General features: G+C 36.0%; 15 protein-coding genes, 1 long non-coding RNA gene and 1 pseudogene across 19 annotated transcripts in view; 10 read left to right on the top strand and 7 right to left on the bottom strand.

Annotated features, from left to right (window-relative positions):
- Window positions 1-13,095: 13,095 nt before the first annotated feature.
- LOC125208868 (ETHYLENE INSENSITIVE 3-like 3 protein) lies at window positions 13,096-15,162 on the top strand. Its single transcript, XM_048108362.1, has 2 exons — window positions 13,096-13,370; window positions 13,569-15,162. The coding sequence occupies exons 1-2, from the start codon at window positions 13,246-13,248 to the stop codon at window positions 14,773-14,775; spliced, it is 1,332 nt and encodes a 443-aa protein (XP_047964319.1). The 5' UTR covers window positions 13,096-13,245; the 3' UTR covers window positions 14,776-15,162.
- A 3,261-nt stretch (window positions 15,163-18,423) lies between these two features.
- On the top strand, window positions 18,424-19,433 carry LOC125217041 (ETHYLENE INSENSITIVE 3-like 3 protein). 2 transcript variants are annotated; one of them, XM_048118863.1, is made up of 2 exons: window positions 18,424-18,491; window positions 18,568-19,433. In XM_048118863.1, the coding sequence occupies exons 1-2, from the start codon at window positions 18,466-18,468 to the stop codon at window positions 19,349-19,351; spliced, it is 810 nt and encodes a 269-aa protein (XP_047974820.1). In that variant the 5' UTR covers window positions 18,424-18,465; the 3' UTR covers window positions 19,352-19,433. The 2 variants fall into 2 exon arrangements, with proteins under 2 accessions (XP_047974820.1, XP_047974821.1); XM_048118864.1 differs by having other exon boundaries at window positions 18,434-18,491; window positions 18,571-19,433.
- A 3,409-nt stretch (window positions 19,434-22,842) lies between these two features.
- On the top strand, window positions 22,843-25,896 carry LOC125214690 (ETHYLENE INSENSITIVE 3-like 3 protein). Of its 3 annotated transcripts, none has more exons than XM_048115816.1 (3): window positions 22,843-23,074; window positions 23,330-25,267; window positions 25,666-25,896. In XM_048115816.1, exons 1-2 carry the CDS (start codon window positions 23,040-23,042, stop codon window positions 25,251-25,253), a joined length of 1,959 nt encoding a protein of 652 aa, XP_047971773.1. In that variant the 5' UTR covers window positions 22,843-23,039; the 3' UTR covers window positions 25,254-25,267; window positions 25,666-25,896. The 3 variants fall into 3 exon arrangements, with proteins under 3 accessions (XP_047971773.1, XP_047971774.1, XP_047971772.1); XM_048115817.1 differs by lacking the exon at window positions 25,666-25,896 and adding an exon at window positions 25,616-25,634; XM_048115815.1 differs by lacking the exon at window positions 25,666-25,896 and having other exon boundaries at window positions 22,844-23,074; window positions 23,330-25,554.
- Window positions 25,897-27,226: 1,330 nt separating this feature from the next.
- Window positions 27,227-28,444, bottom strand: LOC125211115. Its single transcript, XM_048110812.1, has 4 exons — window positions 28,325-28,444; window positions 28,150-28,240; window positions 28,003-28,067; window positions 27,227-27,510 (listed from the first exon to the last, which is right to left on the bottom strand). Exons 1-4 carry the CDS (start codon window positions 28,433-28,435, stop codon window positions 27,397-27,399), a joined length of 381 nt encoding a protein of 126 aa, XP_047966769.1. The 5' UTR covers window positions 28,436-28,444; the 3' UTR covers window positions 27,227-27,396.
- Window positions 28,445-30,426: 1,982 nt separating this feature from the next.
- On the bottom strand, window positions 30,427-34,854 carry LOC125208963 (E3 ubiquitin protein ligase RIN2-like). The gene is made up of 11 exons (XM_048108509.1): window positions 34,771-34,854; window positions 34,401-34,487; window positions 34,201-34,322; window positions 33,827-33,923; window positions 33,636-33,741; window positions 32,536-32,693; window positions 32,282-32,419; window positions 32,133-32,200; window positions 31,818-32,045; window positions 31,102-31,444; window positions 30,427-30,842 (listed from the first exon to the last, which is right to left on the bottom strand). Exons 1-11 carry the CDS (start codon window positions 34,852-34,854, stop codon window positions 30,786-30,788), a joined length of 1,488 nt encoding a protein of 495 aa, XP_047964466.1. The 3' UTR covers window positions 30,427-30,785.
- Window positions 34,855-55,400: 20,546 nt separating this feature from the next.
- Window positions 55,401-58,781, bottom strand: LOC125209895 (probable isoaspartyl peptidase/L-asparaginase 3; the record flags this gene model as incomplete). The annotated part of the gene is given in 6 exon segments (XM_048109470.1): window positions 55,401-55,635; window positions 55,893-55,996; window positions 56,412-56,470; window positions 56,539-56,931; window positions 57,039-57,103; window positions 58,613-58,781. Coding segments are annotated over 6 exon segments (813 nt in total), but the record flags the coding sequence as incomplete, so codon positions are not given.
- An 83-nt stretch (window positions 58,782-58,864) lies between these two features.
- Window positions 58,865-62,910, top strand: LOC125209893 (splicing factor-like protein 1; the record flags this gene model as incomplete). The annotated part of the gene is made up of 2 exons (XM_048109467.1): window positions 58,865-60,888; window positions 62,007-62,910. A coding segment is annotated over one exon (1,989 nt), but the record flags the coding sequence as incomplete, so codon positions are not given.
- Window positions 62,911-63,408: 498 nt separating this feature from the next.
- Window positions 63,409-64,875, bottom strand: LOC125211492. Its single transcript, XM_048111318.1, has 3 exons — window positions 64,531-64,875; window positions 63,910-64,160; window positions 63,409-63,815 (listed from the first exon to the last, which is right to left on the bottom strand). Exons 1-3 carry the CDS (start codon window positions 64,842-64,844, stop codon window positions 63,565-63,567), a joined length of 816 nt encoding a protein of 271 aa, XP_047967275.1. The 5' UTR covers window positions 64,845-64,875; the 3' UTR covers window positions 63,409-63,564.
- Window positions 64,876-72,420: 7,545 nt separating this feature from the next.
- On the bottom strand, window positions 72,421-86,580 carry LOC125211964 (uncharacterized protein At3g06530). The gene is made up of 39 exons (XM_048111939.1): window positions 86,273-86,580; window positions 85,980-86,193; window positions 85,769-85,864; window positions 85,543-85,660; window positions 85,293-85,460; window positions 85,027-85,197; window positions 84,771-84,826; window positions 84,595-84,684; window positions 84,410-84,528; window positions 84,233-84,315; window positions 84,027-84,155; window positions 83,780-83,854; window positions 83,532-83,700; window positions 82,511-82,650; window positions 82,297-82,389; window positions 81,454-81,634; window positions 80,656-80,750; window positions 80,435-80,584; window positions 80,181-80,346; window positions 79,850-79,983; window positions 79,616-79,685; window positions 79,372-79,534; window positions 79,054-79,129; window positions 78,737-78,910; window positions 78,581-78,649; window positions 78,399-78,497; window positions 77,898-77,987; window positions 77,364-77,572; window positions 77,058-77,262; window positions 76,806-76,985; window positions 76,536-76,631; window positions 76,387-76,454; window positions 75,967-76,318; window positions 75,545-75,760; window positions 74,623-75,294; window positions 74,128-74,537; window positions 73,761-74,010; window positions 73,412-73,582; window positions 72,421-72,913 (listed from the first exon to the last, which is right to left on the bottom strand). The coding sequence occupies exons 1-39, from the start codon at window positions 86,442-86,444 to the stop codon at window positions 72,683-72,685; spliced, it is 6,420 nt and encodes a 2,139-aa protein (XP_047967896.1). The 5' UTR covers window positions 86,445-86,580; the 3' UTR covers window positions 72,421-72,682.
- Window positions 86,581-92,757: 6,177 nt separating this feature from the next.
- On the top strand, window positions 92,758-97,034 carry LOC125212818 (cytochrome P450 714A1-like). The gene is made up of 4 exons (XM_048113081.1): window positions 92,758-93,140; window positions 95,303-95,529; window positions 95,663-95,913; window positions 96,074-97,034. Exons 1-4 carry the CDS (start codon window positions 92,822-92,824, stop codon window positions 96,858-96,860), a joined length of 1,584 nt encoding a protein of 527 aa, XP_047969038.1. The 5' UTR covers window positions 92,758-92,821; the 3' UTR covers window positions 96,861-97,034.
- A 214-nt stretch (window positions 97,035-97,248) lies between these two features.
- LOC125208925 lies at window positions 97,249-101,670 on the bottom strand (annotated as a pseudogene).
- Window positions 101,671-104,074: 2,404 nt separating this feature from the next.
- LOC125216409 (2-oxoglutarate-dependent dioxygenase 21, chloroplastic-like) lies at window positions 104,075-106,283 on the top strand. The gene is made up of 4 exons (XM_048118110.1): window positions 104,075-104,333; window positions 104,668-104,915; window positions 105,333-105,498; window positions 105,650-106,283. Exons 1-4 carry the CDS (start codon window positions 104,100-104,102, stop codon window positions 106,064-106,066), a joined length of 1,065 nt encoding a protein of 354 aa, XP_047974067.1. The 5' UTR covers window positions 104,075-104,099; the 3' UTR covers window positions 106,067-106,283.
- Window positions 106,284-109,189: 2,906 nt separating this feature from the next.
- LOC125210772 lies at window positions 109,190-110,605 on the top strand. Its single transcript, XR_007174402.1, has 3 exons — window positions 109,190-109,290; window positions 110,322-110,386; window positions 110,571-110,605. It is a non-coding gene; the product is annotated as an uncharacterized LOC125210772 (long non-coding RNA).
- Window positions 110,606-116,618: 6,013 nt separating this feature from the next.
- LOC125209892 (2-oxoglutarate-dependent dioxygenase 21, chloroplastic-like) lies at window positions 116,619-119,506 on the top strand. The gene is made up of 4 exons (XM_048109466.1): window positions 116,619-116,852; window positions 117,380-117,627; window positions 118,022-118,187; window positions 118,849-119,506. Exons 1-4 carry the CDS (start codon window positions 116,619-116,621, stop codon window positions 119,263-119,265), a joined length of 1,065 nt encoding a protein of 354 aa, XP_047965423.1. The 3' UTR covers window positions 119,266-119,506.
- A 6,050-nt stretch (window positions 119,507-125,556) lies between these two features.
- LOC125208990 (ethylene-responsive transcription factor ESR1-like) lies at window positions 125,557-126,261 on the top strand. The gene has a single exon (XM_048108547.1). It carries the CDS (start codon window positions 125,571-125,573, stop codon window positions 126,150-126,152), a length of 582 nt encoding a protein of 193 aa, XP_047964504.1. The 5' UTR covers window positions 125,557-125,570; the 3' UTR covers window positions 126,153-126,261.
- Window positions 126,262-134,182: 7,921 nt separating this feature from the next.
- LOC125217078 lies at window positions 134,183-136,108 on the top strand. The gene is made up of 2 exons (XM_048118901.1): window positions 134,183-134,486; window positions 134,746-136,108. Exons 1-2 carry the CDS (start codon window positions 134,391-134,393, stop codon window positions 135,841-135,843), a joined length of 1,194 nt encoding a protein of 397 aa, XP_047974858.1. The 5' UTR covers window positions 134,183-134,390; the 3' UTR covers window positions 135,844-136,108.
- A 4,777-nt stretch (window positions 136,109-140,885) lies between these two features.
- Window positions 140,886-142,704, bottom strand: part of LOC125215040 — a 3,171-nt gene continuing 1,352 nt past the window's right edge. Inside the window, exons 5-14 of the mRNA XM_048116332.1 lie at window positions 142,609-142,692; window positions 142,416-142,531; window positions 142,225-142,326; window positions 142,011-142,124; window positions 141,846-141,902; window positions 141,691-141,757; window positions 141,541-141,594; window positions 141,365-141,439; window positions 141,236-141,271; window positions 140,886-141,123 (exon numbers count right to left, since the gene is read on the bottom strand). Coding sequence (XP_047972289.1) covers window positions 141,022-141,123; window positions 141,236-141,271; window positions 141,365-141,439; window positions 141,541-141,594; window positions 141,691-141,757; window positions 141,846-141,902; window positions 142,011-142,124; window positions 142,225-142,326; window positions 142,416-142,531; window positions 142,609-142,692 — 807 coding nt within the window. The 3' untranslated portion in view covers window positions 140,886-141,021. The remainder of the gene's footprint in view (window positions 141,124-141,235; window positions 141,272-141,364; window positions 141,440-141,540; window positions 141,595-141,690; window positions 141,758-141,845; window positions 141,903-142,010; window positions 142,125-142,224; window positions 142,327-142,415; window positions 142,532-142,608; window positions 142,693-142,704) is intronic.

The following is a 142,704-nucleotide window of genomic DNA, read 5'->3' as shown; positions in this document are numbered from 1 at the left end:
ATAATGTTAGTAAATAATATGACCCACATAATTATTAGCGTTTAATGGTAGACCTTAGTGATATAGTAAATAAATTGATGTATATGGGTAATGAGTTGAAGAAAATTTTTCGTAAATGGAATTGAGCTATTTTTATGGGATAAATAGAAAAGAAAAGTATCTCTATTTTTATGGGATTAAAGGAGTATTTCTTAAAATCCGCATCAAATTAAAGTGAGACTTAAAATCGTGAATTGAAGGCTAATTCAACACAATCAATTTACCTCAAAAGCATCAAATGTTATACTATGACTATTATGTCCTTAGTCCTTATACACTTGTGTGGTGGTATTCTTTAATTTTTTTTTTATTTTTAGTATATTTTTATTTATTACTACGTGTTCATTTTATGTTTTACTTTTCTTTTTAAATTGTTATATATATTGAGATATGCGTGATAAAAATATGATATAATACTCATTCTCAATCGAATCAAATTGTGCAGAAATATAAATTTAATCAAGTAACGAACGTTTAGTTTAGTTCACATTGAATGTATATATACTAGTAGATTGTTATAAATCGAATTTTCCATTTTTTTCAAATCGGCAAAGATTATTCTCAATCGAAACAATATTTTCAGACAACTAAATTAAATAATGAAAATTCAGTTCACAATACTCATCTCATCTTCGTAATTTTCATCTGTCCCCTCGAATTCAGTGTTTGACCTTGCCCACAAAGTGGAATATTTCGCCCTCTCTGTCTCCGTCCACACCATACACACACTCACGTAATCCACCACAAATAGAGACAACAAATCGTGTGTGTTGGATCGTTATCGAGTCAATCTGTTAACGACACGACCCAATAAGGACAAACATGAACACACGATCGGTTAAGAAAACCTCAAACCCAAACACGAACCCGACCTGCTATCCTCAAACCCGAACACGAAACGAACCCGACACGAATCCATTAACGACACGAATTCATTAGGTCAACACGACACGATTACAACACGTAACAATACGACCTGATAACACGGTTAGAATCTGACAACACGGTAAAAATCTAATAACAACTGCTCATGATTAACAAAAATTACAAAACTTTGAATTTGATAATTAAGAATCTGATTAAAAATCTAAAATCTTATACACAATTTGATCTGATGAATAATACATCAATATATTCATAGAAATAATTAATCCAACGAAATTCAACAAAAAAAAGATCATTTTTAAAATAATAAAATTAATAATATTATAATATTATTCTTAATGGGTAACCTGAACCGAACACAAAATTTCCGTGTTCTTAACGAGTCGATCCAATAAGCTTTGACCCAAATCCATTAATTTCGTGCGGATTCGTGTTGGATTATCGTGTCGTGATTTGTCCCTTTCTCTAAACTTAATAACCAGAATCGAACATTAACCTTATTTTTGCCGATTCTCGTTTAACCGAAAACCCAAAAAATAAGGTTCGATTCTTGGTTAACCGAGAACCGAGAACCGTTTCCCCAGTCCTACCCGAATCTCTTTTTTTGTTATAAATTTTATAGAAATGATATTATATTTGAATAAAAATATCTAAAAATTTTAAAAAAAATGAATTAGTACCTCTCTTGTGACATCCCAAACCCGAACATGCATTATTTTGCATATTATCATATTATATTGTCATTTTTACTACAGAGATATTAAGTGTGTCATAAAGAATATATTTATTGTTATGAAGATTCAATATAATTGAATTTATTTTTGGTAAGTGCATAAATGATAAGGCTAATTTCATGCATCGGTTATGTGATGAAAACTCACCATTTACTGGGTTTTTATTGTTTTTTTTTTAATTCAGTCTGCTTCGTTTTAATTTACGTTCTCTCTCTGTTTTTACTGATTGTTTCATGCCAAAGGTTGGAAAAGATGATGTCGCTGTTAGTTAGCCCTTTAGTTAGTTATTTTGCAGCCTTTTAACCGTACTCTACCTTTTTCAGAAAATGGTCCCCACTTGCAGTTGTTTTCCCAGGTCTAGGTAATTTAGGGAACAGTTTTCTTAGATCTAGAAATTGTCTCGCTTGTTCCAGTTTATATGCATGTTTCCTGTTTCTGGTGTGGACTGTGGAGGGAGACAGAGAGGGCGAAATATTCCACTGAGTGTTCTGATGTGGAATTAAACTAGCATCTTTAGTTCTATAATGATAAACTGTAGGGTTGAGGCGTTGAGCACTGTAGAGATGATTAATGTTTTTGCGCTAGGTCAAACACTGATTCGAGGGGACAGATGAAAACTACGAAGATGAGATGAGTATTGTGAACTGAATTTTCATTATTTAATTTAGTTTTCTGAAAATATTGATTCAATTGAGAATAATCTTTGCCGATTGAAAAAATTGGAAAAATCGATTTATAACAATATACTAAAAATAGCCTCATCTAGCTCAAAATTATTAGTATAAAATTAATAAAGTATGACAAAAATATAAATAAAGTGAGTAAAGTGAGAAAATCACGAAAAAACCCACCCAAGAGGCTGGGGAGGACTCCCGTTGAGAAACCCCTTTCCCCTTAAGGGGAGGTAAACCGGGGCCCCCAGGCTCCCCCCCACTACCAATGGAAGGATTTCAAGCTGAATTTTTGATTTTTTCTTTCCAACAAGAAGAATGTTAAGAAGGAGATTTTGGAGTGCAAAAAGTATGATGAGTCCCCAAATTTCCCCCCCCTTTGGGTTCAAGGGATTTGGATGCTTGCCCGAACCCAGGATGATTGGGGCGGACTTACTTTTCCGTTTTACGAAGATGAAAACCCCAATCAAAGGATTTGATGAACCTCGGCGGGAAATTTTACCAAAATAAAGCAAGTGAAGCCGAGAGATTTGGGGTTGTCAGGGAAAAGGCCCTTGAAATTTTTGGGCGGAGAAATTTGGGGAGGGGATCGCCCGCAAGAAGAAAGACGATACGAAGGTGGGGGCCCAGTGATAAGTTGGAGAAAGTTGGAATGCAATTGAGAAGTACAACCCTCATGCCCTTAAAGGAGAATGGAAACCCCCGGCTAGGGGAAAGGGAAACCGCAACCTTTTGGGGCCCCAACCCCGAAGGAGATTACCAACCCCCGCCAATTCGAGGGGAAAGCGGAACCCATGGAATTTGGGAATCAAGGAAGGCAAAAGGGGGCCCCCATGGAGGACTCACCCCAATTTTAGATGGAAAATGATAAAAATAAACCCCCATCAAAAATTATGCACACCCCCCCGAGAGGCAACCCAAGTCGGAAGAAGGGGGGAAAACCGAATTGGGACACATGAATCAAGATCATCAATTGGGGGGGGAAACGAACAACGGGGAGCCCCCATGTGCCACCACCGAAATAAAAAAGGGAAAATTTACTAGAGTTAACCTAACAATAAAGGGGAATCGGGACCCCGAAACAACCACCAAGAAAATCAAGGAATTATCCAAACCCGGGGAAAAAAACCAAGGTCAAGGCAATCAATCAATTCAACCGACCCCGAGGAGTTTAGATGATAAGGTCCACGACCAAAATAATTGACGTCAGAAACTCCTTCCAACGACGTGGTGAAAACCAAGCGCCAAGGGGAAAAAAGCGCCATGGACATAATGGCGGGTTGTCTCGATCGCGGTTTCTTTGAATGAGATGCGGGGAATGGGAAAACTTTGTTGGGTTTAAGCCACCCGATCGAGCAAACATTACAAAACACCCGAGATAAGAGCGGGGGTTTTGAAGGACCCCTCCCGAGACCGAAAACGACCCCAGGCGAGGGGAAGGAGACCCCGTGTTTCACAAGGCCCCCCGACCCGAAAGTTCATGTTTAAGATGACCTCCAAGGGAGATTTAGAGGGGTCTTTACCACGGGAAAAAACCTTTTTTTCCCAGATCCGACCCCACAAGGGAACAAAGGGAAAGGAGCAGGAAATGGGGAAATCCCAGGGGGGTTCCAAAATGCGGGGAAGCGGGAAACGTTTCCATACCGGGGGAAGCCAAGAAAAAGAAAAAAGGGGGAAGGACCCCTGGGAAATTTTTTAGCAAAACGGAAATCAAGCCCTTCTTGAAAACCCAAAAGGGATGCCTTTTGTAAGTTCATCAAAGGGAATTCTTCTTGGAAGACAAAGCCGACGGGGAAAATTTGGGTCGGGGAAAAAGTATCTGATACAAAAAAGAAGGATCTTCAAATGCCAAGACCGGGATGTTCACATTACCCATTTTCTGGGAAAGGTTTTTACATGCCATTTTGATCTAGGCGTCTATAAATGTTTTACCCTTTCAATCTACAAGAAAGAGGGGTTAAGATGGTCCTCCGGTGGTAAAACCGTTGCGATAGAACTTGCTTTTGAAGGTGTGTTAGAAAAAGTCATAGTTAAGGTGCATGATTTTCTATATCCCTTGGATTTCTATGTTATCAAAATGAATGATAATGAGCTCCAATCTAGTGGCTGCTTTAGGGAAACCCTTCTTACGCCGCCAAAACCATTATTGATGTTTTTTATAGAACGATTTGGAATAATGGGGGAAAAAAATACATTTAGCATAGAGAGGGGGTGAAAAAAACAATATCTTTGGCAATTTATACATGAACAAGCCTCGGTTGAGTCATTTAATCGATTGAGAATTTTTAGGTTGGTGTGCGAAAAACACAATAGAATGAGAGAGGGAAATAACGGCCCTCATGGAGTTTTGCAAAAATCCCGAGTAAGCTAGATCAAGGGGATCAACCCATGTAACTGAAAATTTCCGGTCCCCGAAGGAGACATTACCCGAGATTCAAAAAAATCCTTGCCCCGGGGGCAACGACACCAAAAAAGGGCCGAAACACTCCCCCGGTCTCGATGCTTTTGAAGAGAATGGGGCATTCCGGGTAGTCAATAACTTGACTAAGGAGCGGGGGAATAATTTTGGGGAAAAATCAAAACAAGAAACAATGGATGGACCCTTTTCCGATTTAGTAAATCCCTGCCGCATCTCACATCCTTAGAGGAGGGTGTAAAGGGTCACCGAGACGCAAAAAGCCGAATCCGAACAGGGGAGGGAAAAATTTAAGGGGTGTTTAAACTGCCTTTTTGGATCATCTACTCCATCCCGATAGGAGTGGCCCTCCCTAGGTGCCCAAAAAAAAGGAAACGGTTTTAAAATGAAAAGAACGAGTTCCCCCGCGGGGGCCGGGGGGAGGTGGGATCGACAAGGTTAAGAGGCCACAAAGAAGGATCACTTTCCCCTTCCTTTTATTGACCGATGTTAGAAAAGGGTTAGCCGCAAACGATTTTGTTTCCTTGATGGATACGGGATTTCCCATCTACGTAAACCCGAAGATCGGGGGACGGGGGCTACCCCCAAAACACGGAAAAATATAGGGCCTTAAATCTATTTAGGTGATTATGCTTCGACTCCAATTTCATGCAATAAACACAGATCTATAGATATAACATCAAATAAACACATAATCATGCATATTCGATGTAGATTCGATTGTTACCTCATAATCCATCATTGGTTTCGACGTTGCGGCTCGCACCACCCGAGATCCTTGGTTTATCGACCACGAATCTTCCGTACTATTCCCTTGTCCTCGATTCTCCATCCGTTGGGCGGATCTTAGATTATCAATTAAATAACTTTGAATGGATCTAGGAAACCCAATACAAACACCAAATTGTCTAGATCTAATCCATGAATTAGATAGATCAAGAACAATAATCAAAACCCCTAATTCTCCCACGTGCAGCACTAAAATCGAGACCAAGTGAGAGAGAAGAGAGGCGCCGATTTGCCTCCTAGTGGTTAGGGTTTTATGTTGTCTTGGATTGTGTGCTGGGTTTCCATTTCATTCATTATTTATATGGACCTTATTGGCTAGTGGATCCATGGAACGACTTAAGTGTCTGGGCTCACCCATTAGATAATTAACTAATTAAATCAAATGACCCATGATTTAATATATTATCAATGGAATATTATTTTGTTCCACTAAAGAATAATATTGCACTCCCACTTAAATCACCAAATTACAAATAACTTAGGTTCATTTTATTTTATAATATTTCTCGCTTTAAGATTATCTTGATCCATCAATTTAATCTTTGTCTCGCTATGTGACTAGAATTAAATTAATTCTCCAAAGAGTTTTTCTAGTTTGAAACTTTATTTATTATTCGTGGAATAAATTCCATTGCGAGCTTCTCAATAATAAATTCCTTTTCAAACACCTCTTGGGATCACCCCTAGGGATTTAATCATACCACACTGGCACGCAAATTCTATGAAATAATATTCCAATACCTTCATGTTATTCAATTACTACCACCCAAGATATCATGAACTTGAGTTACGTACAAACTCTCACATTGATAAGTCAAAGTGTTTGATTGAATAAACAATATTGATATTAATATCATAGACTAGAAAATACTAAACTTTCTGAAATATATTCTTTCAGTAGATAGCAATAAACAACATTTCGGATTAGATTCTTTCAGTGCTTTACCACACCGGTGTTATTAATCTCTTCTTAGGTAAAAGAGAATTATCACAAACACCGCAACCGTACCAATAGGTAGCCAAAGCCTATCTAGGTTGTGAATACGTTTTTCTTCTTACTAGATCTCGCCAAGTCCCCACTGGAAAACTCATGAGGAGATTCATCGAATTTCCTACTACCTTCTTAGTAAAAGCCTTAGACTTGTTTATCATATTTCAATAATAAACCATTATATTATATTATTTATTCTCATAATTAGGTAAACAAGTGGACGTGGCGTTTCTCGTATACATGCACAAGCTGACTGTACAAAGGCATGTACGCTTGAAGCATCTTTTAGTATACAAACCCCAACAAAGACCAAAGACCACATTCACATGCCCTTTCGGTACCTATGCATACCGAAGAATGCCGTTTGGGTTGTGTAACACACCAGGAACGTTCCAGCGGTGTATGATGAGTATTTTTTCGACTTCGTTGAGGTGTGATCGAGATATTCATGGATGATTTTACCGTATACGGAATTCATTCGACGCTTGCTTGCCACCCTTGACCTAGTATTGAAAAGAAGCCAAGAGAAGCACCTGGTTTGAATTTCAAAAATGCCACTTCATGGTGACCATCGTATTGTCCTAGGTCACGTGGTTTCTGAAAGAGGGATACAGGTGGACAAGGCGAAGGTGGATGTGATATCAAAATTACCTTACCCCACGAACCAAAAGGAAGTTAGAGGCTTCCTGGGTCATGCAGGATTTTATAGGAGGTTTATCAGAGATTTCACAAAATTCGCGCAACCGCTCACCCATCTGTTGCACAATGATGTGGAATTCGTCTTTGATGAGGGATGCAAGCAGACTTTTCAAATGCTTAAGGACAAACTCGTATCAGCACCAATAATCGTGGCGCGACTGGAATTACCCTTTTGAAATAATGTGCGACGCTAGTGATTTTGTTGTGGGAGCCGTCCTAGGTCAAAGGATAGATGGGAAAAATTATGTGATCTTCTATGCATCCAAGACTCTAAATCAAGGTCAAGAACTATGATACCACCTGAGAAGGAAATGTTGGCCGTCGTGTACTCATTCGAGAAATTCGACCTATCCGATTGGCGGGTTATAGTTTTCAACATCATGCAGATAAAGTACTTACCGGCGAAGAAGGAGTCTAAGCCAAGGTTAATTCGCTGGGTGTTGCTTGCAAGAGCCGTTTGGGGAAGGAGAGACAAAAGAGGAACGAAAAGGGGGAAAGTAGCCGATCATTTTGAGTAGAATTTTTAAAGGGGAAACAAAGGGGCCATTCCCGATGTTTTCCCCCGGGGAAGAGCATTTGTATCATCTAGGGTTTTCCCCTGCCCCAATAAAACGGAGACTTTTGGCTTAACCTGGCCTAAGAGAACCACAAAAGGGAAGCGAACACTAAACGCAACCCAGGTTTCCCGGGGGATTGGGCAAACTACTTGGTCAGGGGAGAGGTGCCAAGTTCAAATTTTCCCCGGGCCCGGAGGATAAAAATTTAAAAAGGAAGCCAAATATTATTTTTGGGATGATCCGCCCTTATAAGATGCTCGATCGTGTGATCGACGGATTCTCGAATGGGAACAAAGAGATGTGCGAATCATTGACACTTTGGCGTGTGGAGGTCATTTTGGGCCCAAGGAAAATAGCGAGGAAAGTAATGGGATGGTTTTCCCCGGGCCACATTTTCCAAAAAGAGCCCGAGTTTTGGCGTTGCGAGAGGTGCCAAAAACATTGTGGGGAATTTCAAGGAGTGACGAGATGCCCCAAGCCCCTAATTTTTCCGGGAAATTTTTGACGAGGGGGATGGATTTTTCGGGACGTTTTTTCCCATCACCCAGGGAACACCTAAATTGGTGATTAGTGTTAAATGGAAGAAGCCAAGGCCACCGCGACGTGTGAATCAAAGGAGGTAGACATTTTTTTTTGGGGGCCAAATTATCTTCACCGTAAGAGTTTCCGACCCAAAAGTCCCCACGGGGGGAAAAAACATTTTTGTAATCGCACCATCGGGCTCGATGGGGGAAATATGGTGTGCACCATGGAAACCCCTTACCACCCTCCCAAGGGGCTCAAAATTTCTAATCGAGAAATCAATGCACATCGGGGGAAGACGCTTTAAACAATCAAGGAAGGACTGGAGGGACTCGGTGATGCAAATGGGCCCACAGGGGTCCCTTTTAAAAAACCCCTTTTAAGCCCCCCTTTTGGCCGGGGGTTTGGGAAAAAGTGCCAATTTGCCCGGGGAAGAGCACAAGGCGACCCCGGGGAAAAAAAGAGATGAATATGAAACCTTCCCCGGGAAAAGGGAGAAAGTTACAGCTACAAGAGTTGGGGGAACCGGGGGGCCGGAGGATGAGTCTACTATGTGGTATAAGGAAAGGGCAAAGTTAGGAGACAAGAATTGGGGTCAAGGAACTCCATTTGGGGGCAAGGGGTTCCTTTTTCCCCCCCTCCAAGATGATGCCGGGGAAATTGGGAAATCTAAGGGATCGGGGCCGTATACCATTGTCGGCCTCCGCGCGAAAGGAGCCAGAGATCCGTGGGGGGGCCCCTAACTCGTCTTTCCTTGTTAATGGTCATGAGTGAAAGTCTATAGAGATAATTCCCGGTTATGTGTAGTGGAGGGGAAATGCCACTTTCACGCACTCCCTACTATCACCTAGTCGACGAGGAAGTATTCTCGATGAATCCCCTGGGGTTTGGGAAATGGGTTTCATTTTTTTTTTAAAATATACACTCCCAAACCCTAAATTTTTGGAACACTCAAAAGGAATTTTTAAATAAACCCTTTTTAAAAATAGTTTAATTCAAGGAAAAAATCCAAAAGCATGAAAATATTATTTATTATTCATAGAGTAATTAAACTCCAACTAGCTAGGTTCCGAATAATAAAACCTTATTTCAAGCTTCTCTTGAGGATGTTATCAAACGAGACTCACCTCATCGCACGATTCAACATAATAGCAATCCTAGCACCGCTAGATATTAATCACCACTACCCAATATACCAGGCTTATTGGGTTGCGAAAAACACGCACCATTTGGTAAGTCAAAGTAGTGCATAATCAATACCGTATGCTCAATGCTAACGTACATTGATTGAGAAATAATTTACGAGACCTCGTCTTTCAGTAGATAGCATAAAGACTGTCCCGATGTTAGATCCATTCAGGTGCTATACCACACCAACGTCATCTTATTTCAGTAAGACTTAGAAATAATCGGACTGACATTGCAACCTTTCACGATAGGTAGTCTAAGCCTATCTAGGTTGTGAAATTATTCTTTTTCTTTGTTTAGAACTGACTGTGTTACCTTAAAGCGAACGACGCCCACAATCAGTCTACTAAAACAAAGACTTAGACTTTGTTAAGTTACTTATACATATAAATATGCAATAAACATCCATTAAATGTAAAACATAACAACATTATGATAAAAATAATATGTTTATTCATTTGGAAAATAAAATAAGAGTTTTAACAGTATTCAATCACTCGAAAGGTGATTTCTAGTATACAAACTCTAACATCCAACTCAGGCCACAAGAAGTTCACAGCCGGAGGTCTACGACGCGGTTATTCTGGCGGAATTGACACAGAAATTGGGAAGCGTCAAGAAGGCGAAAGAAGTGTACGCCTTATTCTCAGCCAGCCTGGTGACAACCGCGGCTGCCACACCACCGCCGACGATCCCTGTGGATTCGACGGCTCAAACCGCAGATCCCCATGATGAGAGGCCTTAAGCTTCAACCAGCGTACCTGACTCTGGTTTTCATCTTAGAAAAAAAATTCTGTTGCAACACCGTCCTCACGGAGGGCGAAGATACAATCGTTTACTTTTCAGTTTTTGCGTTTTGGTTTCCGTCGAACTTCACCGTTTTAGAAGTCGACTGCTCGTGCTACTTATCGTTATTCTATGAAGTTTATTTTATGTCATGATGGTGTTGATTTACGTTGATTTTATGTTCTGAGGAATTTTATTTCGAAGGTTGACGTTATTCTCTGTTTTGGATGTTTCTGTGATTGATCTGAGAAATTTTGTTGTTGATCTGTGGTGATTGGGCAAATCTGTAGTTATGGAGATGGTTTTTATCGTACTTTGGTTCGGATGCTTGGATCCGAAGTTGATTTAGCATCCGAAGTGTGGATCTGAACAGGGGAAACTGAGTTGTGCATGGATTTTGGTTTTCTGTTTTCGTTTTCATGTTGCTTCGTCTAGTAGCGTAGATCTGCCTAGTTTTAACTGTTCTTCGTTTTTACTGTTTTTTTAATTCAGTCTGCTTCGTTTTAATTTACGTTCTCTCTCTGTTTTTACTGATTGTTTCATGCCAAAGGTTGGAAAAGATGATGTTGTTGTTAGTTAGTCCTTTATTTAGTTATTTTGCAGCCTTTTAACCGTACTCTACCTTTTTCAGAAAATGGTCCCCACTTGCAGTTGTTTTCCCAGGTCTAGGTAATTTAGGGAACAGTTTTCTTAGATCTAGAAATTGTCTCGCTTGTTCCAGTTTATATGCATGTTTCCTGTTTCTGCCTAGATCTAGTTGTTAGCGTAGCAAATTTCAATTACCAAGTCTAGTATAAATTCCTCAACCCCAAGTTGCGTGGCAGCAGCCATACCACCCAAAATCCCTTAAATGCGTACTTTCACATCTGTCCTCGTGGGATCGATCCCTACTTCCCTATACTAATTTTAGTATACATGGTTGAGGGTTTTGAAGAGATATTCTGTGTGTTCGACGACCAAGATCTTTCAGAGTTCCGTGAGTTCCTAGACCCTGTGATCTAGTGGATTCTCTGGACCTAGGAAGCTTGACATTCCTTATTGTGCACGCAGTTTAAAAATATCAAGAGTATCAAAAAGTCATATGAGTTGGGGTGTGACAGCTTAGGTGGTATCAGAGTGGGGATAGAATCCCGCTGGGACATAGCATTCGTGTAAATCATATGATACATTTTAGTTATAAGTTTCATTTGCATTTGAATTATAATGAACATATGTCACCGAGGAGAGAAGGGTCAGCCGCCCTGTGGTATTGTTGGGACACGTGGTGTCAGGTCATGGAATAGAAGTGGATCTACGAAAGATTGAACTGGTTTTCAACTGGAAATGTTTCTCGGTTATTATTCAATTGATAATGAAGTTAGTACGACAAAATTCTTCTTTTATATGGAGTGAAGCATATCAAAAGAGTTTTAATGAGTGGAAGCATCGGTTGAATATGTCACCTATTTTGGTTTTCTTCGCAGCTACAAGATATTATGTTATTTATAGTGATGCACTGAAACATGGATTTGGTTATCTTTTGACTTAGTGGAAAGTTTATTGCTTATTCGTCGTAACAATCACAAGTACATGTAGTTTCTTATTCTGTTCAAAATCTGTTATTAACGACATTATTTTGCTTTGAAGATTTGACATTATTATCTACAGGAATGTTTATATGGTATTCTAGTATCTTATATATTGATAGAGATCCGCAATTTACTATCTCAGTTTTTATAAAGTTTTTTTGTGAGTTTCACCTCAGAAAGGAGTCATGCGATTCGAGCAAAAAGGTAAGTTGAGCCCTCATTATACTAAACCGTGAGATATTGTTGAAAGATCTTGATCTACGTATTTCTGAAAATTTGAGTTATATAGAAGAATCAGTCAATATAGAGGACCGCCAGATAAAACAATTGCAAAGAAAAGATATTACAACGGTGAAAGTTATTTGGCAAAATCACGGAGTCGAAGAAGCGACTTGGGAAGCAGAGGAAAAGATGAGAAAGAACTATCCACATTTGTTTACGGGTTAACAATTTAATTGAGTAGGTCAAATTATAAAGAAATGAATTTTGCAGACAAAATTCTTAAAGAGGGGAAGAATTGTGACATCCCTAACCCGAACATGCATTATTTTGCATATTATCATATTATATTGTCATTTTTACTACAGAGATATTAAGTGTGTTATAAAGAATATATTTATTGTTCTGACGATTCAATATAATTGAATTTATTTTTGGTAAGTGCATAAGTCACTCATATGAGTTGGGGTGTGACATCTCTAAACTCAAATAATTTGAAAATTCATAAATTTGAAAACCTAATAAAAAAACCCAACCCAAAATTTACAATTATGGCATAAGGAGCATGTTATATTGCTAACTTACCCTTAAATTGTTAACTACTACAACTAAATAATACACATTATATTATTAAATCAAGGGCCAAGATCATATAAGTCCGAGTATCAATACAGTGAAAAAAAAAATCAATTAAGGTATTATGTCAATTAACAATAATTTAGTTGTAAAAATGTAGATTATCCTCTATCTTACTAGACTATTTCTCCACTTTAACTATTTATTATCATTTTTATAAAACGGGTACACAAAAGTAACCGGAACTGGTAAAGCGGGACAAGGGAGTATTATATTCATAAAAATATTATAATTCGATTTTTTCCAATTTTTTCAAATTAAGAAAAATTATATCGAATTTTTCAAATTGGAAAACATCATTCTCAATGGAATCAAAATTTAGCCGAAAACAGAATATGGTCAAATAAGAAAACTCGTAATTTTTCTTAGGTGTCTTCGTGATTTTCATCTGTCCCTCGAATTCAGTGTTTGACCTTGCTCACAAACATCCATCTTATCTACTGTGCTCAACCCTACAGTTTATCATTTTAGAATTGAAGATGCTAGTGTAATTCTGCTACGAGAAAGGAGTGGAAGCTGGATTAGGAGCATTAATAATCGTGTGTATGATGGGTACATTCTCGGTCCCCGTTGAACTTGAGCCCTTTCCCTTCTGGCAAGATCCGCCAAATTCTCAAGAGGGTTTTCGATTCGACATGGCTGTGACAGAGAATATTGGAGTTGATATGAGGTCTGGTTTTCTGAATTTACTTATTGAAATTGAAATTTCTACCATTTTAGGTGTCTTGAATGTTCTATGCTTGTGAGAAGGATTTGGCTTTTCCCTAAATATTGAGTGGAGTTAGTTTTACTTGATCAGGAAATAAGCATAGAATCTTGTAATTGTTGATTGAGTTTGATTAGTTGATTGTGATGCTTTGTGCAACAGTTGGGAAATTGAAATTGATGGGATAAGAGGTGAGGGATTAATAGAGGAGAAAGATGTGAGTGATGAAGAGATTGATGCAGAGGAATTGGAGAAGAGAATGTGGAAGGATCGTGTGAGGCTGAAGAGGATCAAGGAAAGACAGAAGCTTGCTGAGAAGCATAGGGCTGTATCCTCGACTACAGACCAGGCGTGTCGGAAGAAGATGGCGCGTGCACAAGATGGCATCTTGAAGTACATGCTAAAGCTCATGGATGTCTGCAAGGCTCGCGGCTTTGTGTATGGCATCATCCCTGAGAAGGGTAAGCCCGTTAGTGGCGCATCGGATAATATACGAGAATGGTGGAAGGAGAAAGTGAAGTTCGACAGAAATGGCCCTGCGGCTATTGCCAAATATGAGGTTGATTGCCTCTCTAGAGAGGATAAGGGGGATTCGCAGAGTGTCCTTCTTCAAGACTTGCAAGATGCTACGTTGGGGTTACTTCTGTCGTCGTTGATGCAACACTGTGATCCGCCTCAGCGGAAGTATTCGTTGGAGAAGGGCGTTCCGCCACCATGGTGGCCGACAGGGGATGAGGAATGGTGGGCGAGACTGAGTTTACCAAAGGGCGTGACTCCTCCGTATAAAAAGCCACATGATCTGAAGAAGATGTGGAAAGTTGGGGTGCTAACTGCTGTGATAAAGCATATGTCACCGGATATTGCAAAGGTTAGGAGACTAATTAGGCAGTCGAAGTGTTTACACGATAAGATCACTGCTAAAGAGAGCTCGATATTGTTGGGAGTTCTGAGCATGGAGGAAGCTCTTATTTCGCAGCCAAGCAGCGAGAATGGTTCATCTGGTATTGGATCTGTTTCATCTAAAGATGATGGGAATCAGTGTATGGATTTAGTACCTGTTGAGACTCAAGTTCGTGCGGATGGAAAATTAGTCAAAAATAAAAAGCATGTCTTTGGCTGCCCAAGGAAAATAAAATTCCCAAAATCAAGCACTGAGAACCTTCAGGATGCTCCTCTAGACAAAAATCAACACGATGTTCATGAGGTACTTGTGATTCGTGTACATAATGACAACGCCCAGTTTAATGGATTTGCGGCCGTTGAGAGCCAGCCAGCGTTGGAAACACAAGCTTACTTAAACTACCTTTCCATTTGTTGCTTAGTGCTTTGTTCTGCAGGCTTGCTTGCGTGTTTTGTATGCTTCTTTTGAGGGAATGTGAAGGTATGGTTTGAATAAAACAGGAGAGAAAATAGAGGTAGCTGAGTCAGTTGTTCAGCCTATAACAAAATGAAGTCATGTAATAAAGATGTTCAAACAGAATCAGCCACAAGCTTTAACTTGAACAAGCAAAGACTTCCTCGTCTCTGTATGCTCGTGATTTGATGCATCAAGAGTGTTGTGACCTTGACTAGTTCTTTGCGATCCTCACCGTTACAAGCTCGCTCTTTTGTGATTAACGCATTCATCTTATCTATCTTTGTACCACACCTCTCTGAGATGTCCTGCATTGTTCCTGGATATGTATTGTGGATCACCAAAACATGATTTATATAGGCAAAAAAAGCGTTCAAATAAACGATCAGACGTTTCACTTCATGATAAGGCTGATCAACTCCCTCTCACTTCTTTCTTTTTTGTTGTGTGCATTCATTTCATTAGTTACAATTATGGAGTACTAGTGTTACTAATACACCTTTCTTCGATTTATATGAGTACTTGTTGAACATGTAAGTCCAAATTTATATTGATTTAAATCCAATGAGTTTATTTAGCATGTTGACTAAATTTGTAAAAGTATATTGATATTAAGTACAAACAATATTTGTTGGAAATAAATAATTTGAGAGTCTCAAGATTGTGGGAAAGAGCCTTAGCGTCTCAATTCTCAAGGGAATATATTATTATTATTATGGTAGAGACCAATCTTCATAAGTCCCTAGACACATTTATTTCTCTAGTCCTATAAATAGGAATGTACAATGTATCTCAAACAATTCAAATCAATCACAATGTAGTTTTCAAGAGTTCTTAAATTTTATTTTTCGTATTTTACTTTTCAACAGTATTATGTTTTGTAAGAATAGTCATGATACGTAATTAAGCTTTAAGTAACACCTATTAATACTATTAGTACATAATTGTGATTGATTAATGGAGTATATGAATGCAAACAAAAAAAGAGAGAAAGAAGTGAGAGGGGTTTAATCAGTGCAAGACGTTTCCTTGCCCAAAAATCAATCATTCCATTTGCAGTAGAATAGGCAGATTATAATCATCCATCGTATCCATACTTGAATATCTGAGGCCCATCCAGATCCCGCGGGTACCATGGGAGTATGAGAGCCGCTCGTCGCCGAACTGAACTCGTTGTTGTTGTCCATCGCTCAATGTTGCTCTTGTACAGAAATTTAGAGAGAGAGAAAACTCGTTAAAACAAGTGGTGCAAACGAAAATGATACTAAAATCGCGTATATATAGGTTTTCAAAAAAAAATTAAAAAAAAAATGAAAATGGGCGCTGGCCGATCGGTACGCCACAATGGCGGCTAGCGCACGCGAATCGGCTAGCCGCTATTGTGGATGCTCTTAGAATTGGAAACCCATGTAGTCTAATCAAGACGGTGAGATTAATTTATTAATATTAATGATTGTTATTTATGGTAAACTTACCGAGCACTTGATAAATACGTAGCCTTCAAAGACCCCAACCTGACCACTTATCCTTTTGTTAATATTTTAACTTGTGACTCGTCAAATGCTTATTTTTCATTGGACAGTGCAACTTTTCAAACACTCATTTCTCGTTGGACTGCAATTCTTAGAGCAATATGAGCAACCTATGAGCACCTGGGGAGTATCCAAAGGCTCATTGTATTTATCTTATCTAATAAAGTGATGCTAAATTACTATAATATGATTAGCCCACACAAATAAAAAATAAGTAAAGTTTAACACTTTCTTTGTTCACATTTGGCATTTCGGTTCGTCCATATTTACTTTTTTCCATTTTTATTAAATTGACCTCACTTTTCACAAACTAATTACATTCACACTTTATTATAAAACTAATTGATATAAAAGTAGGATCTATATTACGCCAACTTTTTCAATCCACTCTCTTTTATACTATTCCTCCGTCCCATAAAAATAGAGACATTTGGGACGACATAGGAAATAATGCATATATAGTTGGTAAAGTAAGAGAGAGATGGTGAGAAGAGTAGCTAAAATAATATTAGTAGATAATATGACCCACATAATTATTAGCGTTTAATGGTGGATCTTATTGATATAAGTGGTAAATGAATTAAGGTTTATGAGTAATGAGTTGAGGAAAATATTTCATAAATAGAATTGAGCTATTTTTATAGGACGGATAGAAAAAGGAAATTATCTCTATTTATATGGGATTAAAGGGGTGTTTCTTAAAATCCGCCCCGAATCAAGATGAGACTCTAAATCGTGAATTAAATGCTAATTCAACATAATCATTTCGCCTCAAAAGCATCAAATGCTATACTATGACTATTATGTCTTTAGTCCTTATACACTTGTGTGGTGGTATTCTATAATTTTTTTTTTCTTTTTATAGTTTTAGTGTATTTATTATTATGTGTTCATTTTTTTTGTTTTTCCTTTTCTTTTTAAATTATTATATATATTGAGACAACACAAATTTTAATGTGTGATAAAAATATGATATAATACTCATTCTCAATCTAATCAAATTGTGCAGAAATATAAATTTAATCAAGTAATGAACATTTAGTTCACATTGAATATATATACTCATCTTCGTGATTTTCTCACTTTACTCACTTTATTTATATTTTTGTCATACTTTATTAATTTTATACTAATAATTTTGAGCTGGATAAGGCTATTTTTAGTATATTGTTATAAATCGATTTTTCCAATTTTTTCAATCGGCAAAGATTATTCTCAATTGAATCAATATTTTCAGAAAACTAAATTAAATAATGAAAATTCAGTTCACAATACTCATCTCATCTTCGTAGTTTTCATCTGTCCCCTCGAATCAGTGTTTGACCTAGCGCAAAAACATTAATCATCTCTACAGTGCTCAACGCCTCAACCCTACAGTTTATCATTATAGAACTAAAGATGCTAGTTTAATTCCACATCAGAACACTCAGTGGAATATTTCGCCCTCTCTGTCTCCCTCCACAGTCCACACCATAAACACACTCAACTTAGTCCACCACAAATTTAGGAGCGGTAAACCGTGCGTGTTGGGTTGTTATCGAGTTAACCCGTTAACGACACGACCCAACAAGGATAAACACAAACACGAGCTGTTAAGTAAACCTCAAAAAACCTCAAACCCAAAACGAACCCGATCTGCTATCCTCGAACACGAAACGAACCACCTTAGGTCAACACGACACGATAACAACACGACCTGATAACACGGTAAGAATCTGATAACAGCTGCTCATGATTAACAAAAATTATAAAACTTTGAATTTGATCAATAAGAATCCGATTAAAAATCTAAAATCTTATACACAATCTTATCTTATGAACAATACATCAACATATTCATAGAAATAATTAAACCAACGAAATCCTAACTAAAAAAGTAGGAGTATCATTTCAAAATAATAAAATTAATAATATTATAATATTATTTCTTAACGGGTAACCTGAGTCCAACACGAAATTTTCTTGTTCTTAACAAGTCGACCCAATTACGATACAAACCCAATAAACTTTGGTCCAAATTCATTAATTTCGTTTATCACATCGTGATTTGTCCCTTTCTCAAATTTTTAATTAATTTTGGTTGCGTTTTTATACTTCACCCCATCATTCAGCCATTTCCCCTATCACAAAGATCCGCCAAATTCTCAAGAGGTTTCCGATTCGACTGGCTGTGATGGAGGATACTGGAGTTGATATGAGGTCTGGTTTTCTGAATTTACTTATATTTGAGAAATAAATCATGCGTTGAATTAGTTGATTGTGATGCTTTCTGCAGCAGTTCGGATATTGAAATTGATGAGATAAGAGGTGAGGGATTAATAGAGGAGAAAGATGTGAGTGATGAAGATATTGATGAAGAGGAATTGAAGAAGAGAATGTGGAAGGATCGTGTGAGGCTGAAGAGGATCTTGGAAAGACAGAAGCATAAGGCTGTATCCTCGACTAATCGGAAGAAGATGGCGCGAGCACAAGGTGGCATCTCAAAGTACATGCTCAAGCTCATGGTTGTCTGCAAGGCTCGCGGCTTTGTGTATGGCATCATCCCGGAGAAGGGTAAGCCCGTTAGTGGCGCATCGGATAACATACGAGAATGGTGGAAAGAGAAAGTCAAGTTCGACGAAAATGGCCCTGCGGCTATTGCCAAGTATGAGGCCGAATGCCTCTCTTCGCAGTGTGCCCTTCAAGACTTGCAAGATGCTACGTTGGGGTCACTTCTGTCGTCGCTGATGCAACACTGTGATCCGCCTCAGCGGAAGTATCCGTTGGAGAAGGGCGTTCCGCCACCATGGTGGCCGACAGGGGATGAGGAATGGTGGACGAGACTGAGTTTACCAAAGGGCGTGTCTCCTCCGTATAAAAAGCCACAAGATCTGAAGAAGATGTGGAAAGTTGGGGTGCTAACTGCTGTGATAAAGCATATGTCACCGGATATTGCAAAGGTTAGGAGACTAATTAGGCAGTCAAAGTGTTTACACGATAAGATCACTACTAAAGAGAGCTCGATATTGTTGGGAGTTGCGAGCATGGAGGAAGCTCTTATTTCGCAGCCAAGCAGCTGAGAATGGTTCATCTGGTATTGGATCTGTTTCATCTAAAGATGATGGGAATCGGTGTATGGGGTTGGTAGTCGCAAGTAGGGGTAGCGAAACGGGTTATCCGTGAGTATCCGCACCCGAAAAGTCGGGTACCCGTACCTGATTTCACCAAATTTGTTGTCACAATATCCGCCCCACAATAAATTGGGATTATCCGATACCCGTGTCGGGTATCTCGTACCCGACATTGCGGGTACCCGCACCCGACCCAAAAATTTGAAAACCCACGATAATGTTCCCAAATTTAATGTATTAGTAGTACTTTTCATGGTAAGCTTTGAATAAGTTGATAATAAAAGTGAGCGGCCACTCTATAGTTAGATCCAATGAGTTTACAACTATATGGTCGTTGGAATATAAAAATGTTTCAAAAGAACTCTATAAAGTACTCCCTCCGTTCTAGATTTGTAGTAACATTTTGCCATAAAAGTCCGTCCCATATTTGGAGTAACATTTAGAATTTACCATATTTGCACATAAAATTTTACCCCATTATTTACTAAAATTACACTCAAATGCCATTATCTATATTATAATAAATCAAAACAAAAATAAAAAATCAAAAAGTCAAAGAGGGACCCACCTTCAACCAACTCATTTCATTTATTACACACTCCATCATCTCACTCCATTTATTACACACTCCATCATCTCACTCTACCATCTCATTTCATTTATTACACACTCCACCAATTACTTAAAATCCGTACCATAACTAAATGCTACTACAAATGTGGGACGGAGGGATTATTAAAAGATGGTATAGCTAATATTAACAATATCGAGTATTATCGCGACTAACGGATATACCCGCGCTCGCTACCCATAAAATTTTAAAACACACTACCCAATCCCACCCAGTTTCCCATTATCATCAGGTAGCGAGTATCCGATACCCGCCGGGTATTGGTTCAAGATGAGAATTATCCATTACCGCTACCAATTTTGCCACCCATAGTGGCAAGGGAAATTTGCAATTAGTAAAATAAGATCTCCTCCATTATTTACTCATTAATAATTTGGTTGTATAGATTTATTGCAAATATGCAACCACAACTTCAATTCAACATATCATCTCTCAGGGGAGTGATATATTGTTAACTCAATGCTTAATTATTAACTATAACTCAATAATAGACATTAGATATTCAAATTAAAGGCCTAGATCATCAACCACGAAATGTCAATACGATAAAAAAAAACGTCAATAAGGCCATAGGATTAATTCAAAAAAATATCAATATGGGTATTAATGTCAAGTTAGTTATAACTAACTTTTAAAAGAAATCCCAAGAATTTTAAATTCATATAACATATATCAAATTAAAGATAATTTTATAAGGATTTCAACGATATACTACATGCATATGTTCCGACGTCAAAATTTGAAAAAAAAAAATCTAGAATTTTCGTATTTTTCGTACACAGGTTAATGTCAATGTAGCTAAGATAATATGTCAATATAAAACATATACAATGTCAATCCTAAATTGTGTTGACATTCTCAAAGCATTGTGTTGATATTTTCGAAACACTATATTGACATTTTCATCCAAAACCCTAATTTGGAGTTTTTTTTTATCTTTTTCGATTTAATTAATAAAAACGAAAATCACACGTGGCAAATTGTAGACCACACATTTTCTAAAATCATATGATTTTAAATTAATTGTAGTTAACAATTAAATGATGAGTTAGCAATTGATCACTCCCCTCATCTCTCATTTATCCATAATTTGTTTTGAAATCGTGCTATGATTATATAGTCATACTCAGTAAAATATTCTCATATTTAATTTACGAATTAAACATACGACCACCACTTTGGTTAAGAGCTCTACAATCCAACTACAGAGCTGGCCAACAAAATTGTGTTGTTTTTTGGACTCACCTCACATTTGTATTTAAACAATTGGCGAACATCTTCCAAGCTATTTTGAGCTACGATATTAATTTTGCGCACCAAATCGAATCAAGCCAACCCGAATCATGGGAACTGTAGCCCCGCACTTTAGCTTTTACAAGCCAATGGTCTCGCGTCCTAACTCATCCAGAGTCGCAACGAGTCTTGAAAGACCCCATCTGACCTGATTATCTTTTATCTTAATATTTTAACTTGTGACTCTTCGAACGTCAGTTTCTCAATGGATTACATTAGAGGTGTCCATGGTGCCGAAACCGGCGGTTACGATTCGGAACCGCCGGTTCTGATTTTTGAAATTGCCGAAGCGAAACCGAACCGCGAGGGTGTCTCGCGGTTACGGTTACGGTTTCAAAACCGTCGGTTTCGATTTTGGTTCCGAACCGGCGGTTTTTACGGTTTTTTGTGTTCTGACTTGGTTTCACGATTTTTCGGTGGTTTTTCATGGTTCTGGTTTGGAACCGGCGGTTCCGATACGGTTTCGATTCGAAAACTTTTTGAACCTGAACCGAACCACAATTCAAAAATCAACGGTTTCGATTCAGGTAAATTTTCATGGTTTCGGTTCGAAACCGTAACCGACGATTACGGTTTCGATTTTAACCACCGGTTCGATAAACTTGGGACAGGTCTAGATTACATGACTTTTGAAGAACTTGTTTCTAGCTATACTGAAGCAATGTGAACAACCTAAGGAATATCAAAAGGCTCACCATACATTATCATATCTAATAGAGTGATTCTAAATAACCATAATGTAACCCGCCGTAGATATTAAAAAAAACGAACTTTAATATAATTAATGCTAATTCAACAAAATCAATTTACCTCAAAAGCATCAAATGCTATAGGACTTTTATATCCGTACAATTGTGTAGTGGTACTCTTTAAATTTTATTTCTTTTTATACTTTTTCCCTCTCACAATAGGAGTCACGTTTATTATCGGCATGAATTTTAAGAAATGTAACGAGTAGCGAGTTGAAAAAATTAATGAAATATAAGATTTAATTTTTTATATTGATTTTATAATAAAATATGCATTAAATAAGTTAGTAGAATGTGAGACCTACTAACTATTTATGATAAAAAATGAAGTGTCATTCTTATTATTATTATGAGACGAACCAAAATATCAACGTGTGACTCTTATTGTATGAGGAAGTATTTATTAGTTGTGTATTTTTTAATTATAATATCGTAATGTATGTTTTGTTTTTTCAATTTTGTAATTATTATACTTTACTCACTTTATTTATATTTTATTAATTTTATATTTAAATTCCAGCTAGATGAGGCTATTTTTAGTAGATTGTTATAATTCGATTTTTCCAAAATTTTCAAATCGGCAAAGATTATTCTCAATCGATACTGATCTTCGTGATTTTCATCCGTCCCCTCGAATTCAGTGTTTGACCTTGTGCACTAACATCTATCTTCTCTACGGTACTCAACCCTACAGTTTATCATTTTAGAACTGAAGATGCTAGTGTAATTCCACATCAGAACACACAGTGGAATATTTGGCTCTCTCTGTCTCTCTCCACACCATACACACACTCTCGTAGTCCACCACAAATCTTTGGCCTTTGCAATCAGCCAAAGACATTGTCCTTTTCTCTAATTTTTAATTAATTTTTGTCGATTTGCGTTTTTCTACTTCACCCCATTCATTCAGCCCTTTCCCCTATCACAAGATCCGCCAAAATCTCAAGAGGGTTTTCGATTCGACATGGCTGTGATGGAGGATATTGGAGTTGATATGAGGTCTGCTTTTCTGAATTTACTTATTTTTATTGAAATTGAAATCGAAATTGAAATTGAAATTGAAATTTCTACCATTTTTGTGTTTGTGAGAAGGAATTGGCTTTTCCCTAAATATTGAGTGGAGTTGTTTTTACTTGATTAGGAAATAAGCATAGAATCTTGTGATTGCTGATTGTGATGCTTTCTTATATTGAGCAATCATGTAGGGTTTAAATCATGTGTTTAATTAGTTGATGTTGATGCTTTCTGCAACAGTTCGGATATTGAAATTGATGAGATAAGAGGTCAGGGATTGATAGAGGAGAAAGATGTGAGTGATGAAGAGATTGAAGCAGAGGAGTTGGAGAAGAGAATGTGGAAGGATCGTGTGAGGCTGAAGAGGATCAAGGAAAGACAGAAGCTTGCAGAGAAGCATAAGGCTGTATCCTCGACTACAGACCAGGCGCGTCGGAAGAAGATGGCCCGAGCACAGGATGGCATCTTGAAGTACATGCTAAAGCTCATGGATGTCTGCAAGGCTCGCGGCTTTGTGTATGGCATCATCCCTGAGAAGGGTAAGCCTGTTAGTGGCGCATCGGATAATATACGAGAATGGTGGAAGGAGAAAGTGAAGTTCGATAAAAATGGCCCTGCGGCTATTGCTAAGTATGAGGCCGAATGCCTCTCTAGAGAGGATGGGGTAGGTAGTCGCAAGGGGAATTCGCAGTGTGTACTTCAAGACTTACAAGATGCTACGTTGGGGTCACTTCTGTCGTCGCTGATGCAACACTGTGATCCGCCTCAGCGGAAGTATCCGTTGGAGAAGGGCGTCTCGCCACCATGGTGGCCGACAGGGGATGAGGAATGGTGGGCGAGACTGAGTTTACCAAAGGGCGTGACTCCTCCGTATAAAAAGCCACATGATCTGAAGAAGATGTGGAAAGTTGGGGTGCTAACTGCTGTGATAAAGCATATGTCACCGGATATTGCAAAGGTTAGGAGACTAATTAGCCTGTCGAAGTGTTTACAGGATAAGATGACTGCTAAAGAAAGCTCGATATGGTTGGCAGTATTGAGCATGGAGGAAGCTCTTATTCGGCAGCCAAGCAGTGAGAATGGTTCATCTGGTATTACTGAGGCGCGTTTGAAAGGTCGTGGAGGTAAGAAGAGACTTTCAGTAGAGAGCGATAGTGATTATGATGTTGATGGTGTCGGTAATGGCCTTGGATCTGTTTCATCTAAAGATGATGGAAACCAGTGTATGGATATAGTACCTGCCGAGACTCAGGTTCACGCTGAAGGAAAAATAGTCAAAAATCAAAGGCGTGCCGTTGGTCGCCCAAGGAAAAGAAAATTCCCAAAATCAAGCACTGATAACCTTCAAGATGCTCCTTCTCTCGACAAAAATCAAGACGGTGTTCATGAGGACCTTGTGATTCGTGTAAATAATGACAATGCACGCTTCAATGGATTCACGACCATTGAGAGCCAGCCAGAGTTAGATGGATTAACTACTCTTGTACCTCAAGAGAATGATGTGGAACGACAAACTTGCATAGTCGAGCCTAACTTAAACTACCTTCGCTTGTTGCCTTCTTCAAATTCTGTCCCAATTAGGTCTCTGATCCAGGAGAAAGAACAGTTGCCATATAACATTGATCAAAGTGGTGACCTAATGGGGCAGGGTATCCATGTGATTCATGCTCCTCAAGATACTCAGTTGCATAATAAGCGACAGTTTCCTCAATTACATGACAGAAGACAAAGTACCATGTTAAGCCAAGATTCATCTCTGCCCGAGGGATCTCAAACTCTTAGCCTCCATCATGGGTTAACTTATCATCAGCATTTCTATAACCCAACACCTGCAGCTGGTTCAAGCCATCAGGAGGCATCATTCATTGACACGGTGGCAGAGGATCCTGAGCTCCATTTACCTAGAAATGGAAATGATATTGCTGGAGGAGGTTTCCCTGAATTTGTGAAAGACGCATTCCCACATGAGCCAGAAAGGAACGTGGGTGCACAGTTTCCATCTCCTCTAGTCAGTTTGACACCCGAGTTACCAGCATACAGTCCCTTCAGTCTCCAGTTTGATGGCACGAGTTCCTTAGAGACGGGCGACTTTGAGTTTGGTATTGATATGGATACAGTCGATGACAATAACCTCGCTGAACTGATGAAGTACTTCGCCTCATAAGCTGTCGCGAACAGGTATCCGTTAATGTGTTTCACTGCTGAGAGTACATATGTTCAGATCATGTACATATACCAACTCTGGAGATTCAAGAGATTTCAGCTGAAAGCTTTATTTAGAAAATATAAGCTTTCTGATTAAATTAAATTCTTGAAATTTTCATCATTGTTCCTTTGGCAATAGTTATTGTAGAGACACTCATAGCTGTTAGGTGTAAACAAGTTTGGTATTTATTTTTGTTCAAATCAGCCAGGTCACTTAAATCTGTCACAATTTTGTTAATCTTGAGATGTTTTTTGATTAATTGTTGTTTGGCCATATGAATGTTTCAATGCCTTGATTAAGAATGTTCTTGTTTTTGAGAGAAACTGGATTTAGTATGGTTACAAGTTGGCATATCCTGCATATACATTAGGCAAATCTTCTGCTCGGTGCTGGAGACCTCATCCGTGCTAGTCTGCTCGCCACCTTTGATCTCGACACTCCATTGGTACTTCTTGCTGGTCCCTATCTCGGCGTCCAGTAGTGTACATCTTCGCCTTCAACTTCTTCTTCATGGCCTTCTCCCGAGGGTTTAATTATCTGAGGGGATAGCATGTATTGAATTGATATATAACACTCTCTCCGTCCCATTCAATTTGCTATATTCCCTAAAATGGAAACATACATACAATCTCGTCCCAAAAAATAATAACTTGCATTATTATGAATCCATATTATAATCACTGATCCATTTTAGGCTAAACTTGTTATGAAACAAACAACATTCTTCGTCAACCATACATATCTTCATCGCCTTAATTTATCACAAATTATAAGAAATTCAAAGCATATGCAAATTACATTAATACCTAATCATAAAATCAAAGTAATTATATCTACAATTAAGTAGGATGAATAACATAAATATCTCGATATTCCCAGATAAATGAAGAAGAAAAGTAGATGACGCTAACCGCCCCTAAAATCACTCCGCCACCAAACGCACCACACAACTTGCAAAATCTGCCCCAAATCCGCCGATACCGTTTCTCCTCGCCGCGGACGGAATCCTCCACCGACGAATCCGACTCATCGGAGTCGGAACTGGCGTCGTTGTCTTCTTCGTAGGCGAGGCAATTGGTTAGGGCGTAAGTGGCAGGGTCTTCCTTCTTCCACCAGCGGAAGACGGCCTCAAGTTCGGCGAATTTCTCGGTCATCTGAGTGAGTTGGTCAGTTTTGTCCGGCGCGGAGGCGGCCTCCGCCGAGAGGAGGTTGCTGACGTAATCGAAGCGCTTGTTGAGGCGGCGGGAGATCTTCTGATCGGAGTCGGAATGCGGCTGGAGGCGGAACTGGTAGGCGTGGTTGAGTTCCAATTCGAGTTCGCGCAGTTTCTTCCGCAGAGTGGCCCATGATGTACGTGACATTTTTTTGGTTTTTCGGTTCTGCAGATTTCTGAGTTGTGCGTTTTTATTTGAAGCACTTTTGCCGCCAGTTTACGGTTATTTGTGCGGTCATGGAGTCATGGGAATTACTATCATTTGCACGTCCGTCTATTAACCAATAATAAATTTACACGTGTGTATATGTACAACAAATTTAAGTTATTAGTGTAACATTTTCCTATTGCGATGACAATCAAAACTATTGTAAGTGTATATGAGTTGCTAATACAAATATTAATGTACGAGGCTAAAGATCTCAAATTTGAATTCCTCGTAGCGTGATCTTAAATTTTAAATCCATTTATTCATAAAAAAAGATTGAACAATGGTTACCATTATTTTAAAAGTAAGATCGATGATTTAGCTGCAAATTGATGTGTTGTCTACTCAAATTCAAACATAAAAACTACTCCTAGTAATAAATAGTGGCCTTAAAACCTGTCCAAAATATTCTGTCACACCCAATTATTTTTTCCTTTCACGTCAGTATTTTATTAACAAAATTGATAAATGGGGTCATGGGTATAAACGTAACTAATCAGAGCCTTAACGTAAACCTCAACGAAAATGCATCAAATTAAACCAATATTCCTTACACAGTTACACGTGCCTCGTCATAAGCAAAAAATAAACTACTGCCTGTGTATATTATTTCTAAATAGTAATATTATCGTAAAAGTAGACAATGATTAAAATATTAATCATATATGTATTTGCATACACTATTTGTTGTGAATAGGTGATTTTCGATGGGGTGGATCATAGTCCGTCTCTGATAAATGTTGTGAATGTTGTAAATCCATTTCTATTACCTTCCGATGTCTCCATCTTGTGACCTACGTCCAATATCGAATCACTTACAATTACATAAATGTAAAAACAAATATAACTTTTTGATAATATATGTAAATACATAATTCAACTTTTAGATATTTTACGTTGAAAATTAATTTATTAATATGAATTCATATAAATTAAATTACATACTATAGATTTAAGACCCAAAAAAAACAATTTTTTCACTGAATATAGTATAATTAATTTGAATCAAACTCAAAATCATGTGAAAATTTGTCATAAATTTTTTAAATCATTTCTTTTTTATTGCTATAGAATAATATAACTAATAACAAAACTAATTTACTACTAGTATTTAATTTAAAATTTAAGGGGATTATGTACATTTAACTTTATCTTAATTAATTTCACATTAAAGAAACTATTGTGGTAACAAACCCTTGTCCTCTTTTTATATTTCTAAAAACCCTAATTAAAATTTGTTTCTATATAATAAAATCTTCTATATTGAGTTTATATTGTGTTGTTACCTCTGATTTTGTGAATTGCAGCAAGGCCTGGTGAAGAGAAGATTTACAATCTGCTCTGCTACTTCCTGCATTATTCATAATAAATAAATTAATCTTCGTCCAAACATTTCATTGCTTTCTTTAAAGTATTTTAAATGTATACCATACCTCTTTTAATGGCATTATTTTTCTTGCAAATTTCCTCTCTAATCAACTTGTGCTCAAATGTCTCCCTTCCATTTTTCAACTTCTCCTCAATCTGCACTCAAACATACACACACACAAAAGTAAATCAGCCTAAAATAACTGGAAAATTGAATGAATGTAGGAAAAGAGATGAGACCTTTTTTTGAGGGAGAAATTTATTGTGAGTGGGAATTGGAAGAGCAGAATATGAAGCATGCATAAAGAAGCAAAGAAATAAGACCATCAAAGAAGCTTCTTTCACACACATGATTATTGGTGTCTGTGAGAAGAGAATGTAAGAAGTTTATTAATTTGACGAGCATTTAAATACATTGTGTGTGTGTTTGTGTGTGTGTGTGGAGAAAACAACCAAATAGTACAAATTACATAAAGAAATATATAAACCATATGTATGTCTAGTTTTACTATATGGATGTGAATAAAAAATGGAGTACTATTTGTAGTTGGGAATGATCACAACTAACTTTCGGTACAAGTACTCTAATTTGGAAGGACATATATATGTGAAAATATTAGTACTGTAGCAATAAGTATTGGACAAAGACTTGTGATTGAGGGAAACTCAAGATACCCAGGTAACCTTGTCTGTCTATTTTAGCTTATTACTTTGTCGTCCATAAGATAATTAATGTGTTATTTTGCCATTTTTAGATATTCATAATTTAAAGCCTTGTAACTCTTGTAAGATTTGGTATCAACTAAAACATTACGCTCGCATTCCAATATTTTACAACTAATACTATATCAGTCACATAAAAATAGAGAATTTGGTGACGACACAAATTTTTAATGCGAAATTAATAAAGTAAAAGAGAGAAAGAGAAAATGTAGTTGAAGTAGGATTGTGGAGCACACTGTCAGGAGAGTAAAAGTTGTGAATTTTTTTCAAAAACTAGATGTGGTCTATTTCTTTCGGCGGGATGAAAATGTCAAAAAGAAACTATTTTTTGAGGACGAAGTGAGTATTTAAAAGAGAGAATCATATTTCTTAAAACTTGTACTGAGTCACAGTGAAACTTTAAACAGGTAGTAGTATGTAGTTTTAGCATAGCAACCTTAATCCCAGTCTACAGTGTTATTAGTTCAACACATGTTCCACACTTAATTCTTCTATGAAGTGGTTCATTATAGCCTAGTTTGGGGGCAACAAAAACATTGATGTTACAAAAGATAATTAGGTAAATCTTCCAAAGGTCCTAATCACAAAAGGTAGAGTGCAACTTCGACAATGTATTGTGTATATTGTGTGCGTGGAGTCATTTGTATAGTTGACATTGAAGTGTAGCTAAGATATTTATTCACTTCTAAGTTCTAACCAATAGGTCGAGATTCTAGGCTCAACCCTAGGCAAAGGCGAAAAATGCAATTGCCTAGGACAAGACAATATTAAAAAAGACTGATAGTCCATTTTGTACTTTCTCCATTGGCTTGTTTTTCTATTTTACATCTCGCATAAAAATAAATCACTTTCTACTTATCAATATAGGGATTGGTTCAAAATTAAGCAATAAAGAACAAGCATGAATTAAATAACTCGTTCAAATCCCAACACGTGACATAATAGTATAACCAATGCAAAATGTTGTGAGGTTAATAGACAGGCTCCAAACTTTTAGCACAAAACTGTGGGTGATGAAAACTTAGTAAATAAGCAAATGTCAATACAAAAGAAAAAACAATACTATTAACCATGGGATGTAAGATTAATGTCAAGATTTTGAGGGAGTTTCTCTCCCATGTTTGCTGCTAATTTTCACCTTAATTTGATGTAAAAAGGTCTAATTTTCACCTTAATTTGATGTAAAAGGTGTAGTCACGATATAGTGGGGTAGTTGATATGAGGGAGGTATGCAAAACTACCCATGTTTTATGAAGTTATATAAATTTTAACCTTTTTTTTGTAATTTTGCTAGTTCATTTTATATCCATTTTTTTAATAATTATTTTTATTCTAAAAAGATGAGTTCATCACGGTTTGTTATAAACAACACTCGGGTATAAAAACAATTTGTTGCCAATTATTATCTCCCTCATAAAGTAATTAAAAATTAGAAATGGAACAAGACTGCCATTAGAGGATATAGTGGAGTAGTTGATCTTATGGAGGTTTGCAAAATTACCCAATGTTTTACAAAGTTGGTAACAAAATAACCATTTATTTATTTATTTATTTTCATTCACTCCATATCCATTTTTAATACTCTAAAAGGTGAAAATAAGAGAGAAAAAAGGCAAGGGTAAAAGAAGATAGAGATGGAGGTGTTACATATTTCATGAAATAGGTATAATAGAGTAGAAAGACTACAACATTCCTCAGAATTATGTAATATAACGAAAAAAGGCAACTACAAAGAGATACAACAGAGCCCTTTCATATAGACTGAATTTGCTTTATTTTCCTAACAAAATTAATTATTTGCACATTTCCTCAAAGATGTTTTAGTGTGCAGCTGCTGTACACAGGGGGAGGGAGGAGGGAAGAAGCTTCTATTGCACAAACCTCATAATCGTTTGCATTCCGAGCTTCAACCTGCTTCGGCCTGGAGAAGGAAGAGTATCGCTCACTGGAGAAGGAAGAGTATCACTCGCGGCTTCCATCACATTTGCAAAAGATTATTCACTGTCGCCATCGCAGAATTTGTCAGCTGCAAATCCTGCATATTATTCCAGTTTCCAAATCAGAGATTTTCCCATAACGGAAAAAGCATACAGCCTGGTTTTAAAAATCATTCATCGATCTAATCAGAGGCCAACGTATTGATTTAGGCTGGTTTGACATTCCTAGGGCCGGACTATCATGCTATCAAGCTCTGACCAAGGAAGCTAATTAAACCATCAGTTTCGGGCTAGATTGACATCCTTGCTCACGGGAAATGAGTTTCTATGATTGTAACTGAAACTGTAGTACTGTACCTGAAAGATTACATCGTCTGGAACGTGGGGCAGCACTTCTCTGACTGTTTCGGCCATTGCAATTATGTTTTCAAAGTTGGTGTTGGCAGCGTTAGATGTTGACCTTAAATGCAAACCACTAGTGCCTCCCGGATATCTTGTTGAGGCAGCGGGAGGGATAGGTGTTCTCGAGGTACCAATCTGAGATGGGTTCGGAGGAAACAGACTCCATGCAGCATCTTCAAGCGTACTATGTGCATAAGTTTCTCCAACGTCAAGTTGCCTCATTAACATCTGAACACGATTTAATCCAGATGGGCCAGCTCCATCTAAACCCAACCAGCTTAAATTTACACCCGTCCTCCTACAAGGGAAAAAACGAAGAAAAGAAATGCATCATTAGCTCTGAATTTCGAGAAATAAAGAAAGCTAGAAGAATAGCTGAACACTGGAAGAGAGTAGTAGTTCATATATTACCTATTTCAACAAGCAGAAAAATTAAGAAAGAGAGCAATCAAGACCTAATACACACCAAGGACTAGCGATTGCCACTCAACCTTTCACAATCTTGAAGTGAGATGTGGCTTAGAAAATTCAGTTCTCACATAAGAGAATTCATCTTATTTATAATCATGATGCCACTATATAGGCAACAATTTTTTTTCACATATACAGTATGAAAGAAAGCCAGCCCTATTCATTTGTGTGATATGTGAGAAATCGAGAAGGATTAAGACCTCCAATCACTCATTTCTAGGTTCTGGGGCTGGTTGGTAAAGACTCCCGGGTGCAGGTTATGACCGGGAAGATCTGGCCCATTGAGTGCAGTACTAATCTGATGAGCGAGTTGCTCATCTCTAGACAAATCTGCAGCATTTGGATTCACAGTACTTTCAGGTCTGTTTGTAAAGAGCGGCTTGCGACAAGTGGGGCATGAGTAACTCTCACTTAAACATTGATCCAACCTGCATCGACACATCAATCAAATGTTACCTCTCACAGCTTCAAGTAACTGTAAGGAGGTGTTTTGAGGAAACACATATCAGACTTACCAAGATCTCAAACATGCGAGATGGAATAAATGATTACATGACAGCCTCTTAGCTTTTGCCATCGGTTCCTGTGATTATTGGAACACTCACAGGTTTTTACACTATGAAACAACTGAAATTCATAGCCAGCGAGTAAAAGTGAGCATTACCCTACAAATTGCGCACTCATCATCATATGCTTTGAGCTGTTCAGATGTGGCATCAGGAAGTGCCCCATGAAGGGTTCCCAAAGCCATACGCAATTTGACGAAACCTTTGACACGCTTCACAATAGCACTTAGAAGGGCCTATAAATTATGATCAATATTCAAAATAAGTACGAAACAACATGGAGAAATCAAAGGCAGTATAACAATGTCATAAATGCATTTTAAGAACATAAAAGGGCGACTAGAGCACTTACACGAATATTTAGGAAAAGGACCGCATCTACAAGATGAAATGCCATGCCATGAAGCCACCAAATATATAGGTAGTGAGCAAGAGCCATTAGCAACGTCATCATGTCAAGGAAAAATCCAAAATTCCGAATAATCATGACTTTCCATTCCCCCAGTGAACCTAAGAAAACAAATCAGTAAAACCCAAAGAACATTACTTTGTCAAACCTCAAATCATATTCAACTCACTATTCAAAATAATGCTAGTAAAAATAAAATCATGGAAATCATCCTTGAAGAAAATGTCACACACTTGATTCATGGCGGACAGACTGTTTTTTCTGTTTTTCTTCGTTAAGTTAGTTATTTCAGTTCTGGGCTGTGAGTGCCTGACAAATGCATCTGTCAGCCATGAAACTTGTGCTCTTTTCCTTTGACAATAATCTGATAAATGGCAGGGATCGAGTGGCAGGAGCATGTGCACCAGTTCGGGACAGTTATGTCCCTTTTGCAGGCACGTTCTTGTGTGCTTAGTGTTAATCTACAGAAACATTCATGGATCCGTCATATGGTGTGCATATGGATCCGTCCAAGGTGTCAACCATTCTACATTGACCGATTCCTACTTCGGTCAAAGGGGTGAGGGGTTTCTTGGGCTCAACATAAGTATATAAAGTCAGTAGACTCGTATAGAATTTCTATTACTTTAGAGAATGATGCATGTGGCGCTTGGGCAGGAGAGTACATCTCATCTATCATTCCTGTTAGCTATCTTTCCTCTGGATTGGTAATATTCAGTTCAGTTATCCTTTACTAAACAAAATAAAAGAATAAACTGGAATAATAAACAATAAACTCTATATACAGGCGCACATACATAAATGAGGATCCAAATCAAGTTTCGACTTAAAAGAATTACGAAGAATGGACTGAAGCAGAATCACACATTTTCCATCTAAAACCACCTAATGAATCTCAATCGTGATGGATTATATTTATTTTTCTATAAACACTTCAGCATATCTATTTGAACCTGACAAATATATTGCATCAACCTAGTTTCTACTGAATGGAGATAATTCAAATATCCTGTTTCACAAAAAAAAATTATTAGCAGAATCACCTGCGGAAGACATATTGAAGATTTTAGATAATTGTGAATTTGCAGCATCTCCTGCGGAGTGATGCATCCATATATCCAGCAACTGAAACCCATGGACCGCAATGGCCTGCATAAGGAATTGGCAAACTGTGAGCCTAAATTGGTTCACCACATTATAATTTCTTAAAATCCAATGGAAAAGGTAACATTACCTGCAGTGTCTCAAAAGCTATGCTAGATGGCTCAAAAAATAACAACAAAAATATTGATGAAGGCATTGCACTGTAGATTGTCACACATAGCAATATCCTGTAAAAATAGACAGTCATATATAGTGTAAACATGAAATTGAAGGGTTTTTAGACACATAAGCAACAAGAAATAGAGATACTAAATGTTTTGGTAAGTCTAGTGTATCATGTTACCCTATAAGAATGTTTTTAGTAATTGGCAATCATCCATATCAAGGAGAAAAACATATCAGTATGTTTTTTCGACTCAATATAAACTTCAAAATAATCAAGTAGCGCTACTGGAGAGAGCGAAACCACAGCCATATATGAAACAGAAGGTGCGTAAGAAGTACCAGAGCAAGTCAACAGAGAAAACAAGCAACAAAGCAGAATATACACGGAAGTATGTCCATGGGGTGACAGAAGGTGAAGCATTCAAGCGTTCAAGCCGATCCCTAGCTAAAGCTTGAAACATCTGCATAATTAGTGTTTAGATCAGTTGTGCATATGCCATTATGTTAGGCCAATGATATCATGTTCTTGTAATGAGTACCTTTAAGAAGCAAAGCATGGCTAACCAAGTTGACCATAGACCTGCTTGAAATATTGTTGGTGGGACTACCAATGGAAGAAAAGTTCCCTGTCAAAAGCTGAATAATCACAACTCTTTTAACAAAACAAACAAAGCAATTCTCAGAGCATGTATCACTGGATCCTCATTGGATAAGCATTTTTCTACCAGTTCAACAACTTTAACTATAATCTCATACACATGCTGGTAAAAATAAAACAAAAAATTCCACCACTTCCCGAGCAAAAAGATTGATGGTAAACCTCAGGCGTTTTGTAATCAGAAATTTCCAATTGCATTCTATGCATCTATTGCAGCAAGGATAAATGTCATATTTGAACAAAGATCAAACCTTGTAGATGATGTAATTCACGAGCCTTTCAAGCATTTTTCGGATTTCAGATGTATACAACTCCGAAAAGAATACTGTCTGCATTCAAGAAGAGAAACAGATATAGCTTTGTTAAACTGGTTTCGGAAACACTCCTTCAAATTATCAGGCTTTATAACTCGGGCACACGTTCTTGCAAATTCTTATTATTTATTAACTTTTTTTTGTTGGGAAACCAGATGACCATAAAACAACATACAATTGTGTGGATTTTCCAGTACAAGACACGCCCAACGTCTAACAACTATAAATCAGGAAAAAGGGGCACATCAAGAAACAATTGCTAAAACAAGAGCAGGAAGAATAACACAAATGGGGCACAGCCTTTACTTTTTAACAAATAACAGAAATATGAAGAACAAAATCCACATTCATACAAGCACACAATCGAGGAATTTCGTATGTATGCACTCGCGATTTAACCCTCCTTTTTCTGTCTTTTTTTGTTTATTACAATTGCTCAAATTTGACGCAATTCGTTCCAAAAAAAACATTCGATTCCCATAATTAGAAACCTTTCCAAAAGAAGAAAGCGACCTAGCCCTAGAAATTGAACGGAAAGCTGCGAAATTTACCTCAAAAATCAAACTTGGGACCAGAAATCGTTGACTAAATTGTAATCATAGACAATAAAAAGGCAAAGGAGGAATCAGAACGAAATTGCGATCAATCGGGATGCATAAAATAAATAAAAATATGCATAGTTAAACTAAACCCAATTTGAAACATGAATTGAATAGAATTTTCTTACGAATTATGAGGATGATTTGAAGGCGTCCGGAAACAAGCAGAATCTGTGATATCTAATTTCCTCTTTCTATGTGTGTTTTTGCGGGAAGGGAAATTGTCAGTGAATTTCGGATTTTATATAAAGAATAAATTTCCACAGTATTAAAAAAATCACACACATATACGAACAATATTAAAAAATTAATATAATATTGATATTATATTGGAAAAATATCGGCATATTTTAATTCTAAAATCTGGTTGTTGCAAATTTGGACGATATATTGCTATAATAAGGTGTTCTTTGCTTTGGAACGGATTTAGTATGGGCAAAATTTTAATTAGATCGAAAATATAGTACTATAGGTTTCTAATATAGGAATGTATCTTTTTACAAAAAATGGTGAAAATGCATTCTACGGATCCGTATGCAAATAAACATAAAACATGCATTTACAAATATATGAATAATTTTATTCAAATTTCCAACTAACATAAACTACATCAATATTTAGCTGGTGACGATTTTGGGATCTCTTTTTATTTGTGCAATATATATACCCCAATTGTTTAATGCTACCGGCTTGAAATTTTTTACTATATGGTATAAACATATTTTAAAATGAGGATTTTGAAAATTTTGATTTTAATTTTGAAATTTGAACTAACCTTTTTCAAACTTATTGCACGAATAAATTGGGTGTGTGATGATAACTTTGGAGTGGTAAAATAGTTCAAAGGCCTTGCGAGTATTGTGTGTGAACCAGTTTTTTAACATTGGACGTAAATTTTTTCATATGATGAACTAGTTGATTTAATTTGTAAAAGAATTGAATAAACATGAAGGAGAACGAAACTTTGATAATATGGAGATTGATAAACTCATATACTAGTAGTACTACTATTTTGTAGATTTTGTTAGTTGTTTAAACTTTACTTTACAACTACTATATATAAGTTTATAACACATGAAAATTAATAATTGAGAATGGCAAGAATAAGTTGCAAGTCATTATTTATATTAGGCCTAAATTTCCCGGATTTGCTCTTTCTTTGCTTGGGTCAAATATTATTTGGGCTTTAATTAAAAGGATTCCTAGAACCATAATATTAGTGGTAACATTTCATTGATGAAATTCAAACCAGAGAATTTCTTCTTCTAAAACCACCCCCACAATTCTACTCAAAATGCAAAATAATCTTGCAAAAATCACAAAACTTTACAAACAACAAATATAAAAATATAATGATTCTAGTACTTGGTCTCCGAAAAATCCAGAACCACATCACCAACACCATTCTCGGCAGTTTCCGCTGGGCGGCCTCTTGCAACATGGAGCGACATCCCTCATCGAGGCCGGTTGTTGGGCTAGTGCCAACAATGCAACCCTAAGCACTAGCGTCATTTCCTCCCCCACGAAGCACAAGATGCCAGCATTTTTGTCAAACACATCTTTTACATCACTTTTTATCCCAATCTTTGATTTTATCCAGTCAACTATACAATTCCCATCGCCAAATTCTGATTCAACCGACCTCTTTCCGGTTAATATTTCCATCACACCACTCCATAGTTAAATATCACTTTTCTCATCCATTGTAATGTGTGCATATTCTGCACACAAAATAAAGATAAATATATAAACAAAACAAATATTGGTGGGTCAAAAGTATAATGAAAAAAGTGAAAAATAAAGGAACAGCACTTACTCCATGCTAAAAGTGGGGTATGCACCGAAACAGTAGCAAATCACGGCGACAAAGAGGTGAATATTAAAGAAATGCTTGCTTCTTACTCTGCTATCACCCTATCTAATTGGTGGTGGGGCGCCTTACCTTATGAGTATTACATTACACCTCTAGGTGTAAGTTTGAATATTAAAGTAATAGAATCATGCCCGTGCCTAATGTGAAAATATATTAATTTATCTCTCTAAAGTTTGATATTGTTCTTTTTTAAAAACAAAAGTTGATGTTGTTGCTTTCCCGAATATAATTATTGAATGAAGTAATGATGAAGAGCATATATTTGTGAAAGCCCACTTTCATCTATGTTAAAAGTCGCAGAAATGACACGAAATTCTTTCGCCCCCTTACAAACGAATTTAAACCCATCATGCCTTAATTTTATAGTATAGATAAAACAAACCAATAACAAACGAAAAAACCCCCCCCCCACCATATCACAAAAAAGAGAGAAATAGATATTTCTGCATTTCACCCTCATTCTGCTCTAGTTGCATATGCACATATATTCTAAACCCCATTGTACAGAAAACCCAAAGCTCAACAGGAGTACTTTTAAATAAACATATTAGAAGCCTTAGTTGAACAATGATAAATAAAGCCCTTTTTCCCAGAAGTTAAACTTGATGCTTTCTAGTAAAAAACCAGTTTCAAATTATTCATTGAAACAAATCAATTTTTTATTTTTTTAAAAAAAAACACAAAAGTTGAGTGAGAGAGAGAGGCATCGGGAAATTAAAAAAGACCCAGCAATAACGGACATAGACTCATCGCTCTGAATCAACTTGGCGACCCGGAAATCGGCCCACGCCCCTCCACCCGGCGCCCAGCAGTATTTTAAAAGGCCAAGTCCGGGTCCCCATGCGGATCGCAGTCGGGTGAAGGGGAGCATATCCCCCGGGCCCCCCCGGGAACTTTTTTCGGGGAAATCCGCCCAACGTCTCCTTCCCATGCGCAGATCGTCGACCCCATTAGGCATGTTTCATACAGCATCGGGACTGGTTGTTGGTGCGCAGCCCAGCCGGTTTCATCCCCCACATTCCCCAGCACCCCCACCTCCGACACCCGCCCTCCTGCCTCTTCCCCACCGCCCCCCCTGTTCTTCACCCCCAGCTTCTTCCCGCGATGATCTCCCCCCGGCATCTTCGCCTTTTAACCCCCCCCCGGCCCCCCCCCCTTTTCTGGTCGCTCGCCTTTAGGCTCTCCGAACATTCTCCGCCCGGTTTAGCCTCGAACGCCGTCATTCCCGCGCCCCGCCTCCGGTTGCAACCCTCGCCGTATTTGCCTGGAAGCTCGCGTGCCGCGTGAATGGGGCCCTTTCCGAAGGGCCCCCATGATCCACGTGGCCCGGGAGTCTTCTTGGCTGGTGGCGGGGTGTCCCGTCGCCGGAGGGGAAGCATCCGGCAAGGTTTGTTTAAAACCTTCGCTTCTTTGTTTCCGGCGAAAAAAAGAGGGCTTAAGGAACCCTGCGGACGGGATGGGCCGGGGAGGAGGTTTGGAAAACGTTGAAGGTTTCGAGTGTAGTGCAGTTGTTGAAATTGGGAAGGAAAGGTGCCGGTGAGGAGATTGTTTGAGAGATCAACATTTTTGATGGAAGGGAGGATTAAATCCCCCAGGGATGTTTCCCCTTTTAAAGGGAATTTCCCCGCAGATTAGACTGATGAGCTTCATACAGTGGCTGAATCCCCGGATGCTGCCGGTGGTTGTTGTCCAGCTCTATCCTGAAAAATCCTCCCCCAACAAAATCGGGATTTTACCAATCATTTGGGGGAACCCCCAGTAGAATATTCAATCTCGGCGATTTCCCATATGTTTGGGGGACTCGGAATCAAACAGTTCCCCTGATATATCCAAAGAACCCAAATTTTCGCTGCATCGCCGAGATCCCCGGTATGGGGCCGGATAATTGATTTTTTGCCCCGATGAAACGAGTTCGGAAAGGACCCAAAACCCCACCGGAATCAGCCGTTGAGGTTGTTGTGGGAATCCTTACAGGAAAGCGCGGTGCAGTTTGGTAAAGTGAAGGAATGGCACCAGTAAAGTGGTTAGAGAAGAGCACGAGCCTGGGAGCTTATTACCGAGGCAGAGTTTGGGAGGGGATTCCCCAGGGGAATTGGAGGACACGTCGGGCGCATCTTGGCTTGGAGCCTAGCTTTTAGGTAGATTTCCCGTTAGAGAATTTTCCAGGAAATTTAAAATTCGAATTCGGCTACCTCCCCCTGGGAAATCGGCCTGTCGATTTTTTTCATTAAAGACAATTTTCAGCGCCAGCAGGCGAGATTTGCCGGGGTCTCCCCCGTCAGTTTATTTTCCATAAATCGAAGCGCAGACTCTCCATTTCACCTAAGCTCTCCGGGGTTTATCCCCATAGGTGGTTTCCGAAGAGAATCAGAGTGTCGAGCTTCGACAAGCGGCCTATCTCAGGCGGGATGCTGCGGAGAGATTTGCTGATGCATACTCAGATAGAGTAAGCTGGAGAGACCGAAATTTCCGGCGGCAATCCGCCGTCGTACTGGTTGTACCCGATTTCCATGTGCTGGAGTTGAGTGAGTGAGCCTAATTCGATTGGAATTGTGCCTGTGAGTAGATTCCCATGCAAGTGTAAATACTTGAGATTGGGAAACCTGCCATAACTGGCGGGGATTGCGCCGTCGAAATAGCAGCCGCCGAGGTTGAGAGTGTCGAGATTGGGGAGGTGGATGAAGTCTTGGGGAGAGGGCCGATGAAGTTGTTGCTGTAAGCGCTGAAGTAAGTGAGAGATTTGAGGTTGGAGACACCGGGTGGGAAGGTTGAGTTGAAGAGGTTGTGATTCAAATCGAGCGTCCGAAGATTAGGCAGTTCAAAAATGGGGGTTGGGAGCGGACCATCTAGGGAATTCCTGCTCAAATTCAAGTGATGCAAATGCGACAGATGTCTGATGTCGGGTGACACGGCGCCGGAGAGGTTCCGTCCAGACAAGTCGAGGGCGGTGACTTGGGATGTTTTGTGGTTGCATTGGACGCCGGACCAGGAGCACCAGCTGCCGGTGGAGCCATCCCAGTCGCGGAATGTGTTGTGGGGGTCTTTGAAGGAGGATTTGATGGAGAGGAGAGAGAGGAGTTGGGGAGGAGGAGTGGTGGCGGTGGCGGAGAGGATGATGAAGAAGAAGATGATAATGGTGGTGGTGGTGGGGAGGAGGAGGTCCATGCTGCTAGCTAGAAAATGGTGGATGAATTAGTGATGAGACATGAGCAATGGAGGAGTGAGTGTTGAGAGGAAGTCAAATTTAAGGTGGGGAAGTTTTTGATGGATGGTTTTGCTTTTTCGGAGTGCAAAGGCGCAGGAGGCGTTTCATCATGATTCACTTCACGCCGAGAATGTGTGTGTTTCATGTATTTAACAACAATCCAACCTTAATTCCTCCTTCCAAATACTTCAATACCGTACAAACTGCAATTTTGTCAGTTACTCCATAGTAACTTAAAACTATGAGAAACTTGTGTATATACACACATGATTCATACTAAAACCAACACCAAAGCCTATTCTTGGTTAATTACTTCGCTTTTTTTAAGCCACTCTTTGCTTTTTCTTTAATTCATTCAGTAAATCAACGTAATCAGTCATAGCATAACACGTATACCTCATTTGGTAACTCTCTTTATAAGAATAAAACAATCGATCATTTTAATTAACTAGATACCAAAAAATCACATGATATATATACGTAATTTAATTAGTAGACGGCTGGACCCGCGTATGGTTTTCATTTTTCATTGTTCTCAAATTTGAGTTTCGTACTTAAAGTTTTCTTGAATTTCTCTTGTCTTCTTTTTTTTTCTCTCCACAACTACTTTTCATTATTCTTTATGCTCCTTTAATTTTGGGCCACAACAGTCATTTTGATTATTAATATGGGTACAAATAAGATCAAACCTTTGTCGCGGGACCCGAAAAGTGATAGTATATCAAAATTTTCCCCAATGTTATTTTCTCTTTGTATTGTGAGTGCGATGCATATTTGTGTATAATTGTGATAGATAATGTTGCTCGATTGAGAAACCCTGTAATAGTTAATTTAGCAATTAATTAGGTTGAGACTCGGACATCATCCATACCAATTTTTTACTTTGATTAACTAATTATTATATTTAGAGTTGATTCTTTTTATTTGATTTAACTTTTTAAAATTATATGAAAGGTTTTTTATTAATATACATGCATGTGTATGCGCGTGTTTAATATGATAAAAATAAAACTATTTTCAATTCTTTAATCATGAAAATCTACTTTTATTGATTCATTGCTTTATTATATACATTGATGCAGGTACAATTGACGAAGCTTCAAAAATTATGATATCGAATTGACTTGTAATTTGTACAAGACTGGCAAAATGAGTTTATGAATAAAACTCAACACTATCTTCGATGGATTATTAATAAAACTCAAAATGAATTATGATCTTCGATGGATTTTTTCCATCGAAGATCGTTTGAAGGTAAAAATGCAACTTCATTATTTTTCCAAATTTTCTTTTAGTTTCCGTAATTTTCTTTCGTTTCATTTTCAATCAAGTCAAGTGGAAGGGCTTTCATTATAAAACAACTTGTCTGACTAATTAAATACTATCCCCTGATCCCCTTATTAGGGGTCTCTTTGTTGATGCATGGGTTTTTAAAACATGTTAAGAAACATGGGTATCCGCTATTAGGAGTCTCATTTGTTGATGCATGGGTTTTAAGACATGTTAAGAAACTGGGTAAAGAAAAATTAGTGGAATATGAGTTTCACTTGTATATAAGCATTAGTTTTAAATGAAATGTGAATGTAATAAGTTAGTGGAATGTGAAACTCTATCATCGTTTATATTAAAAATGTCGGGCTTCGAATATAAAATGGAAAACGAGACTCTTTTTTGGACAAAGGGTATATCTTTAGACATTGTAAAGTTTAAGAATTTTTCTTTTGAATTGGTAAATTTAAGATAATTACATCTTGGTTATATTATCTCATATAAAGGAACAATATAAAATTAGCTATCTAGTTATTTATAGCTGGAGCACATTTATTCATACCGGCCAGCTTTATAATCATTGATGTTGTTAGGAGCAATGTTAACTTGGAAGACAGACATAAACATTTAATCATTGTTCATCCATTTCCCATGCTCACAAACTTTAGCCTTATGGTACTTGTTTTCACTAACCAGTGTAGTAAGTTTGATAATAGAATGGATGGATACAAGTATCTTTTATTTTTGATTAATTAATTTTAAATTTATTGATTATCATATTCTTAATAATACTATGAAATTTGTGTGCAGTCAAAATGAGACACATACTATTCCTCCCAAGCTATATACTTCATTTTAATTTAGCATATATAAATTTGAAACAACTATAGGAGTAAGAAATTAGTGAAATGTGAATTTTATCTGAATTTTGTAATAAATTAGTAGGATGTGATTTATCGTAAATGAGATATAATGAATCAATTTTGTTGAACAAATAAAAATTAAAAAAAATTGAACGCATATTATTAGATGGGGGGAACCCTTGCTTTTTGTAAGAAGATATGGGAAGTATACGTGTAACGGTGTAAGAAAAAAGGTTTAAGCTTGGCGTGACATTAATATGAATTCACCCTTTAAAAAATTTTTTTCAAACGCAACCCCTTAAGCCCTTTTTGTTTGTTTTTGATTCTTATCGAAATAGTAGGTCGAAATCAAATCTCGTTATTGATGTCAGATTTAAAAAAAATTTTCCTCCAAAAGACCATCCCCAAATTTTAAAACTTTGTTAAAGTTTTTGGGCCAGCAAATGAGGTTATCATATTTTTTTGGGATTACAAATCTAAAATTAAATGTTTTCTAATTTCAATTTTTTAAAGTTTTTTTTGGAATAATCTAAAAAAAGTTTTTGATCGGGTTTAATCTAAATCGGACAATATAAAAACTAAAAATACCTTTTGCACCCTAACAAGTAGTGCCGCCGGGGTGGCTTGGGCCGGCCTGAATTATTTTCTTTTTCGAGTTGGGCCTAGGATGACTCAAGTTAAGTGGAACCTTGTCTTGATTGTCAATTAGTTTTTACATGGTCGGGGGAAAAAGGTTGGCTTGGGTCAAACCCAATGTTTTGATGGCCACCCCCCTAGATGACCAAGGGATCGGCCCTTTTGAATGATCAATGCTGAGTTGGGCCCATGATAACTCATGTTCGAGTTGGGCCCATGATGTCTCGATGTATCATTGGGCTTTGATGTGGTCTCGGTTCGAAGGGGGGTTTGTTGGGTTTACAAATCCATCCCGAGTGAGACAAATGGAAAATTTATATTAAATATTGTCCCCTCCCAAATTTGTTTTTAACCTTTTTCGAGGGTAACCCCCAAAAAAATTTGTGGGGGAAAAATTTCAAATAATTGAATTTTATGGGCCCTAAGACTTGAGGCGGGGAGATGGCTCACAAAGGGGGATAAGGTTGGCATGTTTTTAAGGGGCGATTCGAAAGTAGTAGGGGAAACGGGTCAAAACTGCATTTTTTGTGTGTTTGCCTTGTCAATAGTGGCGTATTTAGGGGGGGAATAAGGGGAAACCCATCCTGGATAGTTGGAAAAACTTAATTGTCCTTTGAAGGGTAGGCGGAAAAAACCTTTTATTTCAGTAAGTGTAAAAGTACATTTCTCCGGTCAAATTTATACTTATCTCATTTTGATATTTTTATTTTTTTTCCCTTTTTATCCCTTTCACTTTTATTAAATATAGTAAATATATCCCACATTCCATTAAGTTGTTTCATTCACAATCGTTATAAAATATATAAACATATATGTGGAATCACATTTATTAATTTTTCAACTACACATTTTATACTTACATAGATTTTTATTTTTATTTCTTATTTAAGTAATTTTATCTTCATTCTTCCATAACAAATACTATTCATAGTATGTTTCGATTTTAGTTTATTTATAAAATGAGTATATTTTATTTATAGTATTTTCTCATTAATGAGATAAGCTTGGATTCCTCCTTGTTAGGTTTTCTTGTATTAATAATGACCATGGTAGAAATTTACTAAGAATGCAGTCTAGATTCATAATCATATTGCAAGTTGAGCATGTAAAATACAACGGAACTAAATCTTGCTGTTGTGTTGTTTTCTTAACAGATGAATCCACTACAGTTGAATCCACCACTATCGAGGTCACGTGCGATCGATCCGTGCGAGACTATCCCGGTACAATTCTTTCCCATTAGAAGAATCTTAAGAATTCTCTCTACAAAGCTTTACGTATTTTCTCTCTCTAATGTTACCCCTGATATTTACATTCTCCTGATAGAATAAATAACCATTATATAGATGAAGAGTCACTAGGGTTTCATGATTGTTGGGCTTATGGACTAATATAATTATAATGACTATAATTAATTAATCCGTATTAATCTAATTCTAGCCCGTATCTTTCAATCTCCCACTTGGACTAGCATTAAAGATATGTCAAGTTCAAGCTTTGTACCCTTGAGCGGATCAAAATACACTTATAGTGTGACCCTTTAGGCCCTCATTATCGCTTGACGATCTAATCGAAGTACGCACAAAGCTCCTGACACGTTAGCGGCGTAGCTCGATATATGAAGGGCGTTTACGTGAATTCGGTAAACAAGCCTTTACATAAAGTTCATAGTAATATCCTTTCATTCATGAATCACCCGATTGAGCCTAAGATTTTATGTGTCATCCAATTAACTCAATCCACTTTATCTCATCTTTATTAAATGACCCATTTAGTCATATTCAATTACTTTAATCGAATATATCTTTGCATTGACCAATGACTTAATGAGTCAGTAATATACCCATTTAGTGTTCTCTCGAAATTCTAATCGAGGAATGAATCTCATTCTTGGCTCAACTACCATTTTCATTTATCTTATGATATACCCAGCAGTCCGTGTCTCAATCTACTCCTTTGGGAGGCCAGAACTAGACAGATCAAAGCACACCACTCTGACAAACAAAATGTGTAATGACCTCGGATCAAGGACTATTACATACTTCATGCCTTAATAAAGTTGTAGACAACTTAACAAAACGAGTTTAATAGTAGGGTATACCAATACTCTCCAAAGTATACCATGTGTCCATCACGGTATCAAATATCTCATAGGCACAATGAGAACAACTACATTCTCGAAGAATGTGATGCAAACCCATGCTAACCTATAACATATCATCAATATCCCATTCTTGATGATCATTGGTTAGGGCTATTTTAGAATTATACTATATCATTAATGTCTCACCCCAATGCTTGTGATCACAATTCAAGGGAACAAATATTTAGAATAAAGACAAACATTTAAACAATTATTCCAATAGAATTGCACAAAACCCGTAAAATAAAATTTTCATAGAATGTGATCAAGTAATAATGTCTCAATACAAAATGTTTCTAAGACATATAAAACTTCCAACTCCCAACGATTCAAAGCCATCTACCAACACTTGCTAAGCTCTCAAAGTGCTTGTTGTGTTTTTATACATAACGGTTGAGTGAAGGATCATTGAAATTATCGCCAGTGGAGTGCTGCTACAATTTTATGTCGCCTCTTTCAATTGTTTCCTCACGATCCTGAGATGATATCTAGGAACATGTTCATTCTGTTCGGTAACTCTGGTTCTTTTGCTTAGCATAACGGCACCGGTGTTATCCCACTTGATACAAAGGTATTGCACCTACGCACTCGGAACAACACCCGGTTCGCGAACTCTAACAAGCACTGACTTCTTTAGCGGCTTCGAGATGCGGCAACATACTCGGCTTCGGTGGTGGAATCGGCGGTTGTACCTTGTTTGGAACTATTCAACTCAACTGAACTCCACCATTGAGGGATAAAAACATATCCAGGGGCCAAGAACATAGTCGTAAGTGATGCATTTGGAAACTAACTGTCAGTATACCGATGTGATAACTCACAGTTGTCACATGGTAAATATTCTTTAGTCCTTCCAAGGTATGAGAATAGTCTTGAGTTTTCAATGTTCCTCACTTAGGGATTTTGCTGAAATGCACTGACCAAATGCTTGGACGCATGGGCCACATCGGCCTAGTAGATATCATGGCATACATAATAGATCCACATGGCGAAGCATATGGAATCCTGCTTCATGTTGTCTCTTTCTTTGTCATTAGAAGGACAATCCTTCTTTGACAATACGATACCATGTCCCATGGGGAAGAAGAAAACCTTTCTTAGAATTCCATTGAGAAGCGCATAACAACATGCATGTAAGTGGTTGTGATAATCTTTAACACGTCATATTTAGTCCATCTCACGATAGATCTTAATTCCAGGATATAGGAAGCATCACCCCGGATCCTTCATCGTAAAGGATCTAGACAACCACTCTTTCAGTTGCATCATGGAGCAGTAGCTTCCCATAATCAAGATGTCATCAACATATATGATAAGGTATCTGACGTTTCCATTTTACGCGTTCTTATAAACACATGGATCCTCTTTCTTGGGCAAAACCAGCGATTTGATTGTTATCGAAAACAAATATTCCAACTCCTAGAAGCTTGCTTAGAGTCTAACTAATGATACTTTAGCTGCACTGCATTTTGACTTTCAACTAGATACAAAACCTTAGAAACGTGTCATATAGATAATCAGCCTTTTCTAATTCTCATTAGAAATGCAGTTTGACATCCATTTGCTAAATATCAAAATTGTGATAATAAATAACTGCAAGCAATATCTAATAGACTTGATCTTAGCTGGTGAAAAGGTTTCATCATAGTCGATGCACTTGGCGTTGACCTTAACCACACCACTAACTTTAGCCTTGTAGGTTTGTACTTTGCCATCTGTATCTACTGCTTCTTTTGAAGATCCGTTTTGCAGCCTAGCAGGGTAAACCCCATCGCCGTCGGCTAGTTCCAGGCAAGTTTAAGTACATCAAGATCCATTCGAATGTCAGGCTTCAAGCCGCTTCTACTCGATCGGTGTCGACACCAGCCTCGGTATAGGTCTTGAGCTCATCATCATCTACGTCAACCCGTCATCTTGGTTCTCAACCATTAGATTCCAGTCTCTCGGGTGAATGACAGTCTCCCAGGCCTGATGAGTTGGTTTTGCTCACAGTTCAAAGTTGTTCATTACGCTTATGTGAGAAGGTTCGGGAATATCCTCATGATCTTCTTGAGGTGGGTGATGCAACTTCATGCATCATCTTGTCTTTGATGCATCTCATTGTCTTGAGGTGGCTGTGAGAGGTCTCTCACAAGGTCTACTAAGTCAATTTCCCTCCCGATAGATCATCAAAAACTCCATTTGAGTTATTGTCAATCCGGAGTGGATAATCCCTCATCCTCAATGTTATCTGTGGTTCTTGAATTTCTTCAAGATCTACTATATTTTGACCTTGTTCCTTGGAGACATAACTGTCTTCAAGAAATGTCACATTCCTAGAGATTATCACCTTGTGATCTCCAGGGCAGTAGAATTCATATCCTTTAGTTTCTTTAGGATATCCCACAAAATAACATTTCTCACTTTTAGTTTCCAATTTATCAGTCATCATTTTCTTAACAAAAGCTGGACAACCCCAGGTCCGAATATGGTTAAGACTTGCTTTCTTGCCACACCATAACTCATATGGTGTTTTCTCGACTGATTTAGAAGGAACCCTATTTAGAATGTAAATAGCCGTTAGTAAGGCATGACCCCATAGGAATAAAGGAAGACTGGCAAAGCTCATCATGGATCGAACCATATCTAATAATGTTCGATTTCTCCTTTCAGATACTCCATTCATTTGTGGTGTACCAGGAGGTGTCCAGTCCGACTTGGATTCCATGTGACTTCAAGTAATCAAGAAATTCTCGGCTCAAGTATTCCCCTCCTCGATCTGATCGAAGAGTCTTGATACTTTTCCCAAGTTGTTTCTCAACTTCACACTTAAACTCTTTAAATTTCTCGAAGGCCTCGGATTTATGTTTCATAAGATACACATATCCATACCTTGATAAATCATCAGTAAGAGTTATGAAGTACGAATAACCACCTCTTGCTTGAGTTGGAAACGGTCCACACACATCTGTGTGAATTAACTCTAGCAAATCCTTAGCACGCACCCCTTTCCCAGAAAATGGTTTACTTGTCATTTTTCCTTTGAGACAAAATTCACAAGCTCCATATGATTCTAAATCAAATGAAGTGAGATAGTCTAACTTTCTCAATCTTGCTATTCTTTTCTCATTAATATGACCAAGTCTGCAATGCCATAGATAAGTTGCATTATTCGTATTACATAGCTTAGGTCTTTTGTTTTGCACATTGAGGATATTTCGTTTGTATTCAAGCATATATAATCCATTTTCAAGAGCGGCATTTCCATAAAACAATCCATTAAAAGAAAACGAGCATCTGCTGTTTGCAAAATGGAAGGAAAAACCTTCAATGTCTAACATCGGAATGGAAATAATATTCTTAGAAATAACTGGAACGAAATAACAATTGAACAATTCTAGTCTATGTCCTGAGGGAAGATCCAATCTGTAAGTCCCCACGCATTCGGCAGCAACTCTTGCTCCATTCCCAACACGCAAATCAACTTCCCCAGGCCTCACTTTCCTGCAGTCACTTAGACCCTGCACATTATTACAAATGTGTGAGCCACAAGCTGTATCTAATACCCAAGATTGTGATTTATTCATAGACATATTTATCTCAATGACAAACATACCTGAGCTCCCACTTTCTGCACCTTGTGCCTTGAATTTTGGGCAGTCTCTCTTCCAATGTCCCTTCTCATGACAGAAAAGACACTCATCCTTTGATGATTTCGACTTCTTCTTAGCCCCTCCACTCTTAGGCTTTAGAACAACATCCTTAGATGTTTTCTTCTTCTGTTGCTGCTTATTCTTCCCTTTGGAAGACTTCGCAGAAGAGCTCACCATGAGCACAGATTTGACCTTAGCAGTGGAAGACTCATAAGTCTTAAGCATGTTGTGCAACTCTGGCAGCCCAACCTTCGTGTTGTTCATGTTGAAATTCACAATGAAATTCTCAAAACTACTAGGAAGAGACTGAAGAATTAGATTTGTTGAGACATTTGCGGGAAGCACCGTTCCAATCGATGCTAACCTCTCAATCAAACCAATCATTTTCAGCACATGCTCAGAAACCTTGCCTCCATCTTGAAGCTTGCACTTGAAGAGATCGCGAAGTATCTCATACTCCATAGTTTGAGCTTGTGAAGCATACAAACTCTCCAAGTGTTTAACCATCTCATATGGAAGCATGTGCTCATGTTGTCTTTGAAGTTCCAAACTCATGGATGACAACATGATGCACTGAGCATCATTTGCATTTTCAACATGTTTCTCATGAGCAGCTGCGTCAAACGTAGCAAACTCAGAAGATTCCTTACTGGGAACGACACCAATTGGTTTGTCCAAGACATAATCAATTTTGTCATGCCTTAGCACCAAGCGCAAACAACGGAGCCAATCCGTGAAATTTGACCCAGTCAACTTATGTGTTTCCATCAAACACTTGTAAGTCAAGTTTGACATTTTATCTGAACAGAAAAATACAATGAAAAGTAAATTAGAAAAGCATACAAAGATCACATTCGTATCTCTAATCAAACAAGAGTTTATTGTATTGATTAGCTCCCACTAATTTTAACATATATTATGTCCCCCAAACATAAAATACGAATTTATATCAAATATAAATTTTAGTGGTCCAAGATCCAAGTCCATATCATCGCAGCCCCTGCTTTGGCTGATCACTACAATAATATTACAAGGTAGGCCTCTAAGCCAATTGCAACAACTATTTTGCAATTCTTGGTTTATTAATCCAATTAATATGCATCCATAAACTATTTAGGTCGCTTTGGCTTTACTAAACAATTTAAGCAAGTCAACCCCATCACATGATGCCAACTATGCATCTATGAATGAGCCTAGACCTTGTGGATTTAGAGTAAACGCTTTGGCGTAAAACTCGTGGTCGAAAAGGGTAGGAACATCAAACAATTATGATGGACGATGCATTTGTTTCAAAAACAAGACTTATATTTTATGGGGAAAAGTGTGATACTAGTTATGTGAATATAATATCCAATATTAAATTTCAAACAATTACTGGGCGCCGCCTACCCAGACATAGTATAACACGGACTACAAATACTGGGCGCCGCCTACCCAGACATAGTATAACACGGACTACACATACTGGGCGCCGCCTACCCAGACAATAAAACGGTCTCTAACTACTATAGTTAAAATAAATAAGCATAAATCAAATAGCATGCTTATCACATAGGATATCAAATAATGCTCAATAAATAAAATCAAATTTTATTCTCTAATTAAATGTGGACTTAAATAATTCAGGTATTAATTCTAAATTAACATAATCACATATTTAATATTAATTCCAAATTAATATTAACAATATATTTATTATTATTAGTATTCAGTAATCGAATTAATGAATTTAAATAATAATCTATATTATAATAATTGTACACGAATAATTCAAAATCAATATAAGATACACAATATTATTATTTCTAAAATAATAACGATGAATCACAATCTATTAATCTAATTAATATATTAACTCTCTGATCTATATTAATTCCAAATTAATATAATATGTACAATTACCGTCAGTTCCAAACTAACAAGATACATATTCATTCAAAATTGAATAAAATTTCACAAACCAATTAAATGAATCAAATAAGAGTAGTGCAGCTACTGCACAGTCATAGCACCAGCACATACATCCTCACGGTGGGCTTAAACCCGCGGCCCGAATCGGGTATAACCCGATCCAGTCCTGAGACCCGTTAGGGTTTGAGGCAGTAGCTTTTGCGCCGACGGCACCGAACCACTAGCATCCCCTCGTCCGGTGCCAAGCACCGATCACCTCCGCTATACACAACTTGTTCAATAAGATTCATTCAACATGACAGTGATTTGTTCCCAGAACCAATCTTATCCTCAAATTTAATTTCAAAAATGATTGGAAACCAATTTCAATTTTCGAAATTCAATTGCAAATATGGTTGAAAAATATCATTATCTTTTAGTTGAAATCCAATTTCAATTTTCCAAAACCTTCAAAGCTTAATTACAGTTTACAACTCATATTCAAAATCAAGTTCAAGTATCACGCCAGTGGTCATGGTTTTGGTTTGCAAAACATTCTGAGTAAAGTTGTTGTGCTGGAATCCAAGTTCCAATTATCACACTAATTTTCGAAAGAATTTTGAAATCCAATTTCAGAATTTTGATTTCCAAAATCATCCACAAATTAATTAGTAAACAAAATAATTATGAATAAGCCCTGGGCTCTGATACCACTGTTAGGAATTCTTGTAATCATCTAATGAGCGAATGATTAAGATGTGGGAAACAATATTAACAGATCTAGGTACATAGGTCAGTATAATATATCTTGAGCATGTAAAACACAACGGAACTTTATTTTACTTTGTTGTGTTGTTTCTTGGTAATTGTTGAGTGGTTAGATGGGCTGGGCAAGTTGAATCCACTACTATCGAGGTCCACGTGTAATCCAATCCGATGCAGGGGAACTATCCCAGTACAATTGCTTCGTAGAAGAATGCTATGCAATTCTCTCTCTACAAAGCTTTACGTATTTTCTCTCTAATGTTATGCTATTTCTCATCTCCCACAATGGAGAATAAATAACCATTATATAGATGAAGAGTCACTAGGGTTTCATGATTGTTGGGCTTATGGACTAATATAATTATAGCCCAACTATAATTAATTAATCTATATTAATCTAGATTCTAGCTCATTTTCGTTCTCCTCTCTCCTACCCTACCAAACTTTGCATTAAAGCTTGTCTTAGTATTGGATGGAAGGAGTATATACTTATTCTATTGTAGTACCAAAATTTAACAGTAGTTTTAGAGGCGCACAAAAAGAAACGTCTTATTCTTATCGAGTCACTCTCAACTCTTCTTTTTATTTTATGAGTGTAAATTCGTAGACATAACCTTGGTTTCAAATAAGATTGCGTTTGATCATTGGAATTTTCTTTTTCGAATTGGTTCATCAATAACCAATTAAAAATATTAGTGCTACTTCGTCCCAATGTCCCATAACATTTAAAACAAAATCGATATTCGCTTTAGTTATAAATTTGAATACCATAAATAATTAAAAAAGGAATAGGATTATTCATATTAAAAGTGGGGAAAAGAGAAATGAAGTCCCGACATGGTGATTGGGACTCTTCATATAAGTGTGGCTGCTTTTTTCTAGTAATTCACACTCACTTGCAATTTACTACAAATTTGTGTGTTTGCATTTGCATTCGCATTCGCATTCAGAAGAATGAAGATGATATCGCCTTCTTCCCAAGTTGCTGTCTACCTTTTCTTTCATTATTTTTAATTTGTCGGATTTCTTAGGACAACCTTATTTCTAAATAAGGACTCGTGTTTTTTTTCCCAATCGATGCAAAGTTCATATCGAGGAGTTCTCAATATTCCAATTCGTCAAATCGCGCCTCGCTGATATAATTATTTTACTTTTTTTGTGCATATATTGAATTGAAGGTTTCGTGATCTTTCATTTCAATTATATGCAAATTGCACTATACAAATTGAAATAATATGCATTGTTCACTATTTTTTAATGTTCTACTATCGATTAATTACATTAATTCATAAACGTTTTAAATAGAAAAATTTGGTAACGAATCCATGACGTTTTAGGGGAGTTATAAGTCATTAAGCTCTGAGGGTCAATGGATATTTGTCAATATAGAATATTTGATGACCACGACATATCACCAAAATAATTAATTACTATTTGGGAATATAAATCTAAAGAAGAGGAGCAGTCCAAAATTTATGGGTTGGGATGATGGATAATGATTAGCAGGTAGTTAGTGACTGAATCACAGGTCCATACCCTTTTTGAATTTTAATTATAGTAATCATAAAAGAGGACAATTAGTGGATCCTATGCGGTCTATTTATAATAATCACTCTCTTGAAACCTCTCTCAAGATAAGAAGATTTTAGGAAAATGGCAAAAGCAATTTTCAAAAGGGTCCCGTTTTTATCATTACATGTTAGATCATATCATTTCCTTTTTGTAAATAAAGAAGCTTTAGTTTGCGATGTCGAAATCCCATCATCCACTCTTCCAAGTGTAACATACATTTGTTGAATAAATTGTTTCAATAATTTATAAGGAGCAATATTTCAATAGCCTATTAGTTATCAAAGCTTTTGAGTAATTGATTGAGTAAATATGAAAAGTTGGAGAAATTATAAATTAGGGGGTTAAATAACAAGATATAGTTGAGTACTTGAGTTACCGACGAGGCTTAAATTAAATTGAAATGAAGATGATACAAAATCTTCCGTAGTTAGAGATCTTAAGTTCAAATTTAGTCTACGTGTTATATGAGTATCTATATATATGTGATTCTAAAAAGAATATACTGCAGTAGAGTTGATAATTTAATATTGCTTATAATTAAGACCATGAACAAATAAGGTAGGGTTGATGAGTTTTTTAAAATTTAAGTTAAAAAAAAAGGAAAAGAAAAAATTAGTGCTGAGGATATGATTTTGATTTTTGATGTTAATTCATTCTCTATAACACCAACACACACACATTCATGTTTTTTTATAAGGCCCATAACCAGGAATTCAAATTGAAATTAAAGCAATATGAATATTGTCAGTTATTTATAAATCGCTACAATTAATTAATTAACCAATATCTTTAAAATATCTCCAAAGTTAGTTATTGATGGGCGATGGCACCATTGGATAAAACAAGATTAACAATTTAATACAATGTTGTTTTACCATAAAAGGAAATTAAACAAAAACATGAGTCCTTTATCATCAAAACTCTGCAATTGTTTGAATAATATTAGCATAAGTCTAAGAACGGTAATTCTGATGTCTAAATGGTAAAAAAAGAGGAAAAGAAAAGATGAAAATGAAATAATGTCCACCGCCACAGCAGCCCATAAAAGATAAAGTTGAAAACAAAAAAGCTCATTATGGTGTTTTAGAAGATTGAAGTCTTTTACATTGTATGCGATTTTTTATGATTATGTTTTTCCGTAATAGAAACCTAAAGTCCAAAACTTCAATCATAATCTCCCAAATTCACTCTCAAGCCCTATTATTACCAATGACTTGTGTGGTTTGCCAATTTGGAAGACAACCCATCACTCCAATCACTCATCACTCCTACTTAATTAAATTCACATAATCTTAGTAAAAAAATCTAAATTCCACTGAGGAATTAAATGCTCTTCCAATGTAATTCACCCTAATAACTTGGCATGAGAGGTTGTTACTTTTGATATTTTATTTATAAAAAACATCAATGCACATAACAACAACCCCAACGTGAGTGCGCATACAATTTTGTGAGTGGGTAAAATTCAAAATTTCAACTTTTCAATTATATCATCATCACTCTTGCAACTAATTTTTGTTTCACAAAAGTTGGTAAGGAGATTGCTTACAAACTACACAAGACTGCATGCATTGTCACGCCTCAACAAACATTAAAGAATAAAGTGATCAATTTTGAAAATCAAATAATGAGAAATTTTTTAATTCAGAGGGTTACCCCTATCAAGTTATTGGGCTTTTAATTACAGACCATTCAAAGTGATTTTTTTTTCCAAACTATAAATTCGCAATCATAATATAATCCTCTAGCCAACCGGGTTTCAGAATATATTGACATCTCTGGTTATCAACACTAGAAAAAGAATTAAGGATATCTAATCAATCACTACTACCCTATACAAAGTCTTCCTAATAAATTTCAATTTTAACTTAATTAAATGAGTCGAGTGGCTATGAAGCTTGCAAGAATCTAATTTGTCATGAAGTATTACATAGGAAACTAAAAGTGGACTTATATTGAGTCATAAACAGAGACAAACAAGATAATGGTTGAGAAAAGATATTTCAAGCAATAGATAAGTGCAGCATCTCATAACATTCAGAGGCAATCCATCAAAACATATGGAGTATTTCTGAGGTGTGCAGGTGATAAGAAGAAAGTATGAGCCATGAAAGACTGCATCAAGCTGTTGATTTTACTGGGTTTACGGTATAAACCAGCACATCAGCGATGTCAGGGCTCCTCACTGAGTACTGAAATGTCCAACCATGGCATGCACCTGCATGGATGCCATTCTTGTCGACTGCAAAAACGCCTCCGACAAAATGAGGGTATTTCCTTGCAATTCTTGCAATGGCGTCTTCAGCAGCAAGCTTAGGTTCCATGCCTAGCCTCATACTCTCCACGACTTGATAGCTACAAGAATAGGGTAAGATGGTTTAGCTAAACCATTGTGAGAGGGTTTACAGGTTTACTCCAGAGCATAAACCTAATATACACAATTTAGAATGTGTGTATCAACTTATGGCATGTTTACCACATGCTTTGATGGATTGAATAATTTTGAGCTTGTTTGATCATGTGGAGTAATTCTTTAAATACCAACTCATATATACCATCAACATAATCTATCCCTGCGGAGATGGCAAATAAAGATAGACAGTATACCGTACCAAGGAGAAAGCGCATCATGATATCACCATCGCCACTTGCCCCACAAGCTCCTACTTCTGTGTCAGCATATGCAGAAGAACCGGCAATAGGTCCATCACCAACCCTACAAGCAAGAAAACATATAGAGCATATAAATCTCCAAGTGTACAGATGGCTCGATAAATAGGACGGACTTGCTAATAGGGACTTTAGGTTTATATTCGCAGTAAAGGTGTAAATGTGCGCTAGAAGTGTGGCAAGACACATGAATACAAAGTTTGATATTAGTTACCAAGATCTAGTCTCATTTCAACATTTTTCATCTCATTTTCAAGAACTGTGAAATCTTGAATATATCAACCAAATAATTAGTATACCAATGAATGAGTGAAGGCAGGACTATGACAGTGAATGGGTAAAGTAGGACTGCTAAGAAACGTTCATATAGTCATTAGATGATAAAGATGGTGACAACGTCAATGCTAGACTTATCAATAATACTGTAGTTAAAAAATAATGTAAATCAATACTGTTATAACCTGCCAGGGATCTTAAAGGTGGCACCATTCGTTGAGGTACCAACAGCTATAAGTCCTTTCTGCAAAAGCAATATATATCTTAAAGGGGATTCTGTATAGAATTTTCACTAAGAGAACAGCAGCTTACTTTGTCAATAACAGCCATTGCTATTGTATCATGGTTATGGAGACCAAAATGGTTTGGCCTAGATGCATCAAGACCAACCCTCTCATTGTTCGAGAAAAATTTCTCACCCAGGTTCGTGGTACTATTCAGATGATATGGACACAGTCATTAACTGGCAGCACATTCTTTCCGAAAATTTGGCTGGCAACTATTCTTTTTCCAATTAACCCACTTCTCTATAGATTCTTCAGAGCTTAGGTTAGTGGGGCCAGGAAGACCCATAGATATTGCAAATCTTGATGCTTGCTCTCCGACAAGCAAAGTGTGTTCTGTATGCTGCATTACTAATCTAGCAGCTTTGATGCCATCACTGACATACCGCATTGCAGCAACTGCTCCAACCTCCATTGTCACCTATTCATATCTTAGCATATGCAAAGTATAACAAATCAATTAAGCACCTTGTGTGGCTCTGCTCAACAAAAATATTCAGCTATATAAGGAACGTTAAATATTCATACCCCATTCATGACCATCGCATCAATTGTAGTTTCTCCATTCTCATCTGGGCTTCCACCAGGACCAACTGTTCAAAAAATAAGCATTTGTAAAACATTGAGTTGATGATACTATAATATACCATCATAGAATTAATCAAAACTTGTAAAATATTATTTAGTGTGGTCAACTAAATTGCCACCTTGTAAATGCTATTTAGCTACAAAACTGAACAGAAATAATTCTATTTTGATTTCTCCAATAATGACGTTTTTATCCGCTTAATTAACAACAGAAAAATAGTTCACAAGAATGGAATACGAACATGATACATGGACAAAGAACGTCCATTTAAAAAAATCAAGATACGAATACCAGTCAAAGAGAGGTAGCTTTTTGCTGCGGTGGAGGAATCTCCTGCAGTGGCGATTATATATGTAGATTGGATTCAACAGAGAAGTGGGGAAAAGAAGAGGGGAGTCCTGTGATTTTAGTGAGTCTTGTTTGTTTCTGGAGGAGAAGACGGTTGCGGAAGTGGTGGCGGCTGCATCGTGGCAGCAAGTGGTAACTCGAGTTTTTAAGGAGGAGGCTAGGATTCGGTTCCGGGAAACTAGAGAGACGGATGAGGGAAAGAAAGTGAGAGAGGGGGAATAAGAATGGAGGAAACCATACCACCTAGGCAAAAGGGCTACAGTGCCACAACGAACAGGCTCAAATTCCGGCCATCAGGGCACAATTATGAAAAACTGCAAAGGTTATGGGTCAAATTGCAAGATTACAATGGGATACATGTAAGAAGTTTGTGCGAGTCTACAGAAGTAGGACTACCCCTTTGCACACCTTGCATTGGATAAGTAAGACACACACACAGAATCTCCATAACTGTTACTTTTATCATCACTTCAGGTAACCAAAAAGAAAAACCTATTAATGCAGATCACACTCTAATTAGAAATGACAGTCTAATTAATAATGTCTTTCCATGAAATGTAAACCAGTTTTCATGCATAAACAGTGACCAAGTATTACAATAAAGAGGTAGTAATGTAGTATTAGAGAGGCATCCACTCATAAAGGTCCTTCTCCACCCTTTTTGAATAATAAATCGAGGAGCAGACAAAATCAATGACAGAGGTGGAAATCCTAGTGATTGGAAAGGAAGACAAACTACAGTTCTGAATCCCCAAGACGTAACGTAAATGAAAGTAAAGCCATCTCTTCTTAACGGCTAAATAGTAATGAAAATCAGGAAAACTCAATACTCAAATATTTGAAGAAAGAACTACGGGAGTGCTTACTTTGAGCCTCGCACAGATTGATAAAATATAGTAGGATTGACTAATTGAACGATAAGATGGTCAAACAAGCTCAAAATTAATGGATTAATTTTATCAATCCATCCTAGTATCCTATTACTCAAAGTAAATCCACCCCCCCCCCCCCAGAGTATCAATGAACAAGAATTCCATATCTTTCAAAGTGAAATAGTTTTGCACTTTTGGCAACTGCAAATGTAACCTTCACCATTCTGTGAAATCGATAAATGCAGTTAAATGAAATGGAAAGGAACGTGCATGTGGCATATCCGGATCCTAACCTGTACCATCGCATCTCAGTAGCTCACATGCAGAGCAGCCTTCTACGACTGCATCAATCGCCGAAAGCCCACTCTCTGCAGTCCTCCATGCTGCTCTAACAGCTTCCTTGAAGGGCCATGTGCTCACAACCAAAGGGAATTTCACAGGTCTGACTTCATCTCCAATTGTCTAGTTAAACAAGATGTAACATGGTTTCATCAGAGTCTATGCAAAAAAGAAATAAACTACACTAATCTTTAATCTAGCTTTCGATAGAGGATGGAAATTCGGGAGCGGGTGGGCGGAAGCGGAAGTCGAGGTGGGCAGATGACGAGCCAAAGCCGGTGATCCAGCTGCCTGATTTCATCAAGGACTTCGCTGGAGGTATTGAATTCGATCCCGAGATCCAATCTTTGAACAGTAGGTTGCTTGAGATTAGTCGTAAGTTGCAATCGGGTTTGCTATTGGATGATCGGCCCGAGGGTGCTAGGTCGCCCTCCCCCGAACCTATTTATGATAACATGGGAGTCAGGATTAATACTAGGGAGTATCGTGCTAGAGAGAAGTTGAATAGGGAGAGGCAAGAGATTATATCACAGATTATTAAGAAGAATCCTGCGTTTAAGCCCCCTGCGGATTATAGGCCGCCTAAGCTTTATAAGAAGCTATACATACCAATGAAAGAGTATCCGGGGTATAATTTTATTGGGTTGATTATTGGTCCGAGAGGAAACACTCAGAAGAGGATGGAAAGGGAGACTGGTGCCAAGATTGTTATCCGGGGCAAAGGGTCGGTGAAGGAAGGTAGGTTGCAGCAGAAAAGGGATTTGAAGCCTGATCCCTCAGAAAATGAGGATTTGCATGTGCTGGTGGAGGCTGACACTCAGGATGCTCTTGATGCTGCTGCGGGTATGGTTGAGAAACTCCTGCAGCCAGTTGACGAGGTTCTTAATGAGCACAAGAGGCAGCAACTTAGGGAGCTTGCTGCGTTGAATGGTACTATTAGAGATGAGGAGTATTGTAGGTTGTGTGGGGAGCCTGGCCATCGACAGTATGCGTGTCCTTCTCGGACTTCAACTTTCAAGAGTGATGTTTTGTGTAAGATTTGCGGTGATGGTGGGCATCCTACTATTGATTGCCCGGTGAAGAATACTACTGGCAAGAAAATGGATGATGAGTATCAGAACTTCCTGGCAGAACTTGGAGGAACTGGTCCAGAGTCTTCAAACAAGTCGAGCTCTGCAACGCTTGCACTTCCCGGGGGTTCAGGTATGAATCCTCCTTGGGCAAGTTCTACCGACTCAGTGAGTAACACCACACAAGCTAGTCTTGGATCAACACTGATCAAGCCAAAAGAATTCGATGAGACCAACTTATACATAGGTTATTTGCCTCCCACTCTGGAGGATGATGGTTTGATCAGTTTGTTTTCTCCCTTTGGTGAAATTGTGATGGCTAAAGTTATAAAAGACCGCGTGTCTGGTTTGAGCAAGGGTTATGGCTTTGTGAAGTATGCGGATGTTCAGCAGGCAAATAATGCGATTGCAAGCATGAATGGACACAGGTTAGATGGGAGAACAATTGCTGTGCGAATCGCGGGTAAACTACCTCAGCCCACAGTGCCTCCAGGTCCTCCTGCTCCACCTATGTCAGCATATCCTACTCCAAATCAGCCTATCGGTGCCTACCCCTCCCAGCAGTACAATGCTGGTGGTCCCATTGGAAGTGCACCACCTGGCATCTATCCTGGGGCACCAGTTCCTTGGGGACCTCCGCCACCTCCTTCATATTCCCCGTATCCTCCTCCACCACCAGGATCGACAACGTACCCTCCAGTTCCAGGTCAAGCAGTTCATCAATATGGAATGCAATATCCTCCGCCTCCAATGCCTCCAGGTTCCTCTGATGTCCAGACTCAGGCTGTCTCTTCCACCGACTCACAGCAAAGTTACCCTCCAGGAGTACAATCTCAGAGTAGTGCTCCTGTTCCAACTTATGCCTATGGAGTTTCTGTTTCTTCAATGTTACTGCCAAATCCCCAGGTTCCTTACCCAATGCCTCCATATAGCTATCCACCTCATTATGGTGCTGTTCCGCCACCCCCTCCTGCTGCACCTCAGTCTTCTGGGGACCCTTCTCAAGGCTTGAGTAATATTCCGTGGTCCTCGAATCCATCTGTGCCTCCTCCACCACCATCGGCTGAGAAAAATGACTACAGCACAGATTCTGAATATGAGAAGTTCATGGCAGAAATGAAATAATGAGAGAATTTTCCAAAGATGGCTTTCTTGATGAGGTAATCATTATCCTCTTATTTTTCTCTCTACTATTAAAAGTTATGATATTTGCTGGCATATCACTTAATTTACCCAGTTTTTTGGCTCATCCATATATCTAATATCACACAGTTATGGGGTTGCAGTAGAATATTGTGTTTTATATTTTGATATTGGCATAGAGGACTGCAGGTGCATGATTATAACGTGGAGAAAATTTCTGAGTCGATAAAATGGGATGAGACATGTGTTATAAAAATGGTACTTGGAGTTATATTGAACTTTTAATAGTTGTTTGTTTACGCAATGATATAGGAAATACTACTATGTTAAAAAATATGTTTGCAGTATTTCTCAAGAACAAATTTAGTATTGATTGAAAAATGCAGTGTACTTGTGGCCAAGATACATTTCAGAGCAATAAGAAGATCCTGGATTTCATTTCTTTTTTAGACATCACACTGATGGCCCTATAGTAATAAAATAACCCTTTATATTAGAGATATTTTCCAGGGTTATTTCATTTTTGTTGTTGCTAATTATTATTTGTCTATGTGACCTGTCACCCGTGTGGGTTTCTTAATTACAAGAAAGTGGAGGATCTCCTATATTATCTTATTTCTTTTACCTTTTGTATTTAGTTGTAGTTGTGGTAAGATTGTGAAGGGATGGACTGGGAGATTTTTCTGGAGGTTATGAGTCTTGCTTTAGTTATTTAAGTCATAGGATTTTAGTCACCAGTTATCAGAGTTATCTTAGTGAATTGGCAGATTGTCTGCTTGGGCAGGAAGGTTTTCTTCTTACCTGGTGCTTGGGGTAGGTTTTCTTCTGTCCTTAAGTCATAATCTTGTCGATAGGAAACTATTGTATTAGTTACAAAGCTCATATGCATTTTGGATTACGTATTGGTTTATCCTCACATAAAATGCTTTGTTAGTCTCTGCAGATTGGCCTCATGATACAACTTTCTATGTATCCAATGGAAACTTCTCTACTGTTTCTTGGAGAATTGTCTTCTTTTGGTCCTACTGCTCTGTTTAATTTCTGACCATGCATGTTTTTAATTTTATATATCTCATTTTGATTTATTAACGAATAATAACACGTGTTTCTTTGTCGTTATGTAATATCTTTACAGGCTGTTTGTTGGAGCACTTCTCATCCTGATTTACTTGTTGGAAGTTTGTGACTCACATAACCTTGCTGTACTGTTACATTTGCAGAGAGTTTCCATGAAGTGCAGCCATTCAGCCGTGTGTTACAGGATCAATTCACATATTTGTCTGTTGAAATCTCACCTTGTAGGATCATTTCTATTCAGACGGATATATCTGCATTCATATTTTAGAGTGTCTGAATTTCTTATATTTCCTAAGATTATATGTTTGAATTCTTTGTCTGTCTGCTGGGTCTATATCAACTATCTAACATTTGGTTGTGTTCTTATCTACTTTGTCTCGTTCTAACGCCCTCTGGTTTTGATGTGGTGTACCTATTGCTTGCTGTTACTACTATTTCTAGTGTTTGTAGCTCTCAACTGTGAAACCAGGGTGATGCTTGTCTCTACTAATCTAAATCAAGGTGAGGTACACCTTGGATTATGAGGTCAGATGGTATGGCTAATCTGAATGTTTTCATTCTGAACATGTCTGATCCGTTCTCTTCTAATGCTTTCTGATGCCTTTTCGTAGTTCATGTATGGCAGGTGGTGTCGTTGTGCTGGGATAATCATTCATGTGTTTGAGTTGGTCCTCGCCTAATGCTTATGAGTTTTTGCACTGAGTCTAGTCTTTTTGCTTTTTGACCTATAGTAGAAAAGGATATAGCATAAGTTGTTAGGTTGCTCGATGGCTTGGAATGTGAATGGATGTAGGACGAAGATACCTGTGGTGCTAAATGAAGAGGTGGTAGACAGATTTGGTTAGAAGTTTGCGTTGCATCTAAGAGGAATATCGGTCTCGATTGTATCGAATGATGTTTGTTTTGGTGTTATTGACCGGAAAATAAAGCTGAGAAAAGCTAAATAAGAAGTCTATTTTCTAGTCTTTTTGGCACATAAATACAAGCATGGTTATCCTACTTACGGGGAGAGTTTATTTGCATTGTTGATTTAATTTGACCTAATCATACAAAATGTGATGTTACACAAGCTCATTGATTCTAGTTTATCAATTGGTGTAATTGTATGTGTATTTAAGCATTTGAATATCCCTTTATGCAAATCCAATAATCTTCCGATTCAATTAGAATTGGACAGTTCCAATGAAGATTCAAGCATTTGTAGTGTCCAAAGATGTCCCATTATATCATACATCCGTTGATACGAGTTTCATTTTATCATTTTGGTCAAGCTACCTCTTTCATTTCACCAACTCATTTCATTCCTTCATTATACTAAATTGGATTTAAAATTTGAGTATTAATTATTTCAATTCATATTTGTTCATATTTCCTAAACCGTGCTGAAAATGAACTCTTAATCATGGACGGAGGGAGGGAATACATATTCAAGGGTCAAGAATCTATGGTAGGAGACCAAATTATTTTAAAAGTAAGATCAAACTTTTTATTTCCTCTTCCAACACTAAAGATAGCACCAAAACAATATCAAATGAGAAAAGATGCAATATCTAGACAAACTGAAAAACAAGTTTGTGGTTGAGACAGGAGTCAAGTCAGCAAATTGTGATCAGGCTTTAGCCGGTCTTGGCTCGAGCCAGGACTACCACGGCTAGCACCAGGATCGATAGCAACAACGAGCTCTTCACTTTCTCATCCAACCCATCATCTCCTTTCTTGCCCCCCTTAAAAACATCACCCACAAGCTTTGTGATGAGGTCCATCACTTGCATGATTTTGGCCTTGGCAAACTTGACAACCCAACTGATCATGTTTCCGTCTCCGTCCCCACTCGGGCCACCTGAGCTCTCCGAGACCAAGCTACCAACTAAAACCAAAAGAGAACGATAACACGCTACTCACCAACACAAAGCAAAAAAAGAACACATCACATCCTCTTTAAGTAGCAAGAGTAGACAAACCTCGATGCATTGATCCTCGAAGCTCCTTCACGACCTCGTTGTTCATGACCGCGTCCCAGACGGCCTTATCAGAGGATAAGGAGACAACCATTCTCTGCACACAAGGCTCAGTCTCCAATAAATGGAAGGCATTGTTCACCACATCGTTGCTCGGACGACGCTGCATCTCTTTGGTAGAGTAGTGGTTGTGTGAGGGCTCAAACCACTCAATTTCATCACATTCTTGTGTTGGAGAGCTGGAACCAAGGGCCCTGGGATATAGTAATAAACTTCAATCAAAATTGTTGCAAATTCAGTTTGTTTTGATAACTTAACTCATCCCAAAAGACGACGACAAGTTGGCTTTGATCATGAGACCAAACAAGAAAATTCATCCTAAAACACGAGTGTATTTGGAACAATTTGTATTGGTTTCAGTCTATAACAAAAACTTAAAACTTTCATCACATGATTATGAATATAAAGTAATTCAAGTATGAAGACTCATGACAAATCGAATGAGTAAAAATGTTAAATGAATCAATGCATGAGTGCCAACTTCTAAGCATCCACAAAAAAATACTAGTTTAATTTGTTTATCCCATTTCTAGTTTCCATGAAAGGAGAAAAGAAAGAACTGACAGCTGAAGTGCAGAAACAGCATGATGAACTTCATCAGCAGATGGAACAGAATGAAACACATAATCATCGTAGAAAGCACGCGCCGCCGTCTCATCTTCATCAGTCCTAGTAACATACTCCCAGTCGGCCGCCGCAGAAACAGCTTGCGGTGGCGGAAGACTGAGCGTCGATGGAGATGAAAGAGTTAGAGCGGTGTTGGGAGAAGTGGGCCGCAGCTTCTTGGCTGTTCCTCCTGTCTTTGCACTGATGGCCCTTTGGAGGGATCTGATGGTGCCGCCGCCCATATGTCTGCCGCCGCCGCCCAACCTGCGCATGCTTATCTCTATTTATGTGATGAGGTGATGATAAACAGTTTAGATTTTTTAGGGACGTCGAGAACTTTTCCAAATTTATAAATATGGACTACTATATATTTAACTCATATTTTATCCAAATCTATTGCCTCGGTTTTACTTCTACGTTCAAATTTGTGACAAACCCATTTCATTTCATTTTGGGCATTGGACCAAATAATAAGTACTACTATGTATAAGATTCCTATCTATCTTGTTCTCCCTACTGGTTTACTTTTTATTCACTTTAACTATTTATTATTTCCTTCCTTTGCTATTACGAGTCTCGGTCATTTTTGCACTTATTTTATAAAAATAATACTCCCTACATCCTTAAAAGTTTGTCACATTTTTCCATTTTTGTCCGTCCCACAAAATTTATTTCATTTTATTTTTTTATCATTTTTTATAGTGGACTCTATATTCCGCTAACTCATTCATACTCACATTTTATTATAAAATTAATACTTCCTCCATCCCACAAGAATATGCACTTTCTAATATAGAATTTTTTTTCTCTCTATTGAGATGGGACCCATTTCTCACTAATAATACAGTACTTTAATTTTTTTTTTCTCTACCTCTTTTTTACTTTATTTTGCCTTAAAACCTGTGCCGAACTTAAAGCGTATATTTTTTGGGGACGCAAGGAGTATATAAGGGCATCCTTAACCCCATCCCAAATCCGGGCCGCAAGTCCCCTCCACGTCATCATTTCCCTAAATTTGAGTCCTAGGCCACAACTTCATTAACCCCGCAGGCCACAACTATTAAATTACAAAATTGACAAATTTTAACCTATTTTACTTGTAAAAATTAAAAATTATAATCTAGAAATTAAAAAAATAAATTGATCAGAGAAAATTATAAATTATAAATTATAAATTATAAATTTCAATTTTAATTTTACCACGCCCCAATTCCTAATATAAAATTATAATTATACTCCACTACCCACTTCCGAATATAAAATTATAATCATAATTTATACTCTCAATTCCCAACACTTCTCTCCATCTTCCTCTAGTCTTCTTCCTCTCCATTTCTTCTTCTATTTCTTCAAGGACTTAAATTCCAACAGCAAAAAAATTAAAAATAGGAGACTTGCGGCCCAAAGACATCCAACGGTGGGCCGGGACTCACGATCTGCGTCACCGACACGGCTAACCCTGTGCCGGGCCGGACCCCGGGAGCGGCCAGGTACCGCGTCCTCGGGACCGTCCTAGGCCGTGACTCACCACCGTCTAACACCTGAGCCGGGCCGGGACTCGCGATTTGCAGCCCGTCCCATAGCGTTAAGTATGCTCTAAAAGTGACCGAGACTCCTACCGACGGACGTATCATTTTTCTAAAACGATTGCAGAAAATGAAATGATTCAACTATCATAGAACGAAAGAGTAATACATTGTTAATTTGAGTCGTATCTTTTGGTTAACAAACTTAAGAAAAAATATTTAGTATATTAAGATGGTGTTTGGTTTTCAAGATAATAATACCAAGATACAATGCTATGACTAATTATCCCATGGTTATTCATCTAGGATTGAGTTGTGAGGCTGAATCTCATGAAACAAACACGCTATATATTTAATACGGGATACAATCTTGCAAACCGAACTCCTCCGACACTATTAACAATGCATATTGCTCGTCACATTCTCGATGGATGGGATGGAATGAGGACATGTTGCAAGCGGCTCGTCTCCAATTTGTCATTCGCCCAACAATTTGAGACATGTGTCTAGTCTTATTAATATACTACCCCTATGTTAATTAAGTGTGTTTTTGAGATAATTGAATTATTTTTCTGTTTTCAAAAAGACATTTTCACTTTCATACTTTATTTTTTCCCTCATACTTTTAGTTTTTTTTCTACATTTTGCTTCATTTAATTGAACACCTTGAACAATTTTAGATGATATAGCATCTAGGTTACCAGATTCCTTTTTATGCAATTCTAGCTCTTTCCATATGATACTATGAAGTATGAAGTATGAAGTATGAACCACCTCAAATTGAATCAGTCACTACTTTTAAGATCTCCCAACTTTCTAATCCAATCTTAGTATAGTATTTTTTATGAATCCAAGCTAATTCTAATCTAATCCTTGCTGGTCTGATTTGCTTTATGGTATGATGGCTTCCTGTGGCAGATTTTGAGGACTATAAGGTGGTGTTCAGTTTCCAAGAAAAAATGATAGTACAAGATACAATCTAGGATTGAGTTGTGAAATTATTTTAGTCATATGGGGTTAGCTATGACTAATTATCCCATGATTATCCATCTAGGATTGAGTTGTGGGGTTGAATCTAATGAACCAAGCACGTTACAAATTTAATCATGGATACAATCTTGCAAACCAACACCCCTTAAGAGAATAACAATGAAATCTCATCAGCTTAATTGTAAGAGAATAACAATGAACTCATGGAACTTAGCTTTACTTGTGAAAAAGAAATGATGAAACTTTAACATTCGTACACAGGTGGATTGGTGGTGGGAGGATCATGGAAAGACAGCAATGATGTGAGAAGTGGAGGAGGAAATAGTGGAGTGGAGTGATTCCCCAAGAACTAAACACAAGAGAGGGACTGAATGTGTTGAATGGCACTTGTTTCCCAATATCTCAAACTTTTGTTCCTCACTTCATCCTCAGCATCTCGGAATACATGTATTGTTCGGAAAGTCCGGCAAGCAAGATCGAACCGCACCACCCTCCCCGGAATGTGGAACACAAAGAATGAGTCCTCCTCTAGCTCACCCCGGATAACACTCAAAAAAGAGATCACATAGACATCCACATCCTCGGCATCGTATTTCTCTTGTATCATCTCCGGATAAGAAGCAACAGCGCCTCTCATATCGACCTTGTACTTCACAAACCACTCCGAGTAATCCCTTTTCATCTCGTAAACATCAAACTCAGCTTGCCTTCTAGGCATCTCCATGTAGTGCAGGTGATCACACGACTCCCCGAAGTAGACACTGCCCCTCACGTCCCACGGTTGCTTGGGAAGCGTCGGAAAGGAGCCGGTTGTCTCGTTTTCAAGATTGAAGAACAAAGAATCGCCATCTCCGATGTTCAGCCAGTGGATTGCTCCATTCCAATATACTCCATTTTCGAAGTTGAACTGAGCTCCTGTGGTGAGGACGAAAGGCTGGCCGTGTTTCCTCCATGGACCTCTCTCGGAAGAGTAGAGCTCAATCTGATATTGAACCGGACTCAGTCCAATCACACAAACGACTTTGTAATGAGGAGACTTGGCGGGGTCGAACCCTAAATTCATCCCGCTTATGTTTCTGTCAACGTAGTCGAGTTTGGGGAGCGTTGAGAATCTGGTAGTGGTGGGATTGAAGATGTAGTACTTCCGGTCGTGGACCGACTGGGAGTGGAAGGAGCAGCAGAGTAGGAGGCCGTTGCAGGACTGCAGAATCCCTGTCCGTGAGTTGTGTTTGGTGAAGTTGAGTGTACGGAATGGCGGTTTGGTTGATTGGTTAAGCGAGAAGGGGAGGTACGGGAACATGCGACTGATGGAGAAGTTGAAGTGAAGGAAGAGGCCGATGGCCGGATTTGGATTGGGGCTGCGCAGACGGCAGAAATGCGGATCGGTGATGAGGGAATGCCAGTGTTTGGAGACGAGTTTGAAACGAATGAGTGATTTGAAGGGAAGTCGGAGAAGAATACATGTTAAGAGATGATCAATGGATGCAACTGTTTCAGATGATGATGATGAATTTCTGCCAAATTTGATTTTTAATTTCATTTTGGTGTTTGCTGCATTGTATGAGTGAGTTTGGTGTTAATCTCCTTTTATTAATGTGACTCTTTGAGGTGGATTGTTTAGGAAGTTTGAATTAGAAAAGCAAAAACATTGACTATGGAATTCTCTATTGCAGTGACCAAGTCTACACCAACTGCACAAACTTGTCCTGTAATATTCCCATAACTAATTCTCTCTACTTTCAATAGAATCCTTGTCAAAAACACAGCACTAACAATCAGTAAAAAGTAAGAGGGAAAATTAGAAAAAAGAGTAAAGGTCAAAATCGGTCCTAAACATATAGCCAAAATACAAATTTGGTCCAAAACATTCACTTTTTGAAAATCAGGTCCAGAACATGTGAAATCGTTATCAAAGTGGTCCTAAACATTTGAAATCGTTATCGAAGTGGTCCTTTTTTCGTAAAAAACTAACGGTCAACGCCTAATTAATGGTTTTTTAAACTTAATTAATATACTAATGCATAATTAATTAAACAAAATTAAATATAAAATAAATAAAATGCTAAGAAATTCCAAAATCGACCACAAACATCTCTACACGTAAGGCAGCACCGCGGCGGAAATTTAAAGGGGAGAGAGATTGAATTGTTGAGCAGCGGCGAGACAGTTAAGGTTCCAGAAATTAATTAGAGAAAGATATGAATTTGAGTAAGATTGATTAAGAAGGAGGGAGAGAAGAGAGGGCATTAATGGTTGAGCTGGTAGATGGAGAGAAGATGACAATGGGTTGGACCGAGGCAAGAGCAGCGGCGATGAGGTCATGGAGCAGCAATACTGCTCGACTGACAACGAGCAGGCATAGGCGACGGAAGCGAAACCATCTTCCGGCAACAACGATAGCGTCGGCGGAGATAACAATGCCGGACCGCCGAGAAAGAAAATTGAGAGAGAGATGGGGAGGATCGAAAGGAATGGAGGTTGATGGCGACAACAATGGTGGACGACGACGATTTTGATCTCGGACAGCAGCAATGAGGAGAAACACACGATGACGACGATTTGTGGAGAAGCGAGCAGAGAGAGAAAGACGCGACAACGTTAAGTGCCGAAGAGAAGAAGAGAGAGATTCTGATTTAGGAAGAATGAAGGAGAGATGGAAGAGAAGGAAGAAGAGGGAGAAATAGTCGATTTTGGAATTCCTTAGCATTTTATTAATTTTATATTTAATTTTGTTTAATTAATTATGCATTAGTATATTAATTAAGATAAAAAAAAAAGTAATTAGGCGTTGACAGTTAGTTTTTGACGGAAAAGGAGTACTTCGGTAACGATTTTAAATGTTTTGGACCACTTCGATAACGATTTCAAATGTTCTGAACACAATTTTCAAAGAGTGATCGTTTTGGACCAAATTCGACTATATGTTTAGGACCAATTTTGACCTGAACTTTAGAAAAAAAAATTCAAAATTTTAACAATTTAAACATTGTTGGAAGAATGTTACTACAAAACTAGGTTTTCACAAAAATGGGACATCTTGATATTCTCCAATTAAAGTTTCTATGAACAACACTAAAACATATATGGAAATTAAAAGATATACATAGATAGATGCTGAACTATTCTCATCACACACTATGGATCTTAGATTGTTTGATATTCTACTTAGGTGACTTTAATGATTGTAATGACCAGCATATATTTTATCACAGATACTCTCGAAGGCTTTCGCTACTCATGGATTCCATTTCCTTGAGAATTTCTTGAGCAAGAGATTTGACAGGTAGCTCTGAAACTTCAAGCAACTCACCAAAGAAGGGAATATTTTCTGGCAAAAATACGAGAAACTCCTCACATTCCCTTGGAAAAAATTTAATTCAACACCTTGAAAAAATTTAGATGATATATAGCATCTAGGTTACCAGATTCGTTTTTATCTCTTTCAATATGATATGAAGTATGAACCACCTCAAATTGAACCAATTACTACTTTTAGGATCTCCCAACTTTCTAATCCAATCTTAGTATACTATTTTTATGAATCCAACCTAATGCTAATCCTTGGTGGTCTTATTTGCTTTATGGTATGATACCTTCCTGAGGCAGATTTTGAGGACTATAAGAGAATAACAATAAAATCTCATCAACTTAATTGTAAGCCTTGAATTCATGGAACTTTATTCTTTCAAAAGAAAATAGTATCTGTTTTTGTTCATGGAACTTAGCTGTACTTGTGGAAAAAAGATGATGGGATCATGGAACTTTAATATTACTACACAGGTGGATGGTGGAGGGAGGATCATGGAAAGACAGAAAATGATGTGAGAAATGGAGGAGGAAATAGTGGAGTGGAGTGCAGTGATTCCCCAAGAACTAAACACAAGAGAGGGACTGAATATATTGAATGTCATTTGTTTCCCTATATCTCAAACATCTGTTCCTCACTTCATCCTCGCCATCTCTGAATACATGTATTGTTCGGAAAGCCTGGCAAGCAAGATCGTACCGCACCACCCTCCCCGGAATGTGGAACACAAAGAATGAATCCTCCTCTTTCTCACCCCGGATAACACTAAAAAAAGAAATCACATAGACATCCACATCCTCGGCATCGTATTTCAACTGTATCATCTCCGGATAAGAAGCAACAACGCCTCTCAGATCGACCTTGTACTTCACAAACCACTCCGAGTAATCCCTTTTCATCTCGTAAACATCAAACTCAACTTGCCTGTTAGGCATCTCCATGTAGTGCAGGTGATCACACGACTCCCCGAAGTAGACACTGCTCCTCACTTCCCACGGTTGGTTGGGAGGCGTTGGAAAGGAGACGCTTGTCTCATTCTCAAGATTGAAGTACAGAGAATCGCCTTCTCCGATGTTCAGCCAGTGGATTGCTCCATTCCAATATACGCCTTTTTTGAAGTTGAAGTGAGCTCCTGTGGTGATGACGAAAGGCTGGCCGCATTTCCTCCATGGACCTCTATCGGAAGAGTAGAGCTCAATCTGATATTCAACCGAACTCAGTCCAGTCACACAAACGACTTTGTAATGAGGAGACTTGGCGGGGTCAAACCCTAAATTCATCCCGCTTATGTTTCTGTCAACGTAGTCGAGTTTGGGGAGCGTTGAGAATCTGGTAGTGGTGGGATTGAAGATGTAGTACTCCCGGTCGTAGACTGACCGGGAGTGGAAGGAGCAGCAAAGTAGGAGGCTGTTGCAGGACTGCAGAATCCCGGCCCGTGATTTGTGTTTGGTGAAGTTGAGTGTACGGAATGGTGGTTTGGTTGATTGGTTAAGCGAGAAGGGGAGGTACGGGAACATGGGACTCATGGAGAAGTTGAAGTGAAGGAAGAGGCCGATGGCCGGATTCGGATTGGGGTTGCGCAGACGGCAGAAATGCGGATCAGTGATGAGGGAATGCCAGTGTCTGGAGACGAGTTTGAAACGAATGAGTGATTTGAAGGGAAGTCGGAGAAGAATACATGTTAAGAGATGATCAATGGATGCAACTGTTTCAGCTGATGATGAACAAGTTCTGCCAAATTTGATTTTTAGTTTCATTTTGGTGTTTGCTGAATTGTATGAGTGAGTTTGGCGTTAATCTCCGTTTATTAATGTGAAACTTAAAGGTGGATTGTTTAGGAAGTTTGAATTAGAAAATCAAAAAACATTGACTACGGAATTTTCTATTGCAGAATTTGCAGTGACCAAGTCTACACCAACTGCATAAGCTTGTCATGTAACATTCATCTAACTAATTCTCTCAACTTCCAATAGAATGCTTGTAAAAAACACAGCACTAACAATCAGTAAAAAGTAACAGGGAAAATTAGAAAAAAAGTTCAAAATTTTAACAATTTAAACATTGTTGGAAGAATGTTACTACTACAAAACTAGGTTTTCACAAAAATGGGACATCTTGAAATTCTCCAATTGAAGTTTCTATGAACAACACTAAAACATACATGGAAATTAAAAGATGTGCATAGACAGATGCTGAACTATTCTCATCACACGCTATGGATCTTAGATTGTTTGATGTTCTACTTAGGTGACTTGATGATTGTAATGACCAGCATATATTTTACGTATCACAGATACTCTCGAAGGCTTTCGCCACTCATGGATTCCATTTCCTTGAGAATTTCTTGCGCAAGAGATTTGACAGGTAGCTCTGAATCTTCAAGCAACTCACCAAAGAAGGGAATAGTTTCTGGCAAAAATACGAGAAACTCCTCTTTCAAGTTCTCCACAAAATGCTTAATAATTCTCAACCCCAACATACGGGCTCGTATCTTTTCACTGCGAGTCTGCATCAACACCTGCAATTAAAGAAAAAAGAAAAGGAGGGAAAAGAAAAAATTAGTACCATTTGGATTTTGGATTTTGGAATATTAATATCCCCTAAATCCCTAATACTAGGATTTAAAGCACATGAGAAAGTGAGCGCATATGCATCTACAGAACCTTAGAAAAAACCTACATACTACAAAAAAAGTATCAACAACACTTAAAACAGAATACATTGGTACTAAGTGGTGCCTATGATCAACCACGTTAGATGTAACACGAAGCATATTTTAGCAGTCAGAAAAAATAGAAAAAATCACCAAGTTAATGTGCGACTCAGTTCACTAATATTGAGACACAGCACATTGGCAAAGTTAGATAACTGAAGCTTGTCATTATGAATACTGACAAACAACAACTTAACCCTAGACGAATTGTTGTGCTCTATTTCCTTCAATAATTGGAAAATGGAAACAGCAAAACAAAACTGAAGTGGGAAAGAAGTTCATCAGATGGGTGTATTTTTTTACCTCGTGATTGAGAGGCTTCCATAGGAGGTCTGAACCAGCAGTAACTGCCATCTGACCAATACAGGCGACCAACAAATTATCCACTTCTTCTATGGATGGCACATCAGGATGACTGCCAATGTCAACTGGGGGTTCTACTACAAGCTGTGACACCAATGGTTTCAAAAGAACCTGGAAAACGGATGGAGATCAACAAAATAATCAAGAATGCGAAGTAGGAAATCAACAAAAAGAATCAAGAATTTATCATCAATGTAATGCCAGAGTAGCTGAACTTCCATAATGCAAGTGCTGTGTCAAACAGAACTATTAAGCAACAATAATGCAAAAAGCAGGAAATTTCTCTTACCTGGAAATTAGAAGAACCAAGAAACTTTGAGTTTCCAGTATCATAGAGGAAACACTTATGGAGAGATGACAAGATCAAAGCCCGGAGATGCCACATTGGAGGGGACAATTCACCGTCTTTGTCCTTTGTTTTATTATTAAGCTTAGCCTTCTTTTTCTTCTGAGACAGTCCCGTGTTCATAACTTCAGCATCAACAAGAAATCGAACACAGCCATCCAGAAAATACTTGAAGTATGGAACAAACAGTGACCTGGTGTAAAAATAAAAAATGATTACTGTCATGATTGAATAAAAAACAAAGCTATACAGAGAAGAAAAAAAAGTATCGGGCTGTGATTAAGAAAAAACAAGATATGTGCCAACTCACCGATGGCTTTCAGCAAGTTTGTTCACCAAACTATAGAAAGAGATAGCACGGCCATTAGCACTTTCAGGATGCTCTTCATCATCTTCCAAATTTATACCAGACCATTCAATAGTCTTGACAAAAAGTGGCCTGAACATAGTCTCTGTGAGTTTCATGGTCAGGGTAACAATAGCATTGAGGACATATTGCTCAACAGAACTAATATTGTGAACTGAAGCAGGGTTCTGATGCCGTATATCAAGAGCTAGCAGGCATAAGTCAAATACTTTTGCATGGTAAGCACCAACTGAGGATCTATCCATTGAACCAACCAAATTTCCAAGCATTTCAAAAACAATCAGCAAACTCAAATCCCCAGACTTAAAGGCATCAGTGTATATTGATAACACTGGGGGGAGCAGAAGTCGAACCTAAGGAATAAAATTAAATCCATCAGTAACCATTACAATATAGAATAGCTCAGGAAAGAAGTAAACGGAAACTACAAAAACTCACAGGGATCTTATCAGTGATGAGCTTGCGCACAACATCAGCTTTCAACTTCAGCTTTTGATCAGCAGGGGAAAAGGACAGAGGATGCAATACAACTAGTTTTAATATGTCCCCCAGATAAGGATTTAGAAACCCTGCAAGCTTGGTGATGACTGCCTCCAAGGTTAGTAGAACTGACATGAAAAGGGAGTGCTCTGATGAAGACCATGTAGCACTGTTGTGTGTTCTCTGAATTTCTGCAACCGCTGAAGAAACATCAGGAGATCTCCCAAGTATGGAATCCATAACACCAGGAAGTTCAGGAAGCGCTCTTGGCCCAAGCGCATTAACTAAAGCACCAGTGGCGCGAAGACAATGACTGGAGAAAATTGTATTGTCTGAACATGTCCCCCTACATACAGATCCAAAGCACATGCTAAGGACTTTATCTTGTGAAGGGAACCTGTTCGCTAATGCCTCCAATGCAGATACTGCAGCCAGTTTCAGGGAAGTACTAGAGCTATCATCAGGGGCATCGAGTAATGTCAATATTTCCAAACACAACTTCTCAAACGATTCTTCAGATGTTTTGTTCAGATTTAGCCATGAGCTTCTTAAGTTTGATACTAAATTCTTCTTATCAATCTTTGTGTTTGTACCCAAGTCCTTCATGGTCTCACACAAAAGCCCAAGAGCCTGTCCAATAGGAAGCTTAAGAATGTTATAATCTAGCGAAGGATTAAACAGATAAAACAAAGAAAATAGGGGGAAAATAGGTGAGTATGCAACGCATATCTTAGTGTCACAACAACCAATTGATATAATTTGCTCGCGAGAAAATTTGACAAAAAAGTTCTCTTGAGTTTGATTAGGTATGCAATATAATCATATAGGTTAGCTTGTTTGCAACAACTCCAGTGGTTACATAAAATGTAAGTTCAGTTACCTTCTTCCTGACATTTTTATCAACATGACTGATCAAAGTTATAGTGACTTTGAAGAAGGTGGATGGCAAAAGGCCCCTTATAAGAGTTTTCAAGACACCACGAATGAACTCCTTCAGCTCACTCTTGATGAAAGCTGGAACACCAACATGCTTCTTTTTAGAGTCAACCAGGTGAAGATGATACACAACTTGCTCCATAAGATCACCAGTCATTGTCTGCAGAAATTGATTCCAGTTGGAATAAAATTACAAAAGGCTGTGTCTATATGAAAAAACTTTTATTCTTATCCGAAAAAATAGCAGCAGCATTATTGATTTCAATATAACAATTCTGGTTACAGAATCCTATAAACAACAGAATTCCTAGTATCTTTCTGTAAATGTGCACCAACAGTAAAAAAGATGCAGTTATGATTACTCACCTGAATCCCATTTGAAGTTTCTTCCAACTCAAGCTTGTAGTAATTTTCAGGATCTCGCAACTTGTTAGCAACAAAGTGCATTGCCACCAGCAATTGTATAGATGTGTCTTCATTTAAGGAATTATTTCCAATTTTCTTAAGTGCTAAGACGAGAGAAGGAAGCCAGGTTGTGCAAGAATACTGCTCACAGAGTGTCACAGCAAATTCGTACTCCCATAGCTTATTGATTGCAAAAGTCAAGTGTTCTAAAGATCGCCCTTGATCATGGAAATTAAGGTCGTTATTTCTAGAGATCAATGATTGGAAGAGGAGAAAGAGCAGTGAACCCAGAGTTTCAGCCTCTCCAAGAGTTCTGCAAGAGAGGAGTTGTCAGCAAAAGCAAAAATTTAGAAACCATAATGACAAGAATGCAAATTCTACCTTAATATATGTGCAATGATGGGAAGTCTCCTATGTTGTGCAACTTGCGGCAAAACATCCACAAAAACCTAACAGAAACAGATAATAGCTGCTCAGAAAAATTCAACCAGCTCGTCAAAAGAAATTACACCAAAAGCTTGGTAAAGTACCTGAAGCAACTGGTCTGTGTTGTTAGTCTTGGATAACCAGCAAGGTAAAATGGCTGATATAAGCCCTTCAAACACACGTTGAGAATATTTGTCCCACTAAAGATCAACCAAATTGCATATTCTTTGTCAATTTCAGGTTATGTAAGAAATGAAGCACAATACAGTTATACTCTATGTGAATCATATTCAATGTGTAAGACATTAAACTAAATCTAAAGCAATTTAAGTATAAACAGCAGAGATACAGGTCTATATCATCAAGCAACCAACCTGTGTTATAGTAGAATCGCCAACAGCAGCAAGAATATCCAGGATTTGATCCAAGACTTTGTCAGGTATAATCTTTACAAGGGTGGTAATCAACGAGAATGCATGATTCCGAGTAACAGCATCACTTGATGACCGAGCACAGCTTACTAACAGTTGAAGGTCAAAAATACGAGTGATGTCCTGAAAATAAAAACTTATGTTAGTTGTGCCAAGTTGGAGCCAGATATATAACTGGCGTGGTACGGGAATGACCTTTTGCTGAATTTCATTTCCCATTGAAGCACAGATATCTTCCAAAGTGAGTAGCAAAGTCTGCTGAATGAAGGCTTTTGTCTCAGAAGCAACACCAGATGGCGCAGCTATAAGCCCTTTATTATGCTCAGTGACTTCAGAAATCCACCCATCATTCACAAATATTAGGTGGAGGATCTTAAATAGGGGGCCGACAAGTGAAGTTCTACAAAAATGCACATCAGTTCCATACAATCATATGAGACACTGAAATTATCACAGCAGAAAGCAAGTAATAACTGCAATGCAAAAGCATGTCAGGCATACCTCTTAACTATGTTTTTCTTTATCAAAATTACTTCAAGAAGAGCACTCAAGAGAGATTGGGTTTTTTCTCTGTCAAGTATTCCAGAATAAGAACCAGGATCATGATATTTGGAAGATTTCTTTTGCTTCTTCCCTTGTTGTGGAGTCGCTGGAATATTTTTCTGTCCCATAATCGAATCAAGAGTCCATACAACAACTGAGGAATTTATCTGCAAGATTGTAGGAGAAGTCAAGTACTACTGATTGATGGTAAAAGATGTGAAATAGTATAAATCTTATTGTAGAATCTCCAGTGATCAGCTTCTGGATCATACACATATTGCCATTAGAAATCAAGAATATCAATTATAATGAAAGCATATTGACTCTAGGATGTTAAAAATGTCATAAAGCTCAATATAATAGTTTTTTTATCGGGTAGGTGTAGTGCCATTCATACTCATCCTAATAGGACATAACAATCCAGAATAAGGCACCAGCCTACAAGTAAAAATAAAATAAAAAAGTGAAGAGATACAGACTGAGATGACCTACTTTAATTTTCAACAACGCATCTCTCGTAGAATTCTGTATAATGCCATTTGCACTCCTAAACAAAACCAATAGGTTTCGGAAGATAAGCTCCTGCAAAAGAAATAGGAAAAATGAATTTTATGTGTACACCAAGACATGAGAAGGTTTTCCTTGTTGGAGAGAGATTCATAAAGAATATTTCTAGTCCTCAAGGTACATCAGATAATCACATAGTAAAGTTGCATAATTATCACTCAGCAGAATCATGGATAGAGAATTCCGATAGAGAATTCCACATCACAAGGCAAGTTGCAAGAACTCAACTAAAAGTATCAAGGTCAGATTGTGTTACAGAAGTCCAATTGTTGCATCTCTAGTGAAGACCAACTCAAAAATAACTTTAAAGTTATCCAACTCGTTTAGAAATGTCCGAAGGAAAGCCACACAGTTTCCTTATGCATAAGATATCATAAAGATTAAAGACCATCCCTGAATGTGTTTGGATTGGAGGGGGAGGCCAACCTGAGTTTCAGTCTTCAAATCTCCATAAAGAGAACTACTAAGATTTCTCAAAATTGTCATGCATGGCTCTATTACTGCCAAGTCTTCGGAATCATTAACCTGAGAATGCAAGAACTAATAAGGTCCCATATACTCCGGAAAAACAGAAAATATATTTTTAGAAAAGAGTTTAAGAAACTTACCCATAAAGCCTTCAATATGCAATCCCCTAAGTCTTGTGCTTCATGAGACGAATTTGCCATGGTACAACACTGAGGAACGCATAAATTTAGAAATGTAATATATCAAGAGGTTTGAGGTCCAACATCCAGAGGTAAAATAACGACCATAAAAGTTACCTCCAGCAGAAGGCACAATATGTCAACTTCACTTTGGGGCAACTTATTACAAGATTTGACACCTCCCAAGTAATATGAACACCGACTTTCCAAAAGATCATTCAATAATGATCTCACACCAGAAACACATAAGAGCTTACTTCCAGCACCTTTGACCAGACTAAGAATCTTCAGCTGTCATGAAGTTAAAAATGAAACAGAATTAATTTCTCCGCAAATCAAATCAGTAATGTATCTTAATATTTAATATTTATAAACAATAAAACTAATGTATATGCCTTCTCTAACTGTATTTTCCATCTGAAAAGTAGACACACCTTGGCATAGGAAGGAAGTCCAAGAGCATGGCCAAGCAGATATTCGAGAATGTTATCTCTGGTGGACTCATCAAACCTAATTATCGAGGAAAAAAAGATATTCATCTAAATGGAGAGGAAAGAAGCAAAACGGTCTTCCTATATATAAAACTCAACAGATCCAAGTAAATCTTGAGGGGGAAACTGAACCGAGAAATTGATAGGAAAAAAGAACCAAGGAATAACTCTTCTGCCAGATACTCAATATTGTAATATATCAGTCTCCTCTAGTGCAATTAGTATTAATAAGGGAAAAAAACAATAAAATTCAAATCCAACCTCGTTCCAATAGCAGAATGCACCAAAAGGCTTTCAGATGATGAACACAGGAGTGATGTGAAGAACGAGGAAAGAAAATTTTTGTCCGATAATATCATCTTCTCTTGTTGAATAATTAAGCACAACAGATCTCCAAGAAAATGCAGTGAGGCTACATCATTTCCTGTAGCACATTATGATCAGAAAGACCACTAGAAACAGAGATATTTGGCAAATAAAATAAAATAAAGTATCACTGCATTACCATTCTTATTAATGTGGGACAAAAACAAATTTAGCTTTTTGATGCAGCTAATGGCACCCTGCCTCACATGCTAGACACAAGAGGGAATAGTATCAGTATTACGAAATTGCTAGTTACCTATACTAATAATTTAAACAAACAGATACAGCCAAGAATCTTCCAAGGAAACTCATGATAAGTGGAAGCATCCTTGACTTGTGTAAAAAGAAAAGTGAAAAAAGAGAGTTATAAAACCTGGTTGTCACTAGATAGTGGGACAAGAAGTGAAGGTAACTGTGGAAGAAGTTGACGGGCCACAGTCTCATCTAACTGAGAACAGATATGTGAGAAAGAATGAAGACTCTGTATTTGAGCAGCAGCTGGAATTCCTGAGAATTTAGAGAGCCCAAAAGGGTGACAATTAGAAATCTACAATAGTAATTATATTTCAGCTAACCTACAACTATCATTAGTTTAGCTCAAAAATAAAGCATGCACCCAAAGACACCATCTCAGAACCAGCTTTCGAAGAATTAGTGGTAACCGAAAAGTAAAATGACAAACAAATAGCTACGGTGAGCCAAACCTTCTTCCAAGAACAGTTTCAACGTTATTTCCATCAAAGGCATCTTGCAGTTTGTGGATAGGTATTCCAGATGCTTCTTATAAGCACCTCCAGATAGGCCTTTAGAGTGACACGCATAGAATACGAATAGAACCTCAAGTATGGATACCCACTTCTCCTTCATATCCTGTGAGGAATGGAATTTTAACTCGTCATAATGGTTCAGAAAACACAGATATATGCCTCAAACATTAAACCCATGAAAAATCACCAACCAAGGTTACACCATTAGGTGCTGTTGCAGCAAAAACTTCTGAGAGACTCAAAAACAAGCAGGCCAGAATCTCAGCATGGAGATTGTTGATGTCAGTGTCAAGATCTTCAAGAATTCCTTTCCAGTCACCATCTACATTTCTTTTCTTGGACTAGCAGCAACAATTTCTATTAGTTTCCATTTAATGTGTATAAAAAATGCAGTATGATAACTTCTCTATACCTGCTCTGTAGATATGCCCAGGGACTCTAACATTTCCCACTCACTCTTTAGAATTGGGAAGCAACAATCAAAAAATGCAAAAAATTGGCCAACATCTGACATCAAAGGAGACAGGCATTAAGCATTAAAGTACAACTGCATACATAGATATTGCAGCTCAAATATAAGTTTCCTAAATTCCAAACAGAAAACTTGAGAACAAAAGTTACATTAACCTCAATTATGATTGTACAAAGACAGATAATATATGTTCATAACTCATCACGAGGACGGGGAGAAGAGCATACCAATGAGAGATGTGATTTGAGAAAGATCATGACAAAAAAGAACAGAATATCAAGGTTGCAACGTACAAGTAAAAATTGGTTTAATAATATGATTCAGGTCAATCACAGCTAACCAATATTCTATGAAAAGGGTAATAGTGTGTTTGGCATTTTCAATAATTTCAAAAGTCAAGCAATTGTAGCATTTCAGTAGACAATTAACACGATTACTACCGTCTACTGAGAAGACTCCAATGCAGAATACCTAAACTACACTTTTCTTGCACATTTTGGGACAGACAGAAGTGAAGAAATAGCATAGTGCAGGCAATCAAATAAGATGGTGGAAAACTGGCATAAATAGCAAATCCAACAAAAATTTCCAATAAAGAATCATTGTCCAACATGCTACAGCACTCTAATATATTGGTATTTGAAAAATTAGGCAAAATAAAAATTAAGAAAGGGACGATCCAGAACAAGATGCAGTGTCGAATGTGCTATTACTATAGAAAATGAAAGGTGTGTTTACCCATATTAAGCATCCTCAGTGACTGCAACAAAATCAAAAAGAATAATGTCTTCGAGACCTCGTGAGAGTTGCAGCATGTTACAAGCCACGGCATGTACTCCTCAGGTCTTAGTGAGAACGTCTTTGCCAGCTTACTGATAATCTCAGTATTAACCAAAGATATTTGCCCAGGATCCAATTTCTGCAATCATTTGCAATTTGTAGACAAAGGAAAATTAGCTTTCAAGATTGGATTCTTTTAGAAGTTATCAAATTAGTTTTGAACTAAATGAGTCCATATCAGCATAAAGATGATAACTGCCCCAGGTTTCTTTAATATTTTTCATTGGGAAAACTAATTAATATCTACAAGTTCTTCTAAATTGTATAATCCCAATTAATGAATATATATAGATGGATATATACAACACTAAGTTCCAAGGGTATAAATATCTCATATGGTAGTTATTATAGTATATAAAATCCTAGGCTAACAGGAGCTGCCAATAAATTGTGAAAAGGGAACTGTTACGTAAAGGGTAAGGATACCCACACATAAAACATCTAAATGAATTTCAGACAGTTTTACGAAAATACTGTCTTGTACATATATTGTTCTGGAAATAATTCCATTAAGTCCCACATAAGACCAATTTGATGATTTTGAATCTTATGGGATAAAAAGAAATTGCAGCTGCATCAAACTTTTCAGATGATAATAGGGTGTCTATTAGAATGTTATTCAGCTAAGATAAATGTGAATCTGTCCTATTCTAGACTTCCAGGTTGACAAGATGTGTAGTACTAGTGGGCACAAGAAAATTATCTGCAAGCACTTCTTTCGTTCTTTTATTGTCAACTTACCTTCTCTGGCACTGGAAGAAGCACTAAGTTTTCATAGAATGGACATTTCAGTTCTTTAGCCAATTCTAATGCCTTCAAGTTCACCCTCCGAGTCTGCTTAAGACAGCAAAACATTTGTAAGCTCAAGAGAAATAAATTTCACATTTAACAATCTTAAACTACACTCCTAGGAGATAAAAATAAGTAATAGTAACTGAGAAAAGGAGAATAAAACCTTCGGTCGAACTAATAACAAGGGGAAGATCATTTTTGCGAATGTTGCTGCATATTGTTCCTGATCTTTGAAAGTTGTGATAACTTGTTGAGTGCACAATAAAGCAACATCCTTAGGTAGAGAAGAGGCTGATGATGAACCTTCAATATAAACAGACAATTAAAATTAATTATCAACATCTTCAAGATGGAGCCCATATTCAGCTTCTGAATCTACTACTACTGGATACATTCAGTGTTATCAGGAGATACATCTTGAATTCAGTTATTTTGGTTAACTGATTAACTGATTGGTTATAGAGAATCAGTTAATTGATTACTGAAATTAAAATATGTACGGTTTCAGTTCTTGGGATGGGGCAGTTTATGATTCGGTTAACTAACCAATTCGATTTGGTTATAAATGAACTAACCGAATACCGACCCCTAGTCAGGAGCATGGGGCGCACCTGAGATATTAGGTAAAAAAAACAAGGGCAGGTACCCCACAAATCGGGGAGATTTCAAGGGAGAAAATCTGATCATATTTGAACATCCATTGTATTTTAGTTATTTTAGGAAAATATATTTGAAGGCTTTAGGTCCTAGAGATTTGAAAGATTGTAGACCGCCCCAGCCACCTTGGGGCGAATCCAGTAGTGCCCTGCGCCCCAAGCACACTTTTGACAAACTACATACATTCCAAGTGACACTCCTCATCAGGTATCATTTGCATGATCGCCACAAGTATGAGCGCTTCCATATACAATAAAACTATTATCTTACAATAACTAAGCTCTCCAAGAAAATATGTTGATGTGAACGTAACATGCAACATAAATGTGAATAATTTATGTGGTATGAAAGTGATCTTATGAAACCAAATTTCAAGTTGATGACAAATTAGAGCGACCAACATTTTGTAAGATGGTAATACTGATTTAATACAGCCAAACTTGTGAATGATTTGATCACCTTCCCCACCCAGTTAAGCTGGAGAACAGACAAGAGAAACAGCGGAACTACATTAACAGTATGCTTACTTGACAGCAATATCTGAATGCATCGCTGAAGCACGTTCTGTAACGCTTCAGTAAGAAGTGGTGAGCTTAATATTGCAGCCACATTTTTCAAATTCAGAACTGCCAGTACAACATTTAGATCATCATCATGAAGCCGGCGAAGAAGTGCATCTTGAATGGCATAAAATTTCTGGCAGAAAAGAGAAGGGAAATAATCATTAGAATTAGTACCAACATGCATAGGAGAGTGAGGAGTGAATAAGCACTACCTTCGATCCAGCAACTTTCTCCTCCAGAATGTTGGCTACATCCAAGCTCAAGACTGCTGACTTTCGAACATCAGCCTGTAAAAATTACTCAAACGGTTGCAATTAAAGAACTTAATTAATCATTGTGTTAGTTGTGACAACTATATATAAGCATGAATATATCAACAAAATTAAGAAAATAAAGGCTCAATATGATCCATATCATAAGTAATGAAACATCCAATCTACACGGTTTCAACAAAGATACCTCAGAATGTTCCAAAGCAAAAAAAGATTTTGGATCGGGTATTTCTCGTGAAGCATCCAAATGCTCATCTAATATCTTGCAGAGTAAATCATAGCTTGGTTGGATTTTCTTGGACTGAATCTTGGCATCCTATATAATTATATATGAGTGAATTAAAATCCAATTACTATTTGCGAAGAAAGGACGAGAAAGAAAGACCGACTGACCTTCAAGAAACTATAGAAGACTTCCCGTGATTCATTGGGATACTTCTCACAAATAGAAACCAAAATCTGTTTGTTCTGTGAGCCTAGAAGAGAGGAAAATTATAGCTGAGATTCTAGTATTAGATAATTGAAAACCTTTTAGCTGGAAAGCATACTAGTATACTACATAAAACTTGCCTTGAGATAACTTCATATGTGTAGCTAGTAGTTTAGAGACTATCCGACTGACAAAGGCTTTCATAGGAACAGTCTTTACCATTGATAAAGAATTATGATGACACGCATCATCTGACACACTGTCAAGCAAAATGTTTAGTTTGAGATAGAGAAAATTGTCCCTAAACAGTAAGAGCATCACCAACCTGTACTCAAGCAAAGATTCCAAAAGAACAACTAAGAATTTATCAATATTGAAGTCCTTCGCCAATCCTGAAAGGATCCCTGAAATATCCCTTCAAAATCACAAGGTAAAAAAAAGAATCTCCACTGTCAGATGCAGATACTTCAGATTTAAGATAACATAAGTAAAAACAGCTACCTGATTTCATTCATGGCATCTAGAGTCTTCTTGGGAATTGACTCCATGCACTGAAGCTGGAGTGTAAATTGAGTGTTAGTTACCAGTAGAGATTACCATTAACATCTGGAAATACTGTTCTTGCTATCAATAATAAGTAGCAGCATAGCAAATAATTCCACAAGCGAAGAGAATAGAAACCAGGTACTCATTTGCATACACAATATAAGAAATTTGTATTTGACAAGTCATTAGATGTTGCATTAGGCAGCAATACCTGAACTATTGAGACTATGGTCATTACTGACATGCGCAGCCACCGCATGTCGCGTCCTTCCTTGGCATCTGTTCTAGCCATGTCTGCCACAGAATTCAACAAGCTTTTTGCAACATTGGGTGCCAAAGCTGCCTTTTGGGCTAGTAAACTCACAATCATTAGAGCTGAAGCCTGCATAAAGTAAAGGAGACGCCCTTGTCTAAGAAAGTGAAATTTCTGCATTGCTGAAAAAAGGACAGACAGAAAACATGTTGTTGGACCCTGACCTTCTGATTCAGCCCCTTTGCCCCAAGTTGCAGCCCAAAACTCACATATGGAAGAATCCTCTTAACAATATCATTATCAATAGTAACAATCCCTAAGACCTCAAAAATAACCGCCGTACAGAAGCCAGTGACATGTTGCGACGTTTGGATCTTTTTAGCTGGTGTAGCCTAAAATTTAAAACGCTTTCAGCTAATCATGATAAGATCAGAGCTTGCTGTTCCAAGAGTCATAAGTCCAAAAATGCCTTACATAATTACAGATAGCCTCCAATACCCCCATATCTCGAATGCACTGTTGCACAATTACTTCTCTTGGTGGCCGTGCACCTGATTCTTTAACTCCATCAAGAAACTTCCACTTACTGTTCCTGCACATCCATTTTTAATCAATTTAAAACAGATGAATTATATCTGCGCCTGCCTATCTTCCACATCAAACTAAAAATTCAAGGAAAAAAGACTAAACATTGGCTTACCCTGCATCAATTAACTGAACTATTTGAACAAATACATGTGTGTCATGGTACGGCAGCGCGCATAAAATCAGGTCTTCTGAATTGTACACATGAACCCTACAATTCACAAATAAAAATGAGTAATAAGGGATCAAGCTTCCCCAAACTGCAGGCAAAAGATAATACATTCCTTCCAAACAGAACCACGAACGCATAGAATGAATTAGCATACTTGTATCTACGGATCAAATACTCAAGTGTCTTCAACGCAGAATGTAACTCAAGGAATCCCGATAACAATCTCAAATACGAGGCTATGGATGCACTGATTCGCTTGTTTTCTTCCTGGCCAAGCAGCTCCCTGTCCAGCTCCTTGCTATTGAGACTGAACAAATCATTCTTGTAGTTCCTAAACCGCTCCTCCATACTAATTAAAACCTCCAAACCTACCAAGCTCTGAATTAAAAACTGTATGTGCTGCGAAACTATAATTATGAATAAAAACTAAAAGAGTGATTTTAATACCAGAAAGGGCGATGCCGTAAATTGTGTCGAGGTCGACATCGGCAGCTGCTTTGGCATCAAATAGAATTGAGGGACGAGTTAGCGGCCGCTTTTTGCCGGGTTCGGGATCGGTGGAGACGTTCAGCACAGTTTTGATAGCGTTGAGCTGAGATGAAATTGTTGTTCCAGCCATCACGTCGAGAGCGGTTGGGTACAAGCCTCCCGGGAAATCAGGCGGCAGCAGAATGCGGGAGGAGGAGGAGATGGTGGTGGTGACTGGTGAGTGAAAGGGGTGAAGGCTGGCGTTAGGGTTTAGGGTTTTTCCTAAATACAGAATTCTATTGACTGACAGAAAAATTGTAAATACGCCGTCGTATCAAATAAGGAATAGTTGGCGGCGGCCATATGACTTTTTTTTCTTTATTTATTTAATTGTGATATATTTTTTTTATTCAGTACTACAACTTTCTTTGTCCCATATAATTAAATCATTTAGAAACAAGTTCTGAAGTATAATTAATACAACGAAAGAGAATGAAAAAAATAGTTGATTGAAAAAAATAGTTGAAATAATGTAATGAATAGTGGGACTCATAAAAAATAAAATAAAATAAAAAGAGAAAAAAATTATATAAATGAATATGGACTATTTCTATGAGATAGACGAAAAGGAAAATTGTGTCTATTTCTGTAGGAAGTATATTAAATTGGGGCAAATTTCCCGAAGAAGCATAAATTTAGCCAATTGTTGTCAATTTCAAATTTTTCATAAATAATGGAGTACTCTATTACTCTCTTCATCTCACAATAATATGCAATTTTAGTTTGATACGAGTTTTAATGAACAATTTGTAAAGTAAGGAGAGGGGTGGAAAGAAAAAGTAGTTAAAGTATTGTTAGCGTAGAATAGGTCTCGTCTCATCTTATTAGAGATAAAAGAGTTTTTAAAATATAAAAATGTATATTCTTATGGGATGGACAAAAAAATAAAGAGTATATATATTCTTGTGAGACGGATGGAATATATTTTTACAATTTTTTTTACAATTGTCTCAATGATCAAATTTTTTGGAAAATTATGTACATGATGCAATAGTCGGAAAATAGTGTGTTTGTCAAAATGTCTGGCTGCTTAGATTGCGTATTCTAACTTTATTTTTTTAATCATCATTGTTCGTTGTTTTAATTTTGATGTAATTTGTGAGATTATTACAATAACGAACATGTTATTAAAATCAAAATAAATATATAAAATAATATTAAAGTTAATTAAATAAAATTAATGTTGATACAAGTATAGCTTAATATTTTTCTATGCATATAAATAATTAAATCTAATAAGTAAATAGTTTTACATCGTGAGTACATTATTTTTTATCATCAAAACATGTGAAATACTACTACTAGTACTCCTATTATTTAACTAACTTAATTTGATCAAATTAAATTGGTTGTATAGTTGAAATTATATTAATCCCTACCACTTTTAACAATTACTCTTTAGGTGGAATATAAATATCTGGCAAAAAAAAATTTTAAAAGTAAACATGAGATTAGGAATCCTAGAAAACAAGAAGCAAAATTTGAGATATGATGAATGATTGATGTGTTGCATATATATTCTAAATTTGACAAATAAAATAGTATTACCACATTTCATTTTTGTCACCTGAACATTAAGAAACTATGTTCAATAAATTAAATGAAAATAAAATAACGATTCCATATCATCTCAATAATTCAAATTTCCATGGAAAGTAAATTAGTTCAAATTTCACATAGGAAAATAAATTTGGTCCAACTTTGATAAATAGGAGTATACTAGTGGTCTACTTCCCAGCTAGTCTGAAAAGATTGTATGACGATTAGACCTGCCCAAGGTTTATCGAACCGACGATTAAAACCGAAACCGTAATCGTCGGTTAATCGAACCACGATTGTCGGTTACGGTTTCGAACCGAAACCGTGAAAATTTATCCGAACCGAAACCGTGTCGGAACCACCGGTTCCGGGCGGTTTCAAACAGGAACCGCGGAAAACCGTGAAATCAAGTCGGAACTACAAAAAATCGACGGTTTGGAACCGTAAAAAACCGTAAAAAAAAAACCGTCGAAAAACCGTCGGTCGGAACCGAAACCGAAACCGGCGGTTTTGGAACCGGAATCGTAACCGCAAAACACCCTCGCGGTCGGTTCCAGTTCAACAATTTCCAAAACCGGAACCGGCGGTTCCAAACCGTAACCGCCGGTTCCTGAACCGTGAGCACCTCTAATGACGATCCTATCAATGGGACCATTACAAATAATTGAAATCGATCTATGTGATTCTTCATTTACCACTGAATTAATTTTCTTTATGTCCAGAATGTGTGAACGTTACTTTAGCTTTTAGAGTCCATTTGATAGAATTCCATAGCCAAACTTGATATTTGAAATTCGAACTAAGCGTCTTATCATAAATATAAGCACCATCCAAACACACAGTTCACACACGTACACTCGCACAAGTTAAAAATTACAGTAATGTAGAAATATAAAATGGATATAAATAATTTTTTAAATATTCAATTAAAAATTATGTCAATTTTATGTTTTTTTAAGATACAAAACTAATAATTCTGAATTACAATACAATTTTGTACTCAATTACTTCAATTTACCAAAAACGATTTAAAATTAAATTGGAATACCATAACTTCAAATTCAATTTCATGAAATTTAATCCCAACATAATTTAAAATATGGTATCAAACGGGCCCTCTTAAAAATTTGAATTCGTGTATTATTGATTTTGCCGGAATGAATAAAATATAAATTGTAAAGTTGAGATTTTGCAATTTCCTTATTAAGGCAAAAGTTTAAATTAGTTGAAAAAACAAATAAAGAATGATGTTTCAAACATAATTATACACGTGAGTGTGTGTGATAACAAGTTGAACAAGTGTCGATAAATTATTTATTTAAAAGGGGGCCCTAACTTAAAATTTGTAACACATGTAGGTGCATTGTATTGTGGTGTATCCTTTTTCCTAAAATATCCACACACATTTTTGTGCTAGGTAAATTTTAAGATATAATCAAACGATTAAGCTAATGCACGTGTTTTTTTTGGTGTGTGTGGTCAGTGGTATGTTTAAGAAATAATCAAACAATAAAGTTAATGTAAACCGAATTGAATAAATAAATTACGCGTTACATAGTGCAGAATATATTCTACTCCTACTCCATAGACATTTTGACATGTAAATATTGTCTGTAATTATATAAGTAAATTGTTATAGTACATGCATATCATGGTACTGGACCTACTGGTCAAATCATTATTTAAATTTTTGTACCTAATATTCTAGCTTCAAGATGCTGTCTCTAAACCATCTAAACAATATTCCCTTTACTTCACTATCAATAAAATTAGCCCCTTATTCACTATCAATAAAACATACTAGTACTACTATTAGTAAAATATTAGAAAAAAAGAAAGAGATAATTGAAGGCTTAATAGTTATAGCAAGGATAAATAAGAGAGAAAGGAAAATATGAAAAAAAAAGATTAAAACGGTAGATCGTCATATTAAAAATTAAAATAATTTTAATAGACTAATCAAAATAGGAAAACATAGATTATTGGTTTTTTTTTTTTATTAAGCAAAATGCTCAAGCCCAGATGGCGAGCCGGAAAAGCACATCGAAACTCAACAAAAGAGGGAGGCAACCATAACAGTACCAACCCCCTCAAATACCAGCAAACATATCAACACCAAAAATAATAAAAAACACCACCCAAAGCTCTCAACGGATGAACCCAAACAACTCATCCTAAAAAACAAACAACAACCAACGGAAACTACCCAGGAAACACAAAAAGAAAGCAAGAAAACAAGTCTAACACCAGAAGGTAGCCACAAGCAGAGGAAGACTAACAACACCTCAAGCAGCGCTCACCTTAACAGCCGAATCTCCTGCCGCCATGGAACCTGGCCACGTCCTTTCATCCAATTTTCAAGACAACAAAAAAGACGCTTCTTCTCAACCTCCCAAATGGGGTTGAAATTTTGAAAGGCAACCTTATTGCGGATGGCCCATATAGACCATGAAATGACATAAAACATGATCGTCCAAATCCTCTTTTCATGATCTCTAAACGGGGCGCCAAGCCAGGAGAGAAGACATGCCTTTGGTTGATTAGGAAGACACATGGAGATGTTCCATCGCTCGCAGCATGAGTACCATAAGCTGCTGGATATCTTGCAACCAAAAAAGAGATGTTCAATAGATTTCGGTTCCTCTTTGCAAAGCACACATCGGTCATCATCAATCCCTTTAACTCCAATCGGTAGAGTATGACTTTAGTATTGAGTTTTCCATGGATGAGAAACCACATGTGGAGTTGTGCTCGTGGTGGTGCAGCATTTCTCCATGCAAGTATTCCCTGGTGTGGTGGAGAGCTAGCGATCTCCAGCTGCTTGTTGACCTGCAATGCAAAGTTAGATTATTGGTTAACGGATAGTAGTATGAAATATTACCAATATTGATTTTTGTCATATATAGTGAGTGCAAAAATCTCAAAGGTTCCTATTAATGAGCGTTAAAACAAACAACAAAGAAGCTGATATAAGTGAAAAACTAATCAATAAAACAAGCAACTTCGTCATATAACAATATCATACATGCATAAGTATCAATCTTGCACCACACAATAATTTCAAGAGTGAACTACAAAAATAGTCTATGGACTATGCGTTTATCTCGCCAATAAACCCTGGACTTTAAAAATATTCCTAGACAACCCTGGACTAAGCGTTTATCTCGAAAATGGTCATTTTTCACTGTTTCGTGACGAAAATACCCTTTTGGGGGGTTTTGGAGGGTTTGGGCAATTTGGTCTTTTTACATTTTAAATCTGATATTATTTCATTGTTTCTTTATTTCAATATTAGATTTAATTTTATAAAATTAAATTTTAAATTTCAATTTTTAAATATCAAATTTTTTTTAATTATTAAAATTACTATCAAATAACAAATTAATAGTTTTAATCAATATTTGATAGTGTCTAATATTTAATCAATAAGGTACGACGACGCCTTAGTTTTAATCAATATTTAATAGTTTTAATCATAAATAAATCATATAACACGATTTATTCCGAAATAAATATGCATCTAATGTATAGGAGAATTTGACTAAAAATATTATGAAATTGACTAAAAATTTGATACTACTATGATTTTTTGTTGAAATTTTCTAGTTAATTTTGATTGTTTTCAAATTAATAAACGAAAATTATATTAGTCTTACATTAGATGAATATTTATTTCGGAATAAATCGTGTTATATGATCTATTTATGATTAAAACTAAGGTGTCATCGTACCTTATTGATTAAATATTAGACACTATCAAATATTGATTAAAACTATTAATATGTTATTTAATAGTAATTTTAATTATAAAATTTTTATTGATATTTAAAAATTGAAATTTAAAATTTAATTTTATAAAATTAAATCTAATATTGAAATAAAGAAACAAAGTGAAGGATGACAAAAAGGAAGAAGAATGATAATTTTGAAATAATATCAGATTTAGTACATCACTGAAGTAATATCAGATTTAAAATGTAAAAAGACCAAATTGTCCAAACCCCCCAAAACCCCTAAAAGGGTATTTTTGTCACGAAACAGTGAAAATGACCATTTTCGAGATAAACGCTTAGTCCAGGGTTGTCTGGAGATATTTTTAAAGTCCAGGGTTCATTGGCGAGATAAACGCATAATCCAGAGACTATTTTTGTAGTTCACTCTAAATTCAAATAACACCCAAATACTCAAATAGAGATTAAACTTGATTATAATAATAAAAATTCAAGTTTGAGTCTAAGTTTGTATATATATTTGGAAAAATTGCCGAAAAAATGGCAAAATCTGATCAAATTTTAGTTAATTCTGCAATTCAATTATAGATAATTTATTGGTTGTGAATGGATTTTTCTCATATATATTGAGTGCAACGATTTCACGTTCCCTATGGATGAGCTTGGAATTATAGTAAATTTTTATTAAAAAATTGATTATGAGAGCGTACCACAAGTGACAACCGTTCAGATAATATTGAAATGAACGCAACATCAGAATCAAATTAAAAGAACAATAAAGAAGCTAACAAGTAAAACAAACCAATGAAAAAAAACATACAACATCACCACACAACAATATCAAACACACATAAATATCGATCATGGAGCACATGACAACAAATCCAAATAACACCCACAAATTTGAATCAAAATTAAACTCTTTAATGACCGTAAGTCCGTAACATTAAAACGGTTTACAAACTTAATTACTAGGTTGATAATTGAGGCCACCCTTTCATTGTGGGGCCCTATATTAATGAATAACTTAGAGAAGAAAAACATTAATCTTAGAGATTTTGCATACGTCAAATAAAAACTATTTCCATCAATCTATCAACAAACATTACATAATTTAAGTACAAGGAATCAAGACTTCTACTTCCACTTCTATATAACTATTACTCTTTCCCCTATCAATAAAAAGCCAAAGCAAAATATGAACATCCCTCTTCTTCTTCTTCTTCTTGCAACAACAATTGCTCTTTCCTTTTATGCCACAAGTTCCATAATTCTTGTGAGTGTTTGCGGTCTGGCCTCGTATCTGGTGTGGGCGAATCCATGGCGAGCTCGGTGGAGGCTTCGAGCACAAGGCATAAACGGCCCGAAACCTTCCCTTTTGTATGGGAATTTGTGGGAGATGGAGAAAATCCAAGCCTCTGCTGCCTTGAAAAACACTGCAAAGCACCATGACTTTGTTGCTCACGATTACACTGCAACTCTCTTTCCCTACTTTGAAGAATGGAGAAAACAATACGGTACTCTCTCGAGTAAAAATTTAATGGTCCATACATATTGTTACGTTCCGTGCTTAGCTAATTACAGTTGCATAAATATTTTTATTTTCATTTTTTATCTATCTTTCTGCAATTGTTACTGGCTAGCAATATGTTTGGACTATTAAATTTCTACTACACAAGTATATGTCATTGATTGCATTAGTAGAGAAGGAGTTGTCATTTTCCATTAAAAGCTGCAGTTATGAATTTCTCATGGACATGGCAGTATATAGAAATTATAGCTAGCTAGTGAGTTGGCATTGCCGAACAAGTTATAAGTACTGTCTCATTCATTGAATCGTACTTTATATGCGAAAATAGAATCCACTAACTACTCATAAAAAAATATGAACTACAAATATTAGTAGAAATTAGATTTCTTTTTTATATAGTACTATAATTTTATAATGAAATAAATATGAGTTTAATTATTAATGAAATATAAAGCCTACTTTTATTTTTAGTAAATAAGTGGGATACGAGTTCTATTGCTAATGAATCAAAATGACAAAGTAAGATTTTTATGAGGAGACATATATAGGTTGGTCTTTTAACTGGGATTGAAAAGCTTCATTATATTCCCAAGTAGACCATTGTATTAATAATTGATGATCGTAATAATGTCGAAATTAATCTACAAATAGTTTGCAATATAATGATGACAATATTTTCTTTTGCTGGAATTAGAGTTTGTTTAAAGATGTAGAAAAAAAATGGAAAATAGAAAAAAAAAAAAAAAAGGACAGAAATTATGGAGGACAAGACTGATGTCTGTAACCAAAGTACCCACTTTTCATTTAATCTTATCCCATAGTATATTTCATTAATTGTTTTCTTCCTTCAAATGATGTTTTCTTTGCTTTATTGGAAATGTCATTTGCTCTTTGTCCATATCATAAATTAGCCATAATGTCCACAGTGCTAAAATAAATTAATTAAACATCCTACTAACACTTTTCACACAACATATCAAAAAATGATTTGAGTCGTTTTTTTGGACTTGAACTAGTACTAATTTATGCTCACATGCATGTAATAACAATTTTGATACACTATTATATCCAAATAGTAGTAAATTGTTTAGATGTTAAGACATTTTTTGAAAAAATGACAACATTGTGACATTTTTGTATACTTTTTCTTTTTCTGTGATTAATCTAATAGCATAACGACATCTTTTATTCGTAATAACATTTTTATTCGTAGCAATAATTACTTTAAACTCGGTAATTTATCATTGTTTAAAAAGTGGATAGGAAATATCTAGGTAGGAGCTTTGAAATTGGGCATGTTCAAAATCAAATCCATATATCATTCAAAGGGCCACCAACTTTTTATCCCACTTTGAAATTTTGGGTGGCTAGATCCAATGAACGATTTATAGATTCAAGTTTTATGCTTGTACAAGTTTTGCATACATGCACAATAAGAAGCTAAGATCAAACGATAAAGGATTGTAAGTGTGAGTTGGCGTAACAGTAGATCAGAGTCGTTAATGCCCGATAGACTATAAAAGTTTTGTGTTCGAATCTACCTTGACGCCCTTTAAAATAGTACTAGTAAAACTACACAGCGTTCAAGCTTAAATTCGAATTTATTTTTCTATGCTATTTGTTATTCTTCATTTTAAAATAAATTTTGTTTAGAGAGTTGTGAAATGTCTTATTGGACTCGTCATCCTGTAACGTGAAATATCTAGCTTAGGAACCGTGCATTTTTAACATAACATAATTTCCATAATAGTTCTAAGCTGGTCAATACCATTTATATGCACAAAATTATATTGCAGACATTGACATGACTTGCCAGCACGATTCTGACCAAAATATTTAAGATTATGCTAAAAATAATTGATGGCATATTTTTCATGTGTTTCGTTTTCAAACTTGAGGTTTATCCATAGTGAAGGGATCTAGTATACAGTAGTAAAAGGATAAAATAGAAAAGTAAATTATATAGAGAATACGTAAAATGATATACTCTTTCCGTTCACAACTAATAGTCTTAGTACCAATCGATACAAGATTTAATACAAATTTGGTAAAATAAAAAGATATTAAAAAAATGGTTGATGCAGTGTTGGTAAAAAATAGAGCTCGTCACATTTATTGAAGATGACTAATTTTTGTTGACGGGTGCAGGTCCGACCTACACGTACTCGACCGGAAACAAGCAACATTTGTACATCAACCATCCCGAACTAGTGAAAGAAATGAATCAATCTATTTCCTCCGACTTTGGGAAGCCTTCTTACATCACAAAAAGGCTTGCACCCATTCTTGGCAATGGCATATTGCGCTCCAACGGCCACTTGTGGGCGCAACAGAGGAAGATTGTTGCGCCCGAATTCTTCATGGACAAGGTCAAGGTAAATACGATATAAATTTCAATTCTTTTTTTCACACCGATGTCAGATATTTGTTATATTTAGTTGTTTCATTTGTCAACACTTTTCCTCGAACGCTTATATTAGTTTGTTTCACTTGCCAACAAAAATGCAGGGAATGGTGGGATTGATGGTGGAATCGGCCGAATCGTTAACAAGCAAATGGGAAGCTTACGCGGCTTCCCAGCCGGGTAAAATGGCAGAGGTTAGAGCGGAGGAGGATTTGAGGAGTGTTTCTGCAGATGTGATCTCCAAAGCCTGTTTTGGGAGCTCTTATTTGAAAGGGAAAGACATCTTCTCCAAGCTTAGAACTCTTCAAAAGGCCATTTCCAACCAAAGTTTCCTTTTCGGTTCCCATGCTTTCCGGTATTTATAACGATATTGATGTTACGTACTTAAATGCAAGAAAACTCCACATCAGTTGTGTAAGACAACAGATGTGGGGTCTTTTGACCAAATTACTTTTTTTTTAAAAAGGCTATTCTTTTGAGATGAGTTCTTATATTTTGGTCTGTATCATATGCAGATTGCCACTAACGGCCCACAAGAGCAAAATCGATGTTTTGGAGAAAGAGATCGACGCGCTGATATGGGAGGTGGTGGAGGGCCACGACGGCGACAACAAGGATCTACTACAGCTCATCCTCGAAGGAGCCGCGAACAACGATGTCGACGAGGACTCCTCCAGGAGATTCATTGTCGATAACTGCAAAAACATCTACTTCGCCGGCCATGAGTCGACTGCCGTGGCTGCGTCGTGGTGCCTCATGCTGCTTGCCCTGCACCCTCAGTGGCAAGCCCAGATACGGGCCGAGACGGCCCAGGTGGGCCCCATCAACGCCGAATCCTTGCCCAAGTTAAAAACGGTGACGATGGTGGTCCAGGAGGTGCTGAGGCTGTACCCCCCGGCCGCGTTCGTGTCGAGGGAGGCCCTGCACGACGCGAGGATCGGCCACATTGTCGTGCCCCGGGGCGTGTGCCTGTGGACCCTGATCCCTACCCTGCACCGCGATGCGGACATATGGGGGCCCGACGCGAACGAGTTCAACCCGGAGCGGTTCGCGGGTGGGATCTCAAAAGCGTGCAAGATGCCGCAGGTGTACATTCCGTTCGGGTTAGGCCCGAGGCTGTGCCTCGGGCGAAATTTTGCGCTCGTGCAGCTCAAAATTGTGGTGGCTGTTATCGTCTCCAACTTCACGCTCGCGCTTTCGCCCAATTATAGACATTCCCCGGCCTATCGGATGATCGTCGAGCCGGGCCAAGGCGTGCATCTCCTCATCCAGAGATGCTCTGTTTCCCATAATCCTACTTAAATTAGTTGGTTTGTTGAATGAACTCTATTTGGATTGTGCATTTGTTTTTCAAGATTTTGACATGTGAGAATGTCCATTGTGTGTTATGTGATTGCAACTTAAATAATAGTTGAGTCACACACAACACAAGAATAGTGGACATTGGAATAAAATCTTATTGCATCTTTGGATCAATCTAAAGTTAGAATGGGAAAAATGACAACTATTCTTGGAAAGATATGTGTACTAATAAGATAGCTTAGCCATGCTTTGTTAGGTGACTGAAATTAATTTTTTTTCCCGATACATAAAAAGGCTCTAATTTTATAACCATCACAGTGAGAAATAGTCAGTAACACAACAATGTGAATGAAATTCTTGAATGGGTGAAAAACAAACTATGTCAATCTTAGGCTTCCCAACCTCGGAGGAGCATGGCACGGGCAACACGATTGACCCCGAGTGTGAACGCGCCCATCCGAAGGTTACAATTGTGCGTTCGGCTCATGTTCTTTATCTCTCGGAAGGCTCAGGTCATGTATCTGCTCAACTCTTGGTTCACCTTCTCCTCGTCCCACATGAATCCTTGAATGTTCTGCCACACAAATGGAGCTGATTACTTCACTATTGATGGAGACGTCATGGAGTGCAATCCATTCCACATCGAAGAACAAATAAAGTTGCAAATAATATATAAATACTGTCCCAACTCTATTAGTATGTCTTTTGGGGAAGTGCCTTTAAACAAAAGCTCGATGTTTGATCTAAAACGGACAATATCATACATAATGTTACCTGAACCCACTCGAAATAACTAACTGTCACACCTCCTGCATTTGCATATATGTCTGGAAGAATTATAACTCCTTTTTTGGACAAGATCTGCAAAAGTAGAAAGCATAATTTTAAGACAAATATTGCATTTTCATATATAGTAGTATTAGTATAGTTTAATAGAGGTGGCTACATCATCAGCTTCTGTGATGTATTGCGCCTTGACATCTCCGGCGTTTTCCCTTCAACCAATAGGAAATTTTGAAGTTGATATATTTACAATTCGCGTGTGAATATCTCAATATATTACCTATTGAGGACTCCTCCGAGAGCGCATGGGATAAGCACGTCACACCGGATGGAAAGTAGCTCGTCAGACGCCATCGTCTCTGCGCCACCAAAACCATCGAGACAGCCGGTGGCATCTTTGTGCCGAAGCAATGCCGGGATGTCGATCCCCTTAGGGTTCTGGATAGCCCCGGTTATGTCGTTCACTGCGACCACTTTCCCGCCTATTGTTGGTCTTGTGGAATTACAAGAGATAACCGAGCATAATACAATCCAAAGAAGGAATACAGAAATGAACTGAAACGAACATTACAAACGGAAATCGAAACTATAAACCGTAGAACAGGAAATAGCCGAGTCGAGGAGACCTCTTTCCGCAAGATGAGATACGTCCCGGTAGTGCTATTCGGATTGGCGTTTCGTCCCCAAAGATAAAACGGCTGCGTCTCTGGTGAAGTAACACCGCTATCAACAGAGCTCCGGCGAACTGGATGGAGGAGAGGACAGAGCTTCGACAGAAAAATAATGCAGAGGGAGAAGAGAGTGTATGATGCAGATTGTGGATTCTAGTTTCTGTGTTTAGAAAGCTAGAATGACTAGCCTATTTATAGGCTCAGTCCACTGCAGGGGTCAACACAGCCTTGATGGCTGTCATCAATGCTAGACTCTAGATTTGATCATGACGTGGACTGTCACGTGTCAGCCACGTTGGCTTACCGCGAACAGCCCAAAGACCAATTGCCAAGTCCAAGGGCACCGGCGCGGACGCGGGCGCGGGCTCGAGGCACGCGGCTCGCGGCGCACGCGTGTGGGCTCTTACAGCCCATCTTAGTCCACTATTATTATTACATGTAATAATCTTTCCTATTAAATACTCCCTCCGTTCCATAGTAATGGAGGCGTTTCTTTTCGGTACGGAGATTAAGAAAAATTATGTTAGATAAGTTAAATAAAGAGAGAATAAAGTGGAAAATGAAAAAGGTAGAGAGATGAAGAGAGAAAAAAATAAGAGAGAGTAAAGTAGGTGTGGAAAAATGTGTTGACTTTTACTAAAAAGGAAATGACTCTATTATTATGGAACGTACTAAAATGACAAAATGACTCTATTACTATGGAACGGAGGGAATACTAGTTTAATAAGGTTGTAACTTCCAATGTGGGATAATTAACTCTCTTAATTATTCCCTAAGCTTCTCTCATAGCTCATTAAGTTTGCAATTTTGTACAACTTTAATCCATTATTTCTCGCTCACCGAGAATCGGTTTTGAGAAAATGAATATACCACGGTCATCTACTCCGAACGTAGATCGACGCTATATCATTTAATTTCACAAAATTAAATGTCTCGTGGAAATTATAATTTGGTCAAAGTCCATTGACCGACATAGATTCCAACACCTATTTCGTGAATCAGCCTCGCAGCCCACGATCCAACGTTTCCGAACCCCTAGTGAACAAAATTGCAGTGAGGTTTTACTCAAAACCAACTGATTATATGAGAAAGTTACTCACTAAATACTTAAGTTGATCTATTTTTACTTTACATTTTTTGTGGGACAATTCATATGTGAATATCTTAACAAAGAGAATTTTCTGTCGGTTTGACATGAATGGTGAATGTTAAGCCCTCGATCGATTTTCCATGCTCGGCAAGTAATGCTTCGGTGGCGTACACGACGCCACGGCCCGTTGTAGCCTCCCGACCAAGTGATCCACCAAGGTCCTAAAAAATGTAACAAAATGTTTAGACAATTTCAAATTTTATATGTAATCACATAACTATTGCCTTACCCACTGGCTTTCCTGTGACAACTGCCGGAGAGTAACCATGAAACTTGGAATACTCATCCAAAATCCAAGCCATTGTCTACACACAAAGTATTAACCAAATTGATTAATAAACAAGGAATAATTTAATACTCCCTATGATAAAAAAAATACTGTCCCAAAAAATGCCACGCTTTTATTTTTGAAAAAAAATTAAACCATCAGTAATACATTTTAGTTATTCCTTAGTACTCCACCTTAAAAAATTAACTCAATTACTCCCTTCGTCCGCGATTAGGAGTCCCGGTCATTTTTGCACACCTATTTTATAAAAATAATAAAAAATAGTTAAAGTGGAGAAATGGTAAAATAAAAAAGAGAATAATTTTGAGAAGACCCTTGTCAAAATTATTATCTCTCTTACTTTGCCATTTGTCCACTTTAACTATTTTTTATTATTTTTATAAAACGGGTGCGCAAAAGTGACCGGGACTCCTAATCGCGGACGGAGGGAGTACATTTTTCTTTATTCGTTACTATATTCGGCTATATTTTCTCTCTTTACTTAACAAGCTATGAGCTGACTTGAACACTAGTGCCCATATCCGGAGCAGGAATGTCAGTGTTGTCTCCGATGAGATCATGGATTTTGTGAGTGAATACCGTTAGACGCTCCAACTCGCTCGTGGTGAGGTCTTTGGGCTTGCACCCGATCCCACCCTTTGCTCCGTCATAGGGAAGATCAGCAACCGCCGTCTTCCAAGTCATTAATTGAGCAAGTGCGTTCACCTCATCAAGGTCTATATATATAGGATTGTGATCAATTGAGATTTTTTATGCTAATTGAGAAATGAGATGCAATATCAGCCACTCATTTTTATTAAATGAGTGGTCCAGATTTTTCCACATGGAAAATATCTTTAGATTAATTAATTATGAAAGGGTAGAATTGTAATATTATGGTACATTCTATTCAATAAATATTTTTTTAATTTTTAATTTTAATTTTTTTAATTTTTTTAATTTTTTTTAATTTTTTAAATTTTTTTTAAATTTTTTTTATTTTTCAACTACATGTACAATTCATGTCAACTACACACATATAATGTCAACTATGTGTACAATCCATGTCAAGCACACACACAATTCATGTCAACTACACACATATAATGTCAACTATGTGTGCAATCCATGTCAATTACATATACAATTCATGTTAACTACACAATATAATGTCAACTACATGTACAATTCATGTCAAATAGTATTTATTGAATAAAGTTGTTGACATTTGATGTGTAGTTGACATGAATTGTACATGTAGTTGACAAAAAAAATGAATTTTTTTTTATAAAAAAATTAAAAAAAAATTAAAAAAAATAATAAAATTACAATTATGCCCCCGTGTTGACATAAACTACATGTTGTTGACATTTCACAAATATTCTGGATGAGTGGCTGAGATTGCATCTCAATTCTCAATTAGGTTCATAAATCTCAACCTAACAAGATATATATATATATATATATATATATATATATATATATATATATATATAAGTGCACGCAGAAAAAAATATCAATAAAAGCTCTACTATGATAAAATTGTCACATACTAGTAAAATTAAAAATTAAAAACCCAAATTTTATGACTCATGAGGCTTAATAAGGGCTAAAGACAATTTCCGATAATTTCGACAAATAACCTCGGGATGGAAGCGGATGCCGCCTTTCATGGGGCCGCGTGCATTGTCGTGTTGTACTCAGAAGCCGATGTAGGAGACCAACGTCCTTCGGAATTGTGCACTCCACCTAATAAGATTGGATCATCACACTCTCATCAAAACTCCTTATCATTTCAATAAAGACAAACATAGTAAGATTTTAAGAAACCTTGATTTCTCTAAAGGGGATCAAGAGGCTGTTCTCGATATTGGAGTCGAGGCCGAGGATGCGAGCCGCCTGTCGGAAATTGCGGTTTGTGGCGGCGAGAGCATTCATTTTCTCCAATCTTTGGCTTGAAGTGATTATGATTATGATAAGTTATAGAAGTGGTATATATAGCAGGGGAAAGGGAATGGTTTGTTGCTATATACATGCAAGAGTACTAGGACATCCCCAAATTCAGGGAGTCAAGATTATGATAAGTTATAGAAGTGGTATATATAGCAGGGGAAAGGGAATGGTTTGTTGCTATATACATGCAAGAGTACTAGGACATCCCCAAATTCAGGGAATGACTCCATGGTCCAATAAAAATATGAGCAATTTGTATGACATGAGAACTAAGACAAAATTGGTAAAGTAGAGATGAGGAGAATGATATGGTAAAGTAAGAGAGAGGAGGAAAATGGTAGTTAAAATAATATTAGTGGATAATGGGACATACATTATTAAATTGATAAAAATTTTCATAAATGGAATGCATATATTTTTGTGGGACGGACGAAAATGGAAAGTACTTTTGATAGGACGGAGAGAGTATTTGGAAAAGGATAAAAACCAACAGCCGTTTTGACTGGGTTTGGTTTTGTTTTAAAATAAAAAGACAAGGAAAGGAAGAATCCGACGGAAATACGCGAGAGAGTGTTTTTTATGCGGTCCAAATCCTTTTATAGCCCATTAATTTTGCTCCCGAGCTATTTATAGCAATAATTAGTTGTACTAGTAATAATTAAAATAGGAGTACTATAAAAATACTAGTCTCTCCATCCATAAATTTTTTTTGTTAATGTTAAAAATGGAGAATCCAATTGACAGAGAAAAACTTCATTGAAGGTGGAAGAAGAAATGATAATGAAAATTGAAGAAACTGTAGATTTATGAGAGAGCGAAGAGGAAAAAAGGGAAATTTCTTTATTGACTACATTTTGGAAAGTGTTGACTACAATTTACAATAATATGTCTGGTGGATTAATGCTAAACTTACTAATTAAAAGCTACTAATTACTACTACATTTTAATTTTCTATTTCAACAATCTACGAAAATTCATGTTCTTGCATTAATGAATTGCATCGCGTAGGAAACGCGTAGAGAATGGAGAGTGCGCAGGAGAGCTGTTAGCAGTTTTGTGAAACCATTGAAGTTTGTTACTAAAACCATTGAAGTTTGTCCGGCCGCAGATTTACTTCAACCGACCAGCCGTCATTGTTTTAGATATGAGTCTCTTCTTCCTAAAGTTACAAATAAATCTTAAACTTGTTTTGTCTGCTTTATTTTTAATTTAATTTACGCGGCGACATAAAGTTTCTTTTTGTCTTCTTCTTCTAGTCTTTCAGCAGATTCTTGAATATCAAAAGGGAGATTCATCTGCTTCGACTCGATGCAAAAGTCGTTCGAGAAAGATTGAGTATTTAGTGTAATTAAATTACTATCCAACGATGAATCTTTAAACACTTTTTGTCTTTTCCTACATGGAGTGATGAATTTATATTCCATTTATGGAAGGTATTAAGTGAATCAAGATTATTCTCACCATTGTTTTAAAAATCAGATTTATAAGTGAACCAATAAAGGTATTGATTCACAATTCAACTAGCAGGACCTATTAGATTATTAGTCGAACATGAATACTGTAACAAATATAGTATTACCCTCCTCGTTTCCTAAAAATAGGGTCTTTTGGGACGGTGTATGCTTTAATGCGAAATTGATAAAATATATGAAAAAAATAAATTGAATTAGTGTTAGTGGATAGGAGAATCCACCATATTAGTAGTATATGTGTGGTGAAAAAGTTTCAAAATATAAAAAATGGACTAATTTTTTGGAATATACTAAAATGACATAAGAAAGTTATTTTTTGTGATGGAGCGAGCATATTAAAAAGATCAAATTTAATAAATGATAAGATATACTAGTAATTAATAATATGTCAAAGGAAATATTAGACTTATATAAAAATATTAATTAGTCTCTGATAAAATATAACTAAAATTTTAGTAGGTGCTAAATATAATTATTTAATTTAAATTGAATAGATAACAAATTTAGTAGATTATATATAAAATATTTAATAAATAATTATTTATTTATAAATATGAATTAATCAGTTAGTTGATTTTTTATAAGAATAATTAATTTAAGTTTTTGAACCTACACTTGAACCGCCAATATTAAGTTTTTGACTTCATCACTAGATTATTCCTATCTAGACGGACGTGCATGATTCATGGAAATTAATGTTAAATTGTAGCAGCACATTATACATGAGATTGGATTTGAGTTTGGATATGTCACAAACACATATTAGAGAAACATATACTACAAATACATGAAGTACTTCAATCCGTCACCTTTCCTCATACATGCAAACAGTCTTCATACAAAGCATCACCCAATCTCACTATATAAACCACCTTCTTCTTCCTCAATCTTCATCACCACTTCATTGCTTTCTCCTCTTTTTCATTTCATTGATCGATCATCATGGCCGAGAAGGATGGCAGTTGTAGCTCATTTTCCATGGGGAAATCCGCACAAGAAAGGGGACTTCCCTATGTCCCCAAATGCTACGAGGCGCAGCCTTTCGATGCCTCGAAAATCGATGCCGACATTTTCGATGTTCCGACGATCGACATGGCGGGTATCGAAGATCCCGAGCGGAGATCAATCGTCGTCGAGCAAATTGCGAATGCTTGTCGTCGTCATGGTTTCTTTCAGGTAAGCCTACTGTCCTGTTAAAAATGTGAAGTAAAAAGAGATCAACTTAAATAGCTAATGAGAATATTCTATTTTCAAATGTCTACCAATAAATGTCACATTGCAATTTTACTATTTATAGTAAATGAACTTCATATTCCAATGATATTTTATTATAAAATTAATATAAAAATTGCATTCACATTACACTAACCTTTTTCCACGTATTTCTTTTCATTTCTTAAAATATGGTTGTCAAATTAAAATACCTAATTGGACATCATATATTAGTGTTTAGTCAGTCTCGTATCACGTATGCTTCAATGACTAAGACTATACTTAACGTACGTGACAGATTGTGAATCACGGGATAGTAGAAGCAACGATAAAAGGGGCTTTGTCGGTGGCCTCGGGTTTCCTCAACCTAACGACCGAAGAAAAGGCGAAATACATGTCCAACGACGTCCACAAGGCGGTGAGGTATGGCACGAGCATCAAAGATGGAGTCGATAAGGTCCAGTTTTGGAGGATATTTCTCAAGCACTATTCCCACCCTCTCAACAACTGGATTCACATGTGGCCAGATACCCCTCTAGATTATAAGTAAGCAATTTACATAATTATTTTTAATTAACAAAGATCTTCTTTTCATTTCATACTAATCTTTTAAGTTGAAGCAGCTTGTTCATGGTGGTTTGTCATTTCATAGTAACGGTGCATGTCTATATATATATATATATCTTTGTATGTATTGAATTCGAGTACTCATTCATATATGTGGCAGAGTTTGCGTTATTTTTGGGAGACAATGACGCATTTATTGATTTGATTTTTATAATTTTCATTTTCTTGAAATGTTGGAATTAATTTGAGCCATTCATTATATATACGTGAACCCTAGACCTCTCTATTAATTAGCACCGGCATGCATTATCTAATGAAGTTAGTATTTTTTGGATGTTTCTCATTTTATAATAAATTAACAAATTAATTTATTTATTATATATGTGTTCATAACAGAGAAAAAATGGGAAAATACGTATCGGAGCTTGAAATGGTTGCGCTGAAGACCGCGGGGCTAATAACCGACTCCGTGGGGTTGGGGCCGACCTACTTGACCAAAGAAATCGACAATGGAATGCAAGTAGTGGCGGTCAATGGCTATCCTCCGTGCCCGGAGCCGGAGGTAATGTTAAAAAATATATTGAAATGCAAAAAATTAAAAGTAAAATTTTACTATTTTATGGTTATAACAAAAGTAAACAGGGGTGGACGCTGAAAAAATATTATAGAGATTATCATTCTGCCCTTCTTAAATATTCTCTTCATTCCAACAGCTAGCCCTGGGCCTCCCGGCCCACTCGGACTACTGTTGCCTGACGCTTCTCCTCCAGGACTCCCCGGGCCTACAAATCCTCGACTCCCACACCAACACCTGGATGTTGGTGCCGGTCGTCGAGGGGGCCCTCCAGGTCCTGGTAGGGGACCAGGTGGAGGTCCTCACCAATGGACGCTACAAGAGCGTGGTGCACCGCGTGGTCCTGAGCTCCAACCAGCCACGGATCTCCATCGCCGGCCTCCACAGCCTCGGGATGGACGTCCAGGTCCAGCCGCCCCCGGAGATGGCTGACGCCCACTTCCCCGGCCGGTATAGGCAGAGCAGCTTCCATGACTTTCTCGATTTCATATCCAAGAATGATCTTGGACAGGGGAGGAGTTTCCTCGACACGCTCAAGATTGACCAACCGAATTGATCCGTCATCCAAGTGGTGAAATCGCATTGGTTTTCTTTGACGGTTCTTTTCTAGTAATAGCTCGAAGATTATATTAATCGATACCATTATTAGTAGCAATTTTCTAAATTTCACTCTGTTTAATTTGCTTTTATAATTTATTAGCTTTTGGTATAGTGTGATTTGTAATTCTTGCATAATGTGAGAGTAATGATATATGATGGCTTGATTTGCTTTAGCTTTTTCAGCTGCTGGTTTCTGTTCAATTTCTATATATTTGATCAATTTACATTCTCGTAGGAACATAAACTTAATTATCGTAAAACATTTTGCATTTTTGTGAAAGCCTAGTTTAGTAGTCCACTTCTTCCAACGATGTTTAAATTATTAAAATTTTGAACTGTTTTCTAATTTTCCCTCTTACTTTTTTTAGAAGAGCTGGAATTACAAAAAAAATAAAAAATAAACTTCATAATTTGGGAAGCTCTATTATAGAGCTTTCCAAAATTAGAATTTCGCCTCTCTTTCCATGATCCTCCCACCACCTGTGTAGTACTATTAAAAGTTCCATTTTATTCATATGTAAAACTAAGTTCCATGAATAAAAACATATTTTCATTAGAAAGAAATAAGTTCCATGAATTCAAGCCTCAATAAGTTATAATAATTCAAGACCTAGAATTGCAAAAATTCTTATGATGAAAATAAAATACCGAATCTTGTAAAATCTAGAGGCTAAATCATCTAAATTAAGCAGAATGCCGTGGTTAAATTGAAGTAAGCAACTCAAATTATGAGATAATAAGCACCTGGGAAAGAGTTCAATTTATATGATTTTTTCCTCTTTGATCATTAGTAGTACAATTCTTTTGTTTATATATCTTATTCCATCTAACACATATACTTTAATTCTGAGTTGCACATCTCCTGTTTATTTTATTTTATTTTACTCGTCTCATATTAAATATTTAAATTGTATAAAATCGTTTGTCGAATATAAAATGTTTCGTTTAGAGTGGGATGAGAGATCTTTTTGTTATTGTTTATAATATTTTTAAATGTTTATTTGTGGAGATCGTGGATTTCTTTCCGTCGTCCACCGCCTGCGAACAGCCGATTTGGAGTTATCGTGGCGTGGAGAAGGATAGAACTAAGTATGATTAATTATGCTTAATTCAATCAGTGTAAGGTAAAGTGATGCTTTTGTTTAAAAATCATTTGGGCTTTTATTTTCGACTGATTGTAATGTATCTGAGATCGGATTTGACATTTTATTTTTTTTGGACTTTTCTTTATAATTGAATTGGATTGTGAGTTAAATTTAATAAAAAAAATCGGCCCGTTTGTCAATATATGTCTTAATTTAAATTTTTTTGGCTTTTGTAAATTGGCTTTTTGTAATGAGATTGTGCTTTTATGTAGTAATTGTTTTGTATATGTGTTAATTCTCTCTAATTTTCAAAAAATTATAAATAATTATGACTCCCTCCGTCCCACATTTATAGTCACATTTAGTTATGACACGAGTTTTAAGGAATTAGTGAAGTGTGTAATTAATGAAGTGAGAGGTGGAGTGTGTAATAAATGAAGTGAGATGATGGAGTGTGTAAAAAATGAAGTGAGTTGGTTGAAGGTGGGTCCCTTTTGACCTTTTGGTTTTTTTATTTATGTTTTGGTTTATTTTAATGTTGATAATGGCATTTTGGTGTAATTTTATTGAATAATGGGGTAAAATTTTATGTCCAAATATGGAAAATTCTAAATGTGACTCTAAATGTGGGACGGACTTTTATGGCAAAATGTGACTATAAAACTGGGACGGAGGGAGTAATTTGTAATTTTATTATAGTTAATTTACTTTTATTCTTCTAATAATAAATTTTTTTGGAGTAGTTGATATTGGTGGAGTTGATATTCCCATTCTATATAGTTAATTTACACATTTGTTTGTCTTTTCTATTTTAAATTCCAACTTATTTAGTTTTAGGGGAGCAATAATTGCTAACTCATCATTTATTTACTAACTACAACTAATTTAAGGCCATAGGATTTTAGTTAACATGTGGTCTACAATTTGCCACGTGTAATTTTCATTTTTATTAATAAAATAAAAAAAGATAAAAAAAAACTCCAAATTAGGGTTTTGGATGAAAATGTCAATATAGTGTTTTGAAAATATCAACACAATGCTTTGAGAATGTGAATACAATGATTTAAGAATGTTAACTCATTGCTTATATTGACATTCTACATGTATTATATTGACATATTTTATATAGTATGTTGACATTTCTGCTGTACCAAAAAAAATTAAAAAATTTTGAATTTTTTTTCAAATTCTGACGTCGGAACATATGCATGTAGGACATCGTTGGAATCCTTATGAAATTTAAAGTTTTGGGATTTCTTTTAAAAATTAGTTATAAGTAAACATGTAGTTAATTGATATTAATACCCCTAATGATATTTTTTGGAATTAATCCTATGACCTTATTGACGTTTTTCGTTGATCGTATTGACATTTTGTAATACCCCGCCTTTTTATTACCCTAAGACTTTTAGAAAACCGACCTATTAATACATATATAAGTTTTGCGCCTAATTTCTTTTACTTCTCATTAGTGAATTTTGAATAGTGAATGAAAATAGTATTATTACAATATTTAATATTCTTATAGTCCGTTTTGAAGACCGAGCTTCAAATAAAAGTTTGTACACGTTTTTACATCGAGTTTCAACACTAGAATAAAAATAAAGTATACTTTCCATGCCCTCCGAATCTTGCTCAATAGTCACGCCTTGAACGCCGATACCTACACGAAAGGATAAGAAGCATGTTAAATCAAGACGAGATGTTCGACGAAATCACGTCACATCGAGCACGATTCTCAAACGACGGTTCACGTTTTCCAAAACGACGGCCGTACTTATTAGCCGTCATTTTAGATGACAAGACATAAGATTCTTGCTAAATATGGTAATGGGAATGATGGATGAGACGACTTACCCCAATTGGTAAAAAGTCTCTACACTTTGGACAATACTTTGTCTTCATGAATCAAGCTTATGACCATGTATTTCCATGCACCTATTTCCTCTGTAAATACTACACCCACTCCACTCTTAAACACTTTAGTTCCACCACAAAATTCTTCAAATTAAATGATCTCAAGGTGATGATTCATTTGAGAGCTTGAAGAGGATCCAAATCTCAACACCAACTTTCTTTTTCCTCTTTTCTCAAGGTAATGTTCTTTTTTTCTTTCCAAAACTTCTTTTACTTCATAGCCGTTGTCGTACCACATTCAAAGCAAAGAACATTTAGAGTTTAATATGCCCAACACCATCGCCTTTTTCTATGCCGTGAACTTAGGAATCACCACTGCTTATGATTAAGTAGTTCACGAACAAACTTATGCAAATTGCCAATAACTATGTTTATATTCTTTACCTAAGCCATCAAGGACTATGAGCTTTTGATAACCATTAAATCAATAATCATAATCGAGCATGAAATAGAAATGAGGACTTAGCTTTTAAGAGTGCAACGATAAGCACCGAACTTTCTGAACGGCGCCGTAGCTGCTCAGCCGGGGCAGCCACCACAGCCGCCTCCGGGACATGTCCCGGCAGCCACGCATACACGCACACCTTGCTGTCTCCGGCAGCCACGCGCACATGCCGCTGCTGCTGTCTCCGACAGCCACGCACGCGCGCAGCTGCTGTGTTTGGCAGACCGGCAGAACGGCGGCAGCGGCGACAGTACAGCGGCGAAAGAAGAAGAAGAAGAAGAAGAAGAAGAAGAAGAAGAAGAAGAAGAAGAAGAAGAAGAAGAAGAAGAAGAAGAAGAAGAAGAAGAAGAAGAAGAAGAAGAAAAAGAGGGAGGGAGGCTGACTCTTTTTGCAAATACAATTAGGGGTTTAAATGTTGGCTCCTCCTTGTTATGGGTCAAGTAAAAAAAAAAAAGAGTGAGTTGGTCTATTTATTTTGGCTTTGGGACTAAGTGAAAGAAATGGACTTTTACTTAATTAATGCTTTACCCTTCTTAATTAATTTCTTAAGGATTGGAATGTATGGACTCAATGAACTCTCTTCAAATTAATTATTAATTACTTTTAAAGTCATTTATAAAATAGGGATCCACAATTTAAATAGAATGAAGTTATCTTGATCGAACCCCGAACATAGGATGCATACTTCATATAGGATAATTTCATGTCATGCACCTTATGTATGTTCTTAAGACTAATTTAAATTATTATACTCTTTCAAAAAGGGCGTGTTCGCGGAGTTTGATTCCCATGGTCAAGCTTTTGTAGAGTTTTACTTGGAAGCTTTGAGGTGAGCTTTATATCCAACACATGAAGTGTGGATAAAATTATCAAATTTATGAAATGATTTTTTGTTTGATAAAATCGCACTTACTTTTTTTAAAAATGTTATCGTGCCATAAATTATTTGTTTTATGATGCCTATCTGTTTGGCGATGCCAAATGAATGAATGAATCGAATTCGGCTCCAATAGGACCAAGATCCTATTCGAGTTAGTGTACACAAAGGAATGGACCGTGAGTCATCGTAAGGGTTGGCCGGTCAATGTGATCGTGGAAGGTGGCCACCTTCTCGACACACAATGAACCATCAGATATGGCGGATTGCTGGAATGAACTTAGCTTGATCAAGCGAACTTTATGAAAATGAACTTAGTAAGCTCAGGCCTTTAAGAAAAACCTCGTGTGTTACTGTGATGGTATGATAATAACCTTTCTAATATATGTATATCTTTCGACATTGTGTTCACTGAGTACCCCGTACTCAGCCCTGCATGTATTTCTAAATGCGCAGGTTGAGCAAGTGATGAAATGGTGGCTGAGTGGAATTGGTGGTCGTCTCATCTCTTTTGTAGGATCTTTCGTGGCATGTGTCTTCATACATTTGACCATGTAATTTCAACTCATTCCGTTGTGCATGATATTAGTATTTTATAATATATGGGTTGTAAGAAAAATGTCTAGTATCGAGTGACCTTTGATAAACACTCTTGATTTTATGATCCTTCGTTGTCTTGTGAACCTCTCTTATCTTATGAAGAAATACTTGTGTGTCTTATTGTTAATTCTTTCTTCCCCTTTCTATCCCCTCTTCTTAATTCCCTCCCCTAGTCACGATTTACTGAGCAATGCTATCCTTAGCAAGGCGCGGTCGTGACACATTTAGTGATTAATGATCTAAGCCCTTAATTTGAATATCTAATGACTATTATTTAGTTGTAGTTAGCAATTACGTTATGAGTTAGCAATATAACACTCTCATTTAGTTTTATATGTATATATGTTTAATAAGATGTTACTATTATTTACTGCTCTCTTTGTCCTTTTATAAGTGAGACGTTTCTTTTCGGGCTTCGGCCGTTGTTTTGCGAATATAATAATAAATAGTTAAAATGGAATTAAAAGTAAAGTAAGAGAGAGAATAATATAGAAGAGAGTCATATCTACATTATTCTGTTACTTACATTATTTTCTCTTCACTCTATAACTACTTATTATTATTTTCGCAAAACAACGGCCGAAAAGAAATGCCCCACTTAGTGAGACAGATAGAGTACATCCTTTTCTTTTAACATCCACATAATTGCACTACATTTCTAATATTTAAAGTTGAAGAAGAATTTTAATTGGTTCATCAAAGGATTTTAATTTTAACACATGAATTTAATTACTTTAGAATCCGATTCTAAATTCTTTAATCCTTAGTCGCACACCTCCTCTTTTTCATTTGTTTTATTTTATTTTATTCCACTTATATCAAAAATTTAAACTGTATAAAATCGTTTTGCTGAATATGAAATGTTTCAAAAGAGTGGATTGAGAGAAATACATTTTCCTTTTTATTATTATTAATAATATTTTTAATTGTTTATGATTTTATGAATACTTATTTTAATTAGCACATATATAAACATAATTATATTATCTTTATCCCCTTAATCTACTTACTTTAGATTTATTTTTATTATTTGAAAATCTTATGGCATGTAGCATAGGCAATAAACTAGTAGTTTAATAGTAAGTACTTCATCCGTCCTACAAAAAATGTCACACTTTCCTTTTTAGTTTGTCCCACAAAAGATGTTATATTTTCATTTTTGGAAAAAGTCTCACATGAATATAAAATTAATATTTTCTCTCTTCATTTAACAAACAAAATAAAACCTCCAAAAATCTCATGTCATCCCACAAGTATGACATCTTTTGTGGGACGGAGGAAGTACATATTTTAACTATGCATATTTTGATGTTTCAATAAGTAATCCATTAACAAAGATAACTAATCCATTACCAACATTGGAAACATAAGAAATTCTTGTTTCTAATGCAAAACATGCCCATACCCATCCTTCCTTGATTACTTTTTGGCAGCATTCGAAAGATGAGGATTCTTATTTCCAGTGCAGCACACTTGAATTACTTTCAATACTAATAATTACATCCATTCTTTATAGATGAACCATGTTTTAATGTTAATTATATTATGTTTCTCAATTAATTATATTAGTTCCCTATAAATCTGACTAAATATTGCAAGATTTAATCTTACTTATCTTTTTTTTCGATTTAGTAAATTTCTATTGTAATAATTCCAGAATTATTTTCAAAATGATAGCACTAATCAAATTAAATTTATTTCAGGTACAAATAGATTAAGAAAAAAACAAAAATTCGGTAGCAGCATTGGAATCATGGAAGACTTCTTTGATTGTTGTGTAATCAGTCACATGCGCACCCACCATTCAAATTCCAATCGTAGATTGCTTGCTTTATCCATTCAGCTCATAATTAAATTACGTGTGAATTACATATAATTATACTTTGAACTGCACCAATAGTCCCTGATCTTGTTGAAAAATTCACTAATAGTACCTAAAATTTTTTTATAGCCTATTTGATCCATAAAAGTTACATTTTTTACATGTCGGTCTTTTATACCCCTCTGCATTCGAAAAATCTCCTAAATGCCATGAAGGGCATTTTCGATATCTAAAAATTACAGTTTTGGTACCTCTTCAATCATGCAATTATTTTGGATATAAAAGCACCTTTTACAACAAAAAATATTTTCTTTTAAATTAATTCACTTAATTTTTTTAAATAATTACTTGAATAACGTATAGATTAAGCTTTATAATGAAAAAGTTACTATAGTTCACTTTAATATTTTTAGTAAAAAAAATGTTACTTGCAAGAGTTCGCTTTAATTTACGTTAGATATAATTCACTTAAATTTTAATTAATATATTTAAAAAATATTTTTCACTATACTATATTTAATTAACGTAATTAAAATATTATATTTTCACTTAAATATAGTAACATTTAGATATTTAAGTAACATATTTTAAATAAAAAATTAATATAGTTCACTATAATAATTTTTCTTCTCAAATTTAAAAAAATTAAGTAAAATTTTTAAGTAAAAATAAATCCCACAAAGAATTTTCTAAAATTCACTTTAATATTTATATTAAATATAAATTTTTTCTTCGCATACATACAAATTAAGTGTATAATAAATAATATTTAATTTTAAAAATAAATAAAGCATAATTAAAATATTTGGTTTCTTATTTAAATTTTTGAAACCATAAAACTGTTAGAGTTTGTATACTAGAAATTACATTTCGAGTGATTGGATACTACAAAACTCTATAGTTTATTTTCCAATTAATGCAACAGATTATTTTTGTCGTAATGTTACTATGTTTTATATTTAATGGATGTTTATTGCATATATAAATGTATAATCAACATAACAAAGTCTAAGTCTTTGTTTTAGTAGACCGGTTGTAGGCGTCGTCCAGTGTAAGGTAACACGGTCAGTTCTGAACAAAGAAAATAAGAATTTCATAACCTAGATGGGCCTAGCCTAGACTATCTATCGTGAAAGGTTGCAATGTCAGTCGAATTATTTCTAAGCCTTAATGAAATAAGATGACGTTGGTGTGGTATAGCATTGAATTGGATCTAACAGCAAGACGGGTCTTTATGTTATCTACTGAAAGACGAGGTCTTGATAATTTATTTCTTAATCAATGTACGTTAGCATTGAGCATACGATATTGATTGAGCACTACTTTGACTTGCCAATAGGTGCGGGTTTTTCGTAACCCAAGAATCATGGCATATTGGGTAGTGTAGATTAATATCTAGAGGTGCTAGGATTGCTATTATATTGAATCGTGCGCGAGCTGAGTCTCGTTTGATAACGTTCACAAGAGGAGCTCGAAACGAGGACTTTATTATTCGGAACCTAGCTAGTTGGAGTTTGATTACTCTATGAATAATAAATAAGTGTTTCTTGCTGAGTCCACTCTTGGAGTAAATATGTTAATTAATTAAGTTCATAGCAGACACTAATTAATTAATGAACGATTCTATCTTAAGCGCGGGAAATAAATAATAATAAATATTGGAAACCCGAATTACTTGTAATCTCGGATTTGGATGGGGAGTGCAATATTACTTTTGTAGTGGCTGTTCGTAATATTCCAATATAAGCTTGTATTAAATTGTGGGTTCAATTTAATTAGAGAAAAGCTAATTGGGGGAGCCTATATCCAAAGCCTTCCATAGGTCCCTAACTAGGCCCAATACGTGACTTAATATAAATAGGAGAATAAGGAGATAGAGTACACACAATTTCAGTGACTAAAATTTCGCCCCCTTCAGTGTATAGGAGAGGACGGAATTTTCGTCATTCGGCTTCCTCCGTGAGCAGTTTTTCTGTCCTCCATTATTCGAGTCCTTGTACTTTGGTGAGATCTGCCCACACTGATATCAACGTACTGTCCGGGAACCAGTCAGAAGATTCGTGGTCTAATAATCAAGATCTTCACGTGGAGAAGGCGCGAGCCATCTTCGATTCTTTGGAGAATCAGAAAGGTAAATTGGCTAACTCCGTAGGAACATGTTTTAGGATTTCAATTATGCTAAAACGTGTATGAATTCAAGTTATGAGCATGATACATGTGATAATAGCGCGAATAGAATTTATCTAAAGAATCTGCTAAATAGATCAAGATTATTATGTAATCGATTTATGTATGCTTCCGCTGCCAACCTCTTCAAAAACATCAAATATTATTTATATGAAAGTATAATTGAGTTTATAAAAGAAAATGGTGATGGAAGAAAAAATGAAAAAATTAAAGGGAGAGTAGAAAGGTCCAAAATGCCTCAGAACTTTAAATATTCACACTGGTGGTGCCTAGGGTTACTTTAGTCTAATCGTGCCAAAAATTAAATAAAATTTTTCTAATAACCATTGGTGCATTTTTTGACATGATCAGAGACTATTAGTGTACTTTACTCTAAATTCTAAACAACGTTATTAAAACATATAAATGAAATTATAAATAAAAATAAGTAAATACACACTCAACCATCATTTTCCCGCCAAAAAGGGTTTAATGGTAATTTCTGGGGTTTTTTCACAACTGCTCCATTAGGTATGCAGAAATATGTGTAGTGAAAAAGTTTTAGAAAAATAAAAAATGAACTAATTTTCAGAATATACTAAAATGATATAAAAAAGTTATTTTTTAGGATGGGGTGAGTATATTAAAAATATTAAATTTAATAAATGATAAGATATAATTAATAATATATCAAAGGAAATATTAAACTTAACTATATATATAGGTGCGTTAAAATGATAACACCTCTTAAAGTGATATTGTGACACCACGCTAGACTGCAATATTGTAAACGCTAGACTGCAATAGTATAAACGCTAGACTGCAATCTATAGATATTGCAGTCTAGCTTATTGGATATTGCAGACGGAAAAAATTGCAGTCTAGCGTATTGGATATTGCAGTCCTTGAAAATTTACCCTTGAGCAATTTTTATGATTGCCACATGACAGCTTATTATTCGTCCACATGTACAAATAATTGGCTAGGAATGGTGGTATGGTGTTACTTTAAGAGGTGTTTCCATTTTAACACAAACCTATATATATTATATAAAAATACTAAAAATTAGTCTATGATAAAATATAACTAAAATTTAGTAGGTGCTAAATAATATTAAATACAAATAAAAATAGATAAATATTACTCCGTATCATTTAATTTAAATTGAATAAATAATAAATTTAGTAGATAATTATTTATTTATGATATGAATTAATTTGTTAGTTGATTTTTTTAAGTATAGTTAATTTAAGTTTTTGAACCTACACTTGGAACCGCCAAAATTAAGTTTTTGACTTCATCACTTGATTATTCCTATCTACACGGACGTGCATGATGATTCATGGAAATATTAAATTGTAGCAGCACATTGTACATGAGATTGAGTTTGGATATGTCACATTCACACTCACACTGTCACACACACATATTAGAGAAACATAGTATACTACAAATACAGGAAGTACTTCAAATTCAACCCTCATACATGCAAACAGTCCCCATACAAAGCATCACCCAATCTCACTATATAAACCACCTTCTTCTTCCTCAATCTTCATCTTCACCTCTTCTCCTTTTTCATTTCATTGATCAATCATGGCCGAGAAGGATGCCAATTGTAGCTCATTTTCCATGGGGAAATCCGCACAAGAGAGGGGACTTCCCTATGTCCCCAAATGCTACGAGGCGCAGCCTTTCGATGCCTCGAAAACCGATGCCGACGTTTTCGATGTTCCGACGATCGACGTGGCGGATATCGAAGATCCCGCGCGGAGATCCGTCATCGTCGAACAAATCGCGAATGTTTGTTGCCGCCGTGGTTTTTTTCAGGTGACTGTCATGTTGAAAATGTGAAGTAAGAAAAGATCAACTTAAATAGCTAAAGAGAATATTCTATTACTATTTATAGTAAATGAACTTCATGTTCTATCAATATTTTATTATAAAATTAATATAAAAATTGCATTCACATTACACTGACCTTTTTCCACGTACTCCATTTCTTAATATACGAGGCAAAGTGGCCCATGGGCGGACACACATGTGATTAAGGAGGGGCTTAAGCTCTTCCACAACTATTTTTTTTAGTTATATAACATTATGATTTTGTTGGTGTTTTGTGTAAAATGATATGCAAAAGCCCCTACCAAAACAATAAAATATAGGAAAATTATTATCTCATGCGAAATTTAGTATATATAAGCCCTACGATAACAATTTTTTGCGTCTGCCCCTGAAGTGGCCTCACTAGGATTTGTTTTTCAACTTAAAATACCTAATTGGACCACATATATTAGTGTTTAGTTAGTCTCGTATCATGTATGCTTCAATGGCTAAGACTGCACTTAACGTGACAGATTGTGAATCACGGGATAGAAGAAGTAACGATAAAAGGAGCTATGTCGGTGGCCTCGGGTTTCCTCAACCTAACGATCGAGGAAAAGGTGAAATACATGTCCAACGACGTCCGCAAGCCGGTGAGGTACGGCACGAGCATCAAAGATGGAGTCGATAAGGTCCAGTTTTGGAGGATATTTCTCAAGCACTATTCCCACCCTCTCAACAATTGGATTCATATGTGGCCAGATTCCCCTCTTGATTATAAGTAAGCAATTTACATAATTATTTTTAATTAACAAAGATCATTCATTTCATTTCATACTAATCTTATAAGTTGAAGCAGCTTGTTCATAGTGGTTTGTCATCCATAGTTAACGGTCCATGTATACATATAGTCCTTTGTATGTATTGAATTCGAGGACTCATTCACATATGTGGCAAAATTAGCGTTATTTTTGGGAGACAATGACACATTTTTTGATTTGATTTTTATAAATTTCATTTTGTTGAAATGTTGGAATTAATTTGAACCATTCATTATATACTTGAAACCTAGACCTCTCACCGGCATGCATTAACTCATGAAGTTAGTATTTGTGGATGTTTCTCTTTTTATAAGAAATTAATAAATTTATTTATTTATTATATGTTCATAACAGAGAAAAAATGGGAAAATACGTATCGGAGCTTGAAATGGTTGCGCAGAAGACCGCGGGGCTAATAACCGACTCCGTGGGGTTGGGGCCGACCTACTTGACCAAAGAAATCGACAACGGAATGCAAATAGTGGCGGTCAATGGCTATCCTCCGTGCCCGGAGCCGGAGGTAATATTAAAAAATACCATATTGAAATGCAAAAAATAAAAATAAAATTTTACTACGTATATTTTATGGTTACAACGAAAGTAAATAGGAGTGGACGCTGAAAAATATATTGTTGAGATTACCATTCTGCCGTTCTTAAATTCATAAGTATAGAAAATTGAATTGATTAAGTGAACGCAAAAATAACTTTTTTATATTTTTTTAATTGAAACCTATCTTTAACCGCCAAGTTTATTTATTTTTCATTTTATTATTCAATTTTAGCCTTCTTAGTCCTTTCTTCTCGAGTAATCAGGTCTTTAGTATTGTCAATTTAGGAAGGATTGAAGATAATTTTCAATAATTTCGACAATTAAAAATAGAAAAAATCTACTCCTTCCATTCCATTTTATTAGTCCCAATTGAATTCGCCACGAATTTTAAGAAATGTAAAGGAAAGTTGGTGAAAAAAGATATTGGAATGTGAGCCTTGCTTTTTCATGTATTAGTTTTATAATAAAATATAAGTAGAAAAAGTTAGTGGAATATGAGGCCTAATATCCATTATGGAATATTTCAACCGAAATTTCTAAAGTGGGATATCCAAAAATGATAAACCAGGACTCCTAAAGTGGGACGGAGGGAGTATTTTTTAATTACAATATTCTCTTCATTCCGACAGCTAGCCCTGGGCCTCCCGGCCCACACGGACTATTGTTGCCTGACGCTTCTCCTCCAGGACTCTCCGGGCCTACAAATCCTCAACTCCGGCACCAACACATGGATGTTGGTGCCGATCGTCGAGGGGGCTCTCCAGGTCCTTGTTGGGGACCAGGTGGAGGTCCTCACCAACGGACGCTACAAGAGCGTGGTGCACCGCGTGGTCCTCAGCTCCAACCAGCCCCGGATCTCCATCGCCGGGCTCCACAGCCTCGGGATGGACGTCCAGGTCCAGCCGCCCCCGGAGATGGCCGACGCCCACCGCCCCGGCCGGTATAGGCAGAGCAGCTTCCATGACTTTCTCGATTTCATATCCAAGAATGATCTTGGACAGGGGAGGAGTTTCCTCGACACGCTCAAGATTGGTCAACCGAATTGATCCGTCATCCAAGTGTCGGAATCACATTGGTTTTTTTTGACGGTTCTTTTCCAAATACTGAAAAAGAGCTGGAGCTAGTTATCGCTCGGAGATTATATTAATCGTTACCATTATTATTAGCAATTTTCTAAATTTCACTCCGTTTAATTTGCTTTTATAATTTATTAGCTTTTGGTATAGTGTGATGTATAATTCTTGCATGATGTGAGAGTAATAATATATGATTACTTTAGCTTTTTCAGCTGCTGGTTTCTGTTCAATTTCTAAAAATTACATCAATTTACATTCATGTATTTCCAGGTGAATTTCTACTTTTGGAGAGATCTATGATAATAGAGCTTCCCAAATTATGGAGGATTTTTAAAATTCTAGCTATGCGAGAAACACGTTAACCTCATGCATCTTTCATCTGCTTCTTCTTCTACTGCTTTGGACTCTAGTTCAAGTGAAAAGACACATGAGCCTTACGCATCTCTCAAAAAGCTAGAATAAATTATAAAAAAAAAAAAAACCTTCATAAATTTAGAATTTCGCCTCTCTTTCCATGATCCTCCCACCACCTGTGCAGTACTATTAAAAGTTCCATTTTATTCATACTAGTATCTCTCCCATGCTATGCACGGCCCAATTAATTTTCTATTTGCTTTTATTCAAAACTAAATTTATATTTAAGACATGAGAAACAAAATCGTTACATCAAATTCTAAATCCAAAAATAAATACAATAACAATTATTATACCAATAAAAACTATATAATCAAATAATGCGTGGGTGGCTAAGATCTACTCTACTTCAGCAATATATAATAGAAAAGATACCAAATGATTTTCTCTGTGTATCAAAAAAAATCGATATAAAGATTTAGGTCTTATATATTACCCTAATAGATGCATATAAATCACTATACATCATAAAATACCTCTACTCCTTTTCTCAGAGCATAGTGTTAGACCCGAAGCATGTAATACTGCAGCTTCAATTTAATTGCCAAAATATAAATTAGATTACATTTACTGATACTAAGAACTCAATTCATTGTAGGAAAAATTATTGTATTTAATAGGGTCTCTATTTTTGTTCACAGTAAAAACAGTTCCGGAAAAATTAGTATACTTAAATAAGGTCTTTCACTTTTTGTATACATAATTATTTTCACATAATGCAATCAGTTCTATTGTAGCGTTATTTTCACCTTTAACCATAATTAATTCATCTTTTTTATTATTGAGTTAGTGAAAATGTAATTCATCTTTTTATTATTGAGGTAGTTTAAATGTTTTTGAGAATGGACGTTGACTAATTTATGTATCTCATAAATTTTTCATATGTAAAACTAATATGTTCCATGAATTCAAGCCTTAATAAGTTATAATTAAGCTGATGAGAGACTTGATTGTTTTATTCTCTTATAGTCCTCAAAATCTTACCGAATCTTGTAAAATCTAGAGGCTAAATCATCTAAATTAAGCAGAATGCAGTGGTTAATTTGAAGTAATCAACTCAAATTAGGAGATATAATAAGCACATGGGAAAGAGATGGGCTTGAATAGTTTGAATCCCAATCCATGGCCCACTGTAACGTTACGCGTGTAATACAAAGGCCATATATATTGGGTTTTGGGCTTTTTTGGAGTGCTTGATTATTGATAAATAAACAGTAGCTATCTCTATTCAAAAATAGAGGAGGTGATTTTAATTAATTATTTTCCGAATCTCTATTAAAAAATAAAGGAGGTGATTTAAATTAATTATTTTCCGAATTAGCTAGTGAGTTTTTTTTATTACAAATTGACAATATACCCTCTAGCGTAACCCCAATTTTGATTGCTTATTCAAATGTTCTCAACTTCTATACGTAATTTATAATGTTCCATTAATACAAAAAATCATCCTAACACATAAATTGACATTATCATATAAAATCAGATTTATTAATAGTGTTATATATCTCCAACTTTTACTTTTTTTTTCGAAGTTTTGGACATTTTTTGAAATACGATAAAAGCTCGTACATATTTTAAATGTGCAGAGAATTGAAGATTTATCAAAATATGCTAAAAGTTGGGGTAAAAAATCATTATTTACCCTTTCTTATATACTCCCTCCGTCCCAGATAATTCGTCCCAGTTTTTTCATTTTGGTCCGTCCCACATAATTTGTCCAACTTCACTTTTACCATTTTTGGTAGTGGACCACATATTCCACTAACTCATTCCTACTCACATTTTATTATAAAATTAATATATAAAGGCTGGACCCACATTCCACTAACTTTTTCAACCCACTTTTCATTACAATTCTTAAAACCCGTGCCCGGTCAAAGTGACCCGAATTATCTGGACGGAGGGAGTACTTTTGTTAAAATGACATTATTCCATCTTAAACTACGACTGTATGAATCAGTTTTTTGTTACTGAATTTAATATTGTGAGACACTTCTGTACAAAACAACGAAATTTGAGGATAATTGATAGAAAACAAAAATTAATGATGTTTTTTAAATATGCTAAATAGTACTCCCTCCGTTCTATAGTAATAGAGGCATTTCATTTTGCGCACTCGTTTTGAAAAAATAATTATATATAGTTAAAGTAAAGAAAAAGTAAAGTAAGAGAGGGAATATTATAGATAAGACTATTTACATTATTCTTTATCTTACTTTACTTTTTTCTTCATTTTAATTATTTATAATTATTTTTTCAAAATAAGTGCGCAAAATGAAATGCCTCTATTACTATAGAATGTAGGGAGTATAAAATTAGAGACAATATGAACATAAAACCTCCCTCGGCGACACGCTACTAATCTTAACTCATCGTCATCTTTTAAAATTAGATAAAAATAGCTTCGACTTCATTAAAGCATTAAATTGTTTTAATGGATAGAGGGTGATTGTTTCCTGGGTATGAACTTAGGTGACGGGGATTTATTCAAATCTAATAAATTCTATTATATGTATAGTACAATTTTTTTAGGGTTATTTGCATGTAAATACACGGACATTCAACATTTTATGGTTTTTTCTCAGAACTTTTATTTTGAATCTAAATGCATGAACTTTCAATTTTTCTGCTTTTCCCCAAAATATAATTTTTCTTTAAATTGAAGTTGACATTTACGTCGGAAATGCCAACATGGCAAAAAGCGGCAAGTATTGAAGCTGAAAAATACACAAACTTTTGAGAAAAATTTGTTGGAAGTGCCAACATGACGTGTACTCCACATAAGTTTAATTTGGCCAAAATTTGTCGTGGAGAAAAAATCAGAAAAATTCAAAGTTCATGTATTTTTACATTCAAAAATAAAAGTTTAATTAGGGGAAAAATTAAAAAATATTGAAGTTCGTGTATTTGTAGGAAAATAACCCTTTTTTTATCCACACTTTCAAATATAAATAAGGACGTTAATGCTGAGTATCAATTTAGTTACTCCTTAAAATTGAATTTGCTATTAAAATTTAACACTTTCGTAACTAGAATAAAGATCCAAAATTATCAAATTAACATAACATTTTTTGGATCAAATTCATAAAACACCGTCACGGTAAGGGCAAAATATTCTATAGAGAGCTTTTAATATGAAGAGTGTGGTCTTTAAAATTAGCTAGGCAGCTTTCATTTATCGATTGCTAATCCAATTCCAACTCAAAGTAGAAGACTGATATGCAAATCGCCACTCAAGCTAAAAGATAAGAATATAATTGTTGTTTAGTTATATTATTATTATTTCATCATAGCTTATTTTCTATTATTGTTAGATTAGGTATTAGTAAAATTTGAGCCACAAATTAGTTTATGGGTAATAGGATTAACTAACGCCAGGAAGTCTATGTTTTTATAAATGTAGGTATAACGCATGGGGAAAGTCAACCAAAATGTCCACGAGGAAAATGCTGTCAGATATAGGATACATAATTAAATTAATAGTTTTTTTTATTATTATAGATTAGTCGGTAAGATTTTTTTTGCTCTTCTAATATTTTTTGGTAGGGGGTTTGATTCAATTTATACGAATTGCAACTCAAATATAGGGCTAGTTTCTTATCATTGAGGTAGTTTTTATGAACCATATTTGACAAATATTATTTGTATAATAATAATAATAATAATAATAATAATAATAATAATAATAATGACAGTATTTTTCAATGATAAAGAACATATTGCATCGTCATACTTCTTGTTCATGTATGGAAATAAATGATCAATCAGATCATAAGTTTTCCTTGTAATTAGTTATAAATTAGTCATTTTTAAATATTGTATTCTATGATTATTATATAAAGATATATTAATATTATATATGAAAAATACTCCATAAAAGAAACGTTATTCTATGCGTACAAGAAATGACATAAAGATGTACTCTATTATTTAAAAAGTACTAATCTTTATGAACGAAGCATGGTCTATAATTTTAGAAAGGATTAGAGAGGAAATGGAGTTTCAACGCTTCTAAAGAAGTCAAAATTTTAGTACATATTTTAATACAAAAAATTCATACTTTAGTACATATTTTTTAATATAAAAATTCATACTTATATGATTATCGTATATACTAGGTCAAATTTATGAATCGGGTCAATATTATTATAAATTCATTTATAGTGGCATATTGTAATCATTTGTTATTTGAATCAGATCCTGTGATATGTTGTGAAATTACACGGAAGGTGAGAGGGTCGCTAATTATATATTTGAAGGATGATAAAAATAATTAATCCTTGAATGATACCATTAAAAATAATTTCATCATGTGCAATTTAAGCTAAATTTATTTAAATTGGATTGTTTAATATCAATCATGCATATTGCTTTATCATTTAAACCATATGTTTTCTTAGAGTTTAATATATTTTTTAATATTCAATTATATACTATTAATCAATAATCCATTACTAAAACTATGAGTTGGATGATGTTTTTTATTTTTATTTTTTATGTCATAGAAATTGTTTTGAACTATCAACTATCCTATATATCTATAACCTACAAATACCGTCATTTAATACTACTAGCTGACTCGTATATTAATAATTAATCCGTATGATTATTCATCCTATCCAATTACGCTAGTCTATGTTCTAATCAATTTTTAAGTATTGTAAATGTATAATTTGCAAGCTAATATAGAAATTTAGCTATTGTGCTGTCGGCCACATGAGTAAATAAATTAAGGAGAGAACTATATAAATGGTGTATGAATTTTGTTATTTGTATATTTTCAGTCTCTAAGAAAATATTTATATTAAGATAAAATGCATAATAATATTCGTACAATCTTGATTTAATAATTATGATTTGCTATATATTTAGAAGTAAAAAAGAAATATTATAAAATTACTTGAAACATACAAAGTTTAAAAGATTCTCATGACATTTTCATCCCAACGACCGCAAATCTTGCAAACAACGAAGTTCAAAAACCATTTATATAGTTCACTCTAAATTGAAAAGAAGTTTGCATCTCAAAAATCTTTGCTGACCCGATCACTAGTTATTCCCTAGTTACCTCATACCCATGGTGACTCAAACCTTTACGGCTTTACCTATTAGCTAAACAATAAACTCCTTATAATTAAGTTGTGTTATGCACTTCACAGTTCTTAAATTCGATCGATTGCTTAAGTTATTGAAAGAAGCTCAATAGTGATTCACTGTTTAAGTGCAATTATATAAACACACACACACACACACACACACACACACACACACACACACACACACACACACACACACACACACACACACACACACACACACACACACACACACACACACACACACACACACACACACACACACACACACACACACACACACACACACACACACACACACACACACACACACACACACACACACACACACACACACACACACACACACACACACACACACACACACACACACACACACACACACACACACACACACACACACACACACACACACACACACACACACACACACACACACACACACACACACACACACACACACACACACACACACACACACACACACAATGTCATTATAAATACCCATCCACCATATTCCAAACTCTATGCAACCATCCTCACTCCCACACTATATCCATTGAAACCACACTATATATTCCCTTCATTCATTTCCCATCTCCAAAACCCAAACAAATAATCTCCCCATCTCTCAACACAACAATGGAAGAAGCCATGAGAACCCTCAACGCCGCCCTCACCACCGCCCCCTCCCCCTCCCCCGCCGCCCCCAAGCGCTCCGCCACCAACAAGCGCCCCCCCCCCTCCTCCACCCCCTCCTCCGCCATGCGCTACCGCGGCGTCCGGCGCCGCCCCTGGGGCCGCTACGCCGCCGAAATCCGCGACCCGCAGTCCAAGGAGCGCCGCTGGCTCGGCACCTTCGACACCGCCGAGGACGCCGCCCGCGCCTACGACCGCGCCGCCCGCTCCATGCGCGGCCCCAAAGCCCGCACCAACTTCATCTACCCTCCCCCCTTCCCAAACCCCAATTTCAAAACCCCTAATTCCCAAAACCCTAATTTCAAAACCCCTAATTCCCATAACCCTCCCAATTCCATACATTTCAATTACCCTCCTTCAATTCCTCTCAACTTTCTCAACAATCGCTCCTCCTCTTTCACCGCCGCCTTCAAACGCAGCTCAGCCACCCCAACAAACACCGATTCTACTGATTTTTTCGCGAACGAGGGGTCCGATTCCGGTTTATTGGAAGAAGTCATACACGGATTCTTCCCTAAAGTGAATTCAGAGCCACCACCGCCGGTTATTAATGAGTGTGGAGCGAGCTCGGGCGGCGATTATCAAGTGTTTGGGGACATTTTTCACTATCAAGAAGCTCTGAGTATTATCAACACAAACAACAATTAGTGTTGATAGGAAATTATGTACCGTTTCTTCAATGAAGTATGTAATTTTCTAGTTTATGTATTTAATGAATCCAACGAAAAAATAAGAAAATAACATGAGTGTTTTAATTTGTTTTGTTAGAATCATAAATAGGATATCTACCTATATAGTTTTTGTATTCAAAATTGCATATAAGTAACGTGCATGGGGAACTGTTGGAATTTGCATAGTGGTCCCTATAACTATTGTTGGAGCTGTGGATGCAAACAATGTCGGATTGAAGTGTGTTGGGATCGACCGATGCAATCGCCAGCCATTAAATTCGGCCTTTGATTTGTCGTTGATCCCACAGTATAACAACTTCACTCTAATCTTTCGAGGTTATAGTTAACTTTTATTTTAGTGATACGATGAGACTCATTCTCTAACTATAATACCCTGAATTATGTTCTTTCCTGTTTTTCTTCTATGTTACTAGTTCTGTATTAAAATCTAACTCGTCCACTGCTAAAAATGTGAATTTGTAATGTCGAAAATAATTTTCATAACCTTATTATTTTTTTAAAAAATTCTTGCTACGCTTAATTATTACACTCGAAATTAGCATTTTGCAGTCGACGATCCTAACAATTTGTACATGAGTTTATTATTGTTTCAATAAAATGTCTTAGGGTGTTTGTGAAAAACAACAATTTAATCTAGCAAGAAAGACTCGATATATAGTTGGGGTGATATTTGGTTAATTACATTCTTATGAATATGAAATGATATATAGTAATAAATTATGGAGTAATAGAAAATCGTATACAAAAACAAATAATATGGCCTTCACATTCATGAATTCCTATTTTTATCATTGGACCAATTATTCTTATACATGTATTAAGGTTTTTGTATGTTCAGTTCCTTTCAAGAATCAATATATATATACGGAGCAATATTTTAACAACCCGAGAAATATATTGTAGCGGGACAAGCATTAAAGATTCGGTTATCACATTAAATACAAGAAACTGTCTTATTTTTGTAAACATTTCTCATATTTTATGTAAAACGATCGTTCAAAGATTAATATATAAAAATATATTTTAGAGAAAAAAAATACTAAGTACTTATAAATTGACATATCTTGCATTGGAAAATGACTTCATGCCAAAATCAAACTACGAAGCAAGATTGAGACTATTTAAAAAAAAATTCGATGATTAAGGCTATAAAATGAATTTAACAACGAAATTCATACTATTAATTATATATTTTAAAATTGTTTAAGCTTTAAGATTAGCTTTACTCAAAGTTTAGGCTACAAATTATAATTAACTTTTTTAATGATCTACTACGTAGAGTTTAGTTAATTAATTACTGATCACATGCATTGTGGTCTCAAAAGGTAACATAGAAAGCATAGAGTTGGTTCAATGCACCTATTGAATAGCCATGACCTTCTTCTGCAATATAGAAATTTGATACAACAAAAAAATTGTGAGGAAACTTTGAATTTCACATAAATTAATCCACACTTAATGAACCCTAATTGCCAATTCAGCATGAACTCTTCATAGATAAATTATACTATAACTAATTTCATTACTTGACACTAATGAATCATGCTAGTTTGACTTATCAACAAAAAATAATACTATTAGTATCAATTTAATATCTTTCTTAAAGAACATATAAAAAACACTACTCAATTTACATTTGTATTGATTGATATTATCCTTTAGGGGTAAATTCAATGTGAACACTATAATGATATACCTATAGTTGCACTACCACAGCTGTCCAACAACAAGACTAATTTAAGGCTTGGGTGGCTCATTATAAATAAAGGGAATGAATGGTTACATAAATGTATGATAACGATGATGCAATATTTGATGTTATTGTGTTTGTTCACAACGTAAGCATCTGTCATATTATATAGACATATATATTGTCACATAAAGACTTACCCAACTCCCCCATCAATAATCCTTTGCAACCATATGCTTGCATCATCAATTACTTCATTACTTTACATGCTCAACAATTATTAATTACAAAAATTAATGAACTTCATTCTTGGGCTCTATTTCTCCGGAGCGGATCTCCTACTCCAATAATGGTGCTCCATTCCTTAGTTTATTTAGTGATAACGACGAGAGGAATGAATTTTCTTTTACTTTCACGAGGGTTTAAAATATAAATTGTAGTTTAACAAATTAAGTATGAAAAAAAATCTCAACATGACACACTTCTTCTTCAAAAAAATCATAGCTATATTTTAAAAAAGTTAAAAAAACATTTTATGCAATTTGCTAGGCTCCAAATTGAAGTTAATGCATAACGAGTTCATGCAATATTGTCGAGCAAAATGCATTGACCCAAACAATTATTTAAAAAAATTCTCAATCTTTTCCCGCCAAATGTCAACCTTTTAGTCCACTAGGCTCTTAGGGACAACGTCGCTAACTACGATAATGACGAGGTGAAAGATCCAATCTGATGAAATGTGTGTTTAATATTCGTCGAATGAAACGAAGGAAATTTCACGTCTCTTTGTTGTTGTCTTCAAAGATTTGCTTATCGACAACCAGCAAAATGAACAAAGTTGTGTGTACGTAGCTTGAAGATTATAGGTGTTTGTTGCAAGGTTTTAAAACCTAACGTATCGTGTGAATAGTTATTTTATGAAATGAGTCTTGGTAAGATTATGGATGACCTAATATCGTGTACTTCAATATTAGGTAGTAAACACACTAATCCAATAACAAACACTACTACGTCCGTCTCATCAAGATGTCCATTATCCTTTTTACAAGGATATCATCACAAACTAAATTATACCACTTCTTTTGATTGAATTATCTTAATCTTTTTTAATAATCTTTTTTAAGTAGTATTAAATTTTTTTTAATATATGTCAAAAGTAAAATTTATCTTTAAGGACAGAGAAAGTATTATATTAAGAGTAAGAGTACAACTGACAAATCACAACCTTAGAGCAAAAGGTTATGGAAATCACACTTCTATGACATTTAATTTTAATAAAATTAGGCTCCTTCATTTAAAAAAATTGTTGGCTAGCCATCCATTAAATTGGGACATGTGCATGCTGTGAAAAATAATGTGGCATGACATAAAGCAATTAACTTTAAATAGTAGAGGAATAAAATATGTAATATATTTGCATGCCAATTACATTTTTTCTTCAATTTCCCCCTAAATTTGTTTAATAAACATAGAGTTTAAATGGCGAATATTATCTACAATACCATATTGCATATATATATTGCGAACACAATCATATTCGAACTTTTATTAATTACTGGCTTACTGCAATTTTTTAAATAATGGTTGTCATATTATAAAGAAAGATTTCTCGTACAAAATATAGGTAATAACCGAAATCTTTAATGTTTGTCCTTTCTTGAGTGATGATGATATTACTACGTGTCTTATTTCTTCGAAGACACTTAACACACAATGGTACTAGAACAATAGGTCATACAATAAAAGTAGTAATTAGTGAATGTCGTTACGATTATATTATTTCATCTTGTCATTACAATATATCCGGAATTAAAAGTTGTATCTACTTTTTTGCTATTTTGTGTGAGTGAACGTTACACTCTACACTAAATCATTATATTAATATTTTATTATAAAAAATTTAATATATAAAATTGAAACCTAGCTTATTTATATATATACTTTCCTTCATAATTTTCTTTTTTCTATATAATTTCATTCATAATTTTCTTTTTATATGCAAAGAGAAAAACTTAAACTACAAAATAAGTAATGAGTATGAATTCAATATAATAAACATAAAGAATTGCCAAATCAAAAACTAAAACACAAACACAATACAAGGAAAATTGGTAAACACAAACCGTTAAATGGGACACTATATTTCCGGCAGATGGAGACATGGAGTATAATTTAATAAATAAGTAAATAACCATTATAACTATTGCTTGATTGAATAGATGGGACTCATATGAAATTACATGAGTATAAAATTAGTCTTTAACATATGAATGTTGGTCTAACCTTGTGACAAAATTAATCATGGAACTAGCTAGTTTAGACTTTAGAGATAATCAAAGAAATTTGGCTTGACCTTGAATTGAACTTGTGGATGTGGAATTGACAATAAGATTAGGGCCATAACAAAAGTGCAAATCTAATTCAATTTATGTAATAGGGCCCACTATGTGGGCTGGGACCAAACATTTGAACACTCTTATATTGAAACTAGTAGTAGTAATAATAATTGCATGGGTGTCTTCATAAAAAAATTGCATGTGTATTCTCAAATAACAATAATAGTGTCAAATTTGAATGGACTCTCATTCGAACATTTATTTGTCATTAATGTAGTCATAAATATCGAAACAATTATAGATACACTACTCAAATATGGAAAGTTACTTCAACTCCTCATATCCATATTCATATTCAAGATTATTGATTTGGTATAACAAGTTAAGATATTGTGTAGATTTTATAATTATTTTTTTATCTCAATAAAGATTTTTTTGACAAAACTAGAAAACCAAAGCTCCAAGTAAATAAAAGATGTCTGTGTATTTGTAGAATTGAATCAATTGATAGTATTTACTTGGATATGTTGGCAAGAAGAAAAAAAAATAAAATTGTTTGTTATTTAGATTGATGTAGTTACATAACAGTTTTACTCTATGTTAAGAATCTAATATGAAACACTGTTCAAACTTATTATTAGTACTTTGTAGAACAGTATTCAACCAAGGGTTAGTTATTTATCTTAATTTTCCTTAAAAAGCAACAAAAAGAAATGAATTTAAGAAAAACAAAATTATAGTCGCAAAATAAATGAAAATAAAAGGGAATGGGCTTTATATCATCGCATTTCTTGATTTTCAGCTATAACTCTCCTTTGTAACATGTTATTAGCGGGCTTATTAAAAAACTTTTCATAAGTAAATCCAATAACATTTACTATCTCTATTCATTTTCTATATAGTATTTTTCGTTTGATCGTGTATAATTTTTTTTAAATCACAAATTATTTAAAAATGGACAAAATTTCAAAGTAAAGTTACGTAATTAACCAAAAATTGATTAAATTTATTGATTTTTTATTACAATTTGACCTGAGAAATAAGGAGGGTTCTCATTTATATGTGATCAAAATTGAACGAGATCAAAATTGTTAAAGAAGAAAGTCGAGTAGCATGAAGGGTTCTCATTTTACTATTTTACGAGCCCAAAATAGTTTTGGGTTAGCTTTGACAACCGGGCTAGGCCCATCTAACAATTTCAAATTATCAATCACTATATGATAACGAGGTTTTGATTATACTCGGATTAGTAACCGTTGCAAATCTCAAATTATTTCATACATGAATATTATTTTATGTTAGGTTATTGCATTATTTTAGGTTACGTTATTGCATATTTGCATTGGAGTAATAGTCTTAAAATATGCTCTATGAAATCCTTGCTAACTTTTTTTCTTCTTTTTTTTTCTATCCCATGCTGATATGGGTCTCGTTTTTATCATATTTACTCTGTCACACGCTACTTGAACTCTTCTTCTTTTTTTTTTTGTCATTTTAATAAAATGATAGTAATAAATTTTAATGTAGGAAAAAAACTACTCCTTCCGTCCCTTATTAGAAGTAATATTTTGATCGGGCACGAGTTTTAAGAAATGTAAAGAAAAGTTGGTTGAAAAAGTTAGTGGAATGTGAGATCCACTTTTTTATATTGGTTTTATTATAAAATATGAGTGAAATGAGTTAGTGGAATGTGGGACCTACTTACCATTTATGGTAAAAATAAAGTGCTTCTCTTAATCGGGGACGAACCAAAATAGAAATTAGTAACTATTATTCGGAGACAAAGGGAGTAAATAATAGAGAAAATAACATAGAGAAATGTATTACTCCCTCCGTGCCCAATTAATTGTCACTCTTTTCCATTTTGGTCCGTCCCTCATACTTCATTTTTATCATAAATGGTAAGTACGTCTCACATTCTACTAACTCACTTCACTCACATTTTATTATAAAACTAATATAAAAAGTGGGTCTCATACTCTACTAACTTTTTCAACCAACTTTTCTTTACATTTCTTAAAACCTGTACCCGATCAAAGAGTTACAATTAATCAAGGACGGAGAGAGTAACATTTTTCCAAAATGACTGAAAAAAAGAAATATTTCATGTAGCTAGGAATGAGCATTCGGATTTCGATTCGGTTTTTCGCCCAAACCGAACCGAACCAAAAAACCAAAAATTTTCTAATATTAAAACCGAACCGAAACCGAAAAACCAAAATCCGAAAACCAAACTACAGAAACCGAAAAACCGAAATTATTAATGATTTAAAAAAACTCAAAAAAAGAAAATTCAAGAATACATACAAATGTGTAAACCGATAAAATACGTACTAATCTAACTAAATTACTAATCAAAATTCATCAGTGTAGAATACGTATTGTACAATTAATCTGTAAAATACATATAATGCTATTGAAACAATAAACTATCAACTACTCAAAATTAGTGTTATCGGTATGAAAATACAATAAATCTATGACTGGGCGACGGTGACGGACTGGAGTTGGAGGTGAGGGTGACGGCGACAGGATGGAGCTAGCGTGGGTGGACTTCTGGAGGCGTCGGCGTGGTACTAGAGGCGACGGCGTGAGTGGAGAGCTGGAGGCGTCATACCGAAGCTGGCGTGGCGTGGGTGGACCTCTGGGGAGGCCGACGTTGATGGCTGGAGAGCATGGGTGGACGGCTGGACGGCTGGAGAGCATGGGTGGACGGCTGGAGAGTTAGAGAGTGGAGGGAGAATGGAGGAGAGAATGGAGGCGGCGGAAAGTTTGATGTGTGTTTTTAGGGTTTAGTTTTAAGGCTAGTATATATATATATATATATATAATATATATATTATTATAAAATATAATTCGATTTTTCGGTTTTTCGGTTTTTTTTTCATCCGAACCGAACCGAACCGAAAAACCGAAAAAATCGAACCGAATTTCAAAATTTCGTTCGGTTCGGATATTCGGTTTTCGTTTTTTTTGCTCACCCCTACATGTAGCATGGACAAAGAGAGTAACTTTTAATACTGAAATATGAGCAAAATATTAGTACTACATTATAATTCGTTAACTAAATGAACTACGTACTTAGAAACGAGATTACAATTAAAACTAGAAGCGTACTCTCAACCAAGTCGCGTATCGCACAACACAAAGTGCATGTTCGGATATTGATGGTTCTACCCTCTTACGTTATAACAAGTTCGAGAGTAGGGTTGTTTCCATCATACGTATATCAATCAAGTAATTATTCGTAAGGTTGTCATCATACTAATATCAATCAAGTACTCCCTTCGTTTCGCTATAGTTGAGGCGGAACTTTTGGGTACAACGTTTTAGAAATGAATATTGGGTGCATTAAATAAATAAATTAAAAAGTAAGAGAGAGAAAAAGGTAGAGAGAATAAAGTATAAAATGAATAAAGTAGAGAGAATAAAGTAAGAGAGAGTAAAATAAGAAAGAGAAACAAGTTACCAAATATGGAAATGACTCAACTATGAAGAAACTTCTCGAAATAGTAAAATGAATCAACTATGATGAAACAGATGGAGTAATTATTTTGACAAATAGACGTGATTTTCAAAGATTAGTCGTAATTTACAAACCACCATATATAGAATAATATTACACGTGGAACTTGTGGAACTTTTAATAGTACACATGGAGACATGGAGTGACTACTTCAAAAGATATCTTCAAATTAATGTCTGATTATATTTGAATCATTTACCACATTTACTCAAACAAACATTTTGAAATGAGTCTTACTTGAACAAGTCATATCACGCGTTAAACAGGGACAAGCCTAAATCGACATACAATACCTAAATGACAAGAATACCCTGATCCCTTAATCCCAAATCCAAAACATCGGATGGACTTTTCCGTAAATTCCACCACAAACATTGAGGCTTATAAAAAGGTAGAAGACGACGATCCACTGCTGTATCTATTCGTCTCGTAACTTTCAATAGACCCCTTTTTCCATTTTTAAATTTCTTCGTCTTCTTGAATTTGGGGATTTCTCGGAACAATCATAGAGCTGTGACGGCTGTCTGCTCGCCCTTTCCCTTTTTTCTGCTCCAGATTTTTCAATTTATGGGCAGATCTTCGTTTGAGCTGTAATCGCCGTGCATTTCCGGATCCTGTGATTGAACTGTTTGAGAGAGGGATATGAGTAGTGTAACGAAGTTTTGTGACAAGGTTTATGTAATGGCGGAAGGTGGATCTCATTATTGCTCCAAGAAATCTGATGATCTGTGCCCTGAGGTGAATTTCGCTTTTTATGCCCTAATTCGATTTTTAGAAGCTCAAATTTGAAATTTTGAATAATAGCAACTTGATTCCTGTATGTTTATAATGGATTCTGAATCCTATCTACTAAATTGGATGTTGGTTTGTGCTCGATCTAACTGATATTTGTGTTTTCTGTAAACCCCCAATTTCTGTTTTATCTTAGTTCTTTAATTGGGAATTAGCTGTAGCAATTGCGAAATGTATACTAATTATTGATATTCTGAACAAATAGGATTCAGGAAAGAGCTTGAGCATGACGAGATTAAAATGCCTTCTGCGCGGTTTGGATGTTAAAGCTTATCTCTTGCTGTTCATGTTGATCCCAACATCTCTGTTTTTCATATACGTGCACGGCCAGAAGATCACATACTTCTTGCGGCCGTTGTGGGAGTCGCCGCCTCGGCCCTTCCACGAGATCCCTCACTACTATCACGAGAACGTGTCAATGGAGAATCTGTGTAAGCTTCACGGCTGGGGGATCCGTGAGTATCCTAGGCGTGTTTTTGATGCAGTGTTGTTCAGCAATGAGCTCGACATTCTGAAGATAAGATGGAACGAGTTGCACCCTTACGTCTCAGAGTTTGTCCTGCTGGAGTCGAACTCAACCTTCACTGGTCTGCCGAAGCCTTTTGTGTTTGCTGGATCCCGGGACGAGTTCAAGTTTCTTGAGCCACGGTTGACATATGGTCAGGTTCCGGGGAGGTTCAAGAAAGGGGAGAATCCGTTTATTGAGGAAGCGTATCAGAGGCTTGCGTTGGATTATCTCCTGAAACAAGCTGGCATTCAAGATGATGACTTGTTGATAATGTCGGATGTTGATGAGATACCAAGTAGGCACACGGTGAATCTCTTGAGGTGGTGCGATGGAATACCTCCGATCCTCCATCTCCGTTTGAGGAACTATCTCTATTCCTTTGAGTTTCTCGTGGACAACAATAGCTGGAGAGCTTCAATCCACGTGTATCAGGCTGGGAAGACGCGATATGCCCACTATCGACAGTCTGATGAGATCTTAGCTGATGCAGGGTGGCATTGCAGCTTCTGCTTTAGACGTATCAAAGAGTTCGTATTCAAGATGAAGGCTTACAGCCACGTTGATCGGGTTAGGTTCTCTCATTTCTTGAACCCGAAGAGGGTCCAGAGAGTGATCTGTAAAGGGGCCGACTTGTTTGATATGCTTCCCGAGGAATATACATTTAAGGAGATAATTGGGAAGATGGGACCGGTGCCACATTCGTACTCAGCCGTGCATCTTCCCAGTTATCTGTTGGAGAATGCAGAGCAGTTTAAGTTCCTCTTGCCTGGGAATTGCTTGAGAGAGAGTGGATGAGGTGAGTGAATGAAGGAGGAGTCAATATATTCTTTTGTATAGGTTGAAATTGAGGATATTCATATTTATATTTAACCAGTTCTTTGTTTCCAATGGTGACTTGTGTATATAGCTTGGTTTCTTGGCTTTCTTCAACTAGGAAATTTTGTTTGTTGTATTTCATAGCTCTTATGGTTTCACTTAGTTTTGGTAGTTTACAAAAGTTTGTTTGATGGGAATGATAGATTAATTTGATCCAAGGGAGAAAGCAACTTTTTTGTTTTGACATTGTGTGAATATACATTTTATTACTTCTTAATTGCATTTATAATTTTTTTTTCCTCATCTGGCCTAAGAAATTTGTTTACATATAAAATTAAGACAAGTCCAATATATGGTTGTATGATGGTTTGCTGTTTGTCCAAGGTTGGTATTTGGTAATGTCTGGATAATAACCCAACTTTGTAATCATTGGATGATGCCACTTCTGTACAGCTCATTACACTATATAGATAGCTTCAAATACCTTTCATACTATAACTACAATTTTAAAAGTTGTGTTTGAGAAAAAAAAATTCCCGATGGGGTCTATGTTATGATGACCCTTTCACATAATTGTCTAAAATTGAATTTCAAACTTCGAAGAAGTTTTCTTAGATCATTTCAAAAAAATAGATGAAATTATTATGTTAATATTTACACAATTAGAAATTTAAAGGAACAACAAAGAATAATTGTTCATAAGATATTTTGTACTTAATTCAAAGCTCATTTAAAGTTTCATTCCAATGACAAATCTAGTTGATGTCAGATATCGACTGACTCCACTAAAATTTTATTAAATTCGGTCTTTCAAGTTGTTGCTAATTCCACATGTGGTAGCTCAGTCCAACCATATTATGTTGAATACACTTGTGTTTTTTTTAGATGTCAGTGATGACTTTTATCATTATGTTCGTTCCCACGAGTTCCATTAATTAGATAGTAGTACATTATTAGTTTGTTCTAAATTAAATATAGAAATGAAAAGAGGGAAGGCAAGTAGTTTTTTTGTTGTAGTCTACCCAGTAGAATTATTTTTTGGTTCAAAACGTATACAATGCACGGGATACACTTATTTAGTTAGCCGTTACAACTTTGGAAAAAGATTTATTAGTGACTGAATGGTGAACAGGTATCTGCTTTAAATTGCAGTTTACTAGCCGTTAACCTCAATGAGATTATTGAGGCTATTGAGGAATGGACACTTGTGAAATGAGCAGCATAATTTTTTGTCTTAAAAACTTTGATCTTGACATAAACCTATATTATTATTATTACAATTAAAATATAAATTTTAAAAATAACAAAAAAAATTTAATATAAAATTGATAAAGTGAAAGAGAAAATGATAAAAGATGGATAAAGTAAGAAAAAATGAGTAGAAAAAGTAATGAAATTAATGTAAAAAGAAAAGAATTTCTATTTTTAAGAAATGGAGGAAATATTATAATATTATAATTTCACATTAGATAGGGGTAAATGTTTCTTCTTTTTTTTCGGGATGTATCATGGTTTTTGTGGGGCATTGACCGCTCTAGGGTTGTTGCTGCTTATGCTTCTATGCTTCATATTCATATGTGTATAGTAGGTAGCCAGGTAGGTGACTTGTCTCTCGCTTAATAGACTCGTCATGTCATCTTTTCATTTTAATTTGTTGTCGAGGATGTGTTACTAAGTTTTGAATTTTGTTTATATATCAACTAATTGGCAATCTTCTTAACTTCTTACCATCGTAGTGTTTCACTAAAAAACTTGATTATTTTGGGTTACGTAATTGGCGTTCGCGATTGTGGAGGAACTGGATCGGAAAAAAGAGGAATTCTAGTTGTAAGATATCTAATGAAACCATCGCTGGAATTGAGATCTTATTCAAAGAGAAAGATATCAAATATTTGGAGTTTCTGTTTGTATATTATATGGATGATCTGATCCGCAAGGACCGTGATTGGGAATTATTTGATCATCTTTCTCCGAGGAAGAGGCGAAATAGAATCAACTTAAACTCGGGACCGCTATTCGAAATCTTAGTGAAACACTACACGATTTTAATTCAACATTGATTACTTATCACTCAAGATCGCGGTACGTGATTCCATGTGATAGATGGACAAGTCGTAAGAGATTAGTACTATTTATTTCACGATCATCCAAACTCTACACCACATAAAGTTAGGTATTAAAAATTGCCAAACTCACTTTTTCTTTTTAAAAATTTGGCAATCTATCAAACTAAGCATATTAAGATTCGTAGCTAAAAAAAAACACTTTGAAAAGCCATACAATGCCACAAAAATTGACTTTCAACATTTAATTAAATAGTTTCAAACTTCGCTTATACTCCTTAACAAATATAATTAAATACTTTCCTATGTCCCATTAAAATTAAATTATTTTCCTTTTCTGTTGTTCCACTAAAAATAAAACGTTTTCCTAAAATAGAAACAACACTATCTCTATTTTTTCACCACTCTCACTTTATTCTCTCTTCATTGACTCATAAAACAACAACACTGCATAAAATCTCGTGCCAAAAACCAAATATTTCATATATTTCAAATTTTTCTCCCCAACCAAGATTCCTGGCTAGCCAATCACATCATCACGTTGAATAAAAAGAAGAATCCGATTTGATAAATTGAAATGTATTTCGATTTCTAGAAAAAGAATCATGTGACATGTCACGATAATTGTTACAAAGGAATCATATTCCATCTCAAAAACTATATATATCCAAACCAACTTCATCAATCCCACACAAAATCATCAATTAAACAATAATGGAGAGATTTACCAAGCGCCATGATAACCACAAACGCCGCCTACATAGGCAGCCCGATGCGTACGAGCTCTACGAGCTCGAGCACACGCCACATGTGCTCATTAAGGCCCCGAGCACCAAACCTCAGCCCCGTCAAGTGTTCAAATCAGAAGATTATTCTGAGACGGGGATAGAGGTGCAGCCCCGTTGGTTGGGCACCAACGGGGTGGATTATTATCCGCGCTCGACGCCACGTGGCTACGAAGGAGATTGTGGAGGAGATGTTGATTGTATGGCCCACAAGTTCATTGAGATGGAGCATGAGAAGTTTGAGCAAAGTAAATGGATGTCTATGAAAAAGTAGTTTTCCTACATATTATTATTGAGTGTTGCAAATTAGGTGGGATGTGATGACACATAGCTAATAAATTGAGGTTAAGAGCCTTGAATAATGTCGTTATTTATTGATTTTGTTAATATATGGTTGAATAAATAGTTGTGACCAAGGTGGTCATTGTGTGGTATTGTATTTGTATTATTTGTTATTGTTAGTGATCATTGAGATACGTCTCCAAGCTGCGATTTTTATAATATTATGATTACGATTGTTCTAATAAATTTCATATTATTCAATAAGCTAGGTTAGACGCGAAAATCATAAAATTTGTAAGATTTTGTCGCGCAGGTTCGATAGTCAGCGAAAAAAAATCATGAAATGTGAATTTGATAGCAATTTCTTTTGTTAAGTTGTAGTATCTGATATTGTAGAGATGAAAATCGCGGGTGTTCAGTGAATTAAACGATGTTATTGATATTTTCAAACATAAAATATCATTCGATTGAAAAATGCCAATAACATATTGAATATATGGGCCAAATTCTATTAGTTGCGAGATAATTAATTGTAAAAAAAAAATTAAACTTCATGATTTTCCAACAAAATTTTCAATTGCAGGACAAGTAAAACTTTATTACGTAAATAACTAATTTATTTGAGTATTTTAGTTAATAACTACCCCCACGGATAACATCCACTCCAATAGTAGATAAAAACAAAATTATTCTGGCCTTCCTATGTGTTAACAAATGCTAGACAACGCATATAATTGCTAGTCACAACTTACAAAAAATAACATTTTTCACATCAAAGTTGAACATCTGATTCTTAATTAATTCCTACATCAAAGTACTACTATCTGTTTAAAATCCAACCCAATCCTCACCAAATCCAAATTTAAAATTTGGTTCCTATATTTCATATTTTCGATTGGTGGGGAGTGTTATATTGCTAACTCATAACTTAATTGCTAACTATAACTAAATAATAGCCATTAAATATTCAAATTAAAGGCTTAGAGCATTAATCTCTAAATGTCAATACGATCAACGAAAAACGTCAATAATGCCATAGGATTAATTCCAAAAAATATCAATAGGGGTATTAATGTCAATTAACTACATGTTTATTTTTAACTAACTTTTAAAAGAAATCCCAAAACTTTAAATTCATATAACATATATCAAATTAAAGATAATTTCATAAGAATTCCAATGATATCATACATGCATATGTTCCGACGTCAAAATTTGAAAAAAAAAATCAAAATTTTTTAATTTTTTCGTACAAGCAAAAATGTCAACATACTATATAAAATACATCAATATAATACATGTAGAATGTCAATATAAGCAATGAGTTAACATTCTTAAAGCATTGTGTTGACATTCTCAAAACATTGTGTTGATATTTTCGGAACACTATATTGACATTTTCATCCAAAACCCTAATTTGGAGTTTTTTTTATCTTTTTCGATTTAATTAATAAAAACGAAAATTACACGTGGCAAATTGTAGACCACACGTTTTCTAAAATCCTATGGCCTTAAATTAGTTGTAGTTTGCAATTAAATGATGAGTTAGCAATTGATCACTCCCCTTCGATGGGGTATTATAAAATTCAAAGTAATTCGAAATACAATTATATCTATTATAAAAATAGATTATATTTATGAAAAATCAAGTATAAAACATTTGTATTTGATTTTTGAATTTTGGTATTAAATTTTCAAATTATCAGATTTTTGGTATTAAACATTCGTATTTTCACACTCCTATATTTTTATGCAATTACATTATCGGATTCAATTGGGCAAAAAATCGATTCGAAATCCAAATGTTTGCCCCTATTATAAAGAAGAAGAAAACATATGTTTAAACTTTGAAGCACCTTAAATGAAGAAAGTAAACCATGATCTTAGGACTAAAGGGAAAGGAACATATGACTACTGCATAATAAAATAAGCAAAATTGACTAAGAAAATTGTTATATCTACAAGTATAACAATGAAATTAGTAACTATTTGTGGTTTTCTCATTATATATTCCTCTATAATACTATCTATGTATGCTCTGTCGAGTTAATGGAATTGTAATAAGCCTTTTCTGCATTCTCCATTCGATTTCTGAACATCTCCCACTCTTTTTTACACCTCTGTCTCACCTACACAAACAACAGTAGACGAATTCGAGCATTATCAAATTAGCCAACGATAGAGATCAAATTTTATGTATGTATACAAGCTTGGTGATATAAAAGTTTCAAGTGTACATACCCCTTGCCACGGAGCCTTCCCCTCTTCTGCTTGGCCCTATCATCAAAGAAAACACACGAGAGAAAGTCGTGTCAAACATATAGTTTACCATAGTCTCGCGATCTGTCATCACTCTTTATAATGCAGTACCTGGTTTCCTAGTGAAGGAACTGTTTGATGGACAATCCACTGAGCATCTACCACTCCGATTCTCTCATGAGCAGGCTGCATAGATAGAATTCTCATCAGCAGAGAGTACTAATTGATGGCCCGTTCGAGGGTTAAGAATGTGAAGTATTTTTTAAAGAAAATTGGATTGAGCTGACCTCAACACATCTTCGGAGGGCCAGGTCCAGTCCCCATCCATGCACCAAGTCGTTCTACAAATATTCGTATTAGTTTTGATGAATTTAGAGGTGATCTGAGGATTCGTGTCCTCCAAAAAAAGAACGTGACTGTTAAGACAAAGAAAAAACCTGAATCATGTGCCAAACGCAGCGCCATACATCTCGTGAAAATACAGGAGCCATGATTTCTACAAAACTGTTCAACAAGGCAATATAAAGGTCAGTCCATGCATCTTTAAGAGAAAATACACATTGGAAGAAGGTACAAAAGGAGAAGTTTGTACGCTGCACAGGGAGGCAAATGGGGGTCGGAACACCAACCCGGCTTCTCCTCTGTTATCCTGAAACGGAACAATATATATAAGACATATCACTCAGATATCATTTAATATGTATAGCACCAGTGCTAGATTGATTTAATGGATTTGAGCAAAGATTCATCTCCCTACTTGTGAACGTCTTGGCCGCCTCTTCTTTTTGTCATCTGCCATGTTGTACCCCTGTTAGGTTCCAAACCCGGCTGTGAAATTTCTAGATCATACTTCCTCACGAGTTTTATATACCTAGAAATTTCAAAGGTGAAAAAAGAAATTAGCACAGACAAATCTAGTCATCAACTCATCATATTTTCCATAAAGATAATACTCCGTTAAATGGACTTACTCTTCTGCATCAAAATGTTCAACCCCTAGGTCTTCATCCCAAATAAATATGTAATCATATGCAGCAACAATATCGGGATGCAGAAACCTTTTAGCATACCACCTTTTAAGAAATTCAGAGAGAGCTATTACTCAGCATGATTCAGAGAAATTTGGCATAAAGACATTTCAAACTGTCTGGCGAAATCTTACCATTTTGTTTGTTTTATAGCACTAACATGAATAGCTCGTTTTGACCACTCAAACTCTTCCCATTCACTTGTTCTTCCATCATAATGAAACAAAAGGATGGTAAAGTTCTCCGAGAACTGCAGCAACCCCATACAAGTTAGAGACACTTAAGGACTAGATTCGAGGACTTCATCGAGAAACAGAGCTTACTGACCTTTTTCACTGCTAAATCAATGTTATTCCTTTGATCATAACCAACAGTAAAGGTGACAAGATACTTTGGTTTGCTGGTCAAGTCCTAGCAGGGAAC

This window comes from Salvia hispanica, chromosome 3 (genome assembly GCF_023119035.1).
Source record: "Salvia hispanica cultivar TCC Black 2014 chromosome 3, UniMelb_Shisp_WGS_1.0, whole genome shotgun sequence".
Classification (NCBI taxonomy): domain Eukaryota; kingdom Viridiplantae; phylum Streptophyta; class Magnoliopsida; order Lamiales; family Lamiaceae; genus Salvia; species Salvia hispanica.
The sequence above is the reverse complement of the archived record's forward strand: the minus strand, read 5'-3'. Positions and strand labels throughout refer to the sequence as shown.

What these genes read in the sequence shown, in the direction of transcription:
- LOC125209892 (XM_048109466.1), top strand. Translation starts at nt 116,619, where the DNA reads ATGGCCGAGAAGGATGCCAATTGTAGCTCATTTTCCATGGGGAAATCC. An exon ending in GCCGCCGTGGTTTTTTTCAG is followed by an intron (nt 116,853 to 117,379) that starts GTGACTGTCATG and finishes TTAACGTGACAG; the next exon opens with ATTGTGAATCACGGGATAGA. An exon ending in GATTCCCCTCTTGATTATAA is followed by an intron (nt 117,628 to 118,021) that starts GTAAGCAATTTA and finishes TGTTCATAACAG; the next exon opens with AGAAAAAATGGGAAAATACG.
- LOC125211492 (XM_048111318.1), bottom strand. Translation starts at nt 64,844, where the DNA reads ATGCGCAGGTTGGGCGGCGGCGGCAGACATATGGGCGGCGGCACCATC. An exon ending in GCTGTTTCTGCACTTCAGCT is followed by an intron (nt 64,161 to 64,530) that starts GTCAGTTCTTTC and finishes ACTATATCCCAG; the next exon opens with GGCCCTTGGTTCCAGCTCTC. An exon ending in TCGAGGATCAATGCATCGAG is followed by an intron (nt 63,816 to 63,909) that starts GTTTGTCTACTC and finishes TTTTGGTTTTAG; the next exon opens with TTGGTAGCTTGGTCTCGGAG.
- LOC125211964 (XM_048111939.1), bottom strand. Translation starts at nt 86,444, where the DNA reads ATGGCTGGAACAACAATTTCATCTCAGCTCAACGCTATCAAAACTGTG. An exon ending in ATCATTGCACATATATTAAG is followed by an intron (nt 76,319 to 76,386) that starts GTAGAATTTGCA and finishes CCTCTCTTGCAG; the next exon opens with AACTCTTGGAGAGGCTGAAA. An exon ending in AAACTTCAAATGGGATTCAG is followed by an intron (nt 75,761 to 75,966) that starts GTGAGTAATCAT and finishes CAATTTCTGCAG; the next exon opens with ACAATGACTGGTGATCTTAT.
- LOC125208868 (XM_048108362.1), top strand. Translation starts at nt 13,246, where the DNA reads ATGATGGGTACATTCTCGGTCCCCGTTGAACTTGAGCCCTTTCCCTTC. An exon ending in AATATTGGAGTTGATATGAG is followed by an intron (nt 13,371 to 13,568) that starts GTCTGGTTTTCT and finishes TTTGTGCAACAG; the next exon opens with TTGGGAAATTGAAATTGATG.
- LOC125214690 (XM_048115816.1), top strand. Translation starts at nt 23,040, where the DNA reads ATGGCTGTGATGGAGGATATTGGAGTTGATATGAG. An exon ending in GATATTGGAGTTGATATGAG is followed by an intron (nt 23,075 to 23,329) that starts GTCTGCTTTTCT and finishes TTTCTGCAACAG; the next exon opens with TTCGGATATTGAAATTGATG.
- LOC125212818 (XM_048113081.1), top strand. Translation starts at nt 92,822, where the DNA reads ATGAACATCCCTCTTCTTCTTCTTCTTCTTGCAACAACAATTGCTCTT. An exon ending in TCTTCATGGACAAGGTCAAG is followed by an intron (nt 95,530 to 95,662) that starts GTAAATACGATA and finishes ACAAAAATGCAG; the next exon opens with GGAATGGTGGGATTGATGGT. An exon ending in TTCGGTTCCCATGCTTTCCG is followed by an intron (nt 95,914 to 96,073) that starts GTATTTATAACG and finishes TATCATATGCAG; the next exon opens with ATTGCCACTAACGGCCCACA.
- LOC125216409 (XM_048118110.1), top strand. Translation starts at nt 104,100, where the DNA reads ATGGCCGAGAAGGATGGCAGTTGTAGCTCATTTTCCATGGGGAAATCC. An exon ending in GTCGTCATGGTTTCTTTCAG is followed by an intron (nt 104,334 to 104,667) that starts GTAAGCCTACTG and finishes CGTACGTGACAG; the next exon opens with ATTGTGAATCACGGGATAGT. An exon ending in CTCCGTGCCCGGAGCCGGAG is followed by an intron (nt 105,499 to 105,649) that starts GTAATGTTAAAA and finishes TCATTCCAACAG; the next exon opens with CTAGCCCTGGGCCTCCCGGC.
- LOC125217041 (XM_048118863.1), top strand. Translation starts at nt 18,466, where the DNA reads ATGGAGGATACTGGAGTTGATATGAG. An exon ending in GATACTGGAGTTGATATGAG is followed by an intron (nt 18,492 to 18,567) that starts GTCTGGTTTTCT and finishes TGCTTTCTGCAG; the next exon opens with CAGTTCGGATATTGAAATTG.
- LOC125208990 (XM_048108547.1), top strand. Translation starts at nt 125,571, where the DNA reads ATGCGCTACCGCGGCGTCCGGCGCCGCCCCTGGGGCCGCTACGCCGCC.
- LOC125217078 (XM_048118901.1), top strand. Translation starts at nt 134,391, where the DNA reads ATGAGTAGTGTAACGAAGTTTTGTGACAAGGTTTATGTAATGGCGGAA. An exon ending in CTGATGATCTGTGCCCTGAG is followed by an intron (nt 134,487 to 134,745) that starts GTGAATTTCGCT and finishes CTGAACAAATAG; the next exon opens with GATTCAGGAAAGAGCTTGAG.
- LOC125211115 (XM_048110812.1), bottom strand. Translation starts at nt 28,435, where the DNA reads ATGTGTGTGAAAGAAGCTTCTTTGATGGTCTTATTTCTTTGCTTCTTT. An exon ending in AATTTCTCCCTCAAAAAAAG is followed by an intron (nt 28,241 to 28,324) that starts GTCTCATCTCTT and finishes GTTTGAGTGCAG; the next exon opens with ATTGAGGAGAAGTTGAAAAA. An exon ending in AAATAATGCCATTAAAAGAG is followed by an intron (nt 28,068 to 28,149) that starts GTATGGTATACA and finishes TGAATAATGCAG; the next exon opens with GAAGTAGCAGAGCAGATTGT.
- LOC125208963 (XM_048108509.1), bottom strand. Translation starts at nt 34,854, where the DNA reads ATGCAGACAGTATTCTTTTCGGAGTTGTATACATCTGAAATCCGAAAA. An exon ending in TAGCTTTTGAGACACTGCAG is followed by an intron (nt 33,742 to 33,826) that starts GTAATGTTACCT and finishes TTCCTTATGCAG; the next exon opens with GCCATTGCGGTCCATGGGTT. An exon ending in CTCGCATGTTTGAGATCTTG is followed by an intron (nt 32,046 to 32,132) that starts GTAAGTCTGATA and finishes GTGTCGATGCAG; the next exon opens with GTTGGATCAATGTTTAAGTG.